The following is a 144,179-nucleotide window of genomic DNA, read 5'->3' as shown; positions in this document are numbered from 1 at the left end:
CCGCTTTCCTTTGCACCATCTCTATCTTGTATACAGGGTGTTTCACCTAAGACTTTCTGCAATTTTTAAAAATAAGCTATTTGAGTTAGATGCGCGCTTTTTCTGGCATAGCATTGTCAGTGGTGTAGTACATCATAATGCAGCTAAGACGTGCTAACTAGCAGGCTTGTTAACCAATATTTAATAGTTAACTTTTAAACTATTACCGTTGGGCTCCTTAATTATTGAGAGGCATGTAGCCCACCGTAAGTAATGTCCATATCCGTTTTTAGAATTTCGAGAACGCGATTATCCTCGGCGCTGTGGCCCAACAAATTTTGGCTATATCGACGAGTTAGGTTCACTGGTGAGGTTGATTTGCCTGCAAACTTCTCAAACCGCATGTATTTTGGCGCGATGTAGGCGAAATTTGTTGGGCCACAGCGTCGAGGATAATCGCGTTCTCGAAATTCTAAAAACGGGTATGGACATTACTTACGGTGGGCTGCATGCCTCTCAATAATTAAGGAGCCCAACGGTAATAGTTTAAAAGTAAACTATTAAATATTGGTTAACAAGCCTGCTAGTTAGCACGTCTTAGCTGCATTATGATGTACTACACCACTGACAATGCTGCCAGAAAAAAGCGCGCATCTAATTCAAATAGCTTATTTTTAAAAATTGCAGAAAGTCTTAGGTGAAACACCCTGTATGTCTTTCTTTGTGAATGGATCCCATAATACCGAAGCGTACTCTAATTTGGACCTAATGAATGTTGAGTATGCAAGGAGTTTAACTTTACTTGGGGCATCTTTAAGCTTCCGCCTTAAGTAGCAAAGCTTGGAAAAGGACGAGGAGCAAATGTCTGCAATGTGTGAAGTCCATGTTAAGTCATGAGTTAACGTTACCCCTAAATATTTGTATTGTGTAACCTCGTGGATTAAATGATTTTGCAGAGTGTAAGAGAAAGAACTAAAATGTTTTTTGCGCGAAATACGTAAGAGAACAGTTTTATCAAGGTTTAGTTGCATATCCCATTTTACGCACCACTGATGAACAGCTAGAAGCGCATTTTGCAACATGTAGTGATCGTTCTGGTTATTTATGGTATTAAAAAGTATGCAATCATCTGCAAAAAGCTTTAAAGAGACATTTCCGGGGATGGAAGTAGACAGATCGTTGATATAGATTAGGAAAAGCAGTGGCCCTAAGACGCTGCCTTGAGGTACACCTGAAGTAATTGGAAGATCGTTAGATCTACAGCCATTAACGTCTACGTATTGTTTTCTATGTTTAAGATAAGCATGAATCCAGTTGACAAGATAAGTAGGGACGCCAATATTATCTAATTTAGAAATGAGTTTGCCATGAGAAACAGTGTCAAAAGCTTTGCGGAAGTCTAAAAAGAGAACATCAACCTGCCCGGATTTATGAAGAACAATTTGGAATTCATTAACCGTAGAAACCAACTCCGTCACGGTGGACAACCCTTTCTGAAGCCGTGTTGCAAAGGGGATAAAATGTTATTTTCAGCTAGAAACGAATTAAGGTACCCAGAGACTATGTGTTCTATTAACTTACAACAAGAAGAAGTAATTGAAATCGGTCTGTAGTTAGAAATACTTAGCTTATCTCCTTTTTTATGGATTGGTACAACGCGGGCCATTTTCCAGTCCTCCGGCACATCACCAGAAATTAAAGAGACTTGAAATATCTGTGTTAAAAACTCGGATACTTGTGCAATAAAGTAAGGAAGGCGTCAGCTGCTTTTCCGGCTGCTGGCAAGGTCGCGCGAAAAATACAAAAAAAAAAACCTGTGTTCAGTCGTGCACGTACTTGTCTAGAACGCGTTAGCGACGTGCTCTTTAGTGTATTTTATGGCAGTCATCGCTGCTTTGCCGGCCCGTCACGATGTTTCAGTAAATCGGGAGTTAAAACATGATCCAAGGCCATGTGCATGCGCGATAAGGTCTTGTTTCCACCCCTAAGATCTTGTTTCTGCCTTAATAAGGCCTTGTTTCGAGCACCGTTTCAGCGTTCGACACAGGTGTGTGTAGAACTGTACGTTCGTCTTAAATTTATGGCTAATAACGTAGCAGCTGTCCATTCGTTGTTACGCCGCAAAATAAAATGTGCTTTGGTTTTTCGTTTTTTTTCTTGAGTTGGCGTAATTCTCTGTGTCTTTTCGTGGTTGAGTGCCTCCATATACCCAGAAGTTATGCACAAAACCATTTTTGATCGGGAAACCGTTTATGAACGCAGCTTTTTTATACAATGGAAGACTTCACGGCAACAATGAATATATCTGCAGATCACTCGACAACAGTCTTGTATTTTTTTATTCACGTTTTTGCTATTGTCAAAAGCGTTCCTCATTGGCTTTTTATGGCAGCCGTAACTGTTTGGTGTTGCCTATGGAAACACTTTGAAAGAAGCTTTTTGCTACATATCAGAATAATGGACCATTACCGTAAATATTTCCACAACAGTGTTTTAAAATTTTCCAATTTTAAAAATTTTTCCCTGAGAATGCGGGAGATGATCTAGGCATACTGAACACGCTCACCGTTTCCGACTGCTGCACATTTGCCAAACAACATATTTACTACGAAGCCCCTGAGCAAGCTTACGTGCCTCCAGCGTGGTTGCTGGGCAACACAGAACAATTGCCCTCGTTTCCATCTGCCTATCTTGTGTGTGTTAGTGCGGGAAAGGGGATCTGTAATAAGTCAGTAATTACTCATTGACATCCACCGACCGCAGCCATACGGCTACAAAGGAAAGCTATACAGCTTTCTCAGCAACTTCGTTGTTAAAGAAAAATTCATCCTGGTCCGGTGTTCGAACCCCGGACCACCGCTTCACCAATGAAACTAACTGGGAAGGCAAGCTTATGAAGCGGTGGTCGTGAGTTCGAACCACAGACCAGGACGAATTTTTCTTTAACTACGAGTTTTCTGAGAAGGCTGTATCGCTTTCCTTTGTAGCCGTATGGCTGCACTCGGGTGGATGTCAATGAGTAATTATTCCTTTATTACAAATCTACTTCACCTTGGAGGATTGCCCTAAAATCTGACCAGAATAGATTTTAAGTTCATGTACCGCCTGGTGTAAGCCGGCTTTTTAAATATCTTGTAGGAAAACCTTCTCCAATCATTCTTTCGTTGTCGGGATCGCACTCCGGTAGCTTGCCGGCTGGATGCCTTATTCAGCACTTTTTCGATCCCATGCTCATCGCATCCACAATGACCACGCAGTACGGTCTTTGCACGCGTTCTGAGCAGCGCTACTCAGCGCTCTATGCGACACCGGTTGCAATGCTCGCGTTTCATACCGTGTGCATGTTGGCGTTAGGTGCGACCTCTTCCTCCTCGCCTGTGCCTATAAAAAGGCAGTGAAGGTAGGTGGCTTGGGCTATCTGTCTTAGAGCGCATCTCTTAGAGTCTTAGAGCGCATCTCACGTGTCTTTCAACTCTCCTCTGTCTGCACGTGGCAGCGATTGTGGCTCAGCTCGAGGCAGTAGCCAGGCCCGTGCAATTTCCTTTCCAGTCTTACTTCAGTCACAACAGGAACGTTTGGGCGGCTGTACTGGCTGACCGCTGCATCATTTATGTGCGTGTACCCGCTGTGTCTGTCGGCTGTAAATCAAGCAGTTTCTGGAATCCAACGTTTTCTCTGTGGATGCAACAATTTACTCGTGTATATATGCAAGAACTTTTGTGTTTAACTGTTCCGCGTTATTTTGGCCGCACCAGAGCGTATAACTCGGTCAAAGGCCTCTATCTTGGGTCGTATACAGTTACGGTACGGGTTAGAGGCAGGATAAGCCACTGACGTGTGCTGGGCCAGTTGCAAACTCAAGCTGTCATTGCACATATTCAAGGTCAGTTGTCTACTCGCCAGTAGAGGTGCAAATTTTCTCACCTTGGGGAAAAATAGTCATTTAAGATTTAATCCTGATAAATATACCTGAAGTTCTTCGGTGTAAGTTGGTTTTCTAAATATGTTAAAAAAAGCCTACTTCAATCATGCCTAATTACGACGCCAGACATGGAAGAAGACTGTCTTCTTCAGTAAACAATTCCCTTCGAGTACAGGATTCAAGAGTGACAAAAGAAAAAATCAAAGCTCTTTCGGGCGTCGAGTAAAAGCAGGAGTCTATATGTGTGCGGAACAATTCCGGTTGAGAAATGGACAGCACACTGGCACGGTGCTCGACTGGTTCCGCAGTTTCGTTCACCGCCGTAACTGAAATTAAAGAGTCTATAAAAGTGTGTGTAAGTGTCTATGAAATGTTTCTTAAAAGGGGTTTACGATCTGTGCATAATGTAGAGTTATGGCCGGTAAGTGTTCATGACGCATATAAGTTTTCAAAAGCGAGCCCATTATTTACGAATAATTTTAAAAATTCCCATTCCCGCGCTACACGGCAACGTCCTGTGCGGATCACTCGCACACGATGACATGCACGCGGTCCATGTGACGTCAGTAATGAGGGCTTGTCTGACTGTCGGTGGGTCTGGCGGACTATTCCTGTCCTCCCTCTATTGCGCAGTGGCGGTGGAGGGGGAGGCCTAAAAAAAGTAAAAAAATAAGCCAGGGGGCTTGGGAAAGTAAGGAAGGGGAAATTAAAGGAAGAGGGTTGTTTTCAGCGCCGCTCTTAAGCGCCCGTTCCTGCGTTCCGCGTCGTAATCGTCGTCGTCGTCGGTGTAACACCTGGCAGGTGGCGTGTTACCGCGTGTATGACAGGTGATGTGTCGGCATGTAGTAGCAGAGAGAAACGCCAGCTGCAAGCGGCGAAACAGGAGGAACCGACAACCGGAAGGTGGCTGCCATGGGAAGATCCTCGAGGGTGGGTGGCTAGCAGCCTACTATGCCACGTGCCAGCAGTGGCAGGTGGCGTGTGACGGGCTACGCTCAAATTTCGCATTACCGACTATGGTAATCATCTGCCAATTTTTTTAATACCTTATATCTCGCTGTAACTTTACCTTCAATATGTCAAAATTTTTTGTACGAGAATAATGGGAGATTCGAAATCTGTCGGCACTGCAATTTTCATACCCTATCTGCAAACTTTTCCAGAGGCCCTTTAGAACTTCTTTTGAAAAAATTATGGAATGCTAAAACCTGCAAGATTATGAAGTGATAAACACTGCTCTTCATTTCCTCCCCATCGAATCACCGCTGTCACCTGCGCCAATCACAGTATTAATTTGATTTTTGAAAGCGTTACTTACGACCCTCTATCGTTTAATTTGGTATTTAAAAGAAGGGGTTCAGTGCGGGTGTTATAACTAGCCTTGGAAGCTTGCTTTACGGCTGAGGACGTCGGCACAATGCGCAGATCTTTCTTAAGAATTACACTCGAAAGCTTTTTCTCGCATATGTTGTTAATTGCGACATATACAAAACTGATTTACGCTCGAAGCGTTTCTTCAAACTCACTTCAAACTTTGCTACCTTAACCTCAACACACCTGATACACCGTAAATTCCGAGTGTAAAGTTCAAGCTTTCTCAAAAACCTCCGACTACCAATCACCTCCGGCCACATCCGTCGATCCAGCGATCTCTGTCGAGCTTATCCAGTCCGTCACCTTCTGTATACTGGTCCTTCCCGAGACGTAACAGAGCCGAATCGGCCCCTCAAGTCGGATATCCAAATTCAAGGAAGCGGTGAAGTGGGTCTACAGACTGGAACGAAGGAAAGAAGGCTTACGGTATACGTCGTGACAATGCCTGGGTCCATTAGTCTACCTTAAAGCAGTTTAGCCGTCGCCTACCGGGTTGTACCTGGTGGCAATTCTACCGCTGTGCCTGCTTTTTACTGCTGTATACCTGGAAGTGCACACAACCGGTTTAATCTCCCAGCTGTCCGTTTCTATGCTCAGGTTCGTTTTTTTACTTTGCAAAAGCTGTTCTGCTGGGCGGTGCTTGAACGCGTCGAGCTCATTATTCCGCTCACTCTGCAGTGGCGACTTCACCGGGATATCTGCTAGAGAACGCGAAGGGCTTTCTCGTGCGCCGACGACAACATTTTGTCCTTAGCCAATAGCAGTTCTCGCGCATTTTTTTTGCAGCTACGGAGTCAGTAAAATATTCTAGAATAAAAAAATTATTCACTATTTAGCACTGCTAGTAAATGCGTTATAAGAGCGACAGCAGCTTTACGCCTCTGTGATGCCGTTTCAACCTACGAACAATTCCGTTGAGATCCACGGCATAAGCATGCTTTTTGAAACAAAATCCTAAAGGTACGAAGTTCTCCTTGCCCTTTTTCACCTAATGTTTACCAGAATGGTATGCTCCTCTTAGATTTTACGCGGCAAAGCCTCGAGCATAGTTCTTGTCTCTACCGAAACATAACAATCAGCCTCTTGATTTCGTAAAAGTCAGAGTGGTACAGGAATTGGCGAACCTGCGTGAACAGGGTTCTGTGGGGAATCAGCCGCTCAGCAAGCGGATTTAAAGGAAGGAAACTTGGAGGTTTGGAAGCGTGTACTTAACCATTACTCACATAGTATAGTGGAATCTCTTGTTTCCTCAAGCACACCAAAAGTCGTGACCAAAGCAAAACCATTCACCTCGGAATAGGCTGTCTCTAATACGCCAAATATGTACGCAGACACAGGGCTTAGGTCCCGCTTGTGCCAGAATCGGTCACAGAAAAGGCCCGGCCAGATGGATGGTCCAAGAAATCCCACTTGAAGATGTTTTTCGCGGCGACGTGCTGCGGCAGTCGTTCCTCCGCTTTCCGCTTGTGTTGAATTCGCTGCCTTAGCCAACCAATCCGCACCCAGTCGCAGTGCTCTCTCCTCTACAGTTTCCGAAGCTCGTCGGTCCCGTATTCCGGGAGCGGGGTCCACGGGAGTCTTCGACATCCGTTTCCGCTTATGTGTCAGGCCATCCGCATGTAGTCACTGCGCTCGTTCTTCGGCAGCTTCAACTTGTTGCCTGGCACGCTTATACCGTTAATGCCGCACCGTTTCTCATTCTGCTTCTCTGGCGTACAGCCCATCTTCGTAAGCCCGACATCACAAGCCCAGCTGTGAAGCGATGCGCAAAGCAAGCGGGGGAGCAATCCGCTAAAGTACCTACACGCCCTGTGAAAGCCACACGTAGCGTGTGTCATGCTAAGCAGGAGAGCGAATGTGGATGTCTGTATCCTGTAAGTTTGAGTACCCAAGCGCAAGTGTTATTTCCTGGCAGAATATAATCCTGCAGGCGACGGAGGCCAGTGCAACAAGTTCCCGCGAAGAATCGAGCCATCTGTCGGGTTTAACAAATAAACGAGCCCCACGAGTTCCTCCTCGCAGTTAAGATTTGGACTGTTAAGAGAAAGGGGTGGTCAACGAGCGGGTGTCACCCAGACTTCGCGCACTTTTAGTGGGAAGCTCCCAGACACCCTTAGAGCGTGTGGGGGTAGCGGTCTCGGACTCGAAGGAGATGCCCTCGACTCAGCGTGGCAAGCTCAGCGGAGACCAGCCACCAAGTGACAAGAGGTTGTTGGGCGTTCGGTGCCCAGCTTTCGCTGGTCGCAAGCCAGAGAATGGGTCGGAGCCAAAGGTTCACAAACAAAACAAAGTTTATACAGCAATTGAGACGATACAGAGGGTTTCACAATCACTAGTACAGTCACATACAAATTGACTAAAAGAACAATGCAACACGTGCAAAGTTAAACTCGAGAGAGAATACAATTCAACGGAAATATTACACCTAAAGTGCACTAAAACAAGCGAGAGAGATAAACAAACAAAACACAATTTGTTCACCGGGCACTGCGGCAGTCCGACGAAGAGAGTTCCACGACGATGCCGTCCCGCAGACTGGCGAACGTTGCCTCGTTGGTCCGTGGCTGGCCGAGTGGTGTTTTCCCCGGGAGTCGAACGGGTGCGCTTCTCCGAAGCTTAAACGGCGGTCCGGACTGACTTGACAGCGGTCAACGCCCTTCTTTTATAGGCTCGCTCTCCCGTCTGTTCGTTGTACGCGCCAAAGTAGGCGCGCACATACACGCAGCATTTGCAGTGCTGTCTCCCTTCTCTCTTCTCACTGGCCGCGCGTCCCCATTGGTCAGAGTCAGGAGTCGTTTCGCGAAGGTTCCAGCGTGTTCTAGCGTGGCGCCGTCGTGGCGGCGTCGCCGACGCCCGAGTGCAGAGGAGGGGGACATGTCTTAACGCACGCAAGGCTTCCCCCTCTTCCCCCCGTCAGCTGTAGAACCGACTCGCATAAGAATAATCGGCGGGGATGACTCCTTTCCTCGGCGCACGCCGCGGCGGTGGAGAGAGAGCATTCCTCCATGAGAGAGAGGCACGCGCTCGGCGGGGGCTTTCCCTCTCCCCCGTCGGGCTCGTGCCGGCGAGACGCCGTGCGCGCGGCGGTTTTTCTTTGTTTGTTTTTAAAATGCGCCGAATTTTGTGACAGCGGGCTAACAACACAATCCGGCCAGCAGACTTCTCTTCGGTTTAAAAAGTCGGGGGAACAAACCCTTGTTTATATAGCGGTCTCTTTGCCACAGTAACACTGGAAGGTGACAATGGAAAGTCTCTTTGTTTCCCTCCGTACATTCGGCTGCAATGAATACTATCTGGCAAACGTAGGTCACATTCCATCATTATGTGGTCTCACTTTCGGCTCACTGCAGCAGTTTTTAATTAGTCGCCCGACCAATGGAACAATTACAGCGCCGGTGGCTTCCCTGCCGCACCAAGCGAGTCACGTGACCCTCCTCTCTCATCCTTGAGTGCACCGGCACTCCTCGAACTAGCTGCGCTATCGCGTCACGTGGCCATCTGCACCTCTGCCTCGGACTCAACCGCTCTCTCCCGGCACAGGGCGCCCTTTTCTGTAGCGATCCACTGAATACTATTGCACTTAAAAAAATAAAAATGAAACATCCAAGGCAAACCCTAATTTCGCACATTCCCGACAGCTACCGAAAAAAAAGACATCGCGTCTGTTTCCACGAACCCGTACATTGTTTCTGTACAACTCAAGCGGAATTGCGGTGTCCTCGGTAGAAACAAGAAGTGCACAAGTAAAATACGGAGAATTCTTGGTAGCATGCTGCCCCCGACTTCGGTGAGATTTCCTTGTATGACAGTTTGGTAAATTCCCCCGAATCAAAGCCACAAATCACGTCTCTCTGTGAATCATGCTACACGTCTCTTTTCCCTGCTATTTAGTGTTTCACTTTCATTCTCCGCTGCACATTACTAAGCTTAATATGAGAACTACTCCGACGACTGATGTTGGAGGGCGAAGGAGGCTACATTGGGCGTCTGCCTTGGCTACGTGCCTGCGTCAGCGCGATGCGGTAGCCCAGTGCATGTTCTATTCCTGCTATTTCTTTAGACCTCACCGTTACACCAGCAAGACCATTTCAAGTCCACGAGTACAGTTCCTTACCTAAAACTGAGCTCTCTCCTGCCCTTACTAGCCCTCACATGGCTGTCCGTGAGAAGGTGTATTCTCTCTTGGGTGCATTCTGGCTTTGCCGATGGCTTAGGCATTTGTGTCTGCTTTTAAAGCATTACCTGACGCACTACATGTGGAGTTAATCTTCTAGCTACAAGTCAGCCGGCTCTATACCGCCCGTGGCGACCACATTTTTGTGGAGGCAGAATTCAGCAATGCTTGGCAACTACTTGTCATTTCTACCCCTGCTTGCTGAGCGCTGGGCTGTCCAGACCAATTTGGCTATGGCGGATACTAGTTCACCCGGTCTTTTCACATGTTTTTTTTTTCCAGAGCCTAACAGTTTCCGAACTTAATTATTACCCTGGGTTGTCAACATTCTTTACATTTTAGTTATGCTGAATTCATCTTTCCTTCCGAGCAGACTGGAAGAATTTTCGTTGACCCACGAGGTCCTCACACGATGCCATCATGTTTTTCCTTTCGGGGTGAACAAGGCAGTGCTGAAGACAATAAAGCGTTAAAATCGGCCCCCTGGTGGCGAAGCTCTTGTTGAGAATCGTTAAAGGACCCAGGAGTAAAGCGCATCATAATGGTAGACATGACCGCATCCTCATAATATCTATGTACCTGTTTTGTTCTTCATTAATTTATTTGCTATTCTTTTTAATTTTTGAATAGTTCTTTCGCTTTGGTTAATTTCTCGGTATGCGCAGGCTTAATGCTGCACAGTTCTGCAGGGTTGCCTGTAAACACGATTAATTTTTATGTGGAAGTTGTGCGCGCCGTGCCTCCTTGTTTATGTGAAAACTCCTTGCTGACTCGACAGAGGCAACCGACACATGGGGCAGCTTTCGCCGAGCATTTTAACGGCTTTTTCCTCCTTTAAAATATTAAAAATATTTATTTGAGCTGAACTGATATAAATGTTCATCAGGACGATGGGATGGCCAAGAGAAACGTGACTTTTCGGACCCGCTAACCACTTATTTCGCAGTCAGCAGATGCTCAGTGCGGGAACTACGCTCCGCTAATTTATGGAAAAGACCTGGGCAAAATGCAGCTTCGTGCCATCACCTTGGGCTGGCGAAGAAGAGTAAAACTCACGCGACGCGCACCGCGCATCTAGAACGCTCTCCACGAGACTGGACAGAAGAAGAAGGCTCTTTTAGAATTGCAGGTCCCCCCGCAGGTCCCCCCACGTGGGTATGTGCCATTACAAAAAGGATGAAGAAGAAGAATTGCAGGTCGGCGACGCGATTCTTGGCCGATCCCCCAGTGTGGGTATGTGCCATTCTGTCAAAGGCTACAACAACAACATCATCCCGCATGGAAGACAGCACCGAAGCTCATACGGACGCCGCGGGCCCCAAGGACCAGCAGACGGTCTCACAGGGTTCTCGGCAGGCTCAAGGCGGAAAAGGTCCTGCAGGGGACGAGACAAAGATGAAGCAGAAGGCGGATCTCCGAAAGAAGCACCGCTCCAAGGACCGCCGCCGCAAGCGCACGCAAAGCGTCTACACTGCGACCGCCGCTGACAGTTCATGCTTCCTGAAACCAGCTGAACAGGGTGTTGTTGTATCGTCTAAGTTTCGGTTTCGCTTTCACTTTGTCCGTACCGTGTTTCAGTTTCGCTTTCACTTTGTACGTACCGTGTTTCAGTTTCGCTTTCACTTTGTCCGTACCGTGGCGCCAGTGTCTTGTGTATAAAATGCTTTTGTAGATGTTATTAAAGGACAGTTCGTCTGAGACCACAGCAGCCTCCTGACTCTCTGCGGCGCTCTCCCGGGCCCGCCACACAAAGAAGCCCGAACACTACAATGGCGACTAGGATGGGATTCGAACCCACGCGGCCAAGTACTTCAAATGTTTGACGAGACTCTGCCTGTGATCGTTTCGACGGACGCATCTGACTGCGGACTTGGCGCTGTTCTCCAGCAACTGGACGGGCACAAGCTACGTACAATTGCATTTGCGTCTCGTACGCTGTCTCCGGCGGAAAGGAAGTGTTCGGTTGGAGAGCGCGAGGCACTTGCATGCATTTGGGCCTGCGAGCACTGGCATACGTACTTGTGGGGCCGTCCCTTCACACTCCGCGCGGACGATCAAGCCTTAGTTTCCCTCCTGTCCTCTCAGGGAACGGGCAGGCGGCCTCTTCGCATTGCACGGTGGTCCGAACGCCTTCTCTGCTACAATTACACAGTAGAGTACCGTAAGGGATCAGAGAACGCAGTTGCGGATGCCCTTTCTCGTCTTCCTGCCTCTGTTTCACATGAAGATGTTTCCGTTGAGGAGGAGATTGTATTAAATCTCATTACACCCCTTTGCCTCACAAAAGAGCAGTTCAAGAAGGCTCTTAGCGAGGACCCTATTTTGAAACACGTCAAGGTCTATGTTGAGTCGACTTGGCCTTTCCGTAAGTTCATTTCAAGCGAACTGCAGCCCTACTTCACTGTGCGCGAAGAACTTTCCGTGGTCAGCGACTTGATAATGCGTGGAGAACGAATGGTTGTTCCCCTCTCGCTGACACCGCAGCTAATAGCTACGGCTCATGAAGCCCACCCAGGAATAGTTCGTAACAAGGCTCGACTACGGGAACGCTTCTGGTGGCCAGGCATGGACAAGCAAGTCGAGCTTGCCGTCCATAACTGCAGCGTCTGTCAGGCAGCCGACAAAAGTGCCAAGACTGCGGTTTCTCCTCTTCAGCCGGTACCGCTGCCTGAGCGCCCATGGCAAAAGCTGGCCATCGACATCGTCGGGCCCATGGAAAGAGCCCCGCAAGACTGTAGGTTCGCTGTCACATTAGTGAACTACTTCTCAAAATGGCCGGAAGTAGACTTCTGTAGCGAAGTTTCAACAAGTACGGTGACTAATTTCTTAGTGTCCATTTTCGCCCGCGAAGGATACCCCGACGAAATTGTTAGCGACAATGGACCTCAGTTTTCGTCGCAAGAATTCACACAGTTCTTGAACGAGCGCGCCATTCGTCTCACGCACTCGTCTCTCTATTATCCACAGGCAAATGGGCTAGTCGAGCGGTTTAACCGCGTCTTCAAGAATTTCGTTCAGCTAGCTTTGCTCGAACATCGTCCCATTCGTCAAGCAGCCATTGACTACCTCGGCATCTACCGGTGCACGCATGCTACTACAGGGATAGCTCCCGCTCTGCTACTGCACGGAAGATTGCCTAGAACACGGCTTGACATTGTTGGACATCCATCACCGTCCTTCTTTACTGATCCGGCAAAAGAACTTCGTCGGATGCGCCAACGCGTGGTGGAGATGCTACAAAACAGCAAGAAATACGCGGATGCTCGCCGGGCGGCAAGACACACAACGGTGACAGTAGATGACTTCGTCCGTGTAAAGAAGCCTACAGTGGCATTCAAGGGTGATCCCTCCTACAGTCAGCCGCGTAAAGTGATCGCGAGGAAGGGACAATCGTCGTTTCTCCTCGATGACGGGAAGATCTGGAACGCATCGAGACTCACCAAGGTGCCCTCGTCATCGTCCACTTACGACAGTGTTAAACTGCCACCCACCTCGGCTGATCCACCATTGTCTGCTACACAGGAACAGGCATGCCACGGCGCAGCACTGCCAAGCATGCCCAATCCCACAACTGTTGAAGTTCAGCACCGACGCATTAAGCCTACAAGAGCTAGAAAGCCACCGGATCGCTACGGCTATCCTTCATAGAAGCCGTTCTGTGACTGCAAACACCAAGGCAACTAGGTGCTTCAGTGTTCCAGTGTGTGTGATGTGTGCGCGCTATTTCTCTGTTCACTTCATGTGACTTTCGACTACTCTTCATTTCACCTGCGTGACTGTCATACTGTGTCTGTGAACTATGTTTCTATTTCTCGTTTCCTTAAGTGTGCATTATATCAACTCCATGTTCAATTATCGTAAATAATCAGCTACCCACTGACTAGCGCATTACATGTTTTTCTAAGGGAGGGAATATGTTGTATCGTCTCAGTTTCGGTTTCGCTTTCACTTTGTCCGTACCGTGTTTCAGTTTCGCTTTCACTTTGTCCGTACCGTGGCGCCAGTGTCTTGTGTTTAAAATGCTTTTGTAGATGTTATTAAAGGACAGTTCGTCTGAGACCACAGCAGCCTCCTGACGCTCTGCGGCGCTCTCCCGGGCCCGCCACACAAAGCCCGAACACTACAGGTGTGCGGAGAGATGAGTTCCGAGTGCTCAGACACTGCCCGTTTATAAGTTTAACACGTCTAGAAAATTACGGCCGTACATTTCTCAATGAGTAATGCAATGTGCACTACGGAGTGCGCCGACAACGGACTTGGCTATGTGCAATACGGACCTTGTGGCGGGTTGGGTTGGGTTGGATTTCTTACTATTACCTAGAGGAAAAGCCGGCAGCCCGTCTATGGGAGTTTGCATGGCGACCCCTCGAAACCACTTCAGCCAGCATGGGCACTCAAAGCATCATGGGGCGGTGAGCTACTTGTTGCGGAACTGCAACTTTTGGCCAAAAAATAATAGACCCAACCTAACCCAACCTAACCCAACCCAACCCAGCGTAACCCAACCCAGCCCAGCCCAGCCCAGCCCAGCCCAGCCCAACCCAACCCAACCCAACCCAACCCAACCCAACCCAACCCAACCCAACCCAACCCAACCCAACCCAACCCAACCCAACCCAAACCGCCACAAGGTCCATAGTGCACATAGCCAAGTCCGTTGTCGGCGCACTCCGTAGTGCACATAGCATTATTCTTTCTCAATATCTCTAAAGGGCACTGTAAGGCCGCTATAGCGAGAGAGAAGCATTTCCACCGTGTGCGGCATAAAAAGAAGAAAAGGAACTCTCCCGAAAAATCCCGAGGCGCGCGCGGCAGCAAGCGCATCCCAGCGTAGGGGCCACAGGGGCCCTTGACCTCTTCCCCACACTATCTTGGCGAAGCGGGGCGCGCGCGGTCAGCTTTTCGAGAGAATTCCAGCGCTCACGAGAACAGTCGGAGGGAGACGTAGCTCAACGTGTGCTGCGGCACCTCCTCTCTCTCTCTCTCTCTCAGTGCGCGCGCCAGCTTCTGGAAATTTAGAAATAGGTTATTTAAGGGCATCTCGTTGCATCTTGTTATGCGGTTCTGGGTCGGACTTCGCGCAGCGTTGAAAACGTGCCCTGGCTTTCGGCAAGCCGAGTAGGGCGAGCTTCGAGCTCTACTGCACTTTTGCGTCAGCTTTGGTACCGGGTACGTAGACCCTGGTTCTTCTCTTCATCTGTTTGTTTCTGTACAGTTTTTCTTAGCTTTATAAAAGTTCAGTTTCTTTCTTCGTCCGTGTGCCATCGTCCGTCCGTCGTCTGGCTCTCTGCTGCGAGTCCGACGTCAAATAAACGAGTGCCTGTTACGAAGCGAGGTGTAAAGGAGGAGGAACCTCTCAACTTTACTGGCACATAGTTACTGTTACTCATCAAGAAGTTTAGCCTTTTTATTAACTGCATTTAACTTGGCATTATACACGTGTTGGCCAGCGTGAAGGTGGGTGCTTGAGAAACTATTTTAGGCTTCCTTCTCTCCTAAGCCTCCCTCAAACCACGTTGGCCGATGTGCCAGTTGCCTGCACCTTTTCTCATCAGATTAAAGGCTCTGCGTTCGGCCCTTAAGGCATATATTTTCAATGGAGGTCACTTTAGCCGCGGGGCACTTTCTCGCCCTTCCAAGTTGTAGTGTAACTTGTCCTGGCGAGGAAGCTAGCACTATGGTATGTCTATAGCGCACTGAGCGTTAGGTTCTAGATTTATTCATATGTAAATTAGGGAGCGAAGCCCTCGGTGCAGCGGCTGGTTGGCTTAAGCATTCAGCTCCTGAGGACTACAACAAATCTTCGAGCCGTGCATCAGGACCCACATGCGTTCGAAGGTAATCCGGAAGCGATAGGCGAGGAGCTTTTCGCGCCACAACGCGCTGAATGCGCCAGGCAAGCCAGTATGAAAGCCCAGCGTGGTGGCACTGCATAGCAGTTGCTTTTGATTGTACCCGCGCTACTTTACCGTACGCGAAAGGGTTGTCCGCCCAGTTTAAATAAGCGGTAAGAAAACGCTCACCGCAATAACTACGAGGATGCCTCTGTGTTCTTCCTTCAAGCCGTGCAATCTATAGCACAAGCGAGAACCCCCTCGGGCATTGATATGAAATAAACTTCGTCTTTATTAGGCACTTCCATCTACATTCCATATTACATTAGAAGTTCACTGCAGCCGCTATGCGCGAGTCATACGCCTGTGCGCTTTTTTTCCCAGGCACATGAGACCGTATGCAAGAGGTTACTTCGAATTTAGGATACGACATGAGGGCATAGGATTCGACCTAGCCGAAGGTGAGTGGGGTTTTCTTCATTCTGCTCTGGGAAGCGCGAGAAATACAAAAACATACAAAAAACTTAAGGAAAAGGTATTTTCAGATATCATTGGTTCAAATTTTTAAATTTCAGCCCTTATAAAAATTTCTATAGACAGTCCATAGACTGTCTATAGACTTTAGTCTATGAAGTCTATAGACTGTCTACAGACAAATCCTATAGACTGGTCTATAGACAGTCTATAGATTTATGGCCATACACTTTTAGTAGACTTTTGTCTATAGACAGTCTACAGACAATTGTCTACTGAAAGTCTATAGGTCTATAGGAAGTCTATAGACACAGGTGTGAAGAACGTCTATAGACGATCTATAGACTGATTGTCATACATTTCCTATAGAGTTGTCTATAGACACTTGCCTATACACAGACTATAGCCGACCTATAAACTTATGGGCATAGACTTCCTGTAGATTACTGTCTATAGACAGTCTACAGACAAACGTCTACTCGTCCAGTAGACATACGTCTATAGACTGTCTATAGATATTCCACAGGCGTGTGGCCTGGCAGTGCTATAGACCTTTGTCTATAGACAGTCTATAGACGTCTGTCTACTAAACTATTAGTAGACCATTATCTATAGACTGCCTATAGACAGTCTACAACCGTTGAAAATGGTCACCAGACAGTTCACAAATGACACAATCAATATACTTACAAATTTAGTTTATTCGCAAGCTATCCAGGCTTGGAATATGCAATACGTGCACCATAAGAATGCACCACAGTAACATAAATGTTGAAAGTAACAGTCTGGCTACTCTCCTCAGAAGTATTCTTGCGGCCTGTTGTCTGCAGTCAATCATCAGGGCATGTTCACCTGTACAGCACAATGGAAAAAAATGATATGAGAGGAACTGAGAAAAAAATTCCCATTCCATCTCAGCACATGTGCTTTACAATGCAAGGCATATCCTGGCTATGCCATTCTAGAAAGGCAATCTTTATGTTTTGGTTTGGTTTTATGGGGTTCAGAGACCAATGGCGACACAGGCTACGAGACACAGGCTAGGTAGGGTGAAAGTATAGGAACTCTGTACATTGTTGAATGATAGATATTCGCCTTTAACTGAGGGCGACGAGAGTAATGTTCAATCAATGAACGATAATGTTGCAGCTATCATTACGCAATGTGCAGCAAAATTAGGCGTAGATTGGTTTCACACGATACCAGAAAGCTATCTCAGGAGCCGCAAGCTTTGATTAAGAAACGCCAAAGCTTGAAATCGTGTAACGCCACATATATAATAGAACTGGCAGAGCTATCTATGTTAATCAATATAGGCTCAAGGTAGCCGACATAAGGAATTTTAATCTGGACAGAATCAATCGAGCGCGCTTTAAAGAAGAAGGTAGACAAAAAGCAGTGAAGAGGGAAGTTGGCATACGAGCTTACTGTCCGCTGCGTACAAAGTATTTACTAAGGTATTCACTACTAGAACCAGGACAACCCTAGACCTCTATCAACCGAATGATCAGGCGGGCTTTCGTAAAGCATACTCCACAATAGACCATATGCACACTATCAATCAGATGATAGAGGAATGCTCAGAATATAATCAACCTCTATATATAACCTTCATTGATTACGAGAAAGCGTTTGACTCAGTGGAAACCTCTGCAATCACGCCGGCATTGCAAAATCAGGCTGCAGAAGAGTCTTATGGGAAAATACTAGCAGATATCTATAATGAGTGCACAGCTATCATTGTTCTCTATAAAGGCTGCTTTAAAATTCCTATAAGCAAGGGTGGTCAGGCAGGGTCACACGATCTCGCCAGTGTCATTCACCGCCTGTTTACAGGAGGTATTCCTACGCCTGGATTGGGAACAGTTGGGAATGAGAGTCAATGCAGAATGCCTTCATAATCTACACTCTGCTGATGACATTGTCTTGCTAAGTCATTCAAGACATGAACTGCATTGCAGGCAGAGCAGAACGATTGGGCTCAAAATTTACATGCAGAAAACCAAAGTAATATCCAACAGTCTAGCAAGGCAACAGCAGTTCGCAACTGGTAGCAATGCACTGGAAGTGGTAAAGGATGGTTTGGTTTGGTAGTTTAACGTCCCAAAGCAACTCAGACTATGAGGACGCCGTAGTGAAGGTCTCCGGAAATTTTCACCAGCTGCTGTTCTTTAACGTGTACGAATATCGCACCTCTAGAATTTCCACTCAACCACTTCATCGAAATTCGACCGTCGCAGCCGGGATCGAACTCGCGTCTTTCCGGTCAGAAGCAGAGTGCCAGAACCACTGAGCCATCGCGGCAGGCCGAAGTGGTAAAGTAATACGTCTACCTAAGGCAGGTAGTGAGCACAGATTGAGATCACGAGAGTGAAATAACGCGATGAATGGGAATGGGGTGCAATGTATTGCCAGGTTCTGCCAGATGATGAATTGCAGTTTACCATTATCCCTCAGTATAAATGTACATAACAGCAATATCTTAATGACACTTACCTATAGGGCACTTATGTTGAGGACAGCGCAGCGACCTAAGGAAAGAAAAATGGATGTTAGGTTAAGAGACAGGAAGATGGCAGAGTGGGCCGGAGATCAAACAAGAGGTAATGACATCCTAGCCGAAACCAAGAAGAAGGAACGGGCTTCGGCAAGGCATATAATGCAAAGGCAAGATAACCGATGTTCGTTAAGGGCAACAGACTGGTTTCCAAAGGATCGAAAGCGGAGCAGGGAGCAGCAGAAAGTTGGGTAGGTTGATGAGATCATGAAGTTTGTGGGGATAGGGTGGGCGCAGCTGGCACAGAACAGTGTTAATTGGAGAGATATAGGTGAGGTGATTGTCCTGCAGTCGGCGTAGTCAGGTTGATGGCGACGGTGATGAAGCTGTAAATCTCTGTTCACCGTTGTCGCCATATTTGTAGACCTGTTGGTTTTTAAGGGTGCTGTAAGGCTGTGCCAAGCAACCAGGTAGCAAAACCTTTTGCTAAGTTGCTTTTGAGAAAACCTGTACGTCCCGGGGTCGTCCAGCTTTGAAAGACTGAAACCCACAGGACATCACCTACCATTTGCCCTATATTTTTCTTTCAATTCCCCCTTCAGACCCTGGCCATCCGTGAGCGAATAAGTGGATGAAACTCTAAATTCTGGTTCACTGCAGTTCTACGGAGCACGAGTGTCTTAATGAGTTCGAAAGTGGGAAAACTTCGCTCCTACGCGTCAGACGGCCAACTGTTACTTTTTCAGTGGTGGTGGTGGTGTGACACTTTTATTGGAACATCCTTTCTATTAGGCGTTCAGTACGTCCTGGGCCAAGGCGACGAGGGCACGCTGCAGCCTCAGATCCAGGGAGGCGAGCGATGTGGGCCACGGTGCGGGTGGGGGGAAAGGATAGGCAGGGGACGAAGGCTGCGTGGCACTGTGTAAGGTGGTGTTCTATGTCTGCATATGTGTGTGGACAGTTTGCGCACTGAGGTGTGGAAGTGTACCGGTATAGACAAAGTTTGGCTGGTGTATGCAGGAGATTAAACTGTATTCGGCGAAGAATGCGAGCTTCACGGATCGATAAGGATGGGTGTGGTCGTGGTAAATCAGCTAAGTCCAATTCTGCTGCGCTTAGTATTCGTCGACAGTGCGTTTCTAAGCCCTGACCGCCTGCTCCGTCTGTGGGCTCGTCCATGGGATCCCCGGCGCCCGGTGTATAGTTTCGCAGGCAAGCTGGTGAGCCAGCTCATTGCCGGGGATGCCCATGTGACCAGGGATCCACCGAAGGGTCACCGGTCGTGGGCTTAATGTTAAGAGGGCGGCATCTAAGGCCGATCGGGTAGGGAAAGGGAGGGCTCTTTCATGGAAGGCACGCAGAGCTGCCTGCGAGTCTGTGTAGACGACGTATTGGGGGCAGGGGGTAGGGTGGCAAAGTGTCTGATGGCATCGGCGATCCCGTGTATTTCTAGGGCGAGCGCGAAGGAAGGGGAGGTGTATGGACCGGTTGTGTGAGCGCTGGTGGTAGAGAGGGAAGGTTGGAGTAAGAAGGCTGCTGTGGAGCTCGCGGTTTCCGTGGGACAGGCGTCTGTGTAGGCCACCGCCGCAGCATCCAGAGGTGGATTGTGGCTGTATGCATATGCTTCGCGGCAGCCTGCGTGTGTGTGTGCGGACATGTTACGTGGAATGGGTGCGAGGCGGGGGTTAGAGGGGTAGATCAAGAAGTGATTTCGTATTGTGAATCTTGATTAGCTCTTTATTTTTGCTCTTGTCGATACTTTTAAAGTAACAAACATCAGGGAATTTTTAAGCTGAGTCAAGGGTAGCGTCGCCTCCACTCTTACTTTGGTTTGGTTTGGTGTATTGGGGTTTAACGTCCCAAAGCAACTCAGGCTATGAGAGACGCCGTAGTGAAGGGCTGAGGAAATTTCGACCACCTGGGGTTCTTTAACGTGCAGTAACATCGCACAGCACACGGGAACTTTGTGCACTGCATCTTTTCCTCCAGTTCACTCGCTACAGCGGAGCAGTGGATTTGGCTTTATGGTGCTGAAACCTAAGGTGGCGGGTTCGAATTCTGGCCGCGCTGGCCGCATTCTGATGAAGAGGAAATGAAAAAAAAAATCTTCGGGGCTATGCGTTTTCAATGCGCGTTTATGATCGACAGGTCGTCTAAATGAATTGGGAGCCTTTCACTATAGCGCTCCTTGAAGCTCATGTGTCACTTCTGGACGTAAGACAACCCATGCCAGTGCATGCCACTTTGTGCCATGGTATGCCATGCCATACAATGCCGTACCATAACGTACCATTCTCTACCACATATTATCTTTTCTCAAGAAGAAATTGTGTGTGATGCAACCCACTAACATCTTAAATGCTAGAAACAACGGAATTATTTCCCTCGGGTACATTTTTATTTCGATGTTTTCAAACGGGGGAGGTACGCCGGAAAAATATTTATATGGCGAGCGATAGGTGGGCTGTGGTAATATGTCTAATACGTGCTTTTCTGCATTCTGTTCACAGATCATCGCTCACGGCATTTGTAAGGATCCATTGTCCCGTGTCGGTTATCGCTGGTGGATGTACTTCCAGAAGCATGTGAGCGAGCTGGACTACAACAGCCTGTACTGTGTTGATTACCACATACGAACAGTAAGAAAACAATGAGAACAGATACACAGATATTTCCTCGGGAACGAGCGCTAGTGCTGACGACGGAATTGAGAAACGTCGGGCAAGTGGTTCATCGTTTGCTTCCATCAACTGCAATGCTTAGTATGCAGGAAATTGACTTAGCAGCTTTAGGGCAGGTTTGCAATTTTGATCCACTGGATATGGTTACAGTCTTCTGAGCTATGATATGCTTCAGCCAAGTTTTTTGAAGTTTTACAATAAACATTGTGTTAGTGTAAACAGAAACTGCACCGAACAAGCCTCGAACATGTATTACCTAATTTTTTGTAAGCGATGTTCAGAAGAGTCGACTGTTGGGCGAGTTGCGGCATGACTCGATGATACAAGCCGCAAGAGTGAATAGGACGAAGGAAGGACGAACACGGACAAGGCGCTTACTGCAACTGTCGTCTATTTCACGAGCTCGCCTTCTATAGGGAAGTGCAAGAAAAAAAAGCAAATATGTACAGAAATAAAACACACGCATCACTTTGACGTGTGAATTATAAGGTTGTCGAACGCCATGAAAACACTCAGACCCAGATGCTGGCAACAAATTAAATAACGCGAAATTTAGAAATACCACGTGACTGCCTGCTATGTGCGCAAGAGTGCGCCGCAAGTAGAGAGCTCTTATCCGCGACTCAGTAATGCGCTGCCAGCTTCAAGCCTTCTGCGCTGTGCTCGAGGGAGCTTCGCGTTGCTCTTGGCTCCGAGATAAGATAAGGGACAGCGGCTGCTGTCGGGGCGCTTTTAATCGTGTTTAAAAACATTTCAAATCAGGTGTGCCACATGGGGTGAGCTGGTTACTGTACCTGTTCGCCCATATGAGCTGTTCTGGTTGGTTGGTTTATGGGGTTTAACGTCCCAAAGCGACTAAGGCTATGAGAGACGCCGTAGTGGAGGGCTCCGGAAATTTCGACCACCTGGGGTTCTTTAACGTGCACTGACATCGCACAGTACACGGGCCTCTAGAATTTCTCCTCCAAAGAAATTCTAGCCACCGCGGCCGGGATCGAACCCGCGTCTTTTGGGTCAGCAGCCGAGCACCATAACCGCTGAGCCACCGCGGCGGCATATATGAGCTGTTCTGTTCTAAGAACATGGTTTTCACTAAGCACTTACCATCTGGCAAGACCTCTAGGTTTCTTGATTTAGAACTGAAGTTTTTGTGTGATGGACACGTGTGTGGGAAGCATACTTTCAGGCCTCAAAACTCACTTTTACTATGCGTTTATGCTCACTCGAAAGTCGTAAAGCGCAGCATTGCGAACCTTTATTTCACAAATGCACTTAAAAACAGTTGTCCGCAAGTTATGCATGAAAGCCGTTCCGAGCAGGTGAACCGACTAAGAGGCTAACAGGGAACAGGCATTTAACCAAAAGTAAACAAATAAACAGAACTTCAAGAAACTACAACAAGACAGATAAAAGCGTATGAGTCATTGCAAGAAAAATACAAAACACAAAATCAAACGTTGAAGCGTAAAGGGGAAAAACAAAAATATGAGCAGAGAAGCAAAGATTAACGTTAATACAAGTTGTACAATGTCTCACAAACAACGACATGAAAATGAAACGAGAATAATCAATAACAGAAATACAAGACAGAGACATAATGGGCTAGGAAGTTAACAATGTACCCACAAAATTTGAGCAGAGGTAGTGGCAGCCAATAGGCGATAAAATTTATCCGCATCAGTGAAGGTAGCAACATGTGAAGGCAGAGCGTTTCAGTCAGTTATAGTACGCAGTATGAATGAATGTGCATAGTCAGATGTACGACATGACAAGGGCTCAACTTTGAATAGGTGGTCGCGGCGGTGAAAAATGAAAGAAGGCAAAGAAAAACAGTCATTATGAAGCGTTGAGTGCTGGTACAGTTTATGAAAAAGTGATAAACGTGCAACCTTACGACAGAGACAGCTCCTCAAGATAGCTGAAGCATATTAAAATTTGGGTCGAATAAGTGTGGTGTAAGCACGTAAACAGGTGGGAGGGAGCATGCTTTAAGTTATGTTTTAAGAGACCTAAGGAGCGATTAGTGGATGACAGGTATTTATACGTGGTTACCAACTCAACTGGAGTGTTATTTAAAGAATGCGCTGTGTGAAATCTAGACATTCTGTTAGTAAAAGAATTAAATTTTGTTTCAGTAAGGTTAAGTCGCATAAGCCAAGTAGAGCACCATGCTGTTACTGTGTCGAGGTCGGAATAAAGGGCTAGGCGACCTTCGTTAGTATAACTTTTTCGATAAATCACAGAATCGTCAGCGAAAAGTCTGATTCAGGAAGAAATTGAGTTGGATAAATCTTTAATAAATATCAAGAAAAGCAATTGGCCTGGCACGCTCACTTGTGGAATGCCGTAATGAACTTGGCTGAGAGACGAATTATGATTATTGACAGTGTTAAATTGAAACCAGGAACAGAGAAAATCTTTAAAGCGTGCAATAACAAGAAGGTGAATATTAAGAAGTGTTAACTTAGGTAATAACCGGCTTAGAGGAACCCTGTCAAACGCTTTGAACAATCAAGAAATATGGAGTCAACTTGAATACCAGCATCAAGAGATGAATGAAGATCTGGGATGAAGCCAGCAAGTTGCGTTTCGCACGAGTACCCCTTACGGAAGCCCTGTTGGTATTTAAAGATGATGTTGTGTTGTTCTGAAAAGTGAAGTACCTAGCTAAATGCACTGCTTACAACAAGAGTTTGCATGAATTTGTGGCAAAATGTTAATTAACCATAAATTTTTGTTTGTCTTCCTGCAGGAATCGAAACTTGCAATTTTAAGAAATCGCACAGGAGTTGTTTACCAGCCCTTGTAAAAACAATTCGCTTTTTTTAACTGCAGCGTTTCATGCAAAATTACGGGCTGTTAATTTGTCTAAGTACATTTGTTCATCACATATAAAAATTGCATTGGAAACAAAGTCGTCAGTGAGGCCTCCACCACCGTCCTTATCTGATCCCAACCATAGCCAACTGCCCTGCAGCGAGCTGACAGTATCGCGTGGTTAGGGCGAGACCGCTGTACAATACTACAAGGTTAGCCCGACGAGGGGCTTTTCTTTTTCATACACCTTAGAGTGTTGCACGATAGCGGAAGGCTTTTAGTACTCTCAGTTGTCCCGAGTTGCGCATTCAAATGGAGATTAGAGTGATCCTATAAGGCTGCAGTGACTTATCCGCTTAATTTCGCTGCTCATTGTACTGTGCACGCGAAGAGAACCGGTCTTAAAGGCGGTGCCGTAAATGGTCGACCTTTCCTCGAAACAAGGACTGCCAGGAATACATACTTGCGCATTTTATTGAACAACCGGCTCCTTATATTCGCCTGCATATATTCATTCCGGCACACTGGAGCGAGGCCGTTTGTGTTACGTGAAACTGTATGCGATATGCCCTGGAATCGAAGGAGGACGGCGTGCTCTGACGCCCGACCAAAGCTAATATATGTGTAGCTGAGCACACTGCAGACCGCAGCAGCGATTCTTTCTCATTTATTTAGCGCTCGCAAAACAGAACAGAAACACAGCACAAAGCAAAACATCGGCTACATCATTGTTCAAAGGCACGGTCAAAAAGTAAAAAGCGTATTGGACCCTCCGAAGAGCAGCTATTCTGGGAACAGAGAAAGAGAGAGAGAAAACATTTATTTTTCGACCCTGTTCCGGGTCGCCGTATTAAGGCGGGCGAGTCGGAGGCCTAATCGCTCAACACGTGTGCGATATGGGCAACGAGCAGTGACTACTGCGTTGGGCAAAGTGCAACAGGAGAATCGGCCCCGCTCTCCAAGAATAGGGTACCTGTGTGTGGTGGAGGTACAGTGTAGGGACTGTGCGGAACATGAGCAGGTCCAGTAGGTCTGTTGCATTGTCTTGTCAGGGTAGGACCCACGTACATGACAGCGCGGGATGTCAGAGCCCTTAAGCATGTGATGATTGTAGAGGTGGCATGGAACAGAATTTTTTTGCACTTGTCTAACGGAAGCATACTATCCGCGGCAAGTAAGATGTTTAAAAGGGGGTGGAAGGAGCCGGCGGTTCTGTCATATCTCTTGCAATCTGAGAAGTGAGGATAAGTGTGAGAGTAACACCCAATAATGCAATGTCCCACTCTACTTTCCTTCCAGGGCGCAAGAAGCAAGCAGATATCGATCGATGACCCCCATCATGAGCTCGCCTCTGACACACGCTCCCTGTTCCACCCCAGAGCGTCGCGCATAGCGCAGAACACCTTCAAGCGTCTGCCGTTCGCTAAACTGCGCGTGCTGCCGGACATCAGGCTGTCGCCCATGCAACTCTTCTACGTCATACACTGCGCCTTCAGCTGCACGCGCAGCGATTCGGGTTTTTTCTCTCCGGGAGCAACCTGCATGGTGGCCTTCCTCCATTCACGGGGACTGGCGCCGATTCCGTGCGGGAAAGGCGCGGACCTTCCAAAGTATTTCTGCGCCTACATTTGAGCGCTGAGGTTTTCTTTTGGTTTGGAATCATTTGTGCTTTAGCCCTGTTCCGCAAAACATGAGCGTTAAAAACTAGTAACGAATATATTCGGGGATTGTGTCATTGCCTGGTTAGAGCTTCCATGACAAAAGGCGCATGATCAGCGGCTTTCTGAGAGCTAGCCCAAAGGGCTTCGCTACCTCATCTGTAAGGGCTACACGTAGGTAACGGAAAGAAACGGTAAAGGTAGTGTCTTGAAAGTTGATGGGAAGGGCAATAGAATTGCTGGTTGCTTTGTACCATCAATGTATCCCCGCAGACCTCTGTTCGCGTATTTATTCTTGACCGGAATTCGAAACCCAGGGCTTGTAGAACTGGTGCTGTACTGGACATACGCGGGTAGCGCAGGAAAGCGCTTCGCTTTAGGGGAAGCACGCGAAACTTACACAAACGGCCTTGGCCTTTCTTGGCGCCCCATACCGAAAATGACCGGCCGCCGGCCTCTGCATATCATGTATTCATCATAAGGTTAGCCGATCAACCCCACCAGTTCTGAAAAAAAAAGTCCACTGAAATTTTGAGTGTGGCGAGAACCATATCATGCCGCCTTGCTCTGCGTTTTCTGCCTGAAAACACGGCGCAGAACTCACTACTGCGGTGTCAATGTCAATAAAAAAAAAAACGCTTTACTAGTATGTTTTTATACTTGTTCGCGTTGAGTTTTATTACCTGTTGATTGCCCCATTACAGCACATTCTTATGAATATTGAGAAATAAACAAATCTCAGTGGAGTTATTGTTTGTCGGAAGATCAGGTACCGCAGGTAGGCTGATCACTGAAAAAACGTTGTCACAGAGTTCGATCTCTAAATAAGGAAAACTAACCAGCCTAGAACAGAGAATTACGGAACACCATCGGTAATAGCGCATGTGAGTAGTTGACTGCTTCGCTCATTTACATTATTCTTTCTAGATGAAAAGAAAAAAAAATCCAGCCTCCTTAAGACCGACGTATGTTAGCATCATGCTTAACATTACTTATAATAAATGATTCGTAGCGAACCTGTCAGTACTATACAACACGGCGAGTTCCAAGAGCAACGACAGCACTGCTTATACCACCCGGTGTTTCACACACTTCGCACCGCTTCCGCAGCGTTACGTGGACCATGCAGGGCTTGAAAGCAATGAGGTGGCGAACGATCCAGCGCGCGAGCTAAAAAAAAATGAGTGGACCATTACCCGTACCTCACCCCTCTACAACCAAATTATGGTGATCGTCAACAAATCCTACGACTGAACCGTAGGAGAGAGCACGTTGTTGGGCGAGTCGGTCGTACATACTTAGAGAAGGGAATTGCGCCCGTCCATGTCCTTTCTCGTCCGTGTCTTTTTAGCGCAATTCCCTTCTTTAATAACCGTAGGAGCTATGCACCTCCCCACATAAAACCCAGCATAGACGAAGCCACATTCTGGAGACGAATACAGACAAACACCTTGCCTAATATGTTCTTCCATGGCTTCATTTACCCTTCAAGATACCAGCTACATCCCCTCTCACTAGCGTGAAGTTAAGCCCACGCTATTCCACATTACATGGAGTTGTGTGATAAAACCATCGCACCTGATACTATACAGATATCATAGATCAGCGTGAGGCAGCCCTAGCCAACAATGTCTGGAGGACCAACGTGACACAGTCCGACGGGTCCAGAGCTCAGACAAAAGACGGGCATCCTGAACTAATTAGCCGCCACCCATCTGAGTCGTCCAACATTTCAACAACAAATAAAATTTTATTTCTCTCTCTTTCTTTCTCTGTTGAAAAAACTTCAGACAAAGATGATGGGTTACAACTTCAAAGCCCATTCGAAAGTCCACAAATATGTGCTGATGGAAGGGGAAAACATTTGTTATTTTTGGGGCCTCAGATCACGGCTCTCTGAAGAGTACAAGAAGAAGTGCACTTAAGGTGCAGGTGGTCCTGCAGGTCAACCTGGAGTTAGTAGTTTTGACGAAGGAGGATCTCCAGAACAGTTATAAATAAAGGCGTGGAAGATGGATAAAGCCGCACGGTAGGCAGGTACGCGCTTTTATTACCCGCCATCCAAGTGTGGATGAAGGTGAAGGATCACTGAAAGAGGAGATGGCCTTAGTCTCGAGATCGTCGATAGTGATGGGGGCACGTGAATAAGTCTGCGATGAATGTTGTGGAGTGAGCGGACACTGAAAGTGCGTGTATCCTAAGATTGCCAGAATCTAAGCTGGCATCCGGTTTCGTAGCTGGCTTCGCACGGTAACAAGGAAAAAGGGCACACCTGGGTCAAGGCCTTCAATGTAAATGCTGTCAGAGTAAAGGCTTTTTGTTGCAAATGTCTTTAGGTGAAATGCCTTTAGATCAAAGGGCTTTATGAATAAAGCCTTATAGTAAATGTCTTTAGGATCACGCTAAATACCTTCCGAATAAGGCATCTAGGTCAAATGCCTTTAGCGCTTAAGGACCTAAAGAGCTCAGCGTGACAAGTGCAAATGCACGAAGTTCTGTGCTTACCGATCTATACCGTCCGCTATTTTTTACACACTGCAATGATGAGTATACGTTTCAGAGACGAGTAGTTCAGGTATGCTTTGGTCTATAGTTTTAGGCAATGTGTTAGAGGTGATCACATTTACTCTCCGCTCAGGACGCTTGTAAATTCTCACTGCGCCAGCAGGTCGTCCGCACCGACCGTAAAGCGCATCGGGCTAAAGACGCCCCTGTAAGGCACTGGCCGAAGGCCCTGCGACGCTTGAAATTTGGCATTTAATTGTGTTCTAACATGATTTTGTGAACAACAGCAATTTTGCATTGTTAATTGATCACCTAAACTGTGCAAGTTCGTTGCCCAAAATAAGGGTTCCAGTGTACATTTGGTGCGAGGGATACACAAAAGAGAGGTATGCCATGGTGAAAGGTGCTGATGTAAAAAGCCGAGGAAAACGAAGATGGCGCTGCTTGCGGGCGCGAGAGCAAAGCTTTCTGAAATGTGGAATATTTAGCCCCGTTCTCTATTTCAGTCACCGATCTCACAGCATTTGTTTAGCCTATTTCAATTACACATCTGAGATCCTTTCATTTATTTCCTAATTGCTATTATTATCATGATTATTTTATTTTTCCCCACCATTATGTTCTTGTTTAACATTTTGTACACCTATCAGTTGCCGCCTGTGTCTTGGCCAATCCCCCGCAGTGGGTATGCGCCATTATCTAGAGGACAACAACAACAACAACAGCCAGGGTGTGTCCTCGAGAAAGAAGAAGAGCAGTCGCAATGGCCAGCAGTCGAGATATGTTCTCTACCAGAACTGCTTTTGATCCCGAGTAAGTACGCATGACGCTTTATACGGCATGGTTACCATTCCTGCTTCCCTTACCCCTGTCTCCAGAACGCACTCAGTCCTGATGAGAAGGAATAATTCAGGATTTTGTTAATGAGCCGTCTGATCTCGCTTCGTCGCATTTCTAAACCATTACCTGAAATTCGGGACAGTGCCCAACCAGTGCCGCTACGACTAGCTGCCTATTCTATTCTTTTCTGCAGCGACTCGGCTATTCTATTTTTTATTTCACGAATGATGTCAAGGTCCTATATTCTAACGCTCATGGCAATGCGCAATGAGGTGGTAACCATAGAAACTAGGTAGGCTCGTCCCAATTTCCTTGTAATGGATGTCCTTTTCACTGGCGGTGCTGTGTAGACATCGTTGTTTAGCCATGATGACAAAAAGAATAGGAATATTGGTTAAAGTAACGTATTTTACGCTTCCAGAATCGCAATGTATGTTATGAGAAGCAGTTAGGTTTTTGCAAGGGTCACACGTAAATATTTGCTTTTTTTAACGCTTGCTAGCGTTTCTGTACTACAATACAGCTTCTTTATGCGCCGATAAAAACGGAGCACAAAACCTGGGTGACAGCCACCTAAGCTTTTGGAACCAGAGATAGGGGAACTTTATTTAACACCACAACAAACAGACTGTACTACATAGTACACTGGAGATCCTCTCGACTGAGTATGCTCTCCAGGAATTCCCTGAGCTTCCCCCTACCGAAGAGTACGCCCACCACCTCACACTCAGCGTGCCTTATCATACCATACCATAACATGCCATACCATACCATAACATACGATACTATACCATACCACACCACACCAAATGCAGAAGCACCCCAATGTCGCATGAGAAGCCTGGAGAAAAGAACCCCCGAGGACGTGTTTTTCTAGGCATTCTTGCTCAGCACCTGCTTTTGAAGGTTCGTATTGTCGGTAAGGCGACAGGAGCGTATTTATAATGATATATGAGCCGATTCATTTTTCCTCCTTATTACAGCTGCCTGCCGCCCGTGACGTTAGTCGCTGGCTTTGTTATCAAGGGCAGGGTGACCTATGAGAAATACGAAAAAAAAAATGTCCCAAGGTGCTGCCTCAGAGCATAGTGCGCAAAGTCATAGAAATACATTGCAACTTGTCATTTATTGCGCCACAAATACACCAACGCCGTACCGCGATCGCTTGCAGAGGAATGACGGACAGGCTCACAGCGACCCCACCACTCGGCCTCGATACGAGGGATGCCCATAGGGACGAGGACCACGCAGCGCCCGTCGCCAGTCCAGGAACAGACAATGGTCTCGGAGGCACCGAGGGCAGCAGCGGTGCCCACAGCGGGGCCTGCGCGTACAATCCGCTGCTGAAGAGCGCGGCGCTGTTCCTCCTGTCGGCGGTCCTTTGTTGTCTCATAACATCGTACTACATAGTCTACACGAAAAGGGTAAGGGTCTTATTGCAGAGCGCACCCATTAACGTCAGGATAATTCCGAACTCCTGATTTGTCCACAGCCAGGTCTCCCGGTTTCATAGCCTCTTGGGCGTCTATATAATACCCAGAGGAAGGACCATTTATTCCAGATTTAGGGCCAGTTTTATTTATTAAAACAATCAATTTTATCTATTAACTTGCTTTGTAGTTACATCAGCACATTTTAAGGCCAACTAAAACTGTTCTTGGGTTAGCTTCGCTTGCCCGTCTTTAAATGGCGCCTCACGGCTTACCACTATTAGTTGCAAGTACAATTTGCCGCCATTCCCGGACCATAACATTCCAGCCATATCCTGCACTGAACGAAGCATCGTGTCCGTTTTGCATGACAATAGAATCAACGAGCAATGTAGAACTTTCTAATTCTGCCGGTACGTTAGGTCTGGTCTGTGACGTCTGCCAGCATTCAAAGTCCTGGCCGTCCTGCTGGTATTCACAGTGGCTCACACAACTGCAAGAAAGTTCTGTGCACATGTTGAGATTCCGTGACGTAGCTGTTAGCCGAGAAAGCTATCGCTTCAATCTAAAAAATCGGAATTGAACCAGAAGCTTCATTTTTCGCTTCAGCGCGGTGGAACTTGTGCCATCAAGGATGACGCAACAAAACTGCTGGTCATGGTTCGGCACAAACGTGTCAAAACATGTGAAGGATCATTTGGGGCTTTTGCCGCTGTGATGCATTTTGTACTTCTCCATACGGGACTATACCATCTCTTCCAGCCCTAAAAAGTGGTCAGTTTCATCGCCCCGAATGTTTAGTTTTTCTTACTACATGCGAACCACCAGCAATCAGACTAATCGCCTCAAAATTGCATTTACTTGCATTGTGGAAGAGCAAGCTGTGAACGGCCACTGATACACGAGACTGGCGCTCTTGTCGCTCTTAACAAAGGATCTGTTTTAGGTGAAATCTACTTAGCCGATACACGCAAAGAGTATGCAATTTTTTTCTATACACATTTTATACGGGGCCATTCGTTCGCGAATAAATGTCGATTTTGCCTTATCCTTGCAGCACGAACAGATGGCTTAAAAACTGCGTTAAAACACACTTCTACACAAAAACAAGCCTACTAGGCAAAGCTAAGGACACCGCACAAAAATTGGTTGATAGGTTGTTGTAACTTGAGAGGAACGGTATTCGTTAACTGATGACTCAGTCTTTTAGAGCTTGCTATTTTATTATGCTGAACACTTGATATGAGGACAAGTTGGAAAAGTAAATTTCACAATCCAGACGCCAGTACAGTAGTACTAACCAGACGTGTTGTTTGCATAATTGTTCCGGGCACTACGTAGATTAAGGACGTCCTGCTGCAAGGCTCCAGGGCGTTTGGAATGGTCTCTGTGGTGCTAAATAAAATGTTCTCACAGTTTACAAACAAAGGCAGGGAGGTCTTGCATGGCCGCGGCAGTGTTGGGCACAGGAGAAGGTGTGTGAAGAAATAACTGTATTAAATGGAAAAAATATTAAATATCTGTGTTGGTAATAGACTTAGTGCATCATGCCAATTCTACATTACCTGTAATATGACTGCCAAAAAGTCGATCACTCTACGTCCAACGCGAAAATGAGTGCTTATTGTTATTCCCCTTTTGCTGAAAGAATATGATCCAGTAAGGCCCTACTCTTAGATCTTTTTTTTTTATTAACTGGGTATGTACCGGAATTTGAGTGCAATAACTATCACCCATCGTTTACGCCGCGAATTTGAAGCAAATAAGGAAGAAATCAAAAAGCCCATCTACATTGTGAAACCGAAGCATGCTAAACAAAAAGCGGCCAGAATGCCTACAAGCATCAAGCTCTTATTATTTTAGGCTTTGCTTGCTAATAGCTTACGGGCTTAGTGGCTATTTCGGACATTGTATGTTTTTGTTGTGGCGAACCTTCCCGTTCTGAAAGGGTTGATGTCGACAAATTGGCGCTGGCCCATTTTTTGAAAGGGCGCCTCGTTTCAATGACACATAGACTACTCTCTCTGCGAAAGGAGCACTTGGATGCTCGGGGAAAGAAAATAAACAAAGTAATTCGCGTACCAGCCTTTCTCAAACATGCTCCGATGGCGGGGTGAGTTTTTCTAACGAGTCGCTGAGGCTAGGGTGCATCATTATGCATTTATAAACGGCGATCAAGGAGTCTTTTTTTGCTCTTTACATCACCAGTTAGAACCCAATGTAGAGGAAAAGAAATACCAGTTTTAAATAATATCTTTTCACCAATACAGCGGCTTTAAGGGCCGAAAAAGCATCGGCACAGTCCCCACGAACCATAGAATAGATCTTTACGCAGAAGAATTGCAGAGGACATTTAAGCTCCGCCCTAAGGGCATGGCGCGAAAGCTTTGGTTGGTTGATGCCCAAATGTGCAGAATTAGCCATTCTCGACTATATATTCATAGATGCGTGGGAGTCTTCATTCCTGGCGCAGTGGTGAAGCGCTTAAGCGACGGCGCTGCGATGGCAGGTGCTCCCATCGAGGGCTTGTGCTACTCGGGTTGCTCCTCCCGGGCAGCTTCTCGCGACCTGTCATATATTTAACTGCCACCTGCCACGGTGGTCAGTTCGACCACAGTTCGGTGGGCATGCTGTGATGACGCCAGAAGGTCACGTGACATAGGCTGCTTCTCCGGGAATTATTCGCTTACAGCGCCGAAACCGACAGCACCGATGACGCCGGATTTTCTGCACAACGGGAACCTTAACACTGAGTAAAACACGTTTTGGGGCAAGTTGGTAACGTTCTTGATTCATATCGCAGCGAAAAAGCACTAACACATAGAGAAGGATCACGCAAAAGACACGGACGAACGCTGCACTCACAACTGGTTTGCTGCGTAAAGATTTCGAGCTTAAAAAAGGCTCACGCATCTGCGCACTAGAGAAAGAAAAAACCATAACAACCACGTGCTAAGGAACACCAGAACGCATCTTATTATACTGCCGCAAAAATGTTGATATCCGAAGCGTACAAAAAAAAAAAAAACGGAAGCATCACTAATGCAGCAATCTGCTCTTTTCTTTATGTGAAAGGGCTTCAGGAGTTCACATGCCGTTTGATACTTGCTGCCTAGGATTCGAACACTATCTTAACGTGGCGAACATGACATGCATGACTGGCAGGGCTTAACCAAGTGCACATTGTGTTTGTTTTTTAAATTTTTTTGGTGCTCTGCTAGCCGGTCGTTAATACATCGCCCCGTTTGACCTATGTACACTTTCCCACATGAAAGTGGCGGCTCGTATGCCACCCCAGAAGCGCATTGCACATAGGGCGTGGTGTGCTTTTTACCACACCTACTTCTTCTTGTTTCGCTTCCGGGAATACGAGGGCACAGCCTTGAAAGCTTCACCGGAGCCGAAGAAACGTGCGGCACCCCATACCTTTTCGCAACCTTCTTCATGTTCTGCGACACCTTGTGTAGGTAGGGGCATCCATGAAATGCAGTCTAGCTTTGAGGACCAATTGGCTAGAATTTTGACAGCGGGCTACCGCTTGTCGGTCGTGACTTCTGTTGCAGAAGCTTGCCTGAAAAGTGAAGGCACGCACAGCGAACCCCAATACGAAGGCGAAGAGCAGGAACCTGCGACCGGAAGTTGCCCCCTACCCACACGAGGTGTCGCATAACATGAAGTTTGCGAACAGGTATGGGGTGCCGCTTGTTTTATCGGCTCCGGTGAAGATTTAAAAGCTGTGGCCTCGTATTTCCGGAAGCGGAACAAGAAGAAGCGGGTGTGGTTAAAAGCACGCCACGCGCTATGTGCCATGCGCTTCTGGGGTGGTACACGAGCTGCCACTTTCATGTACCTTTTCAAAAAGGGCTCCCTGGGCGCTGCCATATTGTTCCCTGGACTGGAGTGGGCACCTACCGCTAGCACGGTGGAAGCGGCGAAACGCCTCCTCTCTGGACTGCTAGAAACCGGTTCCGCCGCCGGAAACAACATGGCAGCGCCCAGGTTGGAAAGGTGTATAAAACGGGGCGATGTATTAACGACCGGCTAGGGGAGCACCAAATGTATTTAAAGAACAAAGAGAATGTACACTCGGTTAAGCCCTGCCAGACATGCATGACATCCTCGCCACGTTTCGATAGTGTTCGAATCTCAGGGAGCAGCAAGTACCCAACGGCACGTGAACTCCTGGAGGCCTTTTACATAAAGAAAAGAGCAGATTGCTGCATCAGTGATGCTTCCGTTTTTTTTGTGCGCTTCGGATATCAACCTTTTTGCGGTAGTATGATAAGATGTTTTCTGGTGTTCCTTAGCACGTGGTTGTTATGGTTTTTTCTTTCTGTAGTGCGCAGATGCGTGAGCCTTTTTTAAGCTCCAAATCTTTCGCAGTTAACCAGCTGTGAATGCAGCGTTCGTCCATGCTGTTTGCGTGTTCCTTCTCTGTGTGTTTGTTCTTCTTCGCTGCAGTATGAATCAAGAACCTTAAAGGGGCCCCGAAACACAATCTTAGTTGACTTTTTTTTCTGTTGATCGCATACAGTGAGCTACAATGGTGCTATTAGCGTCGGTAATACCGCATATATTCCGTTTTTTTTTTTAACTTTAATGTCCTCCCAAAAACAAGTTCATGGCTCTGATGCTGTCCCCACACTGTGGTGGGTTTTAGCATCGGATATGACATCACCTGGCGTGAGCTTGATGATTGGACAAACAGTAAATATACTGCGAATTGTGTGAATAAATAGAGACACATTTTGTCACCTGTCTGTGTTTTACATTAGATCAACAAAAACAACTCGTTTGTCTAAGATAAAAGCCCTGCAAAGAAAGTAAAATAAAAATACACCGCCAGGGGCTCTGGCGTGGAAATGACGCTGCCAGTCTCAGCAAGAACGAGTTACAGAGAGCAGGCAACCATGGAGTGCAAACTTCCGCGACGTGCTCTGGCAGGCTGTTTTGATTGGCTGCGCCAGGTGCCGTCATTAGGAGAGCGAAATAGGAGTGGGAAGCCCCGCCAAAATAGAGTTGAGGGCAGCGTTTTGTTTGCTCGTATTTTGAAATTTCTTCACTGAATAACTCCCGTTCCTGTGCATCGATTCCTGTAATTCTTTTTAAGTTAGCATCTGTGTGACACAAAGAATCCACCTGAAGTATAGCCGGTATCCCCCCGAGCAGTGTTTCGCAGCCCCTTTAGCACTGCCGCGTTAAAAAAAATTAATCGGGCTAACACTAGTGTCCCGTGAATGAATGGAAGGCCAAGTCTCACTTTCTATGTTATGGAAAAGTCAAAAATATGCCGAAAGCCGAAAAAAATCGTATTTGCATTAGATTGAGTGTATATGTGACGTTAGGGGTATTTTCCTACCATGAGAAGCAGCATGAGCCATAGATAGCCTTCAAAAGTGCGTAAATAATAAAGACCGAACTACAATGCTTCTGAACACGCCCCCAAAAATGCGGTCTTTGGAGAGACGGTTACAGATTTTCTTTACGTTTTTCTTGAGATACCTGCGTCTGAATAAATAGGCCTTTTTGAGTGAAGGCGCGCAAACCGTGTAAGTAAACAAAACCTCGCGTTACCAACAATGCTTAACGTTCTCAACTTGTTCAATCTCACATGTTTGCAATGAAGAGGAAGGAGTCAGTGCGGTCAGAAGTGCCTATATTTGACCGAACAAAGAAGCAGTGGCGTTCGTGTTGGATTTGAGTGAAAGTGTATTGTCACGGCTGGCAGTTGTGAACTTGTAGCTGTCCACTCAAAATTTACTGTCTTTTAATGATTTCGAATAAAACGCAGGAAATGAGGTTTTAAAAAGACAGCGTTTGAATAGGAAAGGTTGCTGCTGGACAGAAAACAAAAGCAGGGGTTGCATAAAATACAAATTTTTTAGTTCAGAGAGAAAAGTTACACCATTGCACTGGCGCGCAGTGTGAAGAACGGGAACTCGTGATAAGTACTTATGGCGCCAACCCCACGCTGGAGTCCGAACTCCGCAGTGGAGTTAAGAGGTGTCGTTTTTCAGTGCGCAGCAATCGGTGTGCCAGGTGTCTTTTGTCCAATATTTACCATAAAATTAGGTAGTGGGCAACTAATTTCACCTTCTCTATCTAGCCGGTGCTGGTCCAGTAGCTAAAAAATGCCCCTGAAGACAGCATGAAAACGGGCATCAAGGAAATTCTCGAACGTTATTAGAAACGTTGCAGGTACAGCCGAACCTACTTATAACATAAAGGACGCGCGCATATTACGAACGAGGGCGGTGCTGCTGTCAAAATATGCATTAGGGCAATAGCACTGCGTCTCAGATACAACGAAGAACTGCGGCTGCACAACGAGATTACAGCGAAGGAGGGGGCGCTGTAAACACTGCCCCGCAGCTGTAAACCATTGCTTCTTGCGGGATCGGAGTGCGACGAGCGTCTCTAGCGTCCGTGTCACCCCCTTCGCCTTCCCATGGAAATAACCCAGCCATCACAAAAAGCAAAAACGAATAAGTGGTTTTGGTTTATTGGGGTTTGACGTCCCAAAGCAACTCAGGCAATGAGGGACGCAGTAGTGGAGGGCTCCGGAAATGTCGACCACCTGGGGTTCATTAACGTGCACTGACATCGCACACAAAACGGGCCTCTAAAATTTCGCCTCCATCGAAATTCGGCCGCCGCGGCCGGGATCGAACCCGCGTCTTTCGGGCCAGCAGACGAGCGCCGTAAACACTGAGCCACCGCGGCGGGTCACGAATAAGAATAAATAATAACTGAGAAATACGGATTGGATAGAATACCGACAAAATTTTTTAACAGATGCGACTGTAACGCATGCCCTGAATGTAGACGCCAAGTGCTCACGCAAACTGCAGTTAGTCTTGGCGTTACCGGCTTTCTGCGCACGCACTTGAACGGCAGCGACCGGCAGCCGCCGTTTGTCATCGCGAAGACCCGCAACGCGCAGTGCTTTGGTAGCTACGCTCTCATGCGCTGCGGCAAGACACAAAGGTCTGAATAATGGAGGCGAAACGCCAAAGACGACCATATGTTGTGCGATGCCAGTCGCGTTAAATATCCCCATGTGGTTGAAATTATTAAGGAGTCTCCACTATGGCACCTCTCTCTCTGTCTGTTCTTTCAGTCTCACTCTCCTTCATTCCCACACTGCTGCTGAGGTGTCCATCGAGAAATCAGACAATTACCGCGTCTTTCATTTCCTGATAACGACCCTGATGCGGATGGACAGCACTAGTTTTTTCACCCACGAGTGCGCCACTTGGCCTAAGTTTACAGGGTGCATAGGGATGACAGGCGACTTGTTCGCGGATTGGCTAATTGAGTTCGACAATGGCATGGGGAAAAGTAATTTGGGAAGGTCCTTCTCATGCTCGGCACTCTTGTGGCGCACCACGGGCTGGCTTCCCTCCCTGCGGTTACCAATATTTTCTGCCCCCGACAGCGGTGACCAAGACCAGCCACATGGCATGGGCATAATTCGTGTTCAAGGTGTCCTGTCGGTGGCGCATCACGAGCGCATACTGATATCTACTAACTCACCAGGTGCCACGACGTTCCAATTTGAACTTTTGGGATTAGAGGGTCCCGCAGATTAAACTGACTGCGGAGTGCATCGAGAATTGCTTCCGTAAGGAAGCTTTTAGGGGCACGGGAACTGTGGGTGACGCTGTCGAACACCTTCTTTATCGGAGGCATTTTTATTTATGGCAACGCTTCATTCATGCCCAGCTGGCCCGATCCTATGTTGTCTGGCCTGACTTCGTTGGTGCTGATGATGACGCCGATGTCGGAAGGCTGTACACTTACAAAAATAATAGTATGCCAGGCACAAGAACTCTAGCACTTGCATTAATCTGATGAGGATGATTACGTGGAGGCCGACGTGTTACTTGCTGCCGTGAACAATCCCACCGCGATTGGTAAAGGGATCGGCGAGGAGCATGTGACTGCTCTAGAGAGCTTGGACATCGCTATTATATGGGTTTAGTTTGAATACGCAGACGCTCACAAAGGACTTACAATGTCAAACTTAGTATTTTCGGTTGTCACATGGGAGGTATACTTGCTGCTGTCCTCAAATACTACGAACACAATCCGCGCGACCATTTGGTTTAATGTGAGTTCGGCTGTAAATATTTTCCACAGCTGGGTGGTAGTACTCGAAACCTGGAAGCACTCGGTGTATTATCTGATCAGCACAAGGTGACATCTCCGCACGGCTGCTTTCCTTTCTTGCGTCGACATCATGTGGTAATGCGCCAGGACAAAATTCGACTAGGTAAATGTGCTAAATTGCGCACTCTCTGCCATTTTTAACGTGGTTACATTACACACCTTATGCAATCAGCGGCGTTTCAAAGTACATTTAGGAACTGAAAATGATAGGAGTGAGCCTCATGAATCCTTCATATCTGCGCGTGGTTTCGCTCAACCGATGACCAGAAAAGGAACAATGAGGTCGTGAAGCCGGCTTCATGAAGATGTGTAATATGTTCTTGATTTGAGGCACACATTTCCAAGATATTAAATCAGGCGGTGTGCTTTCGGGACAGGTATCAGACAAATTTTTCTACTAATGTCCTTCTGGACAAAACCGTTGAGGAATATGATCCTGATTAACTAAAACCTTTTGACACAGGTGACGTAGGAAGAAACCTACTCTAAACAGTGTCAAAGAAACCTTCCCTTTACGTAAACCTGCGATTGCGTCTTCAGCTGCACTGCACAGGGTACCTCGGCTCAAAGGTCGCTGCGTTATCTGCCCATGTCCGTTATATGTGAGTTTTTGCTTTTGCAAGGTCTCATCACAACCGCCGCTGGCTATCGTCACCGACCGAGAGCTGCCTGGTTTCCCCGAGACAGAGGCGGAAGCAGACGTTCCAGAGCCAATACCAAGGCAACCTGCAGCAAAGGTGAACATTTTCGTTTCTTTTTTCAAAAAGCGCCTGGAATAGTTCGTTTGTGCTCTCCCCCAATGAGACCTAGATGTAGGAAATTAGCTTAAAGTGTCGACTAATAACAAAGTACTCCACCGAGACTTTCACAGTATGCTGGAGTGCTTCGAACACTGTCTGGCACGGTGACATAAACGAACTTGACGACGATAGCAAGATTCCAGTAATATGCGTTGTGGGGCTACTTTGTTCATTCTCAGAATTCTTTTTTTTGCGCACACAAAGACGACAGAATAAGACGAGGGAGACAGGACGGAGCGCAAACTTTCAACTGTTTTCTTCCGGAAATTACATGACATTTATACAAAAAAAATAGATAATCATAGATGCCACGTGCAAGCGAAATACCCTGAAAAAGCACAAAGCAAGGACACAGGTGACTCACCTCTTATCTAATTTATAAGATAAATTAGATAAGAGCTGAGTCACCTGTGCCCTTCCTCTGCGCTTTTTCCGGGTATTTGGCTTGCATGTGGTCTCTATGATTATCCATATTGTTATAAACGTCATGTACTCTTCCGGTATAAAACAGTTGAAAGTTTGCGCTCCGTCCTGTCTCCCTTCTCTTATTGTGTCGTCTTTGTGTGCGTAAAAAAAAGTTCTGAAAAAAGGAATTATGGTCATAGCAAGATTGTTAGGCGTGTTCGGAGCCAATTCTACATCTCTGCATTCATAAATGGCAAAGAGAGCTTTGTAAATAGAAGTAGAAGTATAAAATAAACATATTGCGTATTAAAAAAGGAAGTTAAAGGAAAAAGCAGAAAATTTACCTTCGGCAGCAAATAAGGAAGCATCAAATTTTCGGTTACAGTTTCTCATAGATGAGAGATAAGGGAGGATACATTTCATTTGTGAGCGCGTCACTCGAGATTGTGAAAAACTGCGCAGAAAAGAGGGAATTTTGGTTGCGCAAAGTATAGCGTTATCTGTGGAAGTCCCAAAAAGAAGATTGCACGGTGACTTCTTAAAACTGCGGCCATACGCAAGAACCCAATTGCAAGATAGTTTTTTGTTTCGTATTTCCGCTATATGACTTAAAAGAATCCGCTGAAATTGTTTGTATATCCATCCATTCCAGACAGGCATGTGAGGCCGTATACTGGTCACCCCTGCGAAATTATATGGCAGCAGTGATTTTCATTGACATAAAGATTGGCGTTCACACAGAACACTTGAACGGTATCATTTGCCAATATTAGTGATAATACATATTGGAGTTGAAATGTACCACAGTCTTACAACGCTATTGAGAAACTAGCCATGCTGCCTAATTAATGATAACGGGTTGCACCAGTTTTACTAAACAACAAACTTACAAAGCCGAGCATGAGGAGCAAAATTTTGTATGCATGAACTCAATATACCCGAACCAATATACTTTGGTGACCTAAAGCGCGGTGAGGCGAAAGCCTTAAGCGTGGTGTTGTTGCTTGTGTCACTTTTGTGTGGTTAAGATGTTAAGCTTCGCATCTAAAAAGGGGTTGCAGACTTAGAGTATCTGTCCTCACTTCGGCGAGCGCGGCTTCGGCCGCTTATCTTTTTGAGCAGCGACCGCTCCGGCGGACGCAGTTGTTGCTGCGACGCGCGTCTTTTCTTTTTCTCTTTCCTCTGATCTTTTAACTTTCCTCTATCTGCACGTGGCAGCAGTGGTGGCTTGTCTCGAGCCAGTAGCAGGCCCGTGCAATTTCTTCTTCATCCTTCTCTCAGTCACAACAACAACAACAACGGGCTACGGCCGCTTATCTGTTTTTTCATCCAGCGTCCGCTTCGGCGGACGCGGTTGTTGCGACGCGCGTCTTTACTCTGTTTTTCTCTTTCTTCTTATCTTTCAACTCTCTTCTTTCTGCACGTGGCAGCGGTGGTGGCTCGGCATGAGCCAGTCGGGAGGCAGGCCCCGTGCACTTTCCTTTTCGTCCTTCTCTCAATTGCAACCAACCAGAACGGAACGCGACAGCGTCTTGCAACACTGCCAGGGAGTCCATAGAACGCCATCGCCCGTTCGGTTCTACGCCTTGCTCGTCGATAAATTGGTTTGTGAGGAAAGGAAATGTATCTGTCTCTCATATCTCGGTGAACACCTAAACCTCGCCGTAACGGGAAGGGAGGAAGATGGGAGTGAACGAAGACACCGTATTCTCTAGACGCGCCTTTGTTCATTTCAAACCAAAGATTCAAAGAGCAGGTGAAGCTTAAAGCAATAGAAAGGAGCAGTGTGATTAGGTATAAAGAGAAAAAAAGAAAGAACCCTGCACGCTGAACTGGAATGCTTGCTGAACATGGAAAGCACAGCTCCTGGAATGTTCACAAAAGAAATCAGAGATGTGAAATGCGAACTGGAACGCAATGACACAGAAAAATATAAAGCTGCTGTCGTACGTGCAAGGTCCGAAATATTGTGGGCAGGCGAAGCGCCTACAAAGCGAGCGCTCGCGGACGAAAAACGGTACGCTTGCCAGAAAGAAATCAGAAAGATAAGATACGGAGACGCAATTACCAGCGATCCAGGAGATATTCAGAACGCCTTTGTGGACCACTTCGCAGAACTTCTTAGTAACAAGCGCCAGACTTTTGAAGGTTTTCATGTAAACTTCTTACAACTGATGCCAACACTTGACGATTAAATCAAGCAGCGCCTAGAGCTGCCAATTTCCTTGCAGGAGATAGAAAAAGCAATAGACGACCTACCATCTGGGAAAGCCCCTGGGCCAGATGGGTTGAGTGCTATATTCTTCAAAACATTCAAACACTACGTCGCTCAACTGATGCTCAAAGTATTAACAGAAGCTTAGGAAAATAATCAAATTCCATTGTCTTTTACAACCTCCCACGTTGTTTTAATTCCCAAGACTGATGACACGGAGAAACGTATGTTGGTGGGAGCCTATAGACCAATCAGCCTCACAAATGTGGATTACAAGGTGTTCATGAAGATTTTAGCCAGCAGTTTGCAAAGTGTAATCGTCAAGTTAGTTGGGCCGCATCAAACCTGTGGCATTAAAGGTCGCAGCATTGCCGCAAATATACATGTTGCACGAAGCGTATTAGAATGCGTTGACGCGCTTGGCAGTCAAGTAGCTCTCATGCAGCTAGATTTAGCAAAAGCTTTCGACCGTGTTTCTCATGACATTCTTTTCTCCATTCTAGAGCATGCCAACCTGGGTAGCGTAATAGTAGAAGGGGTAAAAATGGCTTACGCAAATTGTACGACGCGAATTATAGTTAACGGCGAACTTACCAATAGCCTCATAGTACGCTCGTTGGTGAGAGAAGGATGCCCGCTCTCTCCCCTGCTTTTTGCAGTATATCTCGAGCCGTAGTGCTTGGCCATTCTTAGCAGTGACTGCATTTCTGGATTCAAGCTTCAGGCAGCCGAAGTGAAAATCCTTGCATACGTGGACGACATAGCTTTATTTTGCACAGACAGAGACAGCATTCGTGAAGCTACGAATGTGGTCGAAAAGTTCTGCGACCAAACTGGATGTCAGGTAAACTAGGGAAAAAGCTCCGGATATTGGCATGGGGAATGGGATGTTTCAGCAGATTTTTTTTCTCGACTGCAATGGACCGACTTGCCGACGCGGTACCTTGGGGTGCCCCTAAAAAGTTATCGCGATCCCAGCACACACTGGAACGAAGAGACGTTAAAGGCAAGACAGAAAGCGGACGCGTGGCAAAGAAGGCAGCGGTCAATCTTTTCACGTGCCTTTGTGTGCAATGTTTTCTTGATTTCTAAGATACGAGGGGGTACCCAAAAGAAACCGGACTTATTTTTGTTTGAACTTATTTGTTCACATTTTAAGCACGGACCTTCAATCTCCTTCAAAGTATTCCCCACCTGCAATGATACGCTTGTCGAATCTTTCATTCGATTTTTCAAAACATTGTTTAAATTCATCTTTTGTGATGCTTGACAGTGCCTCCGTCGTTTTTTTCTTCACCTCTGCAACATCAGCGAAACGCTTTCCATTCACCTATTTTTTTCATAATAGGAAACAAAGAAAGTAGCACGGGGCAAGGTCGGGAGAGTATGTGGGTTGAGGAATAGTGGTCATGCCATTTTTGGTCCAAAATTGTCGTAGAGACAGGGCTGTGTGAGCAGGGGCATTGCCTTGATGGAAAAACCAGTCACCCGACCGCCACAAATCTGGCCGCTTCCACCGCACACTGTTGCCCAATCTTTTCAAAACATCCAAGTAGAAAGCCTGGCTAACTGTCTGACCCTGCGGAACAAATTCTCAACGGACGACTCCTCTCACGTCGAAAGAACAAATCAGCATTGTTTTGAGGTTTGGTTTCACCTGACGAGCTTTCTTGAGGCGAGGTGAATTTGAAGTTTTGCATTGGTATGATTGTTGCTTTGATTCAGGATTCGATTCAGGAACACTTGAGTTGTCCCCGTAGCATCGTCCTTGTACGTCTTTCTTAATATTTCAAGAGTTTCCATTCTACTTTTTCCGAGCAAAAATCAGGATTTCACCGGCGCACGCTGTTCACGAAAATCAGCCATTGCAAAAACGACATTCACACAAAACAGTCGTCACTCTAAAACTCTGCCTAAACTAGTCTGACCTCCTTCAACGACGGCGCTCGGCTTACTGACTCTGGAATGTTCGTTCTATGCGTTCCTAGTGGCAAAACGCGGTACCACAGAAGCATTGCCGACCAAAAAATTTAGTCCGGTTTCTTTTGGGTACCCCCTCGTATGGTACGTGATGAATGTGCTCTGTGCGTCGCGAAGCAATATTAAAAAAATCCATCTAGTGTTTGCAGTTTTTCTTTGGGCGTCGACCTGGGAGAAAACCAGGCGAACAAACTTGTGTATTTCAGTCAAAAGCGGTGGCGTTGGACTGGTTCATTTGTTTTTACGTCAAGTGGTGTTGCGCTTTATTTTCCTTTGTGATCAAAATAACATGTTATTGAGAACTGTTATGCAAATGCGGTTGCAAAGGCTGCTCCCCGGAATCATAGTGTCATCGTGTGAAAACATGTGTGGTGCTGTAAACGGATATTTGCGTGTGGTTGTCCTTTCCTTCAGGTTGTTGGAAGTGCGTTTTTCACTAGAATACCTGTATAACGTTCCCAAAAAGAAGCTGTATAAAGATCTAGTTGATATTGTGCTGCCGCCACCTTTTTATCGTGCACCTTACCGTAGGGGCCCAGAGCAGGATATTTTAAAACGGGTGAAAAAGATGCCGGTCCGGCCGACAGTGAAAACATTCTTTTTCAGATTTCACTCTAAGACACTACCCGTTAAAACCTGGCTCCATAAAAAAGGAATCTTTGTCCCATGGACAACAAATTGCCTGTTATGTAAGCAGCCGGATACAATTCAACATGTTTTCCTAGACTGCTGGGACGCGATATTGTTCTGGGATGTCCTGCAGAGAACCATCAAGAAAGAACTACCACTGCACCCTTATGGTATCAGATTTCTAGGAGTTAGATCGCAAAGAGGTACCCTATGACTTATTAATGCTTCTTGGCCTCCACACCTTTTGGAAAACGCGAATGCAAGTAAGGCATGCGGATATAAACACTCGTAGTACACGTGAGAACTTTGTTGAAAGTGCTGTTTATCTGTGGGAATGTTACCAGGCGCAGCGTGACCCACCCCAGTGGGTAACACTACTAGATGATCTAGTGAAACTTAAGAAATTTTAACTTCACCCGTATCAGCTCAAGTGTAGCTGAAGTGTTTTCATGTCAATCTCTAAAATAAAAAAAAAAAGCTGGCATGGTGGAGTGGTAGCGTGCTCGTCTCCCACTCCGGAGACCGCGGTTCGATTCCCGAGGTCGGCCAATTTTCTTCTCGGTTTTATTTATTTATCTGGTCTGACTAGAAAGGTTATTTAGGCCAACTGGTGAAGTAAGCAATTAATTAAACTCAGTCCCACTTACTTGGAGCTTCACTATACGGTCTCTTTAATTGGTTGCATGGTTAGTAGCTAAAGTAGAATTGGCCCCGTTTGAAATTCGCGCACTGTGACGTCACGACCAATTGAAAAGCGTGACATTTCTGTCCACAACTGCTGCTTACAACGATGAGGCATTAAAGGCTTCAGCCTTAATATTTCGGCTGACGGTAGCGTTTCGCGCCCCCAGGTGTTACTAAAACTCGCGTGACTAAAAAGGTGGACAATCGATAATCTTTTACTTTTAAATGTCGCACTAGCTCCTACCGCCCTAAAAACAAACTAAACATATGTTTAAAGCAAGACAAAAGGAGGCAAATGTTTGACGAATATTGCTTCAGTGGTAGGACTAGATGCCTCGAAAGTATGAGTAGCGCAAAAGCAGGACGACGGACAAAAGGGGAGAGAATACCCAGCCACAAAACAGGCCCAAACTTCCTCCTGACGAAGAAAGTCAAAACCAACAAAGTGAACGGAACCTGAGCAAAAATAGCGCATGCGCTGACCTAAGAGAAGAAATAAATTGAAAAAAGATGCGATAAAAATGCAAGATCACGGATGTTTTGAAACCAAGAAGGCTAGCTCTCGTTTAGACAAGGAAATGGACGGTGTACTAGCACAGTTATCTTGTAAGGCAGCAATCTGAGCAGCTTCCACAATTTCGCGAGCTAGCTTATCTCTACTCTCGGCAAAGACTGAGCCTTTATCCAAAAAAGGCACGCACTTGCAATCTTTGCAGTGCAAAGCTAGATTTCTGCCGGTATATGTCTTCACGTTGTTATTGTGCTCCAGAAGCCTATCGTTCAGGCACCTACCGGATTGTTGTCCATTATACCGCTTGCCACAAGAGAGCGGAATATTGTACGCAATACCCTCAGTACCTTTAACAAATCTTTTCCTGTGGCGGAAGGTACACTTCTGGTTTTGGGAGCGATGTGCGGAGGGCAGGGATCTTTTGCAAATACGCAGAGTTTCTCTGGAGCTGAAAACCCCACACGAACGTTTGCCTTTTTTCCTATTTTCTTGAGATTGTGCGCGAGACAATGGATGTAAGGAATGACAGCCACCTTGCTCTTCGTTACTTATGTGGTGTCACGTTTTTGTACTCCCGAACGATAAGATTTGGGAGCACAATAACATGACGATATACAGGGTGTCCGAGCTAAATGTAACCACGCTTTTAAAAAAGACGAAGTGCCCTAGCCCAGTGAGACCAACTCAGGATTGCTGCCAGTCGCGTGTCCTAGACTACAGTATTTTTTTAATATGCAAACGTAATTCATTAGTGGCGACTAATTAGCTAACTTTTTAATTAATGCCTTCAGGAAGAAAGTGTCAATGTACGAGGGGGTACCCAAAAGAAACCGGACTAATTTTTTGGATCGGCGCAGCTTCTGTGGTACCGCGTTTTGCCGCTAGGAGCGCATAGAACGAACATTTCAGAGTCAGTAAACCGAGTGCCGTCGCTGAAGGAGGTCAGACTAGTTTAGGCAGAGTTTTAGAGTGACGACTGTTTTGTGTGAGTGTCGTTTTTGCAATGGCTTATGTTCGTGAACAGCATGCGCCGGTGAAATTCTGATTTTTTCTCGGAAACAGTGGAACGGAAACTCTTGAAATATTCAGAAAGACGTTCAAGGACGATGCTATGGGGACAACTCAAGTGTTCCTGAATTAAATCCTGAACAAAGCAACAGTCATGCCAACGGAAAACTTGAAATTCATCTCGCCTCAAGAAAGCTCGTCAGGTGAAACCAAACCTCGAAACAATGCTGATTTGTTTTTTCGAAGTGAGAGGAGTCGTCCATTCAGAATTTTTTCCGCAGGGTCAGACAGTTAACCAGGCTTTCTGCTTGGATGTTTTGAAAAGATTGGGCAACAGTGTTCGGTGGAAGCGGCCTGATTTGTGGCAGACGGGTGACTGGTTTTTCCACCATGGCAATGCCCCTGCTCACACAGCCCTGTCTCTACGACAAATTCGGACCAAAAATGGCATGACCTCTGTTCCTCAACCCTCATACTCACCCGACCTTGCCACGTGCTACTTTCTTTGTTTCGTAAAATGAAAAGACAGGTGAATGGAAAGCGTTTAGCTGATGTTGCTGAGGTGAAGAAAAAAACGACGGAGGGACTGTCAAGCATCACAAAAGATGAATTTAAAAAATGTTTTGAAAAATGGAATGAAAGATTCGACAAACGTGGAGAGTACTTTGAAGGATATTGAAGGTCTGTGCTGAAAATGTGAACAAATAAGTTAAAACAAAAATAAGTCCGGTTTCTTTTGGGTACCCCCTCGTATATCCCATAAAAAAATTGTATATCCCATAAAAAAATAACCGGTTGCCGGGTTTGCAACCAAGTACCACTGATACAGCTCCTTTTATTTGTCTTAAAAGAAAGCCGCGAAATACAAAAAAAAACCACGTGATAGGGACGCAGTTTCAGCGCTCCCAGACGACCGGTCAAGCAACGACATTCACTTATCTTTGCAACGTGTGTCCCGAACGGGGTTCGGCGTTTTGCGACGGCTGCGAGATATACGTCAGTAACTCTCGCATGGGCGCTGGGGCAACCGCTTCTTCAGCGCGTGACGGGTTGCAAGTTCGGAGGCACGGCCACATGCCTATCACTCGAGGCGAGGTTTCGCGTGAAAAAGCGCTCCATGCGAGCCGCGCTTCACTTCCTCGAAAAGCAGCGACCACTTACTTTCCATGCCGCATAAGTAGTTCCTGGCGTATATCTCGCCACCACCTCAAAGCGTCGAACCCTGTTCGGGAGAGCGTTGCAAACATAAGGGGATATCGTTGCTTGACCGGTCGTTTGGGAGCGCTGAAACTGCTTCCTTTTCCCCTGGTTCTTTTTGTATTTCGCGGGCTTTCTTTTAAGGCAAATAAAAGAAACTTTATCAGTGGTACTTAGTTGCAAACACGGCAAACGGTTAATTTTCTGCGGGTTCTACAACTCCTGCATTGACACTTTCTTCCTGAAGGCAAGAATTAAAAAGTTGGCCAATTATTCTCTGCTAATTAATTACTTTTGTAAAATGAAAAACTGCCTCAGGCTAGGACACGCGACTGTCAAAAACCCTTAGTTGGTCTCACTGGCCTAGGGTAGGGAGCATCCTCTTTTTTACAAGCTTGGTTACATTCAGCTGGGACACCATGTATATACCGGCAGCAATCTAGCCTTGCATTGCAAAGATGACAAATGCGTGCCTGTTTTGGATAAATGGTCAGTCGTTGCCAAGAGTAGAGATAAGCTAAATCGTGAAATTGTGGAAGCTGCAAAGATTGCTGCCTTAAAAGATAACTGTCAGTACACCGTCCATTTCCTTGTCTAAACAAGAGCTGGCATTCTTGGGTTCAAAACATCCGTGATCTCGCATTTTTATCGCATCTTCGCATCTTTTTTCGATTTATTTTTTTCTCTTAGTTCAGCGCATGCGCTATTTGCGCTCAGGTTCCGTTCACTTGGTTGGTTTTGGCTTTCTTCGTCAGTCGGAAGCCGCCCGCATTCTTCCGACTGACGAAGAAAGCCAAAACCAACCAAGTGAACGGAACCTGAGCGCAAATCGCGCAAATAGCGCAAATAGCGCACAATGGGTGCCGGCACACTCGGGGAACAGGGGAAACGAGTTGGCTCACAGTATAGCTCGAGGTTATGTCAGCCGAGCAGTGAGCCGGGTTAAGTCCCCAAATTTCACGAGAGATGCATTCATATCATTTCACGAATACACCAATCAGTTTAAACTGGAAAGGAGGATCTATCCGCCACCAGACAAAAAGCCCGACAAAAGCCAGGAGGAAACGTGGCGTCGGCTCCAGACGCGAGCCTTCTTTAGCCCGTCGAGACTAGCACACATGTATCCAACACAATACAACGCTACTTGCACACAATGCGGCGAGATAGCCGGATATGACCCCATTTCATGGAGCTGCAAAAAGGCGCCGCCACCGGCGGACCTACTACCAGTGATGAAAAAAAAACAGCGCAAGGAACAGGACGAAAACACGAAGGAAGAAGACACAGACACTGGCGCTGTCTGTGTCTGTGCGCCCGTGTCTGTGTCTTCTTCCTTCGTGTTTTCGTCCCGTTCCTTGCGCTGTTTTTTCATCATGGATTACCAACTAGCCCGGCATCTTGCACTTCTGATCTACTACCAGTCCCTTCTCTAGAGCGGTGGGAGGCTATACTGACCAGCTCAGACCCGTTGACGCAAGTCCGGGCCACAGAGTGGGCTCACAAGGTCGCCAAGAGCCATGGGCTCGAAGCCACTTAGTATAATGCCCACTAGGGCTCAGTGCTGACAATAAACGTTTTCCAATCCAATCGTCAGTCGGAAGTTAGCGCCTGTGTTGTGGGTGTGTGTTCTGTCCCCTTTTGTTCGTTTTCCTGCTTTTGCGCTACTCTTATATTATGGATCAGTACCTACTTGCCCAAATTTGCACCCTGGTGAATCATAGAACTCGAAAATATGTTTCGTTGCTACCAAACTTGACAGACAGTAATAATTTCTAACTACCCACAATAAAGAGTCTTGACGTGAGGGCCTGCTGCTTTCTATCCCTGCTGATGTAAAGTAGAGCTGATTGATCCTTAACAGACTCGCATGAGGCAGAACCTATAGACGCGGAAGCGGACGCAGGTGTTCCACTCCACGGAGCCATTTTTGTCCGAGTGGCCGGAGCCGGATCTGTTCCGGTGGACACCGAAATGCGAGACGCCCACGTGCCAAGCGCAAGGCAGGTGGCTGCTCTCCATGATGAAGAAGCAAGTGGACCCGTGCTGGGAGACAAACACGTTTGTCTGCGACCACACCCCGTTGCCCAGAGTGAATCAGTCCCGGAGCGTAATGGTAAGCCCCGAGCCGCTGGACAAACACGCCCCCTCCCCGCTTCCCCGCTGCACTCAATGTAGTTAGCCCGCTAAACGAGGTGGTTTGGAAGCACGTGCCAGCCAGCGGCTTCGCGATTGTTCAGGATGTGTTTTCTACAGCACAAATGTTTCCTGTTCCAACGCTTGAGCGGTGTCAACAAGCGAGTGTATATGAATGCTTTCTTACGTGGCGTTTTCATTTCGTTCAAGAAAGAGAAGACGTGAAGGCAGAATGATTCCAAGCGGTGATAAGTCCTGAGGCTGGTTTCGCTTAAGACTGAGCCCTCGGTTAAGAAAGTTACGCAGAAAACTCGGGTAAACCATGTTTACATTTAAGGGACCTTATACTAATAAGTCGACTGTCTTGTTGGATTCCGATTAACCGCAAACCGCAAGCAATTCTGCCCTGCGAGATGAGCTAATAACTTAAAGAGATGACTTAGCGCTCTTTAGTCTTGTGTCCTATCCCTTTCCTTCTTTCTACGTGCGCTGCCCCTCATGTCTTAATGGTTATGGCTTTCGACTGCTGAGCCGGATTGAGCCGAGCTCAAGTCGCGGGGTCAAATCCCGGCGGTGGGGGCAACTGCATTTCGATGCAGGAAAAATGCAAAAACAATTCTCTTGTACTGAGCGATCTGCGTGTACGGTAAAAAACCGCAGGTTTTCTAAAGTAATGTGTAGCCCTCTACTACAGCGTCCTGTATAGCTGAGGTACCGCTTCTCGACCTTGACCCCCACATACATCAAGGTTCGAGCCATTCTAGTCTTGCCGGTAGCATACTGGAAAGCTGCGCACAAAACTAATCCTGCCTCAGAATAGTTCTATCTATTCAGTGTTTCAGCGGCCTCTTTTTTTTTTTATAAGTCCTCTACTGTCAATGGGACCTCACGCCGATCTTCTATAGACAAAAAATGTAACCTGTTTTCTCCTTCGTCCGCGGCCATATGCAGGGAGGGAAGAAAGGCAGCCTCGTCATGACCGGCAACGGAGGTGGCCTACACCAGGTGGCTCAGGGGCAGCCTGGTGGAAGCGGCACGGACTTGCACGCTGCCTGCCTGAGTTATGCGCTGCACCGTGATGAAGGCGTAGACGCGGTGCGCCATTTCATGGCACAGTTCAACCTCGACCTCGCCACGATGAAAGAAGACGCCGAAGAGGATCCACTGGACAGAATGCTGAATCTCTCGCTCCACTTCGGCCTCAACTCCCTCGTCTGGATGGAGGAGAAGTTCACCGTAAAAGACGAGCCGTCACAGGCTGTGCAACTTTGGGTGAGCACAGAAGCCTTTCGCCTCGATGTAATTTACACGTCGTCGTCAAAGATGGGCTCACTTGGTTTTTACGTATCAAAATGGATTACTGATTATCATATACGCAGAAATGGGTAGATCGCGATGTGACAGGTTTTGACATTTTGGGATGTGGGCCTGCCCCTCAGAACACCGATTGCATTGGCATTTGTTCGCAGTATGCTTGAATACACATCCACGATTCGAACCTTCCTCATTGCACACGCTTAATTATTGAATCTGTTGATAACCGCGTCCGCGCCTTCGATCATCAACTTACGATATACACTGCAGTGCGATATACGCACTGAAATAATCAATTGGCCTCAATAGCTCTTCTTTCAGACGCGAAGTTGCGCGTTTTTGTTTATTTCATATTGTCGCAATGTAGTGACGGCAGTACAGCGGTCAGGAAGACAATGACAAGACTTGCAAACGAAGCTCTTTATTTGGGCTGACTTGCGCCCGCAAAAGGACTGAACCACTCGGCCGCGGCGTAAGCAACAAACGTGCTCGTCAGTCGTTGAACTACGAATGCCCGCCGCTGGCGGCATCGCTTAATTTAAAGCCGCCAAGGAAACTTCGAGATAACAGGTCAAGATCATCTACAGTAATCTCGAAACGCGTAGATGCAGCTATTCATGGCTGTGATCAATCGAGATTAGTCCGGTCGCTTCTCGCGTCACAAACAAAAATGATAACATCCCTTTCCTGCGGCCTTGCGCGAACGAACGGACACTACAACGATACGTGACATTACCCCCCTCCCAAAGAAGAATCGTCGCGATGCTTTAAAATGAAAAAAAAAAAAACACGGATTATGCAAACTTCGAGTCCTTTAGCGTTCATAATAGGGTTTAAGACGTACGACATGTACGAATTCCGTGCGTGTGTGTCGTCGCTGAGATGCTGTCGTGCCGTCGGGGATGACTTCATAGTCTAGGTCACCTTTGCGGCGGAGAACCCCATACGGGCCAAAGTAGCGTCGCAGCAACTTTTCACTCAATCCGCGGCGGCGAATTGCCGTCTATATCCAAACACGTTTACCTGGCTTGTAATGCGTGTCGCGTCGGAGCAGATTGTAGCGTCGGGCGTCGGTGTGCCGCGCAAGTCTTCGGGCTTCCTCGGCGCGATGAAGGTAGGCGGCGACGCCGAGGTTGTCTTCGTCTGAAACGTGCGGGAGAAATGCGTCGAGCGTTGTTGTGGGCTTCCTGCCGAATAGAAGCTGGAATGGGGTAAACCTGGTTGTCTCCTGGACGGCAGTCTTATAGGCGAAGATCACGTAAGGCAGAATGGTGTCCCCCGTCTTGTGTTCGGCGTCGATGTACATGGAGAGCATGTCTGCGATAGTTTTGTTCAGTCGCTGTGTGAGTCCGTTGGTTTGCGGATGATAGGCAGTTGTCCTCCGATGGCTTGTCTGTCTGTAGTTGAAAATAGCTTGCGTCAGCTCCGCTGTAAACGCCGTTCCTCTGTCTGTGAGGAGCACTTCGGGGGTGCGGTGTCGCAGGATAATTTGTTCGACATAAAATTTCGCGACTTCTGTTGCGGTACCATTAGGCAACGCTTTTGCTTCGGAGTATAGGGTCATGTAGTCGGTGGCCACGGTGATCCACTTGTTACCTGATGATGAAGTCGAAAATTGGCCGAGGAGGTCCATCCTTATTTGCTGAAAGGGCCTAGTTGGAGGTGATATGAGGTTCATGAGTCCGGCTGCTCTAATCGGTGCCGTTTTCGTCGCTGACACTCACGGCACGTTTTCACGTGATGGGAAAAGTCGCCAGCTAGCAGCGGCCAATAGTGCTTCTCCTGGATGTAGTGCAACGTGCGAGAAATCCCGAGATGCCCTGCAGTCGGCTCATCATGACATGCCTGCATAATTTCTTGCCTGAGATTTTTGGGCACGGGAAGAAGATGCACTGTCCTGTTGGGCCCGAAGTTCTTCTTCAGCAGGACATTACTGTGAACGACGAAGGTCGACAGTTGGCGCTTGAACCCTCGGGGAGGCGATGAGGTCTGACCTTTCAGGTAATCAACTAGGCTTTGCTACTCAGGATCCGAGCGCGGCGGCTGCGCGAAGCTGCTGGCGCTTACCGGTCCTAGGACAGCGTCGTCGTCTTCCTCTTCTGGTGCTGCGTCTACGGGGCTCGCGATAGGCAGTATGCATCGGAATGCTTGCGGCCAGATTTGTAGACTACAGTTATGTCGAATTCTTGAAGACGCAGGCTCCAACGAGCATGGCGGCCGGAGGGATCTTTCAAATTGGCGAGCCAGCACAGAGCATGGTGATCGCTCACAACCTTGAATGGTCGTCCGTACAGGTAGGGCGAAATTTCGACGTGGCCCAAATAATGCCGCGACATTTTTTCCCGTGTGTCGAATAGTGGCCTGGACAGTGAACGGCTAGCATACGCGATAATTTTCTGCTGCCTATCATTTTTCTTAACGAGGACAGCTCCTAAGCCCACACTGCTTGCATCGGTATGGATTTCGGTTTCGGCGTTTTCATCAGTGCCCGAGCAGAGGAGGGGACTGTAAGCGGCGCTTCAGCTCTGAAAGTTTCCACTTGCGGCGTTTCCCAATTAAAAGGCACGTCAGCCTTGGTAAGTTGGGTCAAAGATTCAATGATGCGCGAGAAGTTCTTGACGAATCGCCGTTAATAAGCGGACAACCCAATGAATAGGCGAATAGCTTTCTTTTCTTTAGGCTGTGGAAACTCTGCAATTGCAGCTGCCTTCTGAGGGTCTGGGCGAACTCCATCCTCGCTTACGACGTGACCAAGGAAGAGGAGCTCCTCGTAGGCGAAGTGGCACCTCTCTGGTTTCAGTGTTAGGCCTGAAGGCTTGATTGTTTCCAGCACTATGTAAAGCCTTTTGAGGTTGTCTGCAAAGCTTGAGGAGAAGACAACCACGTCATCTAAGTAGACTAGTCAAATTTGCCACTTCAAGCCTGAGAGCAGCGTATCCATTACTCGCTGGAACGTCGCTGGGACAAAGGAGAGGCCGAATGGCATCGCCTTGAACTCGAAGAGTCCGTCTGGTGTGAAGAACGCAGTCTACTCGCGATCTCTTTCGTCGCTTCAATTTGCCAGTAGCAGGTCTTGAGGTCCATCGATGAGAAGTACTTGGCGTTGCACAGCCGATCGAGTGCGTCGTCGATGTGGTGGAGGGGGTAGACATCCTTCTTCCTAATGCTGTTCAGGTGGCGGTAATTGACGCAAAAGCGAAGGGTGCCGTCTTTCTTTTTTTTTAGGACAACTGGTGCTGCGCAGGGGCTCCTCGATGCCTGGATGACGTCGTCACGAAGCATTTCCTCAATTTGCTTGCAGATAGCTTGGCGTTCTAGCGGCGATACGTGGTAGGGGCTCTGCCGCAGTGGTCGGACGTGTTCATCTGTGATAATGCAATGCTTGGCAAGCCGGGTTCGTCGCAGAGTCGGTGCTTATGAGAAGCAATCGCTGTACTTTTGAAGAAGACTGCGTATTTGGTCTTGTCTGCTCCGCGGTAATGCTGGGTTGATATCAAACGTGGATTCTTGGCCTCGTTCAGATGGTTCTACGGGTTGGTCGGGGAGGGCAAATATGTCTCTGATGTCTGCCAGCTCGTCGAGAAAAGCAATCGTCGTACCTTTGTTTAGATGCCGGTATTCTTCGGTGACGTTGGTTAGCAGCACCAGGGCTTGACCATTTCAGATTTGGGCGACTCCCCTTGCGACGCCCAGTACTCGCTCCAGGTGTAACTGGGTGTTTCCCTCGACGACGCCTTCGGAATTTTCGATACCCACCAGTACCTATGCAGGCAACGACACTCGATCGGGGCGGCACGCTCATTGCTTCGTCGAGGACGTTTAAGGCAACGTGATGAGTCGCGCTCGTTGAAGCAGCTATGGCTTTGTCCGTGGAAAGCTTGATTGACTTATATCGAAGGTGCAGGCAATGCACCGCGCAATGCAGCGTCTGACCAAGCCCCTGCAGCCCAGACCCACCGATGCCGCCACCGCGGGGCCTGCTCCAACCACGTCGATAGCTGTCTCTCAAACGGGTACGTTGAACGCCGCCCACGCAACCGAGCACATTCCTGCCGCACTGCACGCCTTGAGCGACGCTGGGAGCACCGGATCGACGGCCGCGGCGCAGCCGGCAGCGTTCGTCGTCGGCGCAGCGTCCACACCCAGCCAACTCCACGCTCTAAGGGACGCCAAGAGCTTCGGGGCCATAGACGCGTCGCAGCCGGCTGCGTTCGTCGCCGCCGATGGAGCCGCTGCACCTACTCCAGCCAAAGGTCCCACTGACACCAAGACCTCCAGCCCGGCACCCGCGTCGCATATTGAGACTCCGGCTGAGGACTCAGACATGGACCTTGCGACGTCGCCGGCAGACGACCCTCCATCCCAGGAAATCGGCTGGAGCACCATCGGTGCCAACCGTAAGCCTGCCACCGCAGCCAGACCCCGCGCCGAGCGCATCACAGTTGCCATCCAGCTTCCCCCTGGAACCCTCACCCCCAAGCTACCTCTCTACGACGTACTCGCCGAAGTCGCCTGCGCTGCACAACTTTCATCCAAGACCAGTGCCGACATCACCCTTCAGGCCAAGCCAGCCCAAAGCCTTGTGTTTCTAAAAACTCATTCTCCTCTCATCGCCCACCTCCTATTCTCTGTCACGCATCTTCAGCTTCATGGTAAGCCTGTCACCATCAAAAGTTACACCCCCCATCCTCCCATCTCATGCCTCGGCGTCATCCATAACGTCGGGGGCCACTTCACTCCTGATGACATCATGCATGATCTGGAATCTTTCAAAACAGAAATTCTCGCTGCTCGCATGGTGGGATTCACTCAATCAGTGCTCATAACGTTCGCTGGTACCGTCATCCCCCACTTTGTATATTCCGGTGCCGCCCTCATAAACCTAAGCCTCTCACCTGCACCCGTTGTCTCACTCTAGGTCATCGCGCCCACCAATGCCCCCAGCTCAGCGTTCCGGCCAAGTGTCGTCGCTGTGCTGCTCCTCTACCCGCTGACCCTTCCGCTTATGTGTGTGCCCAGCCCTGGTGCGTTCATTGCCAGGTGAACACCCACCCCTCCCTCGACCCCACTTGCCCCTTCATCCTTGCTAAGCAACGAAAGTGTGCTAAAGCAGCATACCTCCGACGCCTAGATTTGCGCCGGGCCACTCAACCCACCACCCCCTCCTCCTCCCCCACCTCCTCCTCCTCTAATCATGAATCTCCATCATCTCCGATCACGTCACCACCAGGCTCCTACGCCGCCATAGTTAAAGGATCCTCGGTACCAGCGTCCCTCTCTTCCACTACATCACCCTCTCCATCCTTGACTGACGAGAGCCGCTCCTTCGACCTCCGGCTCGCAATGCTGGAACGCCAGCAGCGAGAGCAGCAGCGCATTTCCCACGATCTACAACAGCAGATACATGCCTTGACTCAAACCCTCCAGACAACCACCTCCTCTCTTACCTCCCAGCTTAGCAAGCTAAATGAGCACCTTGCCCTCTTCACCACTCCTTCCTCCAGCGCCCAGGTCGCCCCTTTGGCTGACCTTGTCGAAACCACCACACAGGCACATCACACTTGCTTGGTTCAGCTGGAAACTTCGGTTCTCCAGATCCTTACCACCCTCCAAGCACAATCAAAGAAATTGGAATCCTTCGCATCTATGCTCCAATCCGTCCATGAGTCACTGCCCCCGGCAAAAAAGAAGGAACGCGTAACATCGCGTTCCTCTCCACTATCATAATACCGTTTGGCGAGGACCTCGAGATTGTGCAGTGGAACTGCCGAATTCTTTGCCACAATAAGACCCCCCTCCACCAGTATCTACTCACCCGCCCCTCCCTACCTCATTTTCTCCTTCTCCAGGAGACCCGGACGGCCCGCAATGTCCCAGGCTACCGCGCCTACCATGCCACTATACGGCCACACCACTTGCGTCTATTTATGTACGCAGTGACGTGCTCGTAGAGCAAATTGACATCCCCTCCACCCTCCTTAAATATTTAGTTGGTGTGGTTTATAAACACCCTTCTTCCCGCATCTCACTCGTCCTTTTGTCTTTTTACAACCCCCCTGTCACTTCCTCTTTATTCTCTGCTATGGGCAAATTCCATCACTCTCTTTCTTCTACCTCCCATCTCCTCTTTGGTAGTGACTTTAACGCCCCTCACACACTCTGGGGCTACCCACAAACCCTCAAACCCGGCCGCCTCCTCCATTGTCTGGCCCAGGAACGCCACCTCACCCTTCTTAATACTCCTGGCTCTCCTACTTGAGCGGGCACTGCCTCACAACGCCCTACGACACCCGACCTCACTTTCTCTCGGGGTTCACTTTCCTTTCACTGGCAGGTGACAGCCGAAACTCTTCTAAGTGACCACTTTCTCATCCATATCACCACCTCTCTTTCCCACATCCCTCGCTGTCATCCGGTTATTCACACTGACTGGCATGCTTTTCGCACTAATCTCGCCTCCGACTCCTTTCAATCCTACGACGACTGGACGTCGCGCATCTCTGCAGCGCTCACGTCCAGTAGCCGTCGCGTTCGCTCTCGTTACCCAATCCAAGACCCAGATCCTCACCTTCTCCGTTTATGGCGTCGCCGTAAACGTCTTCAACGCTCCTTTCGCTCCCAACCACACAATGCCCAACTTTCCTCCCGGATCACTGCTTTGCGGGCCGAGATCGTCGCCCACTGCGCCTCCCTCGAGCACTCTCGTTGGAGTGCTCTTTGTGATGGCCTTGATTCTGCATTGCACTCGCGATCCGCATGGTCTCTCTTTAAATCCCTCCTTGGCACTAAGCCTGCCCTTGCTCCCACTCTAGCTAAAGCCCTCACTCAGGGGACTCCCTCCGAAGTTTTTGATCAACTCGCCTCTCTCTACCTCCCGCCCCCTCTGGCACCCTCCTACCCGGTGTACTCGGGTGGACCTAACCCCGATCTGGACCAATGCTTCACTCTCCGGAAGCTCGAATCTGCTCTGGCTGCTAATTCTACACGCTCGGCTCCCGGTGAGGATGCCATTACATACACCACACTTCGCAACCTTCCTGACTGCGCCAAAGAATTCCTCCTTCAAACCTACAATGAGGCCTGGGAGAGCGGCTGCTTGCCGAGCACCTGGACATCCTCCCTTATTTCTATGATTCCAAAGCCGGGCAAACCTCCCTCTCTCTCTAACCTCCGCCCAATCTCCCTGACGTCGTGCGTTGGTAAGACCCTTGAGCGAATGGCTCTGACTCGCCTCTCTGATTTTCTTGAGGCACGGGAGTTCTTCCCCCCTTCTCTCATTGGCTTCCGACGCCGCGTCTGTGCACAGGGTATGTTTGATTCTCCAGCAAACGTTCCTGTCCTCTACACCCACTCAAATTTACGCACTTGTGACCGTCGATGTTCGCAAGGCCTTTGACGGTGTTTGCCACGATCACATCCTTTCTCAACTCGCCTCTTTGGATTGTGGCTCCCGCATGTACTCCTATATCCGCTCATTCCTCTTTAAACGTGTGCCTCGCTTTCGAGTAGACACGCACTTGTCTAACCCACACCGCCTCACCCGTGGCACTCCTCAAGGTGCTGTTCTCTCTCCTACCCTTATCAATCTCGCTATGGCCCCTCTCGCCTCCCACCTACCTGAAATTTCCGACCTGCATCATATATTTTACGCCGATGACATCACTCTCTGGTGTTCATCTGGCTCTCCCGGGCACGTACAGGAAACCCTGCAGCGTGGCCTAGATCTCATCGACTCCTTTCTCACCACCGCTGGCCTCTCTCCTGCTCCTGAGAAATCCGAGCTTCTCCTTCTCAACCATTCCTCCTACCAGTGCTCACACAACCACTTCGTCTCTCTCCACCTTTCTGGCTCTCCCATTCCTGTCGTCACACAGTGCAAAGTTCTTGGCTTTCCTTTGCATGCGGCTAAGAATGTGCAAGCCCTCCACCGCGCTGTCACCACCTGCCACTCTTTAACTCACCTCCTGCGGCGCGTGGTCACTCGACGCTCAGGTCTCCACGAGGCTCACGCGTGCCGAGTTTCCCACGCGCTGGCCCTCAACAAGGTCTTGTACTTTGCACCCTACGCTTCCTTCACTCAGACTCAACTTAACGCTCTCGAGACTGCCCTTGTGGGCCTCTACAAGGCAGCTCTCAACCTCCCTATCACTACCTCTACAACTAAGCTCTTTTCCACAGGCCTCTTCCATCCTCTTCGTTCTCTTCTCAATCTCCATCGTGACTCGCAGCTTGCCGGGCTTTCCCTTACCCGTCAGAGTCAGTGGTTATTGACTCAAGCGGGTATCTCGCCCATTCCAATCTCCCCGTTTACCTCTCCTATTCCCACCCTCGCACCCAATCTTCGTATCCTTTCCCTCCCGACCAACATGTCCCCCGTCCTGAATGCCGGACGTCGTCATGCGGCCGCACAGCACCATTGCCCTTTCTTTGATACCAAGGGTGTAGCTTACACGGATGCCTCCTTCGTGACTCCTCGAGGTTCCTGCGGCTACGCCCTGTACCATCCACACCTCCCTGCTCCTGAAACCCACACCAGCGGGCCGTATCTACACCCTCCAGACGCATTGTCCCTCGAGGTCCTCGCCATTGCGCATGCCCTCCAGTCATTTGCCCTCCTTCCCACTCTCCTAGAGTACACAGTCTATTCAGACTCACAAGCCGCTATACACCACATACAGAATCGCACCCTGACCCCTTCTCTCCAATAGGAGGTCGAACGAGCGGTCTCCGCACTGCAGCCTTTCATAGTTTTCCTCCGCTGGGTCCCTGGACATTCAGGGATTGACGGCAATGAGCTGGCCCATCAGCTCGCCCGCGACACACTTTTCCGGGCACCGTTGATCCCCTGGCCCAAGCCCTCGGAGGACGGTGGGAGACTCACCCTTCGCCGCACCATAAAAGAGGTCTACCTTGAGCTCCGCCTCGACAAACGCCTTTACCCTCCCCCTCATCCATCACTCACGGTGCCGGAGTCTCGCCTTCTTCGGCACATTCAGATGAATGCAGTTATCACCCCGTCCCGCCTCTTCCTCTATCGCTATCGATCGGACCCTTCCTGTCCGAACTGCCCCTGTGTCTATGCGGACCTGGCCCATTGCCTCTTCTATTGCCCGGCTGCTCAGCAGTCGGGTTCCTTCCCCCCACCCTCTCTATCCATCACCACCTGGCTCGACTGGCTTGGCGCTGAAGGGGAAGAAGAACAGCGGCTTCTGTTCGCCTAGGCGGTCGACATGCTCGGCCTATAAATTATGGTCGATTAAAAGTGTTTTACTACTACTACTATTGAAGGTTGATGATCGCCGGATGTTCATTCAGGAAGTCCATTCCCAAAATCACGTCTCGCGAGCATTGCTGCAGGACCAGGAAGGTAGTAGAATAGGTTCGCCCATTTACTGTAACTCTCGCTGTGGAGCGTCCTGACGGCGTAATAAGGTTACAACCTGCGGTGCGGATCAGCGGGCCATCCCAAGTTGTTACTTTCCTGAGCCGGACAGCGAGTAGCCCGCTCATGACGGAGTAGTCAGCTCCAAGGCTGTAACCAAGGCCGTCGACCAAGGCCGTAACCGCGTGTCCGTCGAGTGGTTTCAAGGTGACTTGTTCGCGTTCTTCTATTGCACGTTGTCTTCGGCGTCCGATCTCGGCTTCGTCGAGTAGTAAGGCTGCGAAGGGCGTACTCCGACGTTACTTCTGTGGGCAGCGGTAAAAGCTTAAAAAAAATAGCTGGTAAAAACTGGGCAGCGGTAAAAGTCTGGTCGCGTCGTCGTCGGTGTTGTCGTCGTAGTTGAGGCATGGTCTTGCGTTTTCGTCGATGGAGGATCTTCGTTCTTGCGCTGAGAAGCAACCTCCCCTCCAGAGGCTGCTTTATTCAGTTTAACCTTCGGGGGCTGGGGGGGGGGGGGGCGTCCACGCAGTGCGTAGCCTCGGCTAGAGGATACAAAGCGCGGTGACGATGGCGACGGGGAACGTGATAGGCGATTCGGCGATGAGTGTTCTTCCCGACGCAAAAACTCCTCGATTTCGGCTGGTCGCTGGCCGGGTCGGGGTCGTGGGGGGTCGTAAGAGAACCCTCCGATGCCCATTCTCCTTTATGGGCAGTATTGGAGAAAGTGACCTGCTTCGCCACATTGGAAGCATAGTGGGCGGCGCTCGGCTGTGTGCGACGCTCGTAGGACGGGCGGGTTGGGGCGAGAAGGCGGTGGTCTAACGCAACTGGCTGAGAGTGATAGGGGCTTGGGTCCCGTCGTCGAGGGGCAGGACGGCGCAGAGCTGCAGCGTAAGTCATGGCTGGGGGCTGCAGAGGTGCGTGGTTGACGGCGTCATACCCAAGGCCTGCTGATCCTCGTCACGGATGACGTCTGTGAGCGATGAAAGCTGCGGCTGCGTTCCCGTTGGCAGCAATCGTAGGAGCTCTTCTCGCACAACTTGACGGATAACCTCCCGCAGGTTATCGTTGTTAGCGATGTCCAGACAGTTTGCTGATGAAAACCTTTATTAAAGCCACAATGCCTTAGTTGAAGGGAAGGCTGATCGGGTCCCTAGTCCGGGATGCCGTTGGTGAAAGCCGCTGCCCGTGCTCTGGCGACGAGGGCTCGTTGTTCCTCGAGGTCCGAGCTGGACAGGGCCGCCTCCCAGCCCTCCCGCGTTGGCTGATTTATGATCTCAATGCTGTCATTTTTCTGACAAGCCCATACCATGTGGTACAAGTTTGCCTTCTGGCCACAAAATTTGCACTGTGCCGAAAAGGACTCGGGCTCAATGGCGTGAAGCGTAGCTGGGTTATTGAAAGACATAGTTTGTAGCCTGCGAAGGTGACATTCCTCTGATTTACTGAGACCCTTAGCGGGCCTCGGGAGTGCCTGCCTTTCAAGGCGCAAATGTTGCAATATTTCTGAATATGTCGTTAGCGGAGAGGGGGAGCCAGAATCAGGAAGGGAGGACGTAGAAGGATGCCGGGGAAGAAAAGCTCGGGCCGAAGTGTTTTCGCGCTCGTTTCCTTCAGCTCCCTGGTGACCTGGTACCCATATTAATTCCTTCCGTTCAGCTGAAGTCCTACATTCACCAAGAATTTTGCAGGCTAGCGGCGTGATTCTGCCACGCATATAGTTTCTATAAGCCGCCTGGGAATCTGTAACTATGTATGTAGATTCGGAGTGCGTTGCGGCTAGGGCTATCGCTACTTCCCCCATAGCCTGTGTATCCCCGTTACGAACTGAAAGCCCGTCCACGACTTGCATTTGGTGCACCACTGAGATTGTTGATATTCCTTGTACAGGACCCGCAACGTCCACGAAGAAGGCTCCTTCTTTTGTTGAATAGCACTCGTTCATTTTCTTGCTCCTCGCCACTCGTCTAGCATGATGATGCTCCGGGTGCATGTTTTTGGGAACCGGAAGCGTAAGGAATTTGCTCTTCCACTCTTTAGGTATATCTTGTCTCCCAGCCACTTGCTGCGGAAAGCTACTGTTTAAATCTTCTAAGACCCTGCGGCCGGTCGTAGTTGTAGCCAGTCGCACTACCTGGCTTGTAAGATGGGCGCTAATCAATTCATCAGTCGTGTTGTGTACCCCTAGTTTTAGTAGACGCTCCGTAGATGCTTTCATGGGTAGGCCGAGTGCCTTCTTATAAGCCGTTCGAATGATAACGTCCAGGTGGTTTACATCGGCCTTTCTCAAACGAAGGTACGGGGCCACGTACACTATCCTGCAGATGACAAAGGCCTGTATTAGTCTAAGGGTATCCTGTTCTTGCATGCCGTTTTTCTTGCTTGTGATCCGAGATATCATACGGGTGACTTGTTCGCACACCGTTCGGAGCTTGGTGATCGCTGCTGCGTTCACACCCTTGTTGTTAATGAGCAGCCCCAAAATCCGTATTGTTTCCACCTCGGGAATAGGTGTATCATGGGCCGAGATTTCCAGCGATGCAGTATCCCCCTTCCCTCGCAGAACGAGGAGCTCCGAGTTGTCCGGGGAACAGCGCAGTCCGCATTCTTCAGCATACTTTTCAACCGTACTGGCAGCCTCTTGGAGGGCCTCCTCCATCTGTCCCATGTTTCCCTCCGTTGTCCATATGGTTAGGTCATCCGCGTATAGGGCGTGGCGGATTCCCCTTATGGCATTAAGTTGTTCCGGCAGGTGCATGAGGGCAACGTTGAAGAGCAGTGGAGAAAGGACTGCTCCCTGAGGCGTCCCCCTGGTGCCCATGGGTATCACCTCGGACCTCGTGTAGCCAATCCTGATGTGCGCTTGCCTATCTTGCAAGAAAGCCTTGATGTAATTAAAGGTACGCTTTCCGCAGTGAGTACCCTGTAGATTGTCCAGAATCTTGGAATGCTTCACGTTGTCGAAAGCCCCCTTCAGATCTAATGCCAGTATGGCCCTACTGTTTCGTTTGCGCGGGGGATCGATAACCTCCATCTTCAGCTGCAGTAACACGTCCTGGGTTGACAAGTGTGCCCTAAACCCAAACGTTGTGTGAGGTATAATATTGTGGTCTTCTATATACGTAGAAAGTCGCATGTGTACCGCCTTCTCCATCAGTTTACCGGCGCACGACGTAAGCAAGATGGGCCTGAGGTTATTGATGTTCACCTCCTTTCCAGGCTTGGGAATAAAGCTGACATCAGCCGTCTTCCATGTCTTGGGTAACTGTCCACTTTTCCAGCATTCGTTGATGTACTGCGTGAGATGTTCAAGCGCTTGCTGATTGAGATTCACAAGCAATCCCACCGTCACCCTGTCGTTCCCTGGCGCCGTGCCCCGCCTCATGGCCATAAGCGCCGCCTGTATTTCCTCGACTTCGAACTCTCTGTCCAGGTCCGGATTGTCCATACCCTCATAATCCCGTACTGGCTCGTTGTCTTTCACTGTACAGAGGTACTTGCTCACGAGGGCTGCAACTAGCTGCTGGTCCGTGCCCGCGAAGCCGTGTAGGGCTCTCTTGAGATTACGTTGCTGATCCCCGCGAGACTTAGAGGGCTCTATCAAACATGTAAGAAGACTCCACGCCGCCTTGGTGCTAAGGGTGCCTTTCATGGAGTCGCATTTGGCCAACCAGTTGTTTTTGGCCATGGATCGTGCATACTCTTCTGCTTGCAAGCTTAATTTCGCGATCTTGATCTTGAGCTTGCGGTTATGTTTTTGCCTTTTCCACCGCCGTGTGAGACTTCTTCTGGCCTCCCATAGATGTAGTAGGTGGTTGTCAATAGCCGGGACTTCTTCTGATGTCTGAAGTGTACGTGTGAAGCGGTCCCTGACTCTCAGCAGGGACTCAGCCCACTCCTCGTACTTTTCAATGGGCGCGTTGAGCGTAGAGTCTTCCGCCTGTCGGAACAACGACCAGTCCGTGAGCCGTGCATTCCCTCTCTGTCTGCGATGCTTATTGTAGTCGAGGCAGATCTTGAGAATGCAGTGGTCACTCCCTAAGGTCTCCTGCGTGTTGTGCCAATCATAGTTTCTCGCTCCTTTAACCAACGAGAGATCTGGACATGTATCTCTCGAGACACTGTTGCCAATCCTCGTGGGATGCTGCGGGTCAGTAAGAATCGTCAGTGCTAGGTCCGATATGGCCGCAGCGAGTGTCCTGCCCTTAATATCCTCCTTACTATATCCCCACAAGAAGCTATACGCGTTAAAATCCCCACAATGATGAGAGATGCACTTTTTGCCAATTGCGCGGCCTTTTGGAAAATCTCATCGAAAGACGCACCCCTGTTCTTCGGTCGACTATGTATGTTCAACACGTACGCACTTCTGCTAGTGCGTACGTCCGGTAAAAGCTGAATAAATGTATGTTCCACCTCAGTTACTAAATCCAGCTCAATTGTCACAGCCCTGCAATCCTTATGCACCAGAATGCAAGTGGATGAGCTGTTTTGATGCGTGCTGTATGGTCTGAGTTTGGCTTCCGTATTCACGTCCTGCAGTGCAATAATATCTGGTAATTTATCCAACAAATCTACGTATTGCTGTAGCGAATCCCTCTTCTTTCTGATCCCCGGGCAGTTCCACTGCAAAATCTGCAATTTTGGAGGGCGGGCCATGTTGAACACTAAAGGAAATCGCGCTTGGTGCGTCCGCCCCGATGTTGGGCGAATCATCAGCTGCAAGCTGCCTATTAGTCACGCGGCCAGTTAATTTTGGAACCTTCGTCCGCGTACACTCCGCAAGCTCCTGAAGTTTCCGATCGATTCTGATTTCAAAGGCTTGCAGCTTAATCAGACGGGGCTCTAAGATGCCCTGTATGACCCGCTCTACCGCTGCCTGAATGCCCCTCTCAATAGCTGCCTGAACGTTTTTTTCAATAATAATTTGTAGAGTTCCTTCGAGGCTCGCCTGTATATTTTGCGTTATGCGAGCTTCCAAACGCGGAAGGTCGTTCAGCAAACATCGCTCCACAATAGCCTCAATCCTGGCTTCTTTATCTCTGACACCGGCCCCCTTATCGGTCTCCGTTGCCGCTACGTTACTGTTTCTCTGCCCCTCCTCCTTTTTCTCACCCTGGGGGACAGGAGTTAGTGCCTGTTGAGTAGGAGGGAGGGAAGCATCCTCCTCCATTGCAGATGCCCCAGGCGTTTCTGGCATATTTTCTCCCCCTGCCGATGTTCCCAGTTCCTGAATTTTATACTTCGCTAGTTCCTCTTTCAATCTGCTATTTCCCTCCTTAAGTTTCTCAACAGCCAATGTGGGAGGCGGGGAAGCGGCAACTTGTGCCCAGCTCACCTTGCTGCCCGTGGTCTCCTCCGATCCGGCTTTTCCCAATTTCTTGTCACCTGCACGACCGCTTCCTTCAGGACCCTGCCGGGACGCCCCCGTTGCGGTCCTCGCTGCGGGACCCGGCGACGGAGTCCCTATCCGCTTCTTCTGTGATTGCGGCCCAGGCCTTGAATTCTTCCGGTCCTCTCTGGATTTACGCTGGTTGCTGGATTTTCTTCCGCCAGGCTTCTGCCCGGCTCCGGCACCATTCCTGTATTTCCAGGTGCAGTCCGCGGAGTTCGTGAGATATCCGCCTCCACAGACTAGGCATCGGTGCTGGCAGTCGTGCCCCTCTTCTTGGATGATAGTTCCACAGGCGCGGCAGAGCTTATCTCGTGGATTAGGGCAAACGTCTGCTCTATGTCCCACTGTTCCGCAGCGGGTGCAAGCTGGTGTGGTCTTCCGGTAGAGACGGACGGGCACAGCCTCTCCCCAGTAAAACACGTTGAACGGCACTTTATGGCCCTCGAATGTAATCACCGCCGCGTTCGACTCTCCTAATTTCCTCACACCCACCACGGGAGTGCCTGGCGAGTAAATAGCTTGAGCAATATCTGCTTCGGACACTTTGGAAGCCACTTGAATTACTCCACGGCACGTATTTTCGGGCATCTTCAGGTAGACCTGCACCGTTTGTAATTGGCCGCCAATCCGTAGACTCTCCACCGCGAGGACTTGCCGAATAAGCGCTGCGTCTCGGATTCCAACAGTGACTATGTTCTGATCCCACTTGCGTTCGATGCCGGCCGCAGCATATATAGCTTCTCCTATCTGATGGGTACCCTTGTAATTTGACAAGTTCAGCGTTCCCTTGGATTTCACGACGACAACAGAGTCCTCAGTGCCGAACTTGGGCATGACATCGTCCTAGTTATAGGTAGCCACATGGTCGAATTGTTCCAGCCATTCTTCTGGGTTGGCGCCAGGCGAAGCGTCAAAGTTTGGTGGTACCCGAGGCTGCTGCAGAATGATTGGAGTCGTTGTCTGGGGCAAGCTGATGGTGCACGTTGCTACTTGCTTTCGCTTCCGGGTAGGGTCCGGCAGAGTCGCGAACTCAGGTGCGTCTCCTAGCAGACGTCGGCTTCCGCGGTGGACTGGAGTCAGGTCCTCCGGTGAATGACTCAGGGGGGCTGGCGTCACGACTTGCAGGGGGTGTCCGGTACATGGAAGGCCACCCCGCACCTGCACCAGATGTCACGTTGTAGTGACGGCAGTCCAGCGGTCAGGAAGACACTGAGAAGACTTTCAAACGAAGCATTTTGCTTGGGCTGACTTGCACCCGCAAAAGAAGTGAATCACTCGGTGGCGGTGTAAGCAACAAACGGGATCGTGAGTCGTCGAAATACGAATGCCCGCCGCTGGCGGCATCGCTCAATTTAAAGCCGGCAAGGAAACTTCGAGATAACAGGTCAAGATCACCTACAGTAATCTGGAATCTACAGTAATCTGGCAGCTCTTCATGGCTGTGATCAATTGAGATTTGGTTGGTTTATGGTTTATGGGGTTTAACGTCCCAAAGCGACTAAGGCTATGAGAGACGCCGTAGTGGAGGGCTCCGGAAATTTCGACCACCTGGGGTTCTTTAACGTGCACTGACATCGCACAGTACACGGGCCTCGAATTTCTCCTCCAAAGAAATTCAACCGCCGCGGCCGGGATCGAACCCGCGTCTTTCGGGCCAGCAGCCGAGCACCATAGCCACTGAGCCACCGCGGCGGCCAATTGAGATTAGTCCAGTCGCTTCCCGCGTCAGGAACAAAAAAAAAAAAAAAACTCTGCCTCTCCCGTAACCGAGAGTAGAGTAAGCATGAAATGTTTACGGGCATAATGCGAAGCGCACGCAGACACGACAAGACGCAGGCCTGACAAGAATGTATATGCAGCGCGTTCGAAACTGCCCGAAGTGCGTAGAGGCGAAAGTGTTTTCAGCACCACTTTGCGTATGTGACACTGGTGATGTTACCACTGGTTTACGTCACACATAATTCATGACAAAGTAATGACAAATTACTAATTAGTGTGTAATGACTGATTAATGACTAAATACTAATAAACTGCTAATTAATGACGCTTAAGCTTCGCCTTTAGGAGTGGAACGCGACAGCGTGTTGTAGCGCTGCCAGGCAGTCCGCGGAACGCCACCACCAGTTCGGCGTGATGCCTCGTCCTTTGAACGCGACGCTTTTTGAGGAAAGGAAATTAGGTAGTAATTCTCTGCCATCTCGGTGGACACCCGAGCCGCACCTTGCAGGAAGGTAGGAACGCCACCACCCGTTCGGCGCGATGCCTTGCCCTTTGAACCAACGTTTTTTGAGGACAGGAAATGGAGCAGTAATTCTCTGTCATCGCGGTGGACCCCCGAACCGCCCCTTAAAGCATTTCGTGCTTAAATATTCTGGCATGTATGTGCTTTTTGCACGCGTTATTATAAATCGGAAATTATAATTCCGTGCATTATCAAACGCACAGCTCGACTTGAGAACGCACTGGCAGCAGTTATTTTTTGTGACTCGTTTGGAGATCAACCGGCGCTTGCATGCCGGTCGCGTAGGAGGGCTTAGAGAGTCTCGTTAAATCTCGTTAAGTCTCGTACGGTGCCCGGATGTTGTCGTTTCAGAGCCCGGATGAGTGGATTTCAGTGCGCGGATGATGGCTGTCGGTCTCGGCGTGACGTCACCACACTGCCGACAACGGGCGCTAAAAGCATTTCATGCTTAATAACACCCCTTTTGCGGCCTTGCGTGAACTAACGGACGCTACAATGATGCGTGGAAATATATTAATGTAAATTTCCACTATATACGGGATTATCTACTCAAAGAATGACCTTCTGCATAATATATAAATTAACTAATTACGCTAATGCATCATACCCTTAAAGCGGAGCTTAAAAGGAAGCTCAAGTGATGTTGTGGGAATTCGAGGTTATTCAAGAATTCGAATCTATCAGTCTTCTAGGTAAAGCATTCAAAGTAGTTTTGCACTAGCATTTCAAGTGGTGACATAATAGTCGATTAAACCGCGACGATGTTTAGGCTTCTCCTCACTATGTTGGAGGAGTGCGAGGAAACTCGGCAGTGACGTCATTGTTGCCGAAATTTCCGGTGGGCGCTGCTTACGCCTGCATGCTGCTGTGCGTCGTGAGATGGCGCAAGCAATGCATCGTGAGCTTCACCTTTGATGGCGTCGGCTTTCATCCATAAAATAACCGTTTCTTCACTGGAAACGTAGAGCCGTCATACCTGACGTCATAATCGGGGCCTCTGCCCGTCGCTGTGCACTTCAGAGAAGCTGAACGCCGACGACGACTTTATTCGGCTATTACGCCACCATTTCAAAGGCTAGAGCAAAACGATATCGCAGACTTTACCTGCACATTTTGCGCATTCGGCAACTTTAAACTCATCGAATTCTAAAACCGCTTCAGTTGCCCTTTAAGCGACCCCTTAAATTTTTCAGCTGCTTTATATGCATAGTCTGCTTTCGTTATTGTTGCCCCTCCTGCAATTCCTCCTCGCTGGCCTTTGAGGTAGAAACAAATAAATTAGCGCTGTGTAAATGCATGTCCATTATTGTTTAAAATTTCCTGGTATTATGGTATTTAACTTTCATTTCGTTCAAATTTTTTACGCGCCCTCTCTTTATATAATGGCCGAAAGGTGCCCTTTAAAGTTAATAGGTGATGATGAAATACACATGGAGATGCTGCGGTATGTATTGAAGCCACGGCCTCCTCCTCACACAACGACCGCGGAATTAATGTGTTCGCCAGCAGTAAGCATGGTGGGCTGGTTACACATATGCAGAATGGGCGTCAATGGGCGTTTACACTTTAAGCCAGCTGTGTACAATGACCGACAGCTTCGCGCGTTTGGCGTAGGCTCATGTAAACGACGTGCTACTGTCAGTTCGGGGTAATCAAATACACCACATAAAAGATTTCTGCAAGAAAACAGCGCCTTTTCACTCGTATCGTGTATGAAGCAAGCTTGAGACACGAAAAAAGGTGGTAGAAGTTAAAGCACTGTCGCCTAAGTGCAGATCATAGAAAATTCGAATAAAGCCCTTTCGTACACGTTGAATAGCGACACACTGTGTATTTGTGAAGGTGTTTCAAATTACATTGAAGAAATAAATGTTGACAAGACATGCGATTTGTGCAGGAGCAAGAGGCAATCTCTGGACCTAAAATTTCTTGTAACACGTGCATTGATGCCTGACGGGCGGAAACTCGGGCATGTAACGTTGTTAACCTGGGCCTTGAATGTCATCTGGGAGTCCAGGTGTACACCCAAGTAGCGGATGACATGAACACGGCGTACAAGATTGCACCCTCTCTGAAAGGGAACGTGAAAAGAGGGGCTCGTTATGAGATACGTGGCAAACATACTCAGTATCTAATGAGGGCCTTGATTCTGGCAGTCTTGATGCCGTAGGTAGCAGTACCGGGTTATCGCACAGGCTTCGCTCTCACGTGTAGAGCACTTTACTACGTGACACTCACGATAATTCAGGGCGTACTACGTCAGCCGCTATGAAAGAGGATGGCGTTGGGGAACACTCTCAAGGCTCTGTTGCACTGCACATAAATACCCCTGAAAGCAGTAGTTTTGACAAAGCACCGAACACTAAATTCGGAGGTTTGAGGTTGAGAATCCACCAGTGCCATGTGGTTTTCTTCTGGTTTGTAAACAGTTATCATAAAACAAAATAATAACAAGAGTTAACCTTTCGCTATTGCATTAAAGGGTCGGAAAAAACACCCGCTCTATGCTCCTTGCTTTCTGTGACGGTTGGCTTCCGTCATGCACCTACATTGTAGTTATACAACGTTGGTTTCCTCCTATTAGGGAAGGAAATGGCTACTTTTTTGTTAAAGCTGAGCATTGACGCGTTTCGTGCGCACCATTCTAATAATCAATCCACATCTTTTTTTTGCAATTAGTGTGTTGTGGCGTCCATAGAGAGAAAGAGAGAGAGATAAAGGGGAAGTGGGAACGCAGGGATATTAACCAGAGGGTGCTCCGGTAGGGCACCCTGCACAGGGGAACAGGGGATTGAAACGGAAACGGTAGAAAAGCCGAGGAGCACAATAATATTTGGTCCTTGAAGCCAGTCACTCTCACCAATGGCGTTGTAGTCCTTCAAGGAAGTCGACTTCTGTGACCATGGTCCGAAGATACTATCTTTTGTTAATGGTCGAGTATCAAGGTGCTTCAGAGCAGAACACACCGTATATTTTTCGATCGCGGAGAGGCTGTCGGCTATCCCAATCACTCATGTGGAGGTTCGTGAATCCTGATGAGAGCCGTTCGCTGTCCGTGACAATATTTACGCGGTCGCGAAGGTAAATATAAAGGAATTCTGACTTAGATGGTGAAAATCTATGTCGTCGTAATTTGCACATGACCAGATCATGACTCAAGTCGGAAAGCTTTGCTTATGTTACAGTAAGTTTCATAAACTTGTCTTCTTTGCTGTGGCCCTTGACAGACGGAGTTCATAGCAAGCTTTGTCTCGGCTCAACGCCCTGAAAAAAGAGCAATGTTATTGCATGTTAGTTTCATATTTAAGATAAAAAAACACTGATGCGGAACACACGTTCGAAAGTTCTCTTTACGGGTGATAGTAGCGAGATAGCTCTGCAGTTGCTGACATTTACCTGGTACCTTTTTTTTTGTGCGCAGGTACTACCATCGACAGATTATAGCAATATTGATACCTTTTCTTGCTTAAAGACAACTTAGAAACCTGTGTCAAGGCAGGCGTGTGTAAACAAACCCTTGATTACGGATATCGGAATTACGTCATCATCGCAGCTCTTTTTGGAAGGCGCTGCATGAATGCCTCCTGCCACCTTGGAAAAAACTTGGCCCCTTGAGCGTTCACGAAAGAATCAGTTCTACAGCAGTTATTACAGAGAGTGGAGACGGTTGGAACTCTTGGTAAAGCTGAAGCGAAGTGTTTGGTGAACGCTTGGCTTGGTCTTTATAGGCTTATGCCTAAGGAGCGAAGGCACTAGCAGCAGACTCGGATCTCGGCGAGAATAGCACTGCTTACCGTGGCTTCAAGTGGCACAACCCAGCGCAGTCTTTATTTTCTTTCTCCTGCGGGCACGCCAGGCAAAGGAGGGCGCCACAGTCTGAAGCGCATTCGTACGGCGATCGCCACCCATATGCTTTCAAGGCTAGCCATAGCCCCTATTTCGCTAGGGGACGATTTTGTACAGCTTGTTTATTCTAAAACATAGCGCTACTTTCGGGAAGCTGCGGTTTACGTAACAGGCAAGTCGATAGTATGACTATTCTGTTTTCCTTTCGGAAACTACGCCTCACGAGTAAAAAAATAAACTGCGGAAATTTGATTGCTCACTTCCCAGGGTATTTCATAGGTTGCAAGGATCTGACTTTCGTACCAAGCGGAGTGTATAGGCACGACGCTCGCCGAGTGGGAGACGTGTACGTTGTATGATGGGAAAGGATTTGCAAATGATGGAAGTCAGGAGTCACTGACGAAAACGAAAAACTCCGAGGGGAATATATTTTTGAGGGGAGTTCGTCAAGGGCAAATTAGACGTCCTCATTTTTTCCACCTGTAATGAATGTGATTACTGTACAGGGAAATACAGCCAGCCACATGCTGCCCATCGGTCACAAATCCCCGATCTCCACCTTTCGCGTACGGTTCTCTACCAACTGATCTACGGCGCCGTTTGTCCAACCTTCCATTTGCATATGTGTAAACTGTAGGCTATAGTTGAGAATAATAACCAGTGCCACCCTCAACCTCAGCGGCGTGTGCGGTACGTCCTGTTCCACGTTGAACACAACAATGAGCAGTGTGTTCAGTATATTTCTTTTCACTATATTGTCACGTAGCAGTTGGTACAGGTAGCGCCGCGTCCAGACGACAGAGGAACGCCAACACCGAGATGATGCCGGCGCACAGCGAGACGGCCAGGATGGAACGTCCAGTTTCGTCTTCTTCAGCAGCGAACAGCGTGGCGCACGAGCTGCGTGCCGAACAGCCGCCGAGCGGCTATTGTTGTAGACGCGGCAATATTCTACCGCCAGGCACTACTGTAGCCGCGCTACAGTATACAGCTTCCTGTTGTTTTTGGAGACACTATACGTTTTTCCTTGTCTGACTTACGTGTTCTATTCAGTGGAATATTTGCACTCGCATTTTGTATTTCACGCGACAATGTTAGACTACTTCATTTTCTTGTTTGTAAGAAGGGAAGAAGGAGAGGAGACAGGGGCAGGCAAGCAATTCGAAAATTTTCAGAACGGTCCTGAAACGTAACTTCAACCTTAATTTGAAGACAGATGACGCCTGTCATCTCGCCACTTATAACGAAACCATTTGCTTTCATTTGCAGATATACCTCAAACTCATCGTGAGCAAATACTTTGACGAGTGGAACACTACAGAAGAAGCTAAGTGGAAACCGTACTACCAAGCATGCCTGGGCGGTTTCACTGCTACTCTTGGGCCGCAAGAGCAAAGCCAGCTCGTGGACGACTTGATAGCGGCCGATAAAGAAAGTGAGTTGCCTCGTGCGTGCGTCGACAGTCGAATGTGCAGACGTCTAGACGTTGATGAAATATGAGATCATATATGCCTGAGTAGCACAAGGTGGCGGGCCCATGCTGGTCCGACATGGGCAATGAGGGCTGGTGGCTGCCCGCAATAAACCCACAGGGGTCCCCCGTGGGTGCAGTGCTGGCACAAAACGCTGGGGCTGCCCACTTCGTGCCCGAATGGGTCCCTCGTCGGCTAGGCATGGGCTTAAACAGACTGGGCAGCCCACCTAGGTCCCACCGCAGATACACGCGGGCTAGGATGCGGGCTCTATTATGGTGAAGCGTGGGCAACCCCAAAAGGGGCTGCCCGTACACCACCATGAGGGAGCCGCAGTGTTTTTGTGTGGGCAAAGAGCTAGTATTCCCGCCTTCAGCCGACATGGCTCCCGCGTAGGAAATACAGGGGCTAAACTATGGGCTTCACAGTGGCGAAGCGTTTCAGGAATGCAGTTTGGGCTGTCTTAGCAACACCGGCGAAGGTCCCGCGTGGGCTGGGCATGGGCACATTTGCCATTCCGATGTCTTCACCGCCTGTATTTTAAATCGGGTATGAAAGGGGTAAGCATGGGCTGCGTGCAGTTCGTGTGCATAAAAGATGGGGCTACATGACGGTGAAGTGCGGGCACACCCAACAGGGGCTGCCCGTGCAGCGCCCTAACGGAACCAATTGGGCTGTGTGTGGGCTAACACCAGTATTCCCGCCTGTAGCCTAAATTGGTCCTGCATGGAAAATATATGGAATAGGCATGGGCACAATTGCGATTCCAACATTTTCCCCGCCTGCATCGTACATATCTGGTAGAAAAGGCCTTAGCGTGAGCTGCGCAGTAGCAAAACATGCAGTGTGTGCTGGAAACGGCTAGTATATATCCGCCAGCAGCCTTCGTAAATCCTACGCAGATTACTCTGGGCTTCACAGTGCACAAACATCATGCGCCATTAGCGAGTTGCCGGGCAAAACCTATCTACAGTCACACGTACACTAGTTGTACACGGGAAGAGTTGACATTCTCGCATTTAGCCTACCTGCATATCCTACATCAGAGGTAAAAGGGTTAAGCGTGACCAAATAGCAAGACCTTGCACGTTTCACTCTGACGAAGAGCTGCTCTTTGAACGTCGTAATAACAAAAGAACCCGCTTCTGAGATTTGTTGGTGCTTCTTTTGCGTTTATCGCATTGTATTTTTTCTGGTGTGCTACGGTCGCCGCGGAGAAAGCTGCCAGGATAAGGTTTCTTGCTTGTTTCAACGCATTTCAATTACGCCAGCACTTCAAGCGCTTTCGTCGTCCCCATGCAACATGTGGCGCATGGAATTCATGACTGGTTGATGAACATAGCGAGCCTCCGGCGACTGCGCCAGAGGCTGCAAAAGGTTTGTTACTGTCGCGTTAATTGCAGCAGCTTTCTTAATGTCCGCTAGCAGCAGTCTGTAGCGATGCATCGATCAAGACACAAAATTCTTGGTTTTTGTGCAGGTATTCTTTGCGCGTCTTCTTCGTCTGGTGATCGCACATTGATAACGCAACTTGGCCAAGCGCCATCGCGAGCTGCCCCACCCTTCACCCTATCAGGAAGAGATACTAATCACAAATCGCCGACATTTCTATCGACGAACAAGAAGAGGTTAGCTAGCGAAAGGGTACAGTGCTAGAGAGAACAAAATTAAAACAAACTCCTGTAGAAACGTCACACGAGTAACCTGTCTTTGCGCACTTTTTTTTCAAGTTTTTTTCTCCTCTCACCACCGCCTTCCCTGCTTTTCCTGGGTCCACTCTCAAAAAAAAAAGAAAAAAAACCTGCTCAACCCTGGTTTTTCTGTCTTCCTTTATTCCTTCCCCGAGGGCCCCTCTGTATCTGTTCTGTCCCTCCCAGCCCCCTTCCCCGAAATGGCGCGGAGGCACTCACTCTACAGCCCACTGCCGAACATTTTAAGCCGCCCTCCCGACCACACTCCCCGCGACCCTCCATGGAGTGGAGAGGGGGCTCCGATTCTACTAGTTCACTGTGTCCGGCCTTTCCTGCGTTTGTTTGGAACAGGTTTTTCTTTCCTGCGGTTGGGTTGAGTGTCAAGGGATGAAGGTAGCTGCGAAAACACGCTGGCACTCGCTAGTCGTCGTTGAATACATTTTTGTGTTCCTTTCCTCGTGTTGCTTGATCAATCCACGATCGAAAATGACATCAAGCTTCCATGCGTACGTCCAGTGCAAGTATGGTGGAACCCTGTCGTCCTTGTCTTAGTGTTGAATAACTTCGGTCCGAAAGACGTGAGTGGTGAACAGTGACATTTACTGACATTTTAGCGGTGGAGGCCACGGCGGAGAAGGCGGATTTTATGACGGCGACGTCGTGCTGCTAGGACGTAAGTACGCATTTGAAATCACTCTGTTGTCTGAGTACTGCCGCCGTCTCAGTTATATGCTCGTCGTCAACAGAAACTTTCTAGCTGTTCAGTGTCTTTTTAACCAGCCAGTTGTAGATTGCACAGCGTAGAGAGACAAAATACCGAAAAATTTTCTCTTTTACATACCGAAATTTCTTGTCCTTCATGGTAACAAGACTAAAATTAGTTTTGTGGTGTGTATTCTTTCTTTACACAGGCATATGGTGCATACGTGCGAGCGCAATCAGCGACGAGCGTCCTGAGGGGGAGCGGCTTAAGGCCCTGAAAAAACATCTCGCATCGCATCGATGCTGCGGAATGTGCCGTAAATAAAGGAGGATGACCAAGCAAGCATTGGAATCGTCCGAGCAACCTGTTTACACACCAACAATGTTACGACACACATTTGAAACACAATATTGATTCAAATACGAAAGGCGTGAGGTGCATTCACGATACTGAGCATTGCCAATCCTCGGGGAAAGGCGTCATGAGACGCCTGGCTTGTCCGTGCCTTCTCTTTCGTCCTGTCTTCTTTTGCACGAATTATCTCTTTTTAAGTAATGTGACGTACACCTTCCGCTGCGTGAGATTCTCGGTAGCTTCTTTTCGTCTTTTTTCCTTTTCTTATTTCTTAGCGATTACCAATCCACAATCACTTTACCGATAACGATCGTCGATTACAATCCCAATTATTGATTACCTATGATCAATCCTTATCTAGCTTACAGAGCACGGCATACTACGCCACTTGTACATATACACACCATTTGTTCCAGTACGCTGAATCACCATAACACCCCTTTTTATTCCGTCCCATTTCTGAAGCGTAATTTGCATATTAATATTTGTCTGGCTCCGCGGTGGCTCAACGTTTACGGCTATCGGCGGCAGACCCGAAAGACGCGGGTTCGATCCCGGCCGCGGCGGCCGAATTTCGATGAAGCGAAATTCTAGAGGCCCGTGTACTGTGCGATGTCTTTGCACGTTTTAGAACCCCAGATGGTCGAAATTTCCGAAGCTCTTCACTACATCGTCCCTCATAGCCTGAGTCGCTTTGGGACGTTAAGCCCCCATTCACCACACCAATATCTGTTTTTTTTTCATTACTGTCAGACCAGAACACATCCCAAACACAGGTTACTAAGCCATACACCCGACCACGCGTTCAATGGGTGTCGCTCAAACACGCCTGAAGCAATTACCCTTCGTGGCCTGCGGGAATAAAGAACAAACAAAAACCTTCGTGGCATACGCGTTACTTGCCCACCTGGCGCAGTGGGGCGATTTTCTTTTTCTATTTACAGGAATTTTGGGTTTTTTCCGCCGGGCGGACCCGGGATTTCACCTGAACGAGCTCCTTACGCTGTAGCTTAATACCTGCGACTGTCCAATACTAGACCTTTCCCGTAATGCATCACAGCTCGCGTTTCTTGTTCAATGGGAAAAAGATAGCGCGCACCGAGGTGTCTCTAACAAGGAGAAGCAATTGGGCGGGGGTGCCATCACCCAAGGAAAACCGGTTTAGAAGCAAAAGTGGACTGGTTTGCCTGTGGATGAAGTCCAGATTGGGCTAATTAGTGTATATTCATAATGATAGTTCAACAGCGCGAACACACCAAGTCCATGAAAGAGAGAGGACACACACACCAGCGCTGAATTCAGCGCTGGTGTGTGCCCTTTCTCTTTCTTGGTCTCTGTGTGTTTGCCTGTGGGCCGAACTTGGGCTAGCCCACGTGGGCCGGACTTGGGCTTGCCCATGTGGGCCGGACTTGGGCTTGCCCATGTGGGTCGGACTTGGGCTAGCCCGTGTGGGTCCCCGCTGCACTGCCGCCTAAGCCCCCCTGGAGGTCCCCTCTAAGAAGCCCATTACTGCCCCTATGGGTCCCACAAAGGACCGAGGAAAGCCCCCTGTATCGTTTTTATGCATGCAGACTATAGGGGTCCCCTGCTGGTCCCATGTAGCAAGCCCACTGGGCTGCCCCTGTGGGTCCCGCGCGATGCCGAGTTGCAAATCCCGCACATATCCCACATCGGGCCCCCATGGGCTGCCCGTGTGGGGCCCGCGAGGGCGCGCAATTCCGAGCCCCGTTTGTGCTACTGTAGGTCTTACATGGAAGGCGGCCACTAATGCACGCCCTGAAATTAGGGGGCCACGAGCAGAGTTTAACGTTAAATTGTTTATGAACACCATTTATGAAAGTGGGCTGACGACGACAGAAAATCCTAGTACAGTTTATTCCACCTCCTAGCATGTGTGGCACAGTAGTAGTAGTAGTGAAAACATTTATTTATTTTTTTTTTCAGAAGGAAGAGTTAGGGAGTAGGGGGATGGGGATAGATAGATGTGGAGCTTCAGTGGTCAGTCTTCCCTAGTCCAGGATCCCGTTGGCCTCCGCCGCTGCGTTGGCTCTCGTCAGTCACCAGCATAAGCTGTGTGCTCGGGTCGGAGTCAGCCAGGAGGGCCTCCCACTGCTCTAGACCAGGGCAATTTACCTTTGGTAGTAAAGGGCTTTTTTCGCAGCCCGAGGTGGCGTGGTACGTTGTGGCGTAGCCCCCACACCACACGCACTCTTTCGCGTATCTGTCCGGCCACATTTTGTGGCACAAAGCGGCAGAACTGCTACGCGTCGCTCTGCGTGCACCGAAGCCGCACGATGTTCGAATCATGGCATTAGGAATTAACTTCCCAAAGCGGAATTTTGGCTATAAAAGTCGCAGTAGTGGAGGCATCAGGATTAATTGAGACCAGCTGGCATTCTTTAACGTGCCCTTGCGTAGCACAGCACACGGGCATTTTTCATTCCGCCTTCGCTGAAATGTAGATGCGGCTGCTGGAGTTGTCAGTGGCAGCCGAGCGCCAAAGTAACTGAGCCACCGTGGCTGATCACAGTGTGGGAGATGGCATAACTCTGATGAACGACAATATCAAGGTTTACTGCATTTCTCATATTTTATAACCCAATATAGCTTTTGTTAATGCTGAGCTAGAATTATCTGTTTGTAACCGCGCACCGAACCCTTATATAACCACTAAAACTGAATTCCTCAAAGAGCTTGCTAGTTAACAGGATACTTTCGTTTTCTGAGGCCCATGAACACTGGTAGTACTGTGCCAAAGCAAGAACATTTATACGTCAAAGCCCCCGTTTTATAAATTTTGCATTGGGCCTACATCCAAATACCTGCTGTAAAAAATATGTGATGAAATCAATTTTTCTTGGTTCAGAGAAACCAACGTGCCGCGGACGACCCGTTGGTTTCTCTGCGATTTCAGGTCAGCTTTTTCTTTATTTGCTAACAAGAGGCGAACAAGTCCGGTTATAAAAAAATGACGTAAAAAACGTTGACGTTTACTTTGCAATGCGCTACAGTCAGCGAGAGCCGTGAGCATATGCGTCATTCATAGCGTTTTGCGGCTTTGCGCGACAGTTGAGAAACCGATCTCTGTTAAATCAAGGGTACACAACTTGACCCTCCATGCCAGCGTTGGTTCCGTTTTTTACTCCTCCCCTCCAAGCTAGGAGACCCTTGCGAACTTCCATTGAGAGTTCAACCTTCCTCAGATCTTCCAGCCTCACTGGAACGGGGTTGTGCGTCGTTAGTCGCTGCAGGTGCCCCATAAAGAGATCTCCCTCTAGAAGAGCTTCGAACAGTATTAGCTCCCTTTTCTAGCTGGCGCTCACTGTCTCTGATGCACGGTATAAAAAAAATACGATGAGAGTGCAACATATCCGTATGCCCTCCGGTAGTGTGCCTGTATTGGAGCAAAAATAAAGCGCTACACGTGGCCTCCCGACCGATCTATCAAATTTTGTTGCCTATGCACCGTAGCATAAGTGTGCTCGCTGGCGATGTTCTCATGCATATGTACCGAATGATTATACCATGTTGTTTTGTATCTTTCTTCATTCCTGTGGGAAAGCGCGTAATTTTGTACTCTTCTTGAACACTGAGCAGTCATTATTCGATCACACGTTTCATTGTGGTCCCCAGAGAAAATTACACGTGGGGGGTAGAAACACAATGTTTCCACCTTTCGTAACAGATAAAGTGTGTTAAATGCCATTATTTACAATTATGTTCAGGTGCCGTTCGCGTTTCCTGCTCAGAGCAGTCACGAATTAATTTGCTCTTTCAGTTCACGAAGCGTACGAAGCGGGGAGGGATACAGAGGAATATGGGTATGATATGATGAAAGGTGTTTTTTCACAATGGAACCTTAAGGAAGTCGCCAACTGGAGCGGCCAATCAGAAGGCAAGTCTGAATTTTTTTTCCTCTATTTGCTGAAACTGCACGCTCTGCTGTTTGACCTATAACTATTTAATATGTGTCGGCAGAAAGCTTCATTCAAGTTCTTATCTGTCGTGTGCGCTGACCAAGTGACGCAAGGCCGCTTCAGCAGCCCTTGCCTCCTTCGCATATGAAGTTTACAAACCAGCTTTTCACCAGATTTGTACAAAAAAATCCGGCTGTTCCTCCCATGGTAAGCAAGATTATGGTCGGTAAAATCGTCGTGAACACGACAATAAAGCACTCAAAAGGCCCTGCATATATACGCTCCAAAAAAAAATGTACTCTACGTTTTGTGCACCGCTATTAAACTAATTTAAGTAGCGATATAAAGCGCGAATGAGTAATCGAGGGGCAAAAGCAATCTACAGCTATCTCGCCTCAAACACAAAAAAGCAAGACGCCAACAACACGCATAAAAAAGAGGCGCCCAGAGAGCATGTACAGGAAGAAGCAATGTGAAAGGGATCGCGACAGGTCGTGACGATGCGGATCGATCACGCCCGTTTGAGTGTCCAATAAACTGAAGCCATGCCGCGTCGTACGCGCAGTGGGGAAAATGCTAACAACTATCAAAATAATAACAATTTCTAGACGACTACCTCTGATTTGAAATCAAAATAAGCAACAAAAACGCAGTCAAGTGCGCATAAGTGCAAGGTACTTTCTAAAGAAGACGGCACGGAAGCTCAGAAGAGGGTAGGTCCAAAGTTTAGACCAGCTGAGAGTAGCTACAGGCGCCCAAAGGCCGCGTATCGCAACGGGCTCACCTGTCGGGGTTCATTTCGCTTTTACGTGTACATATATATGCATATATATATCGAAGGTGTTTTCGCGGCAGTTGATTGTTCATTATACGATAACGTTACCCTAAACTGAAACACATACAAAGATTTAATTCACGATGTTTCGGCTGGAGGACAAGCCTTTTTTGAGTGTTCCACATCATTCGAAGCACGCAGCTTGTGAAGCACACGGGAGATACAGGAATAGCGCAAAGCGCCAGTGCGAACAATGGGGGGGGGGGGGGGGGGGGGGGGGGAGAATGAAAAAGACGAGAAAGGAAAAAAGGGAATCGGTGGCAAGATCAAAAAGGTGATCCCCTAACGTGGATGGAGGTATTCAGAAGGAGCGAACGACAAGAAATAAAAAGGGGGAAGGAGAACTCCTTTCCCCGCCACCTCATGGCTTTCCTAGAAAGACAGGGGAGTGGCCCTTGATGTGCCGCTCATTACCCCATTTTGGTGAAAAGCTTGAAGCGCTTGACCCCTGCGCAACGAGGAGGCGACATTTCCAGAGTAACAAGTAGGGATGGGGGTGAGCAGGGATGCCAACGAGACCTCTCAAAAAAAAAAGAAAGAAAATACACTGTTGCACAAAACTCTGCAAAACGCCCCTCAGAGAAAGGTGGTGGTCGCACAACTTAGTACAATATAGGACATCAGCAAAAATCACATTTTTAATCAATCCTTACCCACTTACGTGCAAATAAGTCGAACGTCAATGGGAACAAAAATTGACCAAATTGCGCTAATATATTCATGGCCGGGCTTGAGACAGAATTCCTCAATAGTTTTTCTTTCACAGTCACATTCACAGCCATTTTACTTCGCATTCCTTCCAATGCAGAAAAAAAAATGCGAGGATAAGGGCTAAAAGCTGCTATGTAAGCAGCTTGACTGAGGCCCTTGCCCCCTTTGATGGCAGCATAGAGTGGTTACAATTCATAAAGTGAAACGTAAAGGCAAGCAGTGCTTCTACATAATATCATGACTCGTTAAATTGAATTTACTTTCAGTAGTAGTAGTAGTAGCAGTATTAGTAGTAGTAGTATTAGTAGTAGTAGTTGTAGTAGTAGTAGAAGACGTTTATTCGACCATAATTTACAGGCCGTGCATGTCGACCGCCTAGCGACCAGAAGTCTCTGTTCTTCCTCCCCTTCATCGCCAAGCCAGTAGACCAACACCAGTACTTACACTTCCAGAGTCGCACCCGACGTTGCAAAAACCTCCATCGCTTACAGTCAGTAGGATGTGCTTTAAAGAAGGTGACTTTGAATCAAACTGCGAGTAACTCCGGGCACATTTAGCACGACAGAAACACCCCTTGCCAGTCGACGACGACTCAATCAAGAAAGCTTCAAAGCATGACCGGTGCGAACTCATAGACGGCAAAAAACAGCTACGCCCGGACTCTCAAGTCAATCTCATCGTTACACATTTGGCATCAATCCCCACTGTTAATGCATTCTTTAGAAACACCGCATCCTTCTACAGAGTGAAAAAATGAAAGAGGTCATTTCTACTCCCACAAGCGTTGTTTATAGGCGTGCAAGGAATATCCATGATATAATAACATAATCTGCAATCGGGAACTGTAGCTTCAGATGATATGCGCTATGTAATAAACCTAGGTGTAAACTCTGTCTGATGATGAAAATATCTGCTAGTGCCAAACGCACAGCGTCATCCTTCTCCTTTCAGATAAAAGGTAACTTCTCATGCACCAGCGCGATTGTTGTCTACCTCCTGGAATGTGGCACCTGTAAAGCTCAGTACATTGGACAAATGTTTGCACCGTTCAGAATTCGCATCAACAATCACAGACCACATGTGCGGACACAGCCAAATCTCCCACTTCCACACAAATAAACAACCTTGCGAATTCATTCGATAAATTTACACCTATTGTACGCATTATGACCGCAAAAGCTGTGAATCATACCTTATTCAGAAATTTACCACAGTATCAAGCAGCATCAACTAAACCGTAGGCCTGCTATCGTGCTTATCCCCTTAATAGAGTAAAGAATTATTCCCAGACATGTTCGGGGTAGAGCCCGACAGAACGGGCAGCAGAAGGCATAGCAAGCATTGCTTCCGATGCCGTTATTTCTTTTTTTCATGTCACTCGTACTGTCACGCATTTACTTCTAGTGTTGTTTGCACCCTTTTTTATGTTGTATTTTGGTGCTTGGTATTGTATTAGCACGCATTTTTTGCCCTCTTCTTAATGTAGTTTTGCAGTGTTGTGGCTCTTGTTACATTGGTGAACTGCCAAGCTGTTCAGCTCGTGCTCACGCGCAATGGACCACTGCATCTTTTTGTCCTTGAATAGGTCTGCAGTTCCATTTGGCTTACAGTACATTGCATTTGTGACTGTCTGCAGTTCGTTTCTGGAGTTTGATTTGTTGTTTGCCTTGCCTTTCTTTTTCCCCCTTTTTTTCTTTATTGTGTATGTGTGTACTGAGTGCTCCTGTAAGCATTGATTAGGAACTTGAATTTTGCTGATGTCATATATTGTGTTATGTTGTGCTGCCACCACCTTTCTCTGAGGGGCGTTTTGCAAAAGTCCTGTGCAACAGTGTATTTTCTTTCCTTTTTAATGAGATGCCTCGTTGGCATTCGTGCTAACCCCCATCCCTACTAGTTTCTTTGAAATGTCGCCTCCTTTTGCACAGAGGTCAAGCGCTTCACGCTGGCCACCAAAATGGGGTTAATGAGCGGCACCTCAAGGGTCACTCTTCTGTCTGTCTATGAAAGCCATGGGAAAAGGCGATTTCTTCACCCCCCCCCCCCCCCCCCCCCCTTGTAGTTTTTGTCGTTCGCTGCTTCCGGACACCTGCATCCGCTTTAGAGGATCGCCTTGTCAAGTTATAAACGATTCTCTTTCTCCTTTCTCGTGTTTTAACCACCTTTCCCCGTATTGTGTGCACTAGTGCGTTGCGCTATTCCTGTACCTCGCACGTGCTTTAAAAGCTGCGTGTATCGAATGCCGTAGAACCCACGAAAAAGGTTGGTCCGACATCCGAAACGTCATGAATTCAATCCCGTTACATTTTTCAATTTCTCTTCTTTTTCTTTTGTGTGTGTGTGTTTGTGCGTGCGCGCGCGTGTGTGTTGTAGTAACCCAACATGGTTGCGCTTAATGGCGCTTAGGAAGATGGAGTGCAAAGTGGCGCCACACTGCACAAGATCGCTTCGATTGGGCTGGCCGTTTTTGCGTCGCCCGCCGCGAATTCAATCCCCTGTTTTATTTGTGCATAAGCCTCCTTTCACTTGGTGGAGGTGAGGATGTGCTGACGCCCGTCCGCTCCCTATCGCGACCATCCTGAGGAGTCTGGCCCTAGTCCTGCCGCCCCGCCGCCGACCGTCGTCTGCGCGGGAGCTTTGCGCCAACGAGATCCTGCTGTATTCAGCTCTACCGGAGACCATGACGTCGAGGACTGCTTGGTCTCATACGAGCGTGTCAATACCCATAACCAATGTAATGATGATCTAAAACTACACAACATCTTCTATCTTACGGACGTTGCCATCTATGGTTCCGGAACCACGAGACTGACATCTGCCGGCATGCAGTGCGCAAGCTGCGGACTCAACAACGCCTGCGTGCTCGGGCGCAGCTGCCTGGAGAGAATTTGCCCAGTTATATCGAAGATGTTGTGGACCTTTGCAAGCGTGTGGATGTTTCGATGACTGTGCGCGCCAATATCGACTCCATTCTGAATGGCACTGACGACGACGGGTTCCAGATGCTTCTGGCCGAAAATCCAGCAGCCGGTTTCAACGCCATTGCTGAATGCCAGAGCTACGTCGAACTACGTAAGTGCCTTGTTTTCACTCGCTCTCCACACTCACACCGGGAGCCTCTGGTGGCTTCCGGCACTGAATAGTCGCCAGTGCTGCCCCAGATCAAGGAGTTCTTTCGGGAAGAAGATGCACGTCAGCTCTCTCTCCTTCTCCTCCGAAATACTGAATTTGCTTCTCTTCTTGTGCCTTCGCTGCAGCGCGTCATTCGAGAGCAAGTCGCCGATGCTCTTCCTATCCTCCCTGAAGTCCTTTCCGTTCCTCCTTTGACGTACGCCGGAGCCGCGGTGCATTATCACCAATCCACTCCTGTGACGGCGCCCTTCACATACGCCGCAGTGGCTGCGCGTCATCCACTGGTGTTCCCGCCAAGTGAGCCTGTCCTGCACACGGCACCGATTCCACCAGCGGATTCTCTTCATACTCCCTCTTCGCCACATTACAACCCTTGGCGCAACGGACAATCGCCCTGTATGTTTTCGGCATGGTATTCCCGGACATGTGGCCCGCATCTGCCGTCGCCGCATCGTGGCCCCTCCAGCGGTTGCGCCTTCTGCCTGCTAACCACATTTGCTTTCTTCTGCTCCACCTCCGAATGCGTACGGCAATGACCAGCTTCTGTATACGACCCGTCGTTCTCCTACTCACGTCGCCGTTAACTGTCACCTATGCACCGTCGCCCTGCAATCGCTGATAAAATAAGCTAAGTTCTGCAGGTCCTGAGGCGCAGAAAATGCATGCTCTTCGAACACCTCAATGCCTCATGTTTCTCCCACGAACATATTAGTGGTGTCTGTCGACGTTCTGTCTGTATACGCGCTTGTTGACACAGCTGCTGCTGCGTCAGTGATTTATGAGAGACTGCCTTCGCTTACGCAAAGTCACGACGTCATCTACTGGTTTGCAAGTTCAAACTCCTACTGAAGAGAGGATTGCACCTTTGGCTGCATGCACAGCGTGCGTCGTCTTTGAAGACATTTGTACAGTGTCGAATTCAGGGTCGTGCCGTCTTGTTCTCACGACGTGATTCTCGGGTGGGACTTCCTCCCAAAAAATAACGCCCTGATAAACGCGCCCATCCTGAGGTCGAATTTTCTGCATTCTGTAGCGAACTGGCCGATGACCCTCATTTCGTGTGTTGGCAGAAGCTCACCTTCACTGAAGACGTCGGCGTCACACCGGATGCTTCAGCGCTTGTGTCCCTCTCATGTGAGGCCACGCCAGCGATCGCCCTTTTATTAACGCCACCTTCTTATGTCTTGTTATTGTGGGCGTCTTGAAGGTTGGTTGGCGCGGAAATTATAATTGATCGGACCAAAATGCCCACCACTGCACTCTCCTTAATTCTGGAGGTTGATGAGTGACAAAGTTCTCCACCTCGCGTGCGAAAGATGAGATTCTACTGCTTACTGGCGATAGGGGCCACGCCTTATTAGCCGTTGACCGGAAGCATGAGGCGTAGACAAGTTCCTTAATAAACCCCTTTAACTGGGCAAAGAACAGCGAAAAAACGTTACAAAACAAATCCAAGCAAGTTAGCGTGAATACATAGGCGCAACGCAAATAAAAACACAAAATGAGGACGCAAACTAATAATATAAAGAGGAAAAATCAGGGCGAGGCTACACAACAATGTCACAAGAACAAAGCAATACTGGTTAGGACGAGAAACAGCAACATGACAAAGAAAAGGGTGAAGGGAATGGGGAGGAACGGTGGCTGAGTTGTGAGGTGGCAAAATCCGGTCGCAGCGAGCTGCGGATGCTCGTCGCGGGGCTGATGGGGGGGGGGGGGGGGAGTTGCCGATACGGGCGAACATGGGCCACGCCCGCCGTCGCCGCGCTCTACGCGTAAGACGCCCTCCTAGGCTCGCTTGCCGAGCACTTTCCTGGCAGACCTCACACGTCCGCACGCACCAAAATCTCCAAGCCCCCCGGCTCGCGTTTTTCCCGCTGCTGCGTTCTCGTGGCAACCAAACAAACCAAAACTGAAAGCACAGCGTGCCTACGATTTACAGGTTGTAAATAGGGGAGGAGGGAAGAAACACGAATAAACTGAGAAGGAAACCGAGAGAAAGCCACGGCCCTAACGAGGAGCGATGCTAACTTGCGAAGGTCGGGAAGGGTGCCGGGGCATTAAACTGCCAGCTCCCCGTTCCCACAAAGTGGAAACGCTCGCTACCCGGCGATAGAACTAGGAGGGGGTGGAGTCGCCTTGAGCCTCCAGCGTCGCGAGTGGTCAACTATCTACGCAGGGGGGGGGGGGGGGGGGGGCAAAAACGTCGACGCCGCACTGCGACATGTTTCTGAAAAACAGAGGTGCCTTGCCTACCTCTGTTGCAAAAGTAAAATACGTAGAAGGCAGGACTTTGTGTCATCTTTGTGTCATCTTTCTTTGTCCACGCAAACACCTTCCCCTGCCATCCTCTGTTCTCGATGTTCACTGAGGTCTCATGAAAATGCTCATACACAATCCGTCTCCGTGCTTGCTTGCGTGGTCAGTCTCCTGGTTCAATTCACCCTGACCACCTGACCTGGTTGCTCCCGAGGCCTCCGGCAGTTCCTCCATGAAATGATTTCATTACGATTCGGCACCTTTTGCGTTGCCCGACGCCTTCTTCCGGATCTACATCCACGACGCTCTTGCTTCCGCACACCGGACGCTGTTTTCAGTGTTGTGGTGCGTGGTTCATCATACGCGCGCGTTCATGCGCAGGAGCAGGCAAGTTTCCAGGGGCGAAGCGGCGTTTATTCCCGCATGTTCGTCGGTGCGTTGCTGGCCGAGATAAGCCCGCACGTTTATTTTTATTATTTTATTTATTTGCGAATACTGCAGAGTCGGCTGACTCCAAGCAGGAGTGGACACAAAAAAAACAAATACAAGAATCAAGAATACAAGAATACAAGAATACAAGAATACAAGAATACAAGAATACAAGAATACAAGAATACAAGAATACACGAATACACGAATACACGAATACAAGAATACAAGAATACAAGAAACAATACAAGTACAACTTCACCCCCGCATTTTTCAGGTTTTTAACGAACTCTTGCGCACTGGGACTGTCGACAATATTCCTTGGTAATTTATTCCAAGCGTGTATGGTTCTCGAAAAAAAATGAATACTTAAAGGTATCGTTTAGGGGGCTATATTCATGAATCATTTTCCCGTTATCAAAACGCGAGCTTGTGCGTAGTGTGTGAGGGGTAATGAAATTAGGATTGTTGATGTCTATTATATTGTTATATATTAAATACAAGTATTTTAATCTGCATTCGGAACGCCTCGCTCGTAGTGTCTCGAGACCAAGATAATCAATCATTTCTGTCACGCTGTCAGTGCGTTTATATTTATTGCAAATGAATCTGGCCGCGGTTCTTTGAACCCTTTCTAATTTGGAAATATTTTTCTTTGTATAAGGGTCCCACAGACACGAGGCATACTCCAGACATGGCCGGACCAACGCTTTATAGGCTGCTAGTTTCACGTGCATGAGGGCTTTTGAAAGCTTGCGTCTAATAAACCAGAGAGATTTATAGGCTTTGGTGCAGACTGTATTAATATGAAAATCCCAACTCAGATTGTGTGTAATAGTAACTCCGAGGTATTTAACACACGGCGATTCCTTAAGTGCAGTGCCATTTACAGAATAAGAATGTTGTAAAACGGTTTTGTTCCTGGATATGCGGAGGACTAAGCACTTATCAGCATTTAAAAACATGTTCCAATTTGCGCACCAACCTGAAACGTCAGCAAGGGCTTTGTTAAGTTTAACTTGGTCAGTTGCACATTTAACAGAGGTGTAAAGAACGCAGTCATCTGCGAAAAGCTTTATCTTAACATCACTGTGTATGACTTTTACGATATCATTAACATAAATAAGGAATAAAATCGGTCCCAGAACCGAGCCTTGTGGTACCCCTGATGTCACCTGCAGTGCCTCCGAGCAGTACTTGTCAACTTGGACGTACTGATACTTGTTTTCTAGGTAAGCCCTAATGAACTCGATAAGTCTGCTATTTATTCCCATGTCGTAAAGTTTCTGTAATAATTTATTATGTGGCACTTTATCAAATGCTTTCGCATAGTCTAAAAATATAGCATCAATCTGTTCTCTGTTATTAATCGCGAGTGAAAAATCATGGCATGCACTAAGGAGCTGCGTTACAGTCGACAAACCACGCCGAAACCCGTGCTGTGCGTCTGATAACAGTTTGTTTTCTTCGAGAAATACGGTCAAGTGTCGGGAGATTATATGTTCCAATATTTTGCAACTAGTTGAGGTCAAGGAAATAGGACGGTAATTGGATACACTCAGGCGATCAGTTGACTTGAATATGGGAATGATACGAGCACCCCTCCAGTCCGCCGGAAGAGAACACTGTGCTAGTGCCGCATTAAAAATGAGGAACAAGTAATGTGAAATCCATTCCGCGTAACGGCGCAGGAAAACTATAGGAATGTTATCCGGGCCCCCCGATTTTTTAGCGTCAAGGTTAAGGAGCAAGTTTAAAATACCTTCCCGACTCACAATGACATCAGGCATAGAAGAAAAATACCCAGCAGGCTCGGTAACAAGATGACTATCCTTCTCGGCGTATACGGATTGAAAGTACCTGTTAAATTCATCGGCAACTGGTTTTGCCTCGGAGACTGGGCAGCCGTCAACCATCAACGAAATACTATTGGATTTGGTGCCACCTATATAGCTCCAAAATTTCCCTGGTGCTTCTTTCATGAAATTGCCTAAAGTTGTAGTGAAGAAAGTGTCCTTGCCTTTTTGACCTCAGTTTTCAGCGCAGCGCTTAGAGTGTTAATAGCAGGGTCTCGAGACCGACCTGATCGTCTCATTCTCTTAAGCTTTCTTTTCATGTGTATGATCTGTCTCGTAAACCAGGGGTTTTGTTTCTTTTTCTTAATCCTGTCAGGAACAAACATGGCAATACAATGAAGACAAATTTGCTTGAATTTACACCACAAAACATTCACATCTACGTCAACATTAAAACCGTCCAAATTCATTTCTAAACAGTCCAGGATGCTCTCATCGTCTGCCCTGTTGAAATCTTTCACAACAATCACAGGCTTGCTTTTCCCACAAAACTTTTCAAAGGAAAAGGTGCCAAATACTAAATTGTGATCAGAGAGCCCGTTCATGACATCAACAGTGTCACATTTGACAGCGGAACTTATAAACAATAAATCAAGAATATGCCTAGTGGTTGCAGTTATTCTGGTAGGGTCAGTAACAATTTGAGCTAGACCACATGAAAATGCAGTGTTCAAAATAATCTCTGAGTGCCTAACATTCATGCCCATCGTATTCATGGTTGACCAATCGATGTTCGGCAAATTGAAATCCCCAGCTAAGAAAAACTTTACGTGCTCACCCCGGAAACGCTGTACATAATCGTAGAGTTGCTCGAGAAATGCAAGATCTGCCGTAGGAGGGCGGTATACACACCGAGAGCTATAGAGTTACCGTAAAAATCAATTTTACAAAAGATGCTTTCGTGTTTAGGAATAGCTGGTAAAATTGTCACATTAATGTTTTTCTTAACTACAATAGCAACTCCACCCCCTCGGGATTGCCTGTCACATCTAAATATCTTATACGATGGGGGGATGATTTCATTATCGAGCACACCGGCGTGCAACCAGTTCTCCGTCAGCAGCGTGACATGCGGGTCAAGGTCATAGAGCAGCGCTTCAAATCCGACACTTCTATTCACGATACTCTGCACATTTAAAGAAAGTAACCTTAGTTGACAAGTGTTATTTCCTGGTCATTTGGGTGCACCGTTTGCGGCCATTCGCCGGGTTCTCACTCGATTATTTTGAGGCAAAGCCTGGTTTTCGTTATCTTGTGCAATGCGGTCGTCTGAATATGCACCGGGCCCCACAAGCTCCCGTCTTTCGTTTTTTTTCCTCATCCCACACGTACGTCACCTTGTTGAGAACTAGCTTATCGTACTTCAGATACGCTTTATCTTCAGGTGTGAGACTGTCTTTAACGGACGACCATAGCTGCTTTCTTATTTTTTGGATTCTGAATGCATAATCCTCCGACAACGAATAATCAGTGCCCTTTAGTTTCTTTGCATTTCTCAGGAGCTCCATTTTTTCATTGAAATCAAAAACCGCATTATCACTGGGCGCGTTTTGTCTGGCCCCCTTCTTCCCAATCTGTGTATGCGCTCAAGACTGTTTACTTTTATTCCCAGTTTCGTTTCAAATATTTCTGTCAAAACAACATCCCTGAGCGATACCACAGTTTCGGATGCAGATTCAGCGATTCCGTAAACGATTAAGTTATTGCGCCGATTTCTGTTCTCAAGATCATCGATGTGCACGTAGGTTGCGGCGGACGCCTTTTATGCGTTTTGGCGCGCCTGCGCATTAGCGACGGCGGCGATAGCTGGACACCACATCCCTCCCCTTTTATATTGGCTAATTTAACAAGCTAAACTGCAGCTTGATATCTGTCCGGTGGTCGACGGTCTCTGGTCGGGTAGCGTCTTGCACCCGCCATCTGGAACTCTTCCGAAGCGGCAGGACCACTGGTGGTAGGGGCGGAGGATGTCCCTGGGTCGACGCTTGGTGGAAACGCCAGGAACTCGTCTCCCTCCTGGTTAGATGCCTCGCGGTACAGATCCGTGGTCCGCGCGAGCAGCTGGTCCTTGTGACTACGCCAGGTGAAACTGCCTCTGGGTGTGGTAGCACGAACGCTAAAAGACAATGGACCGGACTTCCCCACAACAACACCAGGGACCCAGTTTGGTCTGCCCCGATAATTGCGAGCCATCACTTGGTCACCGACTATTTTTTCACGATCACGACGTGGGCGAGCCACGAATTGCTTGAACTGATTATATGCAACTCTTCCTCGCACCGCTGGCTTGACAACAACGAGTCGATTTCGCAGCCGTCGTCCTAGTAGCAAGTTTGCTGGTGACTCAGTTGTCGCATGGGGCGAGTTGCGATAGGTAAGCAAAAACTTGTGTAGCCTCAGATATCAAGTGTCCGCTCCGCTAGACTTACGAAGAGCGTTTTTAAGTGTCTTAATAAAACGCTCTGCAGGCCCGTTTGAGCGGGGACGATATTGTGCAGTAAGCACCTGAGGACAGGCCAGTTCTTTCACAAAAAGCTTGAAATCTTCGGATGTAAACTGCGGGCCGTTATCAGTGACCATGGTTTCCGGGAGCCATAGCGGCGATGTCACGCCGTCGTTCTGGATGAATATTTATAACCAGCTTTAATGGTGGCTGCTACCTGCCGGTGGCCGGCGCTGTCATCGCTGGCTGTACCGGCTGCATTTGGCGAACACGCCTCCGGGAAACCAAACCGCGCAAACAGCTCTCCCAGTTTACATCGAGCGCATAATAAACACTTCCGGCCACTTGGAATGCGCGTCCACGAATACAAGAAACATCAAAAAGGGGCCAGCAAAATCTATATGTACGCGCTGCCATGCTGCTGTTGGCCAAGACCAAGGATGCAGGGGCGCTTTGCACGGCTCGGAACGTTGTTCTTGACAAATTACGCAGGCCTTGACACGGTGCTCGAGGTCCGCCTCGATGGACGGCCACCACACGTAGTTGCGCGCCAGTTGCTTGCTGCGCACGATGCCTGGGTGCCCTTGGTGGAGTTCATCCAGGAGCAAGTTGCGTAACTTTTCCGGCACGATCACTCGCATCCCGAACATGATGCAGCCTTGGTGAACTGTGAGCTCGTTGCGTCTGTCAAAAAAAAAAAAGGCTTCAAATCTTTCAGTCACAGACGCCGGCCATCCGACGTTAATGAAATCTACCACTTTACAAAGCAAGGAGTCCCGAGCTCTTGCTAGAGCAATGTCCTGGCTTGAAACTGGCATTGATTGCAACCGTAATGAATAAAAATTTTCCTCTCTTTCTTGTGTTTCATCTTTCACCACTGATAGCGGCAGGCGCGAACAGAAATCTGCTTCAGCGTTCTCGCTTGATTTCCTGAAGATAAGCGAATACCGGTAAGCTGACTGTGTGACAGCCCAGCGCTGCAAACGCGCTGCTGCGATAGTAGGAATGCCGGTTGTTGGGCCCAAGATTGTTTGAAGCGGTTTATGGTCGGTGACTAATGTGAACCAACGACCGAAAATGTAGAAATGAAACTTTTCAACACCAAATATTATTGCAAGGGCCTCTTTCTCAAGCTGGCTGTATTTCTTCTCGGCATCGTTGAAGGTACGCGATGCGAAAGCGATGGGCTTTGTGCTGCCATAATCCGAAACATGAAAAAGAACCGCGCCTAAACCATAGTGCGATGCGTCGCATGATGGCTGCAACGGTTTGCACGGGCCGTAGTGCTCCAAAATCGGCGGAGAGGCTAGCAAGCTCTTTATCTTGATGAACGCTTCTTGGCAACGCTCATCCCAGCACCACGGGGCGTTTTTACGTAACAGACTGAAAAATGGTTGCCCACTGTTGCTACGTTCGGAAGGAACTTGCCGTAGAAATTGACGCCCAGGAACGACTGCAGCTGCTGCCTGTCTTCGCACTCCTCAAGGGTTGCAGCCTTGAGGAGTGCGTCAACCTACTCTGTCGTTGCCAAGATGCTTTGTGCGCTGATTCTGTGTCCGAGGTAGCTAAGGTCCTGTTGGAAAAACGAACACTTCTCTTTCTTGACATGAACGCCTCTTTCAAGACGTCATTTTAACACAGCTTCATGATTGGTGAAATGGTCTTCGTCATTTTTACCAGTGACCAGAATGTCGTCTAGGTAGCAGCAAATGCCGTGCAAGCCCTTCAGCATGGTGTCAATTATTCTTTGGAAAATCCCAGGTGCGGACGAAATTCCAAACGCGAGTCAATTAACAACAAAGAATCCTTTCTGCGTATTTAACGTGAGGTATTGTTTTGACGACTCAGACATGACCACTTGCTGATAGGCCCGGCTGAGATCAATCTTCGAGAAATGTTTACCCCTCGACAAGCCTGGGAAGAGGTCGTCCACCTTTGTTAATGGGTAGCGGTCGCCATCAAGGCAAGGGTTAACGGCCGTCTTGTAGTCGCCGCAAATCCGTATGCTACCATCTTGCTTGATTACGGGTACTGCAGGCGTAGCGTATTCTGACGTCATAACCGGCGATATAAATCCCAGTTTTTTCATTTTAGCCAATACAGCATCGAAAGAAAACACTCCTGGCTTTCAGGAATCTCGGTTTCATACCAGGTTTAAGAAAAAGTTCGGCGCGCTCTTCCGTTAACGTGCCTAACTCGTCTTTGAAAAGGGGTTGGTACTTCGCCAGCCATGCGTCAAGCCTCTTTTTACGCTGATATGAATAGGAGTGTCTGACCTTGTAATGTTTTTGAGGTTCCAGATTTTCGCCCACTTTAGCCGGACGGCGCGGAGCCACTCCCGGCCCAGTAGAGGGGGTCCCTTGTGGTCTAGGACGTAGAGTGGAAGAATTGCAGAACGGTTGCCGTGCTGCACGTTGACCGAAGAGACCCCCTGGGGTCGTACCACTGCTCCTGTGTAGGTACGAAGTTTAACTGCAGTAGGCTCCAGTACAGCCGAAGGAAAAGAGCTGAGGGAACTGCGTCTTTGACATGACGGAAACAGCCGCTCCCATTTCCAACTCCATGTTCACCAAGACGCCGTTGATGGTCATCATTATGGTGACAGGATCGCACTGAGCTGCCGACACGCCGTTAACAGTGAGGGTAGAAATTTTACGCGGAACAACCGTCAGCATGCTCACAATCTTTTTCACTTGCTTTTTCTGAGAAAAAGTCTCACCACTGCTTCTGCAGGCTCTCTGGATATGCCCCTTTTTGTTGCAACTGAAACAGGTTGCGTCCAAGTGAGGGCATGTTTCACTCGTGTGTTTTGGCGAACCACAGCGAAAGCAGCTTTTGCGTGTTCTCTGCGCTTCAGCCTGGACCTTGTGCACATCGCTGACTGCGGTGCCAGTGCCGCGTGCTTCAGCAGCACTCTTCTTATCCGCTTCCATTGCAAAAGCCCTCTCCACCGCTTTCTGGAACGTAAGCTTGCTACCTTCCGTGAAAAGCACTCGCTGTATGTCTTCTCGTAGCAGGCCACACACGAAGCGGTCCCGAAGGGACTCGTCAAGGGCGCTTCCAAACTCGCACGTTTGCGACAGCTTGCGAAGCTCGGCAACATAACTAGATATGGACTCGCCTTCTCGTTGACACCTCCGGTGAAACTTGGCCCGTTCTCCAATGACGGACGGCTTCGGGGACAGGCGGTCGCTCAAAACTTTCTTGAGGACATCGAAACTTTTCGTAGAAGGCAGGTCTGGAGCAGTTAATGACTTCAACAACCGATAGGTCTTCGGATCGATAATGCTCGAGAAGGCGTGTACCTTGTCGCCTTCTTGTACTCCGCTGACAATGAGGAACGACGTAAGCCGCTCTCCGTACGAAGCCCAATCGCTGGCGGACTCGTAGAAGGGTTCCAGCTGGCCCAGTCGCCCAGCGAAGTGCGTCACTGCTGCCTCGGCCCCAGTCATGACGACAGTCACCGGCTCCGCACAGTGCAAAAACGATAGTCTTCTTCACCAAGTGAAATTCGGAAACATTTGCCTTCCAAACTGAAGAACGCCGTCTTCAATCCCATCCTCGTCGCCAGTTGTTGCGGCGCGTGGTTCACCATACGCGCGCGTTCATGCGAAGGAGCAGGCAAGTTTCCAGGGGCGAAGCGGCGTTTATTCCCGCATGTTCGTCGGTGCGTGGCTGGTCGAGATAAGCCCGCGCGTAGGTTGCGGCGCACGCCTTTTATTCGTTTTGGCGCGCCTGCGCATTAGTGACGGTGGTGATAGCCGGACACCACATTCAGACCTTTACGCACGTTTCGCGCCGCTATCGACGTCGCCCATACTCCACAAAGCCGGACATCCACCGTCGCTCATCGCGTTGAGACTGGTGCTCACCCGCCTTTTTGAGAGCTGCCATATCATGTGCCAGCGGCAGAGCGCAGCGTGATCACAGAACAAGTCAAGGACATGCTCCAACGTGGTGTCATCCGTCCGTCACACAGCCCTTGGTCTTCGCCGATGGTCCTTTAAAGAACATGGTTCAATCCAATGTTGTGTCAATTCCAGCCGCCTCAACAAAATTACCCACAAGGACAATTACCCTCCTCCTCGCATCGACGAAGCTCTTGATTGCCTCTAAAGCGCAGAGTACTTTTCGTCCCTTGACCTACGTTCAGACTACTCGCAAGTACCGATGGCAGCCCTTGACAAAGAGAAGACAACATTTGTTACCCCCGACGGGCTCTACGAGTTGAACGTGATGCCTTTCGGTCTGTGCAACGCACCCGCCACGTTCCAAAGGATGATGGAAAACATCTTGCGGAAGTTAAGTGGCAGACCTGCCTCTCCTACTTGGACGACATTGTTGCCTTTACTGTCGATGTCGGCACCCACGTCGCACGCTTACAACTAGTTTTTACCCGACTCACTGATGCTGGCCTGCAGCTGAATCTCAAGAAGTGCCACTTCAGACAGAAAGCTGGGCTAGTTGGTGTTTGGATTGAGAGGACATAGTAATAGCGCTAAAAAACAAGGACGACAGCGCCTGTGTTGTCTTTCTCTACCCTATTGTCCTTTTTTTTAGCGCTACTACTATGTCATCTCAAGCGACTTCAGAGCCCAGACTTATATCATCTTGGGGCTCATCGTCTCCAAAAAAGACGTACTGCCCGACCTTGCCAAGCTCCGTTTTGTGGCGCAGTTTCCTGAGCCGGTTTCGCTTAAGCAACTTCGAAGCTTCATAGTTCTGTTTTCCTATTTCCGGCGCCTCGTACGCAATTTCGCGTCGATCTTTGCGTCCCTGACGAAGCTACTTGGAGCAAACAATGACCTGTCCGGCTGGTTAGCCAAGTGCGACGAAGCGTTCACCTCCCTGCGCCATCTTTTGATTTCGCCGCCAACACTCCGACACTACGATCCAACAGCCCCAACCGAGGTACACCGAACCTTCTTGGTTCAGCGAAAAAATGGCCCGCAGGGTCACCTTGTGTAACGAGGTGTTGGCGCTTGGCGCCACCACGGACCCTTAGCCCCCATACCGAAGCTGTCATCCGTACCGTGGCGATACGTTGAGAGCTGGAGGGGAGAAACCATGAACGGTGGCGGTCGAAGAAGTGGTCAATCCTCGGCCGATGGGCTCCTCGTCTGTCTACCAGGCGGGGAGTCCCGGGACCTTCCTCTGTGTATAAGGGTGAATCAGAGGCGACAAATTATTAGGAACCCTTAGTCAGTACATGCCGTATGGATAAATCTTCAAAAAAATCTGATCGGCCCCCAAAAAGGGGTCGCACCGATGTCAAAAAATTAAAACCACAGAAGCCTGAAACGTGTTTGCGAAGTTCTTTATGGTTCACTCAAACACTGATGAACCGGTAGCCAACCTGTCTGCATTTGTCATCGCCAACACCCTAAAACGCTGTGTAGGCAGACTACAAAGCAAAAAAGCAGCGAACCGGAGATCTCCTTGTAGAAATAAGCCCAAAAGAACAAAGCAACAAACTGATGTCATTACAGAATCTTGGAGAAATGAGTGTGCAGGTAACCCCGCACCGCACCCTTAACCACTCAAAGGGCGTCATATCTGAATATGAACTCCTGCAGAGTACCGATGCGGAAATGGAAGAACTAGCTGAATAAGGAGTAATAGTAGCCCGACGAATAACCATCCTGAGAAACAATGCTGAAATCAAGACCATGCACATTGTCCTAACTTTAAATAGCACAACTCTGCCTGATTCCATCCACGCCGCATACCTCCATTGTAAAGTCCGCCCATACATACCGAATGCGAGACGATGTTTCAAGTGCCAGCGCTTTGGACACAGCATGTTGGCTTACCGGGGTAAACCCAATTGTATCACATGCGCAGAAGACGCACATACAGAGGAAAGATGCGAACGCACACCAAAATGCATCAACTGCAGTGGCGCACATGGCACGTACTCCAGGTCGTTCCCAGTCTGGAAAACAGAAAAACAAATCATAACTTTGAAGACCACAGAAAACCTGTCCTACCTTGAGGCAAAAAAACGCGTCTCTTTCCAACAGAAAGGGACAGACTCTGAAGCGGTGACGCGGGGACCGCCGCCGCCTTCAGTTTCTGTCGGCACACTGGTTGATCCGGTGGACCTGGGGTCGACCACAAAGTCCCCACCACAGAAGTCGGTGGTAAAGTTCACAGGGCTGAAAATTTCGCGAGAAGACCACGCGATCCTCGCCGGAGGCCCCCAGGCCCTACTTTCAGGAGCGGCATCCTCGGCGACAGACACCCTGAACAGCTCTGCTGAACTGGACTTGTCGCCCCACCCCTCTAAGACGGCAACTGCTGGCCCAAGAGACTCTGCCACTGGAGCAGGGCCTGGTTCAGCGGTGCCAACAAAAAAGACGAATGCGAAGGCCACGGGCCATCGCAACCAAGAAGCATCCTCCACGTCTACCGTGGAGGATATGGATGTCAGCGAAAGTCCGCTGACATCTGAAACACACGCATCCGCGGATTCTCCGCGGAAATCCGGCGCCACGAAAGTGGCGATGGATACAACTCCTGGTTAGCCACCGCTGCAGCGGCGGCGAGGCTCCCTAGAGAAAGAAGGGAAATCACGAATCACTGCTCCTGAGAATAAGTAACTTTCCCCAATCCCCAGCTTATCACAATGACATATCTACTACAATGGAACTGTAGAGGTCTACACAGAAACTACACAGACATAACCGATATGCTCAAAACAATGGCACCTACAGCTGTGTGCCTGCAGGAAACGAACCTTGGGCCACAGCACACAAACATCTTAAAAAGATATAATATTTTCCGGAAAGACCGAGTGCAAGCTAGCAGACTCTCGGGAGCCGTCGCTATCATTACGCAAAGCGATGTCCCTGCAAGAGAGGTGTCATTAAATACAAACTTAGAAGCGGTCGCAGTAAACATCATTAGCCATAAAACAATAACAATATGCTCTGTGTACATACCACCACACAACACAATTACCATCCATGACCTAGAAGAACTTCTGGAACAGTTGCCTGAACCATATGTGATAATTGGGAATCTTAACGCACACTCCTCATTCTGGGGAAGTGAGCCTACTGATTCCAGGGGTCAGCTCATCGAGGATTTTATTCTTTCTAATAAAATATGTTTAATGAATACGGGAAAAGCCACGTACTGCTGCCCCAGCTCTGGAAAAATGGCCTGCCTCGATTTAGCATTTGCATCACCATCTGTTTTTAGTGATTTTATATAGGATGTTTTAGACGACCCTCGAGGAAGTGATCACTTACCTACGGTTTTAAAGCTAACATCAGCTACATTCATCCTCCCTACGTAGCCACGGCGATGGAAAATTCACCTCGCCGATTGGGCACTTTTCAGAACGAAGGCCACACTGGAAAAATAATATGCCGAAACCCTTACGATAGAAGAAATAAATGAAATATTTTTGACATGCTTAACATCTGCAGCAATAGAAGCAATCCCACAAACGTCTGAAATTGCACGAAAAACACATAAAGTTTGGTGGTCAAATGAATGCACATTGGCTAAAAAGCAGCAAAACAAGGCTTGGGGCAACCGTCGCAGATATCCCGCAGCAGGGAACTTGCTGACCTTCAAACGGGCTAGAGCCAAAGCACGATACATTAGACGCAACGCAGAAAGGGCATCATGGCAACAGTACATATCCTCCATAAACAGCTCAATATCATCAAAGAAAATGTGGGAGCAGGTGCGGAAATTCGCAGGAAATTTAACTCCGTTCACATTTCCAATGCTAACAACACCCGGTACTCAAAAACATTAGAACACAAGGCCAACATATTGGGTGAGCATTTTTCCACAGTTTCAAGCTCATCCAACTACACACACACACATTTCAAAAGCACAAAACAATAGTAGAAAAACAAAAACTTCTCTTTGGAACATGCATACGTGAAGACTACAATCAGCTTATTACAATGCAGGAACTAAACACAGTACTAACATCCGGTAAAAAGACAGCACCAGACCCAGACAATATACATTATGCCATGCTTGCTCACCTCTCTGAGACTGCCATAGAGGCTCTCCTAAAATTTTTCAATAAAATATGGATGAGTGGAGAAATCCCCCATGCATGGAAAGAAGCAATCATAGTACTCTTCCTAAAACCTGGCAAACCACCAACTAGTCCCACCAGTTAGAGGCCAATAGCACTCACTAGCTGAATAGCAAAATCATTCGAAAGCATTCTAAACATCAGACTAACCTTCATACTTCAGTCTCGGCAACTTTTAGATATACACCGGTGCGGGTTCAAAAAGACATGTTCCACAACCGATCACCTTGTACGCTTTGAGAACACAGTCCGGGAAGAGTTCATCCACAACCAACACTGTATCGGGGATTTCTTCGACCTGGAGAAGGCTTACGATACCACGTGGATGTTCGGTATCCTCCATGACCTAGCGGACCTAGGTATCCGCGGCAGGATGCTGGGCTGTTTGAGCGACTTCCTAACCAACCGCACGTTCAGAGTCCGCCTAGGCGCAACCTCCTCCAAGACTTTTATCCAAGAAACCGGTGTACCCCAAGGGTGCATCCTCAGCACGACCTTATTTGTCATCAAAATGAACTCCATAGGAAAAGTAATCCCAAAATCCACAATGTACTCAGTTTACGTAGACGACCTCCAAATAGCATGCACGTCTTCCAGCATACCTACCTGTGAGCGACAGATACAAATAACCATAAATAAACTGGCTACCTGGGCAGATAGAAACGGATTTAGATTCTCCCCTCTGAAAACAGTAGCGGTTCTGTTCTCTTTGAGACGAGGCCTACAGGCCGACCCCACACTATATCTAAACCAAACCCCATTACCTGCCAAACAAGAGCATAAATTTCTAAGGATAACTTTCGGTAAAAAGCTCACTTTCTTGCCACATATAAACAGCTTAAAGAAAAAAGCTTCCCAGGCCCTCAATGTGCTGAAGATACTGTCAAGAAAACGCTGGGGGGCTGACACGGCTTCCCTGTTACATATATATCGTTCTCTGGTTCGCTCTAAGTTAGACTATGGGTCCATAGTATATGGCTCAGCAAGACCGTCCTACATAAAACGACTGGATCCTGTCCACAATCTTGGTTTAAGGTTGTCTTCCGGTGCTTACAGAACTTCCCCAATAGCAAGTCTGTATGTGGAAATTAATGAACCTTCCTTAGAAAATCGAAGAACTGCACTAACTTGCACATACATCCTCAAAATCCTTTCTCACCCCAAACATCTCTGTTACCCAATTGTCACGAAATGCCCATCCCAAATACTCTTCAACAACAAGCCCCATGCGATTAAGCCGTTGCTCTTGCGCTTCGAAGACAAATGCCAAGCTCTGAACATACTAAATGAAATCAAAAATATTGCCCCAAGACACGAAGCGCTACCACCGTGGTACACTCTCCCCACAGTGTGTGACGTCACACTAACACGCCTCAGGAAAACCTGTACACCACACGATCATATAATACAAGAATGTCTAGAACTACAAGAAAAATACAGAATTTATACTGCATTTTATACTGATGGGTCAAAAACTCATGGTCATGTAGGAAGCGCAGTAATACAAGGAAAAAATAAAAATGCAGTACGACTGCCCTCGTGTGCTATAGTTTTCACCGCTGAGTGTTATGCCATTTGTGTTGCGGTACAGAAAATAACAAATGAAAACATAAAAAAACAGCATCATTTATACAGATTCACTGACCGTCCTTACAGCATTAAACTCCAAAAATGCCACGGAGCCACTGATAGGGAGCATCATACACAATATAGTAAAGGTCACAGCACAAAACATGTTATAAAATTCTGCTGGGTTCCCAGTCACGTTGCTATTAGGGACAATGAGAGAGCCGACATGTGTGCTGCACAAACCAGAACCATGGAAATAAAACATGTGAATTTGCCTCCTAGGGAATACATGAAGTTAGTACGTAGCAAACGAAGAGCCAAGTGGCAAGCTTCTTGGGAAAATGAAGGAAACAACAAGCTGCACACCATAAAGCCCATTTTAAAAGAATGGAAATCATGCCGTCATAAAGAGCGTTTTATCGAAGTGATTTTATGTCGTTTACGCATAGGTCACACACACATCACCCATAACTTCTTATTAACAAAAAAAGACAAACGTGTGTGAAATGTGTGGTGAGGAGCTCACAGTAAATCACATTTTAATTTCTTGTTCGCATCTCGAAGAAATTCGAAAAAATTTTTTTACGATATTTTACAATGAACACATTCCATTTCATCCCGCATTGCTTTTAGGCGAGCAAGCACTTGTCGAGTATTCACTTGTTTGTAAGTTTCTAAAGAAAGCCAATGTTTTAAATCTATTATAATGTAACCTCTATACACTTAACATAACATTATCTAACCTTGTGTTTCGCGCATTATAGTCGTAGTTGCTTATGCGCCATAAAACCCGATATACCTAACTAACTAACGAAAAAATGGATTTGAAGAATGCGTAGTCGCGTATGCGAGTCCCGTGCTCACCAAAGCTGAATGCAACTATTCCGTAGCTGAGAACGAATATTTAGGTATTGTATGCGCTCTAACGAAATTCCGGCCGTATCTCTACGGCCGCCAGTTTGTCGCGTCACGTACCAGCACGCGCTGTGCTGGCTGTCTACATTAAAGATACGTCCGGTCGCCTCGCTCGATAGGCTGTTCGCCTTGAGGTGTTTGATATCAGCGTCATCTACCGGTCTGGCCGCAAGGACATGGACGCCGATGGTTTCTCTCGGTCTCCGCATCCCAGCGACGCTGCCTGGTCCTCGCTGGCATATCCCGTACCCTCGTCTCTTACTATCGCTGATATGCATGGAGAGAAGCGAAAAGACCCGTGTCTTGCGTCCCTTACACACGCTGTGTCTACATCTCATAACGTTACGCCTCCTCGAACTTCACGGACTCAAGCACCGCACTTTGCCCTCCGGGGCTGCCTCTTCTGACGCTGCAACTACATTCCTGATGGTCGGCTGTGGCTTCTTGCGATTCCCAGCCATTTACGATTTGAAATTTGCACCTCTTACTATACCGACCCACAGTGGGCACACACGTATGTGATGATAACACTGAAAAAAATTTCTCAGCGTTATTGCCGCGGCATGTATGCCTGTCAAAAATTCGTGCGATCTTGCATCGCCTGTCAGCTGCGGAGAACATCCGTTCCACGTGAGACCGGCCCCTTACAACAACTCCCTTCCCCGGAACGACCTTTTGATCATGATGGCGTTTACTTTTACTTCCCTATATGATCCCTGGGAACCGTTGTATTATTGTCGGCGCAGACTACCTCACTCTATACGCCCACAGCCGCACTTCCTGCTGTTACTCCCCGAGATGTTCCTGTGTTCCTTCCTCATCATTTTGTTCTTCGCCACGCGGAGCTACGTGAGGTGCTGACACAGGCCGCGTCTTCCTTTCCCACGTCGTTGAAGTTTCGCTTACCGAATGTCGTATCATACATCTGATCAGCACGGCCTGCCACCCTGAAACTAACGGACTGACCGAGCGCTTCAATCGTACGCTTGGAGACATGCTTCCGATGTGCGTCGCAGCTGGTCACTCCTACTGAGGCGCTCGCCTTCCTTTCGTAACGTACGCGTACAACACCACCACGCACTCAAACTCCGGCTTTACCCCTTAGTAAAGTTCATGTTCTCTATCTTCCTTCCTCGCACCAGAGGTCGCCCGCCAGAGACGGTTTGTTTAACTGAAGACTGAAGCTCTTCGCACCAGGAGTGCCCCGTCAGAGACGGCCTTGCGATGAGGTGAGACGCAGGGATAAAGGGAAACTTGAAGTTTATGTACAGATATTTACAATCATATACAAGTTTCGGCACTAGATACATTAAGCAGCAAAAAGATACAAAACAACAAAAAGGTGGAGCTGGCTATCACTAGGGGAGGCCCCTACTCGGCGTACCCGAAGATGCATAGCATCTCACCTTAGCGCAGAACCCTTATTCCGGCTCCTGGGCCCGGTTTTAAAGACCTAAAGGCCCGGCCCACATTTGGTGGCTTCCAATCATGTTACAATGTTCACGTGATTGGTTTATCGAGAGCCTGGCCAGCCCTCCAGCTTTCGTAGGGCAAAACGCCCTTTCCACAAACGCAAACGCACGGTCGTGCCAGCACGTGCGGAGTAGAACATTCTCTCCACCACAAAATAAAAATAAAAACAAACACAAATACACATTCGTGCCAGCCCGTGCGCGAATCGGTACCGCGGGCGGTGGAACACCCGTACTTCCCGGCGCATTCGCGAGCGGCCGCGTTCCGAAAAAGGAGACCCTTCGCTTTGAGGGAGAATTAGTGGTCTCGAAGGCCCCGCGTACACTACCGATCCCTTACACCCTTTCTTTCTGTTGTATGGATGTTAGCCGTCGTCCATGTGGGACAGCGTCTTATCTTATACTCCTGACGTGTCCGAGTGGAAGAAGTTGCAAAGGATGCAGAGGAATGTCGTCAGTTGGCACGTTCTTTCACCTCGGGATCCCAGGGCTGCCGAATGCATTGCAATTGTAGGGGACCATGACGGCCGCGCCTGATGCCGCCTAGGAAGATGACTGAGAAGGACGAAGCACCGCAGCGCTGCACGAGATTGCTTCGGTTGGACTGGCTGTCTTTTGCGCTGCCCGCCGTTCTCAAGAAAACAAACGTCAAGAAAATTAGTGTTTCTGACGGAATCAGCGGTGAAGCAGTGCTGCTCCGCCGTCGGTCAGCCTGAGCAAGGTCTCGCTCGGAGCGATGGCGATGGTGGTGGTGGAAAACATTTATGTACAGGTATAATACAGGAGGTTATGCATGAGCTGACCCAGAGGGGGCCAGCCCTTACAAATACTAGGTGGAGGTCCCTAGTTCGGGACCCCAGTGGCATCGGCCGCCGCCCAGGCTCGCGCGACCAAGGCCCGTTGGGCCTGCAGGTCAGAGCAGCCGAGCAGGGTCGCCTCCCAGTCCTCTCGGGTTGGGTTGGGGTGAGGGGGGATAGCAGGGTTGGAGGGGCAGGCCCACACCATGTGGTAGATGTCCGAAGACTTCTCCGCACAGTGCGGACAGCTGCCCGAGAAAGAAGGGTCGAAGTGTTTCAGAGCTGCCGGGCACAGCAAAGTATTAGTATACAGGCGGAGCAGAAGCCGCTCCTCCGCCTTTGACAGACCTTTACACGGGCGGGGATAAAGACCATGGCCAGATTGATAGAGTAAAACGATGTCTTTGAAGGTGTAAGCTGGAATAAATTAGAGTTCCTGATCGTCAGGGTCGGAGGGGAATGTCCGGTGAGAGAGCGCGCGGGCGGCGGCGTCAGCTGCCTCATTTCCCTCAAGGCCCATGTGAGCGGGAGCCCAAACGATACGCCGGTGCGCGGGGTCACCGGTGTAGACGCTGTTTTGAAGAATGCGGTAGGCTAGATACGGTACCCAGCCCTGCTCGACGTTCCGACATGCCCCTCGCGAGTCGGAAATAATTGTTTTTGAATTGGAATCAGATGCAGCCAACGCAATGGCGACCTCCTCCGCGTGTGTTGTCACGGGCTCGGAAAGTAAGGCCGTTCACTGTTTTGGATTGGTGGACGACTGCGGCTGTGTACCATCCCCCATGGTGGGGGCCTGAGGCATCCACGTAGAATACGCCGGGTTTCGATCCATAGTGGCGGGCCAGGGCTTCCGCCCGCGCCAGGCGCCGGCCATTATGGTCCTCACGGTTCATGTTCGCGGGAAGAGGGCGCACGTGGAGGGCGCATCTCCACTGGGATGGAATACGTACGCGCTCTTCCATGAGAGTGGTATGTTGGATGTGTAGCCGGGCAAGGAGGCGGCGACCCGACGATGTCTTCGAGAGACGTGTGTATTGGTTAGTCAAGTGGGCTTCCCGGAGCTCCCGAAATGTGTTCACCATGCCTAGGCCCAGGAGGCGCTTGTTGGAGGTGGTCACGGGGAGGCCTAGAGCCCGCTTAATAATTTTGCGGAGGATGACTTCGAGTGAATCCTCGTCTTGCTTCCGCAGGTGGAGGTATGGAGTCGAATATAGAATTAGACTGGTTACAAATGCATGCGCCAGCCGCAAGGCGTCCTTACATCGTAACCCCCCGCGCTTGTTAGAAACCCGGCGGACCAAGCGGCCCACCTGGTCCCCCACCTGACGGAGTTTGGCCAATGTTGTTTCTGACCGTCTGTCTTGATGTATAAAGAGCCCCAGTACCCGGACTTCGATATTTTCAGGAATTGGACCTGTCTCAAGAGACAATGAAATTTTGGCTGTGCACTTTGGTGAGGGGCGTATGTGCAGAAATTCAGACTTTTGGGTGGAGCATTGGAGGCCGCAGCGGCGAGCATAACGGTCCACTATGGTCGCCGCCTCCTGCAGGTTAGCCTCAATGTCTGCAAGGGAAGCGTGCGTGGCCCACAGGGTGATGTCATCAGCATACAGCGCATGCTGCACACCGGCGACAGCATCCAGCTGGGCCGGTAGGCGCATCATAGCCAAATTGAATAAGAGAGGAGAGAGCACCGCGCCCTGGGGTGTACCCCTGGTTCCTAAATGAAAAGGGCCATGTTCTTTATCCTGGATCCGAATGTAAGATTGTCTGTCGGTTAAAAATTGCCGAATGTATTGAAAGGCATTTCTGCCGCAGTTAGTTTGAGAGAGGTGGGTGAGAATGATCTCGTGGGTAACGTTGTCGAATGCACCCTTCAAATCCAAGGCGAGTACGACCTTGTCATTGTGAGGGCATTCCACGGGGTCGAGGACAGCCCGATTGAGTTGTAGCAGGACATCTTGTGCAGATCTGTGTGGGCGAAATCCGAACATGGTGTCTGCGAAAAGGTGTTTGGATTCCATGAACTCGGACAACCTGTCACGTACCATCGTCTCCATGAGTTTGCCCACACAGGAAGTCAGAGAGATGGGGCGGAGGTTGCCCGTGTTGATGGCCTTGCCAGCTTTAGGAATGAAGGTGACCAGGGCGGTCTTCCACTCGATGGGTAGTGGCACTTCCCCAAGCCAGATTGAGTAGCGATGGCGAAGCGGCTGGGTTAATGCCCATCTTCGCGCAAGCGTTGCTCGGCACGCAGCTTTCAGACAGCGGGACGGGCGAAGCGGCTGGGTTAATGCCCATCTTCGCGCAAGCGTTGCTCGGCACGCAGCTTTCAGACAGCGGGACGACGGAATACTTCTGACAGAGTCTTCTTGAATGTGGCCCACGCAGAGAGGCCGCCTTCGTGGTTGGGATACCACAGGTTCGCAACAGAGGTTAAATAACAGATGGCGTTGTTCAATTTTTAGCGTCGTCCCACTTGTTATACGCGCTCACCCGCTCGTACGATGTAAGCCAGTTTTCTGCTTCGGGGTTGCAAGTCCCGCTGAATAGGGCGACGTCGCACTAGCGGAGGGAACCAGAAGATAGGACTGCCGGGCCAACCTGCACGGCTTAATGGATGGCGTCTGCGAGCACACCGAGGTTCGGTAGCGTGCGGCTGCAGAGTTGTAGGGCGTACGGGGACCGCAAACCGAACCTCCACCAAATGTAATGGTGGTTTATTTGGTGACGCTGGTGAAATAAATTAGTCACATAGATCCGCTTTACTTGTACAGTGTTTGCCAATAGTAACCAGGCTGCATGGTTTCCTTCCTATTTTGGTGTCCGCGTATTGTGTATCTCTTACGGCAGTCATGAAGTTTAAAAGGTGTGGAAAGGCAAGGACAACAGCTCTGCTTAACTTGCGGAGATTGAGAGCATGAGTGGTGAGATAAATGCTCCACTATAATATAAACAAGCAAACCAAGCAGTTTGATTATTGTCGGAAAGACAGCGCATGCTTTCTACACTCGATTGCTGAGCTTCTTTTTAACACAGTGAGCTCACTTCTTCAACGCGTTTTCTTTGGCGTACTGGAAGGTGCCGTCCTGAACGCATTGCCAGTTGTTACTTGAAGCAATGGCTGCTGTTGCAAAGCTTACGTAAATTCATACTTTTTCCTAAACAGAGCCTTCGCCAAGGATCTCTTTCATAATTCGTTAGGTTGGGTTCCCACTGGTCATCAATTAATGTGCAAGAAAATTCTGATCTTCACGTTGCTTTCACAAGTGCCCGTAGTGTTGTCATGAGAGCCACGTGAGCATATTCCTCTACATAAGACGCTAAGATCTACGCCAATAGTATTGTCTTTTAAAATTAGCTGATCCGCCTTTTTGTGGCTAATGCTGCATAGGGGGGGGGGGGGGGGGGTGACATGAATGCGCCGTCGTCCAAAGTAAACCGCATTTCGTCTGTGCGCGGCACATGGTAAACGGAAATAAATCTATGAATTGGAAAAAGATGAGTGTACGTCGAAGTGGAATATCCTCTGTCAACCGATGCCTGCCGGAAAAGTACAAATGACAGTAGATACTTTCGAAACCTGTGGCTTCCACTAAGCCGGGCGCACTGCGCACGCGTCAGTCATATTTCTTAATCCATTTGCTGAACCGGCAGAGGGAAACCATAAAATTACGTAATGTCCAGTGTCACCACCGCATTCGTGATGTTGCATTCAGCAACATAGCTATGGAATTCCCAGATATCTGGGGCTCTAATTTGACGTGCGCTTTACTTACACAACAACAACCTGTAGATTTACGAGCTGCTTTGCATTATTGTGGCTTTTACCCACAGCGGAAGCAGCAAAAGAAATGTTTCTGCCGTCTAGAAACCGCAACTGTCATTTTGCAGACGTGTGGTTGGCGGCCCTCCGCAAGCAGGCCCGCTTCGTAGTCCACGCATCCATGGAGATAATCACCATCGCCCATCCCATGCTTCTGGTGGGCGCCGTACAGCGCCCGAACAAGCGGCTCGCCATGCGCAAGGTCGTCGCCTGGCACCTGCTCCGCACGCTGGTCCAGCCGAAGGAGCATTGCTCGACCGCCTATGCCGCGGCTCTCGGTGCCACACTACAGGTTGTAATGAGTTGCAACGCCGTGATCGGCTCTCCATTGTTTTTTTTGTTTAAATTGCTTAGCATTTCTGCTGCCAGCCAATCACCTCGACAAGAAGAGTACATTTTTTGAGGCTTTAGTAGACCACGAAAGACCCCTGTTTACATTGCGTTATAATACATAGGTGATGCGTTTGCTATCTAAGCGTATTTTAATTCGCGAATCGACATAGCATTATAAAATTATAATTGGCTGTTTAAAACAGACACTCAAAGGGATGTGTAATCAGGTGGATAGCTTGCCGCCACAAAATCGCATGCATTATTTTTAGGAACACGGCGCTGATAGCGAGAGAATTACGCGAAAGCGAATGACAAATCGCGGCACCGAGTGGTAACCTCGTCCGGCCGATTGAATTCTTTGCTGTCTAGAAGAGATTACTGCTTTCACCTGGTCTATTTCTTGGGCAAATTACCTCTTTATAGGAGAAGAGCAACGCGGAAGCCATTGTGTGAAGCATATTCCGACGAGCAAGCCAGCACAGTCTCTAGGTCATTCTCGGCTTCAAAATCGTTACGCCACCCTTTTTTCAGAGCATGGCTTGAGGGCGAAAAGGGTGATACAGAATACACTGGCACCATCTGGTAGGAAATATTCGAGCTGAAGGCCTACCTAATTTCCCGGACAAATGGTTTTGTTTACGTTCAGTTCCTGTCGTCAATTAATAAATCCTAAATTTACATGTCATGCCCACGTTGTGTGGCTCGTCACTGAGGGATAAAATTACTTCGATCCTGCACTGTAATGTCAGAAAGCAGACGTCTCTGAACTATTACTTAAGGTGCCCTCTATAACACATCTCGTCGCTGAGACTAATCGGTAACTGTCCCAGCTTTCACACTTGTCTGGTTGCTTCACATTGCAGTTCTGGAACTTTGGAAATTCACCTTTGTTTCACGCTTTCGGTTGTAGTCACGGCGGCGGTAACATATAGGAGGCCACAGATGTTTCAAGGCAATTGGAGAGGTAATACGACGACGTGCTGCTAGTCTACCCTCAAGCTCTCGAGGTCGAGACAAGTTGTAATCAACGAAAGTCCACTGCATTCTCTTCGCTTTCAGTCTTTATAGAATGCCAGTTAATTCGAACGCCGCTGCATTCGCCACTGTATTTGACTGCGCGACGAAGCGTGCAGGAATACCAATCGCAGTATGTTCAGTTCGGAGGCGCATCCTACTGTCCTTTTATAGGTGCCGTTACGATAGGCCCTGTAAATGTTTGGCCGTTAAAAATTCAACCATCACTTTACTCTTACCGTTATGTACCGTTACTAACTTTATGGGCAGTGTGATACGAGCGCACTAGATTCAATAAAAGTTGTTTAAGACTTGCGTGCTATTTTCCTGCCCTGTTATTCTCCGCCCCTTGAGTACGCCATAGTTTACTCCTGCGTGCTTGCTTGCGGTGCAGGTACTTGTGATTTATGTCATTTCAGCTGTAGCTTAGCAGCCAGATTGTTTTATGCCGCAAGTGCCGAGTGGAGTGAGGTCCGTGGTAGAAGTGTCGGCAGCGAAAAAACATTATGACGTTGCCTTGTTTGGTTAATATTCATGTTATGACGTTGCCTTATTTGCTTAAACTTCATATTTGACGTATCTTTAGGGTTGCGGCCATGCATATGTATGATGCAACGAGACACTGCGGCTGCATATGTCGGTTATAGAAAACAAGTCGGCAGTCACTGACTCCCAGCAATGCACGCGATGTGCGAGCTCTCCCCGATCTTGCCCCAGCTATCGCAAAGGCTTGAATTATGATTGGATGAGAGCTTATTGCCTCCCTAAAGCAGATTGTCGACAGCAATGGTCTAGGCGAGAATATATTCGACCACTCTGGAGTTCCTGAAAAGCACCGCGATAGGTTCTACTTTGAAGAAGTAGGCGTGCATGACGCACTTTTAAAGAAATTAATGCAAATCTTGACGCGCTTGATTTTTGGTAGGGCGATATTGAAAGAAGTCCACTTACTACGAACTTCGAATATGGTGAATGCCATTAGCCTGACCGACATGTCCCTTATAAGTGAAGTGAGCCCGGCTGTACTAGTATCCTGCGTTTATTCCTAGCCTTTCCACTGGTTAATGCGGTGGCCATTTGCGCTTGCACAGAGTCCCCTAATACTAACGGGTTAATAAAACGCCTGAAAACCGATCTGTAGGCCAGCCGGTAGGGCATTACACACGATGTACGCACGAGGTGAGACTGGTTCTCATGCGTGGCTTTTCTTTTTGGGGCGAAAGCTCCACTTCTGGCGTACAAACCTTGAAGATCATGTTATGACGTAGATATGACTTTGAAGTGGCCTAAATTAATAAAAAAATACGAACAAAATTGCATTGCAGGTGGAAATCGATCACGAGTCCCTGGCATGGGAGAAGGGAATGCTTCTACTCCGCCACGACTGTTCTTGATTTCTTTTTCTCTCATTTCCTGAGTTTGGCAAAAATTGCACTAAAATCTCAGTCAGAAGAAGATCATGGACATCAAATGCATTTAATGCACAATGTACGCAGGCTTCGCAATCAACCAGCCAAAGACTGGCTTCGTCCTACTAAACCTCACGAAAGGCCACAAGCAGCACTACTCTTGACAGCCACTCAGGACGTTCCGGGGCCGATTTTTGCACAGCGGCAAACAAATCCGTACTTTTGAAAATAAATCCTAGTCGGTCTGACGCTTTGTTGCGATGATATCCTGCCATTCCCCAGCGGAATATACAGCGGAGGACCGCGAGCATTAAGAGATCATACGGTGTCCCATCGTCATTGTCAGTGCTCAAATAACGAATTCCCTGGGCGTGAAATGGTAGCTCTTTCTTTATTGTTCTTTGTAGTACATCCTAAGAATCAACCTCTTCCTAGCAATGCCAAAAAAAAAATTTATGGGGGGCACTTTGTTGACCTGAAGTGAGGTGAAGAAAAAGCCTTAAATGCGGTGCTGCTGCTTGTGACACTGATGTGTGGTTAAGATGTTAAGATGTTAAGGAAAGGAAATGTATCTGTCTCGAATATCTCGGTGGACACCTGACATCGCCGTAAGGAACGGGAAGAAGATGGCAGTGAACGAAGACACCGTATTCACTAGACGCGCCTTTGTTCATTCCAAACCATTGAGCTGGCATGGCGGAGTGGTTAGCGTGCTTGTCTCCCACTCCTCAGACCCTGGTTCGATTCCCCAACTCGACCGATTTCGTACTCGGTTTTATTTATTTATCTGGTCTGACTAGAAAGGTTAATTAGGCTAATTGAATAGTTAAGCAATTAACTAAACTCATTCCCACTTACTCGGAGCATCACTATACGATCCCTTTCATTGTTAGCATGGTTGCTAGCCAAAGTACGATTGGCCCCGTTCGAAATTCGCTCTATGTAAGCCACGACCATTTCGACTAATTGAAAAGCGTGACATAACTGTCAACCACTCCTGCTTACAACGATGAGGCATTAAAGGCTTCCGCCTTAAAAAGTGGTCTATTGTTTCTGGCTGTTTACAAAATAAGCAGTTCTTTGTCCAATGGTAAAAAAAAATCCCTTCCCTCGAAAAACTATTTGACTGGTAGCGTCCCGGTGTGTAATTTCTCAAAAAAGGTTTTTAGTCCTGGTACCATCTGGTAGTCCTTTCTCCTCCTTAAAACGTCACTGCCCGTGCCTCCACTATACAAGGCCCTGAGCATGGCCTATGGGGAAACAGTATCAAAAAGATCAAGGTACAGCTTTTTTCCTTTAGTTTTGTAAAAATAATGACTGGAAGAGCGCGCAGAAAGAAACCTAATATTTCCAAAAATCTCTTTGTAGTAACCGAAAATCTGACCCGAAAGCTCTTCTGTGGATAAAAGCTTTCACAGTTGATCAGGGGAGCATAAGAGAGGCTGTCAGTTGTGTAGGAAATTTCAGCAGTCACCGGTACAGGGGTTAGCTGCTCAAAGTGTATTCGGCTCTGACATACGGAAGCCATCCCCACCGCGACCTTTTCGCTAACGTACCGTGTGCGTCGACCCCGGGGAAGTATTTGGGCGTTCCGCTCGATGTATATCGCGAAAGCGCGCAGTATTGGAAAGAGGAAACTAAAGACGTACCTACCAGAGATGAGAACTGGAAGGGAACCAACCTTTCGATTTTTGCCAGAGCTACAGTTCTCAACCCTTTTTTTTATCAGCAAGCTCTGGTAATGTAATGCAGGTATTCCATTGCTCTCAGATAAGCATTCAGAAGCTACACAGGATTTCTGAGATATTCATATGGGTTTCCGCAATCACGGCGCCATCATGCGGCCCCTACAGAAACCCCAACACGCGATGTACGGCGATGGTCCAGCTGATAGACGACGTCTAGTGAATGCATAGATGTCATACAAACGCATCTCCCAGTTATTTTGCTGCAGCGCTACGAATAAATTATTTTGAGCACGTAAATTACAGATGTTCCAATCTACCCTTCACTCCAACTATCCAGGATCGGCCGAGTTAACCACAGCCAATTTTTCTTTTCAGGTATATTCGCATTTTAGTTCGTGCCTTAAGCAATTAGTCGATTTAATTTCATCCGCGAACAAAGCTAACAAAGAAACAACAATAAACCATTGTCTACGACCCGCCGCGGTGGTTCAGTAGTTAGAGAGCTCGGCTACTGAGCCCAGTGTTCCCAGGTTCCATTCCGAGCCCGGCGGCCGCTTTTCGATGCAGGCGAAACACAAAGGCAAAGGCACCCGTGTGCTGCAAGATGTAGGGCACATTAAAAGTCCCCAGGGGGTTGACCTTATTCCGAAGCCCTCCGCTACGGCACTTGTTTCTCTCTTCTCTCACTACACCCTTGCTTCCCTCCCTTAACGGCGCAGTTCAGGTGTCCACCGAGATGTCGGACAATTACTGCGCCATTTCCTTTCCTCAAGAGCCAATTAAATATTCACTGGTTTTTCTTTTCAGTTTTCCTATGCCCTTCTTTCCTCTCATTCGAACAATGCTTGATTAATTCCTGAATACCATACTGAACCCCTACTGTCCGCTATTCTTCTCTGCTAGAAGCCCTTTTTCTCATTTGCGGTGTCAGTGCGCATTAAACAACTCCAGGCGTTTGAAGTTTTATGAGCCCTTCACTAGGGCGCCTTTCATAGCCTGAGTCACTTTGGGACGTTATACCCCACAAGCCAAACCAAACCAAACATTTGTTCACGTTCACAAGAATAGTACGTTTTCCGCCACATAGTCACCCACACTAGTTCTCACGTGGACCGGAATGGAAATAGAGGCCCTTAGAGCAGCTGCTTGGCGTTGTGCATGCATCACAGTGCTGCGTCAGACAGCGTGTGTACCAGTGTACTTTTTCTCGCAGGAATCTTCTGATGCCACGTGCACGAGGTTACTCGAGTTCACTGCAGGTCATGAAGGAATCGCATTTTATCTAGCCGAAGGTAAGTGCAGTTTTCTTCACTGTGTCCTTCGAACCCGATACCAGCAACAGCATGCTTAAGACAATGACGCAGTCGCTCGTTTCTAGCAGTGCGTCAGACCACAGCCACTCAAGTACAAGAGATAGTCAAAATTCCATAAAACGAGACAACGGGTAATCTACGCTGATGCTTCACGATATCCATTCTCAGATGACAGCGCTACGGCTGCTGTAAAAAAGCGTGCTATGCAGTGAGTATCACATGTTCAGCTTCAGAAATGGTACAGACCCAAGGAGGTGCGCGTTAGTGGCATAAAAGCAGGCTGTATGAGAAATCATGACATTTAAATGGGCATAACTGCGGCTGCCACTAATGCAAGACTTGCAGCGTGACTACAAGGTTTCAGCAACTACTCTAAACTACGCTTTATATGACTATTCGAACGCTGATTTATATTGCCACCGTACGAACAAATGAGTAGTGCCGCACCGCGGCCGAAGTGTTTTAGCTGGGACTTGTCACGCCTGGGGCATTCGAGGTGCTCGAAGATTGTAGTGTATCAGACGGACGCCAGGCTGGAATTGAACAAACGTATATTGATACAGTGCCTTTTTATAGGCCGATGGACATGTGATCTGCCGACGACTGCTTGCGTGGCTGATAAGCGATACATGAAAACGCAGTGTTTGAAATATGCGCATGCGCTATCAGTACACCACACTCCTTTCTCCTAAGATTATTTTCACAATCCTAAACTGACTAGCTAGACATCAATGCCATAACGCAGGACAGGTCGTCAAACACGCATTGATCTTCGCGGCTGGACCGGTACTTCGGTGGCTTGACCTGGACTCGCCCCAGGGGTTGCTTCTGGGTTAACAGACAGCGGCTGTGGCTGCCTAGCTGTAGGAGGAAGCCTCACGTGGTAGCCCTCACTTGTGACTGGGTCAACTTCGAGCCGCGTCCAGGCGCTCCTCAATTGGTTGCGGTGCCTGTGATGACGCTCGCCGTTGTTTAGCTGTACCACGTGCCGTACGACACCGGACCTCTGACTTCCACTCCATCTTGGACCTGGACAAAAGCTTTTAGCGTAGACCGCGTCACCGACACGAAACCTCTTAGTCTCCGGTCGTTGTAGCTCAGGCGCGTGTTGCCGGTCCGGATGGTGTCTGTCTAACGCTGACCTCAGTCTTCGTCCGAACATTAACTCTGCTGGCGATTTTCCCGTGACCGAATGTGGCGTCGTGTGTTGCTGAAACAGAAACCCGGAAATCGTGCACTGCGTCGAACCTTCCTGCTGCTTCTTCAATGCTTCTTTAACTTCTCTTACCATCCTCTCCGCCCTACCATTGCTGGCTGGATGATAAGGTGCAGTGAAAACAGCACGCACGCTATTACACTTTAAAAACATTTGCAACTCCGTGCTAGTGAAAGCTGTGCCGTTATAACGTCTGGTACACCATGTGAAGCAACCATCTTCCTTAAGCTGTTGACGACAGCCGTAGCTTTCATGGATGGCACGATTTCGACTTCAGCGCAATTGCTGTACGCGTCTACCACGACTAAGAAAACTTCTCCTTTGACTGGGTCAGCGAAATCAATGTGTAGTCGACTCCAAGGCTGATCTGGCTTGATCCAAAAATGCACTGGAGCCTTGGGATCGCTTTGACGGTTACTCTGGCATGGACGACAGTGCCGAAAAAACTCCTCAATTTCGTGGTCCATCTTCGGCCACCACATGAGCCCTCTAGCTGATGGTTTGATGGCTCTCATCCCTGGATGATTTGCATGCAGGAGTTGCAGCACATTCTCTCTTGCTGCGGTTGGAATTATGACGCGATTCCCCCACAGTATGCAATCACGATGCAATGACAACTCCGACCGTCTCACCTCGTAAGGCGCAAACTTGATGTCCACTTGTGTTCACGGCCAGCCACTGAGTAGCCATTCCTTTACCCGGGATAGAACCGAGTCCTTTTTGATCAGCGCAGCAATGTCCGCCGCTTGCAGCGCTGCGCAGTCAACCGCTTCCAACAAGAGCACGTCCCCAGGCGGTCTTGGCTCGTCCTCGCCTCCCGGGGCTGGTAGACGACTGAGTGCATCGGCGTTGGAGTTGTCTTGGCCTCGTCTGTACTCAAGGTGGTAGTTATACGCAGACAGCAGTAAAATCCAACGAAGCATTTTTGGGCGACACAACTTCAGGCACTCGCTTGTCCATGTTAAACAAGCCGAGTAACGGCTTGTGGTCTGTTATTACTGTAAATTCTCGCCCAGCTAGGTACTGGTGGAACTTTTTTACGCCGAAGACCACAGCCAAACCCTCTCTATAAATCTGAGCATAGTTGCGTTCACTGACGCCAAGAGTGCGAGAAGCATAAGCTATGGGCTCCTCCTTCCAGTCATCCGCACGATGGGCTAGCACTGCCCCCACCCCCACAGGCGATGCGTCGCAGCACAAAATTAAAGGACGCTTGCAATCGTAGGGCACAAGTACGGAGTCTGAGCTGAGTAAATTTTTCAGCCTCTCAAAAGCCCGCTGATGCTCACCTGTCCACTTCCATTCGTGGTCACGGTCGAGCAGTCGATAAAGCGGTTCGGCCGCTTCAGTCCTGCCCTTGAGGAAACTGCTGTAGAAATTGAGCAATCCCAAAAGGGCTTGCAGCTCCTTTGTGCTTGCGGGCGCAGGAGCTTGCTGGATGGTGTCCGTCTTGCTTCGGCTGGGATGTACTCCTGAGTCATCAATCCTGTGTCCCAAGAATTCGATGCTCGTCTGGTTAAATTCGCACTTGTCCTTGTTTACTCGTAGCTGTGCCTTCTGCAGACGCGATAGCACAGTCGCTAATCTCTCGGCGTGCTCTTCGGCGTTACACCCAGAAATTAATATGTCATCCAGATAAGCTTTCACTCCGGGAATGCCCGCTAACAGCGTGTCGATGACTCGTTGAAAAGCCCAAGGTGCGACCGAGATGCCAAACGGCAGCCGCTTAACCTTGTACAGTCCCTTTATCGTGTTAACTGTGAGCACCCCAGCCGTCCCGTCGTCCAGCGTAAGCTACTGATAAGCTTGGGCTAGATCCAACTTGGTAAAAAACTTGCTTGAACTTAGAGCTGTGAGCATTTCCGCTGCAGTGGGCAAGGGGTATCCACTGCTCTTAATAGCTTTGTTTACGGTACTGCGATAGTCGCCGCAAGGACGTAAAGTTCCCATCTTTTTTTCTTACCACTACCAGTGGTGTTGCCCAATTGGAGTAGCTGACGGGCTCCCATACACCTTGTTGCACCAAGCGGTCAACTTCGTTGGCCACGTCATCCTTGAGGGCCAGTGGAACTGGTCGACTTTTGAGGAACACCGATTGGGCGTCATCTTTCAGTTCGATGTGAACTGGCGGTCCGTTGAAGCCAGGAAGGTCCCTGCGAAACACCTCGAAAAATCGCGAAGGCACGTCCTCCACGTTTACTTGCTGTATTCCCCGCAAGCCAATACCTAACGGGTTAAACCAATTTCGCCCAATCAGGCTGTTGCCTTGCTTCCGTACTACGAGCAAAGGTAGCTTTGCCTTCCTGCCTTTAAATTCCACCAAGACACTTGCTTGACCCAGCACGGGTAACGCCTCCTTTGACCAGGTTACGATAGTTCCAGAATCTTGCAGTCGTATTTTACCGTGATTCCCTTCAATAACCCTGAACGTATCTTCACTCACAATTGAGCACGATGCGCTAGAATCGACCTCCATCGGAACTTCTTGCCCTTCAATCACTACTTGAACCATGAACTTCTGGTCTTGCGCATTCACATCGCACAGGGAAAACAACGCACTCATTTGTTACACGCCCTTGCTCTTATCTCCATTCTTCTTTTGCTCATACGCTGTCTTCCGCGCAGTTCTACTATCGCCTTTCGACCGACAAGCCTTAGCTATATGTCCAACCCTTTTGCAATGAAAGCATGTCGCCTTTCTAAAACGGCACAAATGCGGAGCGTGCGTACCGTTGCACCGGTAACAGGTGGGCCCCTCCGCTGGGGTGTCTTGCTTCGCACGGGTTGCTTGTACCATTTCCTGGCAGTCCGTCTCGTATGGACCGTGCTTGCGTATGTCTCGCTGTTGCTTAGCAGTTGCTTCTGCAGTTGTGGCCAAGTCATACGCAACCTTAAATGTAAGGCTGTGTTCTGCGAGAAGTCGCTCTTGAACCCCTTCGCTCCGGAGTCCGCATACGAAACGATCCCGCATCATGACGTCCAACGGGAGCTGGGCGCTGCCAAAACCGCAGTCTTCGGCTAGCTTCCGAAGCGCCGTGACTTAGTCCGCAGCCGATTCCTCGGCAGCTTGGTTTCGCCTGTAGAACAAAAACCTTGCATACAGCTCCGAAGGCTTTGGATGCAGGTGCTTGCGAACGGCAGTCTTGATTTCTTCGTAGGTTGCTGCTGTCGGTCTTTCTGGCTTCACCAAAGTTGTGATGAGACCGTACACTTCTTCGCCGCAGCTGCTCAACAGGACTGCTCTTTTCTGCTCTTCTTTCGTTATCTGGTTCGCTTCGCAGAACATTTCCAGGCGCTCGACGTATTCGTCCCATGACGCGTTCGTGCCGAGACGTTACTCGCCGATCCTGCCGAAGGCCATCGCCGTCGCTGCCTCGTCGCCAAATGTTGTGTATCAGACGGACGCCAGGCTGGAACTGAACAAACGTTTATTGATACAGTGCCTTTTTATAGGCCGATGGACATGTGATCTGCCGACGACTGCTTGCGTGGCTGATAAGCGATACATGAAAAATGCAGTGTTTAAAATATGCGCATGCGCTATGAGTACACCACAGTCGTCGCTCGAGCTCCCTGCTGTCTGGAACGCCCATCTCGTCTTATTAAACATGGGTTGTGCTCTTCAACCGTTGGTCGGTGACAATATGTATCATTCAGGGCTGTAACTCATGGCGTAGCTGGTTAGGTTTGGTAGATTTCGTGTGGTTTCTTGCACAGAATTTAAGGTGTTTGCTGCTAAACTACTGGTGATGATGAGGAACTCTTTATTTAACCCCAAAAATATGAAAACAGACTGGTTGTGCTACATAAGAGGAGATCGGCAAGGATCCCTTAAGAACTTTTTGTTGGGCTAGATGGTGCATGTTGTAAAAAAAGAACTGTAGCGCAACCAAGACGTACACAAGAGAGGACCATACAGGACTCGCGCCAGTCCTGTGTGGTCCTCTCTTGTGTACGTCTTGGTTGCGCTACAATTCATATCCCTTAAGATTCTGCAGCCTACAATGCGCGCGAATTGAGCGCTGCTGCTCAGCTCGATAGGAAGGCGCACTCCCACGCATCTACGGCAGTTGAATTGTCAGCGTTGTGTTATATACATGTCCACATTACGTGATGGAATGTGGCCCTTTGCGAGCAGTTTTTGCACGCAGCTGTATAAGATTAGGGAAAAATCTGCTATATACCAATGAGTTTCGAAAGGATCCTGTTTGTTTTTTGCACGGGTGGATGGCGTCGCCCCAGGAGATTTCCCGTTCTGCTGGGAGGTACAGACACCTCTCGAGCCGATAATCCTGGAGGATGCCCGTGTATGTAACAACTAGCGTAAGAATGCCCTGGGGAGTGCCAGAGGAAGCGGCAGGGTGAGGAGAGCACTCCGCCGGGTAGTTGAGTTCTTGAGCTAGAGGATGCGCCTGCGCGTTCCCGCTGAACGCCTCATGGGTTGGGGCCCATATGAGAAGACGAGGCGTAGACGTTAAGGGGAGAGATCGGAGGATAGTGCATGCCTGTCGGGAGATACCACCTGGGTCGAAGCTATGAATGGCTTGGTAGTCGCTAACGACTGCTTTGGTGGATGGGTCGGTGAGAGCTAGCGCGATGGCAACCTCTTCCTTGGTGGTAACAGATGTGGAGTTGCGGACGCTGCAAGCATCGTGTCAGTTTTGGGTGCGATGTCAGTACGACCGGAACCGTAGCCGGGGGAAGGGGATGCTGGCAGGCATCTGTGTACGTAACGTCGGGTCGACCAGCAAAACGTTTCTTGTGGTGGTGGAATCATTCATTGTCAAGCAATGCAGAAAAGGCAAACTCTGTTTTGCCTTACATGGCACGAAGCAACCCTCAAGGGGTTGCCCTTAAAGGACAAAGGACAGTCCTTGGAGGGCTATCCGCTTCAAGGCGTCAGTAATTATCCGGCGCTGGTCAGCAGCAACGGAGATGGCCAGGAGAGTCTCCCAGTATGACTCCGCCGTGATTGGGGATGGAGGGTGTGGCAAGGTAGGACATGTGAGACGGATATGAATAAAGTCTCCCGGTTTTCCACATACCTTACAGGAGGAAAGGAACTGATCGGGGTAGCGGGTATGAAGAAGAATAGGGTAGGGAGCAGTACGGGTCTGGAGTCGGCGCGAGTGGGAGGCATGGGCTAGGGTTACGGAGGGAGCCGGCGTTTCGTAAAGGTGCCGGGTATCTCAGTAGTGGGTAAGAATATCTCTGGAGGTAAGCAGGCGCTCCTGGGACGGCGGAGGGGTCCAACTCCCGCCCGGAAAGTGAGACCTCGGGCGAGGCAGCTGGCGGCGCAGGTTCAAGGTCCACGGCGTGACGCGGTAGGTTTACCAGAGCATACAGCATAGTCGCGGAGAAAATCAACCGTAAATGATTAAAAATCCCTGTACGTATTTCGAAACGGTGTCTCTGCTCAATGAAACAAAAAGACATGGCCTCAACTCCGCCCGGAACTACTGAGGCCGCATAATATAACAAAACAGTGAATAAAAGACCCCATGTTCAATGTAAAAATAGCAAGTACAAATAGCCGTACTCAGACTTGTACTTTGTTGCTGATGTAGGCTCACAAAATTTTTCTTTTTCCGGTAAAAATGACAAGTCACCTAATTTATCTCCATTTAAGACTTAACAGGAGCCAGCGTCGACGTCATCGAACTCCGCCAGCGGCTCCCGGGTGCTTTTTTTCCGAAACGCTAAAACTATTTCTCTCCCTCCTCCAGTTTTTCTCCAGCAGTGATACCATCTGCAGTCGCATCGCCGACGGCAGTATTATCACAGATCACCTGTACTTCGAAAAATTGAAGATTATATGCCCTCAGATTTGAGCCTTCCGACAGCCATGGGGATCTAAGTTAGTACACCTGCGATACAAATGAGCAGAAGTTGGGTACGAAACTGCGCGCTTCTAAAAGTCATGCTCAAGTTTAAAATGTTTTGTTATGATTCTATGGCCACTGACCTCTCCATAAAGGTGCCCCAATTCGTGTTTATTGCACCCTCCCTTTCGGACGGCTTACGGCCGCATGTCTACAATCGCTGCGCTGCCAAGTTCGAGAGAGGCCTCTGTACAGTGTCTTTGACTACAAAAGTGTACTCAAGGTCTTCCCACCTGTTCGTTATGCGAATTAAGGAGTTCGCGTAGGCAGAACATGGGCCTGTCAAGATTACCGCGTTCTCTTTAAGCGCTGCATGTATCTCTGACCAATAACTTCGCTGATGTGTCCACGCTGTACTGAAAGGAGTGCTTCACCATTTGCGCAGGGCCGGATGCCGTTCCCTTGGAGCGGATGGTGCGAGTCACGCAGCTCATGGCGCGCATACAACGCTCCATGGTCGCCATCCTCTACCCTGAACGCTTGCGCACCACTGACGAAGACACGTCGTTCGCCAGCATCTCGTTTTCCGTGCCCATAAAGCGCTCGTCCACATCGGCGTCGGTGCTGTTCGGAGGCGTGGACGCGCTGCCAGCCGGCTTCGTGGCCGACTGGCTGCGCAGGCTGCGTGCACGGCACGCCATACCGCCTTTGCTGAAGGGACACCTCACCAGCATTGCTGGCGCTGTCGGCACAGCAAGCGACGTGGCGAAGTACTTTGCACCGCCGTACTACTACGACGACGGACTTGAGGCGTACAACTACGCCGTCCTGGGGCAGGCGAGTGGTGTTGTTTAGTGCGCTATATTGAATGTGTTCTTAAGGGCAGTAAACTTGAAATTTATGTGGAGTCGCAGTAGGCTGGCACGCGCTGACTTCCCAGCCCCAAGGAAAGCAGATATCACTTACAGCTATACGAAAAAAACGAAATAAAAATCCCTCGGAGTCTCCACCAGAGTTTTTACGAACTGCGAGTGCGCACCTACCTCATCACACTGATGCCCACGGAGCATCTGGTATAGACAATTAAATGCCATTCCTGTAAGCATTTGCGCGCATTTAGTAGGCGTTGACCGTATTTTCCGAAAGTATTACGTCATTAGAGTAGCCCTTAGACACTCATACGAATTTTTTACTTAGGACACAAACGCTTTGCCTTTCCCGCAGAGCATTTGGATGCAAAAGAACCTCGATTTGGGCCTAACTCTGTTAAAGTCATGACATCAATGTGAGAACGAACATAAATTCCGCCCATAAAACCTGTCTAAAAAAAAGGGGGGCAGGGGTGACCTTGAAATATGGTATATATATGGCGACATATATGGTTCTTTCATTACATTTAAAACTCGAATTTCGATACGGGCTATGGGCGAGACTGTGGCGGAGCCTGGGTAAATTTTGACCTCCAGCAAATATCTGCTGATGCTGGCTTTGATGCTGCTGCTTTGATGCTGCTGATGCTGGCCGCGTCATTGACTCTTTATCGCGGCAAAAATGACCGTTTTTTGTAAGTATTGCTAGCGTCTTCTTTTATGCTCGTTGGGGCAGAGAATTTTATTTCTCAAAAACAAGATTTTATGATATAAATGAATAAAAACTGTAAAGACGCGCTGAGATTCTGAGCAAGTTTTGTGGAGAAGAAAACGCAAATGTGCAACTTCTACCAGGGTGGAAATTTGGGCAAGTCGGTAATGATCCATAACATACGAGTAGCGCAAAGCCAGGACGACTGACAAAAGGGGAGAGGACACACACCCACAACACAGGCGCTACACAGGCGCTTAGCGCCTGTGTTGTGGGTGTGTGTCCGCTCCCGTTTTATCCATCGTCCTGGTTTTGCGCTACTCTTATGTTATGCAACTTCTAGTCTGCTTCTTAGAAGTCCTGATATTTCATTTGCTGCTGAATGTTGCGACGAAAATAGAAAGACATTTGTAGAATAAAAACTTTTTGCTATCTTTTACCTTTAGAGTTTTCTCGAGGCCTCCCATTTGGTCATTCACAGAACTCTGTCAAGCTCCGAAAAATAGTCGAGAGGGTAATTGTTGCTGAATGAGAACACACTGTTTTCTCTATTTTAGCAATAAAACATTTTCGACATTGGTTCTTGAATGTTGTTACACCAGCAAAAATAAAATGAAGATAATCATTTTTTATACCAGGCCTTGATAATTCCGGCATTAAACGGGTCGTGCCTAAGCATCTGGTGTGTTTTTTTATTTTACACCCAGCAAGTTTCGATGCGTAATTTTTCAGTATCAACACGCTACACCGTCGCGATGACGATGAGCATAGTTCCGCTGAAAATATAACTTTATCAGGTGGAAGAGGCCCTGTAATGAAACTTCACGTGCTTCCAACATCTCTTATTATCGCAGGCAAACTGTGAGGACGCCAGGACAGTTGTAAAAGTCGAATCCTTGAGGCTAAACTGAACCAGTATTCACTTTGTCGCGCTGTTCGCGAATTCTTTATCCACTTTGGTAATATTCATTTGGATTCAAAGTAGGACAAAATGTTCCCATTTTTTTAATTGAAGGTTCTCCGTCATTAATTCCACAGAATCGATTTTTATGTCTAAAAATCGGCTCCCTTCTCAGTGGGCCTTCAGAGTTCCTATGTTTCATGTATGCAAAGAAGGACTCAGTAGCTAACGTGTCCGGATTGACTTCGGCCACATGCCGTTCCGTCACATGCACTCACATGGAACAGCAGATGAGCGCTTTGTCATTTAGCCTCCATCAATTTGCTGCCGCCAGTGCCGGAATGGGATTCGGAAATTGGGGGCACAGACATGAAACGCCAAAGCCACTGAGCCATCACGGCCCGTCTAGTGTTATTAGAAATTAAGAAATATGCTTCTCTAGAGTTAGATATTTCATTTGTATAGTGTAGGTGCAGTAAAAAATCACCTTAAGTACGCCACTGCCATGGGTTGGACACTGTGACTATGGTAGCTGTTTTTCTCTAGACGAATCACGACTAACCATTCTTGGCGATTTTAATAATTTTTTGTTTCTTTTGTCACTGCTTCTTGGTTTATAAATTTAGCAAGCTCTCTAACTCATAGCGTTAGTGACTGCTCTCCTTCTCTTTTGCGCTGCGTCCTTTTCGAGGTGCTCGGAAACCAACTGGGCGCTGAGTATCCTGATTTTTATTGCCATTGCGAAATGAACTGATTACATTTCCCTGATAGTCTTAGTGTTCGTTCCGACCCGGCCGGTTCGATGACTGTGGATGATGGAGGTTTAAAAAAATTAATTGCAGACTCTACCCCATTAATGTGTTTGAGAAACGTGTAGGTTATAGAAACACACTAATATGTGCTCTGTCACGTTCTTTGCGCAGGTAATCGCTCACGGCGTTGCAGTCGCTGAGCTTCCCTTCTATCATGGTTACGAAAAAAAGGTGTGTACAGTCTACTGGCAAAAGAGAAGCGCCCTGGACTACAACAGCGTGCACTGCGTGTATTTCTGGAAAAATCTGGTGAGAAAGAAATTACCAGAAAGAAACCATTCATTGTCTTGGAAATGCGTTCTGTCAATCGAAGCAGAGCCATCGGGCAATTCGTTTATGCTGCGCCATCATAAGCTTCAATGTATTTGCAAATAGGAGGGTGCGTCACTTCGACATTGCTACTTTAATGCGTGTTTTAAACGGGTGATCTCAATTGAAAATATTGGCCTCCGAGTTTTAGAACCAGGAAAATCCACCCGTGTAAATTTTCTCACGAGTTTAGAGCGTCAAGACCATGAGCAAGATGGAAAATTTTCACTAGAGGCTTGGAACACGACCCTGCAGAATTCTTGCTCTTTTATTCCGGGCAGCATCGCTCTAAGTGCCTCGATACTATTCTTCACTATTGGAGTGCCCTTGTGTACAGACTGCTTAAATTTTTTTCAGCACCTCGCTGTAGCAGTATTTGGCTTTCTTCAGCGTTTGCCCGGATTCCTTCTGCCTTACTGGCTGCTTCGGGCGCCTTAACAGCCCTCTCTACATTGTGTGGGACAAAGTGCAAAAGCTGTCACTGCTGCCGCAACCTAGCCTTTTTGTTCTTTGTTGTCAAAGTCATTCAGCGTTCACTTTTATGAAGTCTATTTCTATGTGTACACTTATTTCTCTAACACGTCAAGCTGCAGCACTACTGCCTAACACTGAGAACGCAGAACGAAAAGATTGCGCGTGAAATGTGATTGATGGTTATGATGATGATAATAATGATAGCTTATGGCTGCGCTCTTGGCGTCAGTGTGGTGGCGCTTACGTAGCAGATGACAATGATTATGGCAGTAGTGAGATATATATATATATATATATATATATATATAGGTTGCGAAATCATAAAGTACTTGACTGCTTACAAGAGTATATAGCGAAGTATACGCTTCGTTAAAGCAAACATATTTATTCGACTCGACGTTTCGATCGAAACACCGATCTTCTATATATATATATATATATATATATATATATATATATATATATATATATATATATATATATATATATATATATATATATATATATATATGAGAGAAGCCAACAGCCACAGAAACCAAGGAGCACAGGGGATTTTTTAATTAATTTATTTTTGTGGTGTTGATGAAGTAAGAATATTACTATCGCTTAAAGCTAATTGATTAAAAAAGCAGAAGAAAAAACAACCACATGCCGCCGGTGGGATCCGAACCCACGACCTCCGAATTACGCGTCCGGTGCTCTACCTCTGAGCTACGGCGACGGCTGTCAATCCTTCTGCTTTCGTGGGTATTTATGTTTACAAATAACCTAACCTTGAGAGTGTACATCAGCGCCACCCACGTTCGTAAGCGGCGGACGTGGAACGTCCTGAGTTACCGCTGGTGTGACGTAGAACGCCATCGAACGGCGAGGGTGGAAGCTGTGTGAGAACCCTCTTATGCTTCCTATGGCATCAAGGCTGCCAGAACCGAGGCCCTCGCTAAGCAATTAAGCAAACAAGGGAAGGGGAATGAGGGGCTCGTTATAAATATGAGAGAAGCCAACAGCCACAGAAACCAAGGAGCACAGGGGATTTTTTAATTAATTTATTTTTTGTGGTGTTGATCAAGTAAGAATATTACTATCGCGTAAAGCTAATTGATTAAAAAAGCAAAAGAAAAAACAACCACATGCCGCCGGTGGGATCCGAACCCACGACCTCCGAATTACGCGTCCGGTGCTCTACCTCTGAGCTACGGCGACGGCTGTCAATCCTCCTGTTTACAAACAACCTAACCTTGAGAGTGTACATCAGCGCCACCCACGTTCGTAAGCGGCGGACGTGGAACGTCCTGAGTTACCGCTGGTGTGACGTAGAACGCCATCGAACGGCGAGGGTGGAAGCTGTGTGAGAACCCTCTTATGCTTCCTATGGCATCAAGGCTGCCAGAACCGAGGCTCTCGCTAAGCAATTAAGCAAACAAGGGAAGGGGATTGAGGGGCTCGTTATAAATATGAGAGAAGCCAACAGCCACAGAAACCAAGGAGCACAGGAGATTTTTTAATTTATTTATTTTTGTGGTGTTGATCAAGTAAGAATATTACTATCGCTTAAAGCTAACTGATTAAAAAAGCAGAAAAACCAACCACATGCCGCCGGTGGGATCCGAACCCACGACCTCCGAATTACGCGTCCGGTGCTCTACCTCTGAGCTACGGCGACGGCTGTCAATGCTTCTGCTTTCGTGGGTATTTATGTTTACAAATAACCTAACCTTGAGAGTGTACATCAGCGCCACCCACGTTCGTAAGCGGCGGACGTGGAACGTCCTGAGTTACCGCTGGTGTGACGTAAAACGCCATCGAACGGCGAGGGTGGAAGCTGTGTGAGAACCCTCTTATGCTTCCTATGGCATCAAGGCTGCCAGAACCGAGGCCCTCGCTAAGCAATTAAGCAAACAAGGGAAGGGGTATGAGGGGCTCGTTATAATTATGAGAGAAGCCAACAGCCACAGAAACCAAGGAGCACAGGGCAATTTTTAATTAATTTATTTTTTGTGGTGTTGATCAAGTAAGAATATTACTATCGCTTAAAGCTAATTGATTAAAAAAACAGAAGAAAAAACAACCACATGCCGCCGGTGGGATCCGAACCCACGACCTCCGAATTACGCGTCCGGTGCTCTACCTCTGAGCTACGGCGACGGCTGTCAATCCTTCTGCTTTCGTGGGTATTTATGTTTACAAATAACCTAACCTTGAGAGTGTACATCAGCGCCACCCACGTTCGTAAGCGGCGGACGTGGAACGTCCTGAGTTACCGCTGGTGTGACGTAGAACGCCATCGAACGGCGAGGGTGGAAGCTGTGTGAGAACCCTCTTATGCTTCCTATGGCATCAAGGCTGCCAGAACCGAGGCCCTCGCTAAGCAATTAAGCAAACAAGGGAAGGGGAATGAGAGGCTCGTTATAAATATGAGAGAAGCCAACAGCCACAGAAACCAAGGAGCACAGGGGATTTTTTAATTAATTTATTTTTTGTGGTGTTGATCAAGTAAGAATATTACTATCGCTTAAAGCTTATTGATTAAAAAAGCAGAAGAAAAACAACCACATGCCGCCGGTGGGATCCGAACCCACGACCTCCGAATTACTCGTCCGGTGGTCTACCTCTGAGCTTCGGCGACGGCTGTCAATCCTTCTGCTTTCGTGGGTATTTATGTTTACAAATAACCTAACCTTGAGAGTGTACATCAGCGCCACCCACGTTCGTAAGCGGCGGACGTGGAACGTCCTGAGTTACCGCTGGTGTGACGTAGAACGCCCTCGAACGGCGAGGGTGGAAGCTGTGTGAGAACCCTCTTATGCTTCCTATGGCATCAAGGCTGCCAGAACCGAGGCCCTCGCTAAGCAATTAAGCAAACAAGGGAAGGGGGATGAGGGGCTCGTTATAAATATGAGAGAAGCCAACAGCCACAGAAACCAAGGAGCACAGGGGATTTTTTAATTAATTTATTTTTTGTGGTGTTGATCAAGTAAGAATATTACTATCGCTTAAAGCTAATTGATTAAAAAAACAGAAGAAAAAACAACCACATGCCGCCGGTGGGATCCGAACCCACGACCTCGGAATTACGCGTCCGGTGGTCTACCTCTGAGCTACGGCGACGGCTGTCAATCCTTCTGCTTTCGTGTGTATTTATGTTTACAAATAACCTAACCTTGAGAGTGTACATCAGCGCCACCCACTTTCGTAAGCGGCGGACGTGGAACGTACTGTTACCAGCGGTAACACAGGAGCACAGGTGATTTTTTAATTAATTTATTTTTTGTGGTGTTGATCAAGTAAGAATATTACTATCGCTTAAAGCTAATTGATTAAAAAAGCAGAAGAAAAAACAACCACATGCCGCCGGTGGGACCCGAACCCACGACCTCCGAATTACGCGTCCGGTGCTCTACCTCTGCGCTACGGCGACGGCTGTCAAACCTTCTGCTTTCGTGGGTATTTATGTTTACAAATAACCTAACCTTGAGAGTGTACATCAGCGCCACCCACGTTCGTAAGCGGCGGACGTGGAACGTCCTGTTACCAGCGGTAACTCAGGACGTTCCACGTCCGCCGCTTACGAACGTGGGTGGCGCTGATGTACACTCTCAAGGTTAGGTTATTTGTAAACATAAATACCCACGAAAGCAGAAGGTTTGACAGCCGTCGCCGTAGCGCAGAGGTAGAGCACCGGACGCGTAATTCGGAGGTCGTGGGTTCGGGTCCCACCGGCGGCATGTGGTTGTTTTTTCTTCTGCTTTTTTAATCAATTAGCTTTAAGCGATAGTAATATTCTTACTTGATCAACACCACAAAAAATAAATTAATTAAAACATCCCCTGTGCTCCTTGGTTTCTGTGGCTGTTGGCTTCTCTCATATTTATAACGAGCCCCTCATTCCCCTTCCCTTGTTTGCTTAATTGCTTAGCGAAGGCCTCGGTTCTGGCAGCCTTGATGCCATAGGAAGCATTAGAGGGTTCTCACACAGCTTCCACCCTCGCCGTTCGATGGTGTTCTACGTCACACCAGCGGTAACTCAGGACGTTCCACGTCCGCCGCTTACGAACGTGGGTGGCGCTGATGTACACTCTCAAGGTTAGGTTATTTGTAAACATAAATACCCACGAAAGCAGAAGGATTGACAGCCGTCGCTGTAGCTCAGAGGTAGAACACCGGACGCGTAATTCGGAGGTCGTGGGTTCGGATCCCACCGGTGGCATGTGTTTTTTTTTCTTCTGCTTTTTTAATCAATTAGCTTTAAGCGATAGTAATATTCTTACTTGATCAACATCACAAAAAATAAATTAATTAAAAAATCCCCTGTGCTCCTTGGTTTCTGTGGCTGTTGGCTTCTCTCATATTTTTAACGAGCCCCTCATCCCCTTCCCATATATATATATATATAATATATTGCCGCGTATCATTGTAGTGTTCGTTCGTTCGTGCTCAAGGCCGCAGGAAAGGATTATTACTTTTGTTCGTTACGCGAGAAGCGACCAGACTAATCTCGATTGATCACAGCCATGCCGAGCTGCATCTAAGTGTTTCCAGATTACTTTAGACGATCTCGACCTGTTATCTCAAAGTTTCCTTGCCGGCTTTAAATTGAACGATGCCGCGAGCAGCGGGCATTCGTAGTTCGACGACTCACGAGCACGTTTATTGCTTACGCCGCCGCCGAGTGATTCAGTTCTTTTGGGGGCGCAAGTCAGCCCAAATAAAGAGCTTCGTTTGCAAGTTTTGTTGCTGTCTTCTTGACTGCTGGATTGCCGTCACTACAAAGTGACATCTGGTGGAGGTGCTGGGTAGACTTTCATGTTCTGGACACCTCCTACAAGTCGTGACGCCAGCCCTCTAAGTCATCTACCGCAGGACCTGAGTCCAGTCCACCGCGCAAGCCGACGCCTGCAAGGGGACGCAGCTGAGTTCGGGATTCTCCCGGACCCCACCCGGAAGCGAAAGCCAGCAGCAACGTCTACCATGAGCTTGCCCCAGACGATGACTCCAATCATTCTTCAGCAGCCCGGGTGCCACCAACCTTCGACGCTTCTCCTGGCGCCGACCCCGAAGAATGGCTGGAGCAGTTCGACCGTCTGGCTGTCTTTAACAACTGGGACGATGCCACGAAATTAAGGTACGTCTTCTGCGCCTTGGACGGACCAGCAAGAATCTGGTTTGAAAATGAGGAAGCTAGTCTCACGAACTGGGAAACTTTCAAGGAGCAGCTTCCAAATACCTTCACGAACGTCGTGCGAAAGGAGAGAGCCCAGCAGCTGCTTCAGTCTCGCATACAACACCCAAACGAGATCGTTGCAGTGTACACTGAGGAAATGAAGCGTCTCTTCCGGCGTGCCGACGCAAACATGAAGGAAGAAGAAAAAGTAAGGTTGCTCATGCGAGGAGTTAAAGAGCAACTCTTTGCCGGCCTTGTCCGCAACCCCCCGAAAACTGTCGGGGAATTCATAGAAGAGGCATCCACGATCGAAAAAACTCTTGATGCCCGACCCCGCCAGTATGACCGCCAGCAGCGCGTTTTCTCAGCAAGCTGCCTGGACACCGCCAACAGCAATGACCTGCGGGATGTTATACGTCAAGCTGTGTGAGAGGAGCTCCGACGATTGCTGCCAACTAGAACGCAGCCGCAACTTTCATCTCTCACTGACGTCATCAGGGACGAGGTTCAACAGGCCTTGGGTGTGACGCCGACACCCACGCAGCCTCTGCATCCCCCAGCCATGACTTACACCGCAGCTGTGCGCCGTCCTGCCCCTCGACGACGAGACCCAAGCCCCTATCGCCCTCAGCCAGGTGCGTTGGACCGCCCCCCACTCGCCCCAACCCGGCCGTCCTACGAGGGACGCGCGCAGCCGAGGAAATGCGATGAGTGGCGAACTCCCGACCAGCGCCGCCCACTATGCTTCCACTGCGGCGAAGCCGGTCACATTCTCCGGTACTGCCCATACAGAAGAATGGGCATCCGAGGGTTTCCTTACGACGACCCACGACCCCGACCCGGCCAGCGACCAGCCGAAATCGAGGAGTTTTTGCGTCGGGAAGAATGCTCACCGCCCAGCCGCCTATCACGTTCCCCGTCGCCTTCGTCTCCGCGCTTTGTATCTCCTAGTTGAGGCTACGCAGTGCGTGGACGCTCCCCCAGCCCCCGAAGGCTAAACAGAATAAAGCAGCCTCTGGAGGTGGGGTTGCTTCCGAGTGCAAGCACAAAGATCCTCCATCGACGAAAACCCAAGTCCATGCCTCAACACCGCCGACAACACCGACGACGACGCGGCCAGACTTGAAACTTTTACCGCTGCCCAGAGAGGAAACGTCACAGTACGCCCCCCGCCGGCTCACTGCTCGACGAAGCCGCGATCGTACTGTGAAGACAACGTACAATACGAGAACGCGAACAAGAGACCTTGAAGTTATGGTCGACCGTCACGCAGTTACTGCCTTGGTCGACACAGGAGCTGACTACTCTGTCATGAGTGGCCCACTCGCTGTCTTACTCAGGAAGGTAACAACAACTTGGAATGGCCCGCTGATCGGCACCGCAGGTGGCAACCTGATTACACCGTCAGGACGCTCCACCGCGAGAGTTACTGTAAACGGGATAACCTATGCGACAACCTTCCTGATCCTACAGCAATGCTCGCGAGACGTGATTTTGGGAATGGACTTCTGAATGAACATCGAGCGATCATCGACCTTCGATCTAAGTCGATCAAGCTTTCCACGGACAAAGCGACGGACATACCTGTTGCGACGAGTGCGACTCATCACGTTGCCTTAAACGTCCTCGACGAAGCATTGAGCGTGCAACCCCGATCAAGTGTCCTCGCCTGCATAGGTACTGGAGACATCGAAAATGTCGAAGGCGTCATCGAGGGGAATACCCAGTTACTCCTGGATCGAGGATTGGGCGTCGCAAGGAGAGTCGCCGAAATCCGAAATGGCCAAGCCCAGGTGCTCCTAACCAACTTCACCGAAGAATACCAGCATCTAAACAAAGGTACGACGATTGCCCTTCTCGACGAGCTGCCAGACATCAGAGACATATTTGCCCTCCCCGACCAAACCGCAGAACCACCTGAACAAGGCCAGCAACCCACGTTCGACATCAACCCGGCATTACCCCGGAGCAGACAAGACCAAATACGCAGTCTTCTTCAAAGGTACATTGATTGCTTCTCATCAGCACCGAATGTGCGACGAATCCGGCTTGTCAAGCACCGCATTGTCACAGACGAAAACGCCCGACCACAGCGGCAGAGCCCCTACCGCGTATCGCCGATAGAACGCTAAGCTATCCGCAAGCAAGTTGAAAAATGCTTCGTGACGACGTCATCCAGCCATCGAGGAGCCCCTGGGCAGCACCAGTCGTCCTAGTGAAAAAGAAAGACGGCACCCTTCGCTTTTGCGTCGATTACCGCCGCCTGAACAGCATTACGAAGAAGGATGTCTACCCCCTCCCCCGCATCGACGATACATTGGACCGGCTGTGCAACGCTAAGTACTTCTCATCGATGGACCTGAAGAGCGGCTACTGGCAAATTGAAGTCGACGAAAGAGATCGCGAGAAGACTGCGTTCATCACACCATACGGACTCTTCGAGTTCAAGGTGATCACATTCGGCCTCTGCTCGGCCCCAGCGACGTTCCAGCGAGTAATGGATACGGTGCTCGGAGGCTTGAAGTGGCAAATTTGTCTAGTCTACTTAGATGTCGTTGCTGCCTTCTCCTCAAGCTTTGAAGACCATCTCAGAAGGCTTCAGATAGTGCTGGAAAGAACCAAGTCTTCAGGACTAACACTGAAACCAGAGAAGTGCCACTTCGCCTACGAGGAGCTGCTGTTCCTTGGTCACGTCGTAAGCAAGGATGGAGTTTGCCTTGCCCAGACCCTCAGAAGACGGCTGCGATCGCTGAGTTTCCACAGCCTAATGACAAGAAAGCTATAGGAAGATTCCTTGGATTGTGTGCTTATTACCGGCGATTCGTGAGGAACTTTTCGCGCATCGCGGAACCTTTGACCCAACTTACCAAGGCTGACGTGCCTTTTAAATGGGAAACGCCGCAAGCGGAAGCTTTCAAAGAGCTGAAGCGCCGCTTACGGTCCCCTCCTCTGCTGGGGCACTTTGATGAAAACGCCGACACCGAAATTCATACCGATGCAAGCAGTGTGGGCTTAGGAGCGGTCCTCGTTCAGAAAAATGGTAGACAGGAGAAAGTTATCGCGTACGCAAGCCGTTCCCTGTCGAAAGCCGAATCCAACTATTCGATGACCGAGAAAGAAGGTCTCGCCATTATTTGGGTCACGTCAAAATTTCGACCCTACCTGTACGGACGACCATTCAAGGTTGTGAGCGATCACCATGCTCTGTGCTGGCTTGCCAATTTGAAAGATCCCTCTGGCCGCCTTGCTCGTTGGAGCCTGCGTCTTCAAGAATTCGACATAGCTGTAGTCTACAAATCTTGCCGCAAATATTCCGACGCAGACTGCTTGTCGCGAGCCCCTGTCGACGCAGCACCGGAAGAGGAAGACGACGACGCTTTCTTAGGACCGGTAAGCGCCAGCAGTTTCGCGGAGCAGCAGCGCTCGGATCCTGAGTTGCAGAGCCTAGTTCCTTATCTGAAAGGAATGACCGCATCGCCTCCCCGAGGGTTCAAGCGCCAACTGTCGTCCTTCGTCGTCCACAATAATGTCCTCCTGAAGAAGAACGTCGCGCCCAACAAGGCATTGCATCTTCTCTTCGTGCCCAAAAATCTCAGGCCAGAAATTATGCAGGCATGTCATGATGAGCCGACTGCAGGGCATCTTGGGATTGCCCGCACGTTGCACCGCATCCAGGAGAAGTACTATTGGCCGCGGCTAGCTACCGACGTTTCCCAATACGTGAAAACATGCCGCGAGTGTCAGCGACGCAAAACGCCTCCGACTAGACCAGCCGGACTCCTGAACCCTATACCACCGCCAACTAAGCCCTTTCAGCAAATGGGGATGGACCTCCTCGGCCCCTTTCCGACTTCATCATCAGGTAACAAGTGGATCATCGTGGCCACCGACTATATGACCCGCTACGCCGAAGCAAAAGCGTTGCCTAGTGGTTCCGCAACAGAAGTTGCAAAATGTTTTGTCGAACAAACTCTGCTGCGACACGGCGCCCCCGAAGTGCTCATCACAGACAGAGGAACAACATTTACAGCGCAGCTGACGCAAGCGATTTTAAACTACAGCCAGACAAGCCATCGGAGGACAACTGCCTATCATCCACAAACCAACGGACTGACAGAGCGTCTGAACAAGACCATCGCCGACATGCTCTCTATGTACATCGACTCCGAACACAAGACGTGGGACTCCATTCTGCCCTACGTGGTCTTCGCCTATAATACTGCCGTTCAGGAGACAACCAGGTTTACCCCATTCCAGCTGGTATACGGCAGGAAGCCCACGTCAACACTCGACGTAATGCTCCCGCACGTTTCCGACGAAGACAACCTCAACGTCGCAGCCTACCTTCATCGCGCCGAGGAAGCCCGAAGACTTGCGCGGCTTCGCATTCAAGACCAGCAGCACACCGACGCCCGACGCTATAATCTGCGCCAACGAGACACGCATTACAAGCCAGGTGATCGTGTTTGGATATGGACGCCAGTTCGCCGCCGTGGATTGAGTGAAAAGTGACTGCTTCGCTACTTTGGCCCGTACAGGGTTCTCCGTCGCATCGGTGACCACGACTATGAAGTCATCCCCGACGGCACGACAGCATCTCAGCGACGCCGCACACGCCCGTAGGTCGTACATGTCGTACGCCTGAAGCCATATTATGAACGCTAAAGGACTCGAAGTTTGCATTCTTCGTGTTTATTTTCATTTTAAGGCATCGAGACGATGCTTCTTTGGGTAGCGGGGTAATGCCACGTATCATTGTAGCGTCCGTTCGTTCGCGCAAGGCCGCAGAAAAGGGGTGTTATCATTTTTGTTCGTGACGCGAGAATCGAGCGGACTAATTTGTTCACAGCCATGAACAGCTGCATCTACGTGTTTCTAGATTACTCTAGATGACCTCGACCTGTTATCTCGAAGTTTCCTTGCTGTCTTTAAATTGAACAATGCCGCGAGCAGCGGGCATTCGGAGTTCGACGACTCACGAGCACGTTTCTTGCTTACGCTGCCGCCGACAACGTTTTTAATCCCTTTCAGTTTGCAAGCTCCCCCGCGCCGCGCCCGAGAAAGTGGCCCCCGTCCGCTTCCACTCACCACGCGGCGCTGCTGTCGCTGTCGGCCCGGAGGCAAGGTCTATTGAAATAGGTCGCGAAGCCGGAGTCCGAATGCGGTCCAGAACCAAGTGCTAGCGACATCAAATTAGGGGTGGAACTAAAGCGCCAAAATGAAATGAGTGGACAAACACGACGAGAAGAGGAAAATAATTAGGACATATTTTGTGTTTCAAAAGCATTCGAAAACAATTGCAGTGATTCCTTTTTAAAATGTTTTAGTTGTGTGCATTTTGTTAGAAAGTATAGCGCTTGCTTTGTAAAAATTTTTATGACAGCGTTCGCTCAGAGCAGCGGCAATGGCAGCGGGACGATGCCAAGGTTGACGGTGCTCTGATGTCATACCCTTGTCATATCTTTTGACCATTCTGCTAGCCCTACTTTTTCCTCGTTGCTCATGGAGGAAAGATCGTTGCTTGTTGCTCGAGTTCTTGGTGTGCATCGTTCGTGTACAGTTTCCGCTTTTCCCTTTTGCCAGCGCTTCTGTGTAGTTTCGTTCGGTTGGGTGCGGTTCTGTCGCTTTTGCCCCAAAAGGGCATCGTCTGTGGCCATGGGGCCCCCGTACGCAAAAAAGAGGTGTGCGGTTGCACGATGTGCGAGCGATAACCTGTCTGGCGGCGTCACATTTCATCGCTTCAGCGCTACACCTGCGACATTCAGCGCGACACCTGAGGCGAGGACGAAGGAAAAAGGCACAACGAGAACTGACTACCTAAAAATAGCGTTGGTGGTCGGCACGTCGTGTCTTCTTTCTTCGTTCTCGTGTCGGGTGTCGCGCTGAAGCGTCGCGGTGTTCAGCAGTTTATTTTTCCCGCCAAGCAGCACGTGCGCTGACGTCACAAATATGACGTCACTAAAACACGTGACTTTAACGTTGCGTTTTTGTTTTAATTATGACGTCACTTTTTAGTTGTCCACGCATTTCGAAGACGGCGCTGGCTGCGCACCATGAGCCGCCATGTTTTGAACGTATGGGCTTCTATGCAGCCTACGCTACCATAGTACATCTACCTTGCCGGAGGCGCCGGAGCGCTCGCGCTTGGCAGTTGCTGTGGCAGCCTGTTCTCATCCGCGATAACATTGGGAGCGAACACGTCGAACTCAAATTTGCTGTACTTTTGGAGCTGTCACGTTGAAACTTCAGTCTCATGGTTAAAGAAATGTTTCGCCTGGCTAGTAAGGGTGAGATAAAGAGCAGGCTGATGCCAGTTCGCAAAAAACCAATCGTTTGCATTGCGCTTTATCGCATCACGTTTGCGACGTTTAGCGCTGATGATATGCGTATTTTGGAGGGTTTACCAGAGCTATCAATATTTCTTCGGGAGAATGCATGAAACATTAATGAAAGGATAAAACTAGCGATGTTCCGCTTCTAGATCAGTCACGAAATTCCGCGCTATATTATCAACGAAGCACCGCACATGCGAGCAGCATTTTTCACGTTCTTTAGAATTCCAATCTCAGAGAACACAAGTATAAATGCAGACACACTTAGCTGGATGCAGGGAGGGAATAACTATAGAAGAGCTTTTTATTTGCAATGATAGCACAGACAGGAGCAGCGTACTGCACTTTCATTTTTAGAATGTTAATTTCATTGAACACAGACAAGCATTAAATGCAGACAACTAAGTCGGAAGCACGGAGGGAATGGCTACTTGAAGGCGAGCTTTTTTATTTGCAATGACAATATTTCTCTGTTCTCTAGCCGACGGTTCACGTCTCTCGCCTAGAAGTGGATGCGTGTCACTATGACAAAATGCAGCACTTGGCATGTAAAAGTGGCCATATGCTCTGCACATCCAAGCCGAACAAGGTTTTGCAATTCAAGCTCGTCTAGCAGCTCCCAAGAAACGCCCCTTTCAAAAACGGGACCTTCCTTCAAAGAAATCGGGATTGCTTTGTTTACAATGTTGGTAAACTCTAGCATCTTTTTGGTGGGATGCTTTAAGCACCCTTGCTTGAAGCTTTTGTATACTGTAAGATAAGCGTCACTGCCAACAACTGGCACAGGACAGCTGATATCTTCCATGCTGATATCTGCTGGCTGCTCCAAATCAGGCGGCGGTGACCATGGCGTAGACGCGAAGGGCCGCGCTGGTCGGGCAAACAGCGTGGCGAGCGCCACCGCACGGAAGGAAACGGAAAGGCGACAATCCGCGCACCACAGCTTTCAAACTGAAAGGGATCTAAAAACGTTGGCCGCCGACTGATTCAGTTCTTTTGCGGGCGCAAGTCAGCCCAAATAAGGAGCTTCGTTTGGAAGTTTTGTTGCTGTCTTCTTGACTGCTGGATTGCCGTCAGTACAACGTGACAATATATATATATATATATATATATATATATATATATATATATATATATATATATATATATATATATATATATATATATATATATATATAGTTTATATGCTTCTTCACTCTATAATTTCATCAGGCTACATAATCTTCCTTCAGCAACTATAGCAACCTATTGAATGTTGTGCCACCTGTTACATGCCAGCCACTTTCCTAACCAGCTGCCAGCGCCGGTTGTGTGAGAGATATTAGTTACTGTGTGCCACTCGCATGGCTGCAGAGGTGGCAGAGTGGTGTAAAGTGGCCGACTGTGAACGTGCTTAATTAGTGCTGGTACTCACAGCACTGGGAAAGCTTTTAGAAACTATAGCGATCCGGTCTGAAATGTCTGCTTTAGTTGAAGTTTGGGTTCCAATGTCTACTGAGTCGCGATTTCAAGAGTGTGCTGAACTGAGATTCCTGATAATGGCAGCTGACGTATTTCATGCCCAAATCCAAAATCGATCGCTGTGAAAGCAAGCTGCTGCAAGAAGAGAGACAGTGGCGTGTCCTAATTCCCGCCTTGTTGTTCACTTTACCGCCCAGCATTATATAGCACCGCAGACACCAATAGAAGATTACTGCCAAAAAAGGACCACTTTCCACGAGGGTGTGAAGAACCACATAGAGGGTTCACGCATAGCCCAGATGACCTTCGAGCGACTACCGTTCCCCGAACGCCGAGCACTCGCAAACATCCGGCTGTCGCCGAAGCAGCTGTTCCAAGCCGTACACTGCGCCTTCAGCTGCATACGCAAACCGGCCGGTCTCTTCCCGTCGGAAGCGTCCTGCATGGTGATCTTTCTTCATTCGCGGGGCTTGGCAGACATTCCGTGCGGCAACGGGGTGGAGCGAAAAATGTACCGGTGCGCTTACATGTGAGCCTCCGGGTTTCGCGCTGCCTGGCTGCGATTTTGTTACTTCGTTTGAACCAGTTAACAAAGCTCGAAAATGTGATCCGCAATAAACTGGTCAATGTGAAGTAAGGAACGCGTCAGCTGCTTTTCTGCCTTTCCTCAAGATTGCGCGAAAAAAGGCAAAAAAAAAACGTGTTTAGTCGCCCATATGCATGTCTAAAGCGCCCGAGCGGTGCGCTCTTTAGTGCGTTTTATGGCAGTCGTCGCTGCTATGCCGGCCTGTCACAGCTTTTCAATACATGAGGAGTTAAAACACGATCCAGGGCAATGTGCATGCTCGATAACGTGTTGTTTCCAGCCCTAAAGTCTTTTTTTCTGTCCTGATAAAGCCTTGTTCCGAGCACAGTTTCAGCCTTCTACGCAGGTGTGTGGAGAACTGAACGTTCGTCTGAAAGTTACGGTTAATAAGGTAGTAGCTGTTCATTCAATGTTATGCCGCAAAATAAAGTATGCTTCGGTTACATTTTTTTCCTTCAGTTGGCGTAATTCTCTTCATCTTTTCATGGTTGAGTGCCTCTAGATAGCGAGCCGTTCTGGACAAAAACCTGTTTGATCGGGAAACCATTATTGAACGCAGGTAAGATTTCACTGCAACAATGAATATATCTACAGATTACCCGACAACAGTGTTGTATTTTTTTATTCACGTTTTTGCTCTTCTAAATAGCGTTCCCCATTGGTTTTTTGTGGCAGCGCGAACTGTTTCGTGCGATCTATGGAAACATTTGTAAAGAATTATTTCGTTGCACAATAGAATAATGAACCATTAACTTCATCATTTCCTCAACAATCTCTCTATATTTTCCAATTTTCTAATTTTTTTCTTTGGAATGCGGGACATGAACTAGGCATACTGAACACGTTCACCGTTTCCGCCTTCTTCACATTTGCCAAGCAACATATTTACAACAAAACCCCTGTGCAAGCTGACGCATCTCCAGCGTGGTTGCTGGGCGACGCAGAACAATTGCTCTCGTTTCCATCTGCCTAGCCTCAGTTAATAATTATTGTAATTGGAGGAAATATAGGTTCCCCTAGGGTTGCTATAATGGATAATAGATAGGGTAAGCTAAAATTGGTCACATGCATTTTGTCTCCAGTGCTCGCAAATATTGGTGCCGAAAATAAGTACTAAGCATGGAGAAAATTTGCAGGACTCAAGCATTCACCATTTACTATCTCAGCATGTTGGGACGTTAACGTGTTGGAAACTAACGCGACCCTTGAGAAGCCGAAAGAGGATGACACGAAGATTACTTCTTTTTGCGCTGATAGGGAACGTTTTGCGTCGCTCTTTTTTTTATTGCCTTCCGGCTTCCTGAACGTAAAATTTTTGTTCGAACGGCCAGGCTTGTTCTTTCGTCATGTACATCCCTTGTGTTGCAGCGAGAACTGCTTTTTGGAAGCTATACGTTGTCGTTCATTAGAGGCGGGATTACCGGGGCAAGATTTTAACGAAACCGGCGCATAATTAGTACAGAAAAGTCATGAAATCCAGACACTTTATTGGACAACGCGAATACATATAATGTACATTTATTTGCGTCTAACGAAACCACCACGGTGTCTGAGTGGTCTTTTTTCACCGAAACGTGTGCTAAGTTTATTTAATTATTATTTACTTATTTTATATCCCAGCACTTTGAGCCTCTCTCGGGCTCGGGTAGGAGTGGATTGTTGGAGCAATATGAAAAAATAACCGGCATGGTGTTCCGAAACATAAATCAATGAAACATAGCACACAAAACTCATCGTGTGCAGAGTTCACACTCTCTTGCAAGCTGAAACAGTAAACGATACTCATGAACAGCAAAAAAGAAAGCAGTGGTTAGCATAGTTTCCACAAACGTGACTTGATTCAACAGTCTTAACAAACGCATCAAATGACAATCATTTCAATTTTTGTGGTCCAGCCTATTCTACAAGTCTAAGACACGAGTTAGAAATGAAAGTTTGAATACGTCACACCTTACAGCCAACGCTCTTATGGAGACGTCGTGGCTGCTGCTTTTAGAGCTGTTATGAGGTGGCTTTAGTTAGGTAATTTTTTTCTGTGATGGCACAATCGCGAGCAGAAAAAGAAATGTCATGCATGCAGCCTATCGTCGACATTCCAATGGGGAGATGTCCCCTCTTTTACGCAGACTTGTCACACTATCATAACTTGAGTAACGTGTTCTAGTTTTATTCAAAATAGACTGATAGGGGTTCCAAACTATAACGCTGTACTCAAGGATGGGCGTTCTTATGGTCTTATAGGCGATAAGTTTTACATGCGAGACTGCAGCTGACAAACTTTTTCGTATGAATCCAATTTTTCGGCATGCTTTTGGACAGATGCTTCCTACCTGTGATTCTCTAGTGAATTTTTCAGCTAATGCTACCGGGAAGTATATTACTTCATTATTCCACATCAGAGCAGATCCTAATAACAGATGTATAAAATCAATAGGAGCATTTTTCCTTATTATGGTGATTGATGAAGTTTCATCGATATTTGTTCTCAAACCCCAAGTTTCCATCCAGGTGGCATGGTTATGCAATGATGAGATTAGAATGAGTTTGTCGTCTGCATAACGAACTGTAGTGTACGCAATGTAGTCTTCAGGAAGTCTTAGTACAACAAATGGAGTAAGGCGAGAAAAGATATAATAGATATATATCGTAAAAAGTAAAGGCCCTAATACGGATTCCCGAGGGACACAAGAGCAAACGGTGTTGGAGATGGAGCAAGAGTATTGGAGTTGGAATTTCAGAAATCGATGCACCGGGTACGGTCCGAGAGGTAAGCCGAGATCCAAGAAGCACTTTCTGTTCGAATAAGACAGAACTGCTCAATTAATTTGCAGGGTGCGGCAGAACCAAGTACATTTGTGAAGTCAATGAAAACTGTCTCTTCGGAAACAAATATTAATGGCAGCCGCGAAGGCATGCGTAGTTTAGTTAGTTGTGTAACTGTTGATCGTCCATACTGAAAAAATGCGCAGAAACACGATGACTAAGCCGAGACAAGCACAAGGACCAGCGCTGCTCACGACTGAAGTTTTGTTTCGAAAATATGCACATATAAATAGTAAAAACAAAACAAAACAAGACCAGAACAAGTTATCTTGAAAGTCACGTGTCACCCCGTGCGCACTCGAGTAGGTTGGCCAAAAACTGAGAATCCCTAAGAGGCAAGCGGACGGAAAGCCTTAATGACACCTTTATCTGCACTGATACGCATGTGAAAGGCATCCATCAACTCACGCACTAGTTTATCTCTGTGCATGAGTAGAACTGTTGTTTTGTTGAAGAGTGGTTCACATTGGATCTTGTTATCGTTCATTCAAAAGCGGCAATGTTTAGGGAGGCCATCAAGGTTATCATCCTTTACTAATATTCGGTGTTCTCCTAATCTTTCATGGACGCATCGCCCGGTTCGGCCTATGTGCAATGCACCTCAGGATAACGGCAACTTATGCACAACTCCCCTGGCACAAGGAACGAACGGCGCTTTCTGCTTGGTACTGCACTTATTTTTTCTTTCTTTCCTGCTAACGCCTTCTTCCTTCCGGCTGAGCACTTGCGAACAGATGAATGCAAACTTTCTAGGGGCGGAAAACACTACTGGAACGCTGTACATGGCCACCAGTAACTGCCAGGTATTCTGCTCAGAAACGATTGCTCGGACCGGGCTGCCTTCTTTGTGGGCTGTCGCCTTGAAAAAAGTGGCTAGGTGAAGTTCTTAAGCCTTCTTGATGCCGCTCGCTACTTACTCAAGATTGTGTGGAAGAGCAACAATGCGACGGCTTCTTCTTTTACTTTCTTCGCCTTAAATTCAACCTCTCTGAACTTTTTCGCAAAATCTGCCTCGGCTTACTCCACGAACAAACCCTCAGGAATGAGCACCAATTCTTCTGCTTGTCCGCGCAAAGGATTCTCAATTTGACAGATATGAAGGAGTCGAGAGGTTGTGCAGTACACCCACGTTCTTCTTTCTCCTCATGGGTCCTTTCCACAACGTCGACGCATTCCTCGAGGCAACTTGCCTGGACTGCACTGCGCGAGAGCTGCGAAACTGACCAGGCAGCTGCTATATTTTCAACAGGCCTAAGCACCTGCGTGAAACCGAACTTCGGTCCGAGCTTGGGGCCTCCCAGGTACTGATCACGAGCTCAGCCGTTTCACAGTGTGACGACATTCTGATTCGATTCGAAGTCTTCCGTGGCCTTGGAAACGTCGGTTTCTGTTCCGTCATTGGTGCGCCACTTCGTCATACATGACCGAGTTTCTGTGGAACTTTGTTTTCCCAATGTTTCCAAGGCCACGAAAGACTTCGCGATCGAACCAGGACGTCTTCAAACTACGAAACGGTGAAATTTCAGCCCAGCGCCTGGGGGCCCCGAAGTTTGGTCCGAAGTTCTGTTTGCCACCGGTGCTTAAGCCTGTTGAAAGTGTAGCAGCTGCCTCGTCACGTTCGCGGCTGTCGCGCAGTGAATTCCAGGCATGATGCGTCGAGGAATGCGTCCGCGTTGTGGGAAGGACCCATGAGGGGCAAGAAAAAAGTGGGGGCACTGCACGGCTTGTCGACTTTTTGATATCTGCCGCGTGGAGAATCCTTTTTGCGAACAAGCAGGAGGGTTTGTGGTCATTCCTGAGGGTTTGTTCGCGGAGAAAGCCAGGCAGTTATTGAGAAAAATTTCAGTGAGGTTCGCTTCAAGGCGAAGAAGGTAAAGGAAGAAGCCGTCGCATTGCTGCTCCGCCACAACCTATACAAAGTAGTTAGTGGCATCAAGAGGGCTCAAGAACTTCATCTAGCCGCTTTTTCACGCCGAAAACCCACAAGGAAGGCATCCCATTGCGAGCAATCGTTCCGAGCCGAATACCTGGCAATTACTTAGTGTTGATGTGCTCAGGGATCGGGACCAGGGTCTTCACCGCATTGCGGCGAAGCAGGCAGACTACGGAGAGAAGCCTTCGGGAGGAATAGCGAGCTTGGAGGTTTATTTTACATTTTGTACAGTAGCAAGGAGACCAAAGTCAGAAAATGGGGGAGGATCACCTGGCATACCGCAGATTGCTGCTTAAAAGCAGTTCAGATTCCCCAGGAAACCAGGTAGGGAATCTGATCTCTGGTTGAGCGTCCAATGGGCTGCCAGCGTCTTCTTAGGCTCCGCCCTCCCCACGTGGCCGCGCACACCGCACAGACACACACACACACACACACACACACACACACACACACACACACA

At 48.5% G+C, this 144,179-nt stretch overlaps 1 protein-coding gene across 1 annotated transcript; it reads left to right on the top strand.

Annotated features, from left to right (window-relative positions):
* Window positions 1–38,729: 38,729 nt before the first annotated feature.
* LOC149343612 (uncharacterized) lies at window positions 38,730–122,201 on the top strand. Its single transcript, XM_089547033.1, has 7 exons — window positions 38,730–39,094; window positions 49,649–49,900; window positions 50,872–51,192; window positions 73,369–73,534; window positions 108,620–108,843; window positions 114,209–114,287; window positions 121,792–122,201. Exons 2-7 carry the CDS (start codon window positions 49,805–49,807, stop codon window positions 122,199–122,201), a joined length of 1,296 nt encoding a protein of 431 aa, XP_089403159.1. The 5' UTR covers window positions 38,730–39,094; window positions 49,649–49,804.
* The last annotated feature ends 21,978 nt before the right edge of the window (window positions 122,202–144,179 follow it).

Source organism: Amblyomma mixtum, chromosome 5 (genome assembly GCF_055824585.1).
Source record: "Amblyomma mixtum isolate Tamu chromosome 5, ASM5582458v1, whole genome shotgun sequence".
NCBI lineage: Eukaryota > Metazoa > Arthropoda > Arachnida > Ixodida > Ixodidae > Amblyomma > Amblyomma mixtum.
The sequence above is the reverse complement of the archived record's forward strand: the minus strand, read 5'-3'. Positions and strand labels throughout refer to the sequence as shown.

What these genes read in the sequence shown, in the direction of transcription:
- LOC149343612 (XM_089547033.1), top strand. Translation starts at nt 49,805, where the DNA reads ATGATGAAGAAGCAAGTGGACCCGTGCTGGGAGACAAACACGTTTGTC. An exon ending in ATCAGTCCCGGAGCGTAATG is followed by an intron (nt 49,901 to 50,871) that starts GTAAGCCCCGAG and finishes GGCCATATGCAG; the next exon opens with GGAGGGAAGAAAGGCAGCCT. An exon ending in CTCTCGGTGCCACACTACAG is followed by an intron (nt 108,844 to 114,208) that starts GTTGTAATGAGT and finishes TTTTTCTCGCAG; the next exon opens with GAATCTTCTGATGCCACGTG.